This window comes from Anser brachyrhynchus (assembly GCF_964034855.1).
Source record: "Anser brachyrhynchus genome assembly, chromosome: 15".
NCBI lineage: Eukaryota > Metazoa > Chordata > Aves > Anseriformes > Anatidae > Anser > Anser brachyrhynchus.
In genome coordinates, this window is record NC_137733.1 from 1,789,256 (window position 1) to 1,907,145 (window position 117,890).

General features: G+C 42.3%; 1 protein-coding gene across 4 annotated transcripts; it reads right to left on the reverse strand.

Moving 5' to 3' along the window:
* Positions 1-44,992: 44,992 nt before the first annotated feature.
* LOC308178410 (uncharacterized protein) lies at positions 44,993-107,171 on the reverse strand. Of its 4 annotated transcripts, XM_080556998.1 has the most exons (6): positions 79,124-104,250; positions 78,073-78,138; positions 77,916-77,994; positions 77,425-77,479; positions 50,531-50,627; positions 44,993-47,583 (listed from the first exon to the last, which is right to left on the reverse strand). In XM_080556998.1, the coding sequence occupies exons 1-5, from the start codon at positions 79,358-79,360 to the stop codon at positions 50,567-50,569; spliced, it is 498 nt and encodes a 165-aa protein (XP_080413124.1). In that variant the 5' UTR covers positions 79,361-104,250; the 3' UTR covers positions 44,993-47,583; positions 50,531-50,566. The 4 variants fall into 4 exon arrangements, 1 of the variants encoding a protein (XP_080413124.1); XR_013939741.1 differs by lacking the exons at positions 44,993-47,583; positions 77,425-77,479; positions 77,916-77,994; positions 78,073-78,138; positions 79,124-104,250 and adding exons at positions 50,840-51,011; positions 61,165-66,819 and having other exon boundaries at positions 48,599-50,627; XR_013939739.1 differs by lacking the exons at positions 44,993-47,583; positions 77,425-77,479; positions 77,916-77,994; positions 78,073-78,138; positions 79,124-104,250 and adding an exon at positions 104,259-107,171 and having other exon boundaries at positions 48,599-50,627.
* Between the last annotated feature and the right edge of the window lie 10,719 nt (positions 107,172-117,890).

Genomic DNA, 117,890 nt, shown 5'->3' on the forward strand with positions numbered 1-117,890 from the left:
AGCTTGCCTACATCTATTTTATCATACTATCTTTTTTATCTTTCTCACTCTAAATGAGTCCTTGACATTTTGTGTAGTTGCCTGCAGGTTCTAAAAGAATTGCAGTCATTTCAGTTTGTGGGCTGTGTGTCTCTTGTGCAATACTAAATATTGCCACATTATAATGGGAAAGGTCCCGTTCTCAACATCCCAAAACAGGGTAAGGCAGAAGACATCTGACTAAGGTCCCTAGTGAGATCTGATCAAGCCATGGGTTATTTCAGAAGAAACAGATTTCCAGTTATTACAACCCCATGGAAAATTTGCTTCTGGACTTCCAGTCTCATGTCTGCTCTGCCCTTGTGAGGCCCCACATGGACTACTGCATCTGGGTCTGGAGCCCCCAGCACAAGAAGGATGTTGATCAGTTAGGATGCATCCAGAGGAGGGCCACAAAGATAATCAAGGGGCTGGAGTATGCTCCTACAAAGAAAGGCTGAGAGAGCTGGGGCTGTTCAGTCTACGAAAAGAGAAGGCTCCAGAGGGACCTCATTGCGGCTTTTCAGTACTTAAAGGGGGCTTATAAAAGAGACAGAGTGACTCTGTGCCCAACCAGATAATGACAGGACAAGGGGGAATAGTTTTAATCTAAAAGAGGGAGATTTAGATTAGAGATTAGGAGGAAATTCTTCACTCAGCAGGTGGTGTGGCACTGGAACAGGTTGCCCAGAGAGGTTGTGGATGCCCCATCCCTGGAGGTGTTCAAGACCAGGTTAGCTGAGGCCCTGGGCAACCTGATCTGGTGGGCGGCATCCCTGCCTGTGGCAGGGGTTTGGAACTAGATGATTTCTGAGGTCCCTTCCAACCTGAGCCATTCCATGATTCTATGTCAGTGGTGTCAAAACTGCGTACATAACATAGAACAGGCCAAACAGGCTGCCTTCCAGAACTGCCTGCATAAGCAGAAAAAGTGACAAGAAGGTACCATCGACTTATCCCAAAGCCACTCCTCCTCTTACGTCTGTGTACCACCCTAAGGAGTACCTCAGGCACACTCAGTAATGTGACACGAGCATCACCAGCCTGAGCTATGACATCACTACAGCTGACGTGACCCAACAGTTCATTACCACTGCCTACAGGATGCACAGAGCTGGCTGCGAGAGGGCACATAAGTGAGTTTGGAGAGTTAGTTTTGAGAACTGCCTTCATATAAGAACATGCAAAATACCTCCTGAAGCAGGTACAAAGGTGCTAAGTAAAATGGGGATGGAACTGAAATGTACATGAGAGTTGAAAAGAAGTGAAATGAAAGGAGAGGCATGGGGAATGGTGGAGAGGTACTAATGTGTTCCTCTGGTTTTAGGGAAACCAAGGTGTATTAAAAGCAAAACAAACAGGGTACATTTTCTCTGTTATTGACCTTTTTGTCAGGGAGGCAGCAAGTATTCTTGGGGAAGAAGCTGCTGGTACGACAGGCATACAGTGACTCAGAGGGGAAAAAAATGGAAAAAATCAGGAGGCCGATACCTAAAAACACAGAGACAAGAAGTACTCCTGAGAGAAAACAGAAAATTCTCTTTGAAGTACAATGTCTATTTTCTAATTTTGCAGCCTGCACCTCTCAAACATCTGGACGGTTTCCTCTCCTTTCTGTTTCCACCATTAATTCAAAAATTGGTATGTGCCCAGCTCCAGTTATGGATGCTCACAGTGCATATTAAACTTATGCAAATCAAAGGACACTGTCAAGATTCTTACTGATGACTCGTAGAACAGAAATGTCTGAGGCATCCTGGGAGGTTTGTTTGTTTGTTGCAAATGGATTTCATTTCACTAACGCACCAGTCCAGCTGTAAGTACGCACACATTTAAAGGGCAGAAACACCAGTATCCTCGTATCAGGCCCATTTCATAGAACCACAGAATATCCCAAGTTGGATCATTGAGCCCAACTCCTGGCTTCACGCAGGACCACCCCAAAATCAGACCCTACGTCTGAGAGTGTTGTCCAAACACTCCTTCACCTCCAGCAGGCTCGGTGCTGTGAACACTGCCCAAGGGAGCCGTGCCAGACCCTGACCACCCTCTAGGTGCAGAACCTTTTCCTGATATCCAGCCTGACCCTCCCCTGTCCCAGCTCCATGCCGTTCCCTTGGGTCCTGTCCCTAGAGCAGAGCTCAGTGCCTGCCCCTCCCCTCCCCTCGTGAAGAAGTTGGTTGTTGTAAAACATAAAAAAATCATTTAGTAATTCCTGCATCAAACCCTAAATCCTATTTAAACAAAAGTGTATTATTCGGATACAGGTTGATACATCAATAATGACAGTATGGAACTATGCTTGAAGTACTTCCAATTTCCTTTATAAATTATACGTTTCACATCATGGAGGCAACCATGACAACAGACCAACCGAAAAAGCAGATGATTTGTTGTCACTGAGGAGATCTATCATTATATCTTACTGTGACTTTTGCAGGTTTGATGGAGGACTAATACCAGGACACCATGCAAAACTTTCATCAAAGTTGTTCTTCAATGTTTTCTTTTGTCCTATCCTAAGAAAAAAACAGGTTTCAAATTCATAATAGGTGTTATGCAGATGAAGTAGAGTGGATACACATTTCCAATAATTACTTTGGCTACTTCTTACTTTGTTGTTCCTTATTTGATTTCAACAATTAAAATACAGTGCTGTATTTCTTACGAATTCACCTAGAGATTGCAGTAACAGTAAGCTTGATAACAGTATTTACTTCATTCTTTTCCACACTGCAAACTCATTGTTTCTTTTAATTTAATTTTGTTATTGTCATTACAGGATCTGGCTTTGCATCACAAACAGGCCTACAGTTATGTCACTTTCAAGATGGTGTTTCAGGTTTTCCCAACTTGCTAGATCATCTGTCTTCCTCGGTTACAAGCTGACAGTATATTTCAGGAACATGACAAGCCACCTAATTACAGATTTACAAGAAAAAGTGATAGCATTACTGGAAGAAAACCAGACTTTTAGGAAATGGAAAGAGATCAAGGTAGAAGGTCTCAAGTTCTTATGGGAAGGGAACAGGGATATGATCACGGCCTTCCAAGACAAGAATATGGCTGCCTGGGAAAAGAATATGACTCTCTGGAAAAAAAACATGAACCTTTGGGACAATGTCAACACTCTACTAATGGATGAAATGGAAGTCTGGGAAAAGGACCTAGTCCAATGGAAAGCTGGGCTGGACCTTTGGAAGAAGGAACTGGACCTTTGGAAAGAGGAACAAGAATTTCTTGGAGAGTAAAAAACATTCACAGAAGAAAACACAACAATTGTATTGGCCAGAAACCAAAGGTGATGCACTCACATGCTTAAAATGATTTCTGCCTTCTTAAGCTAATAAAGCCTTAACTGCTCTTTGAAGTCATTAGTCCTTCATTTCTAAATTTGCTCTGTTGACCTTTTCCAATTTCAGCTCAGTGACTGTTTTCTCTGTTATAACACCACCATTTGGCCACCTGGTCCTAACTCACCAGCAGGTGAATGATGTTGGAGAGGGTTGCTAAATTTTAACTCTATCAAGGATGTCTTAATCCACTAATGTCTATTGCTCCTAGTAGAATTACACAGAAAATTTGATAGCGTTAGAAATGCTTTCATTAAAACCTAGTTAAACTGGTAAATATAATTAGCTGTCTTTTAGACTGAAAAAGAAATTTAACTACCAAAACTTTTGGATTTAGTGTTATGATTGTTCTTGCACATGGGGAGATTTGGGGTACCATCTTACTCAAAAATGTATATAAGAGATGATATCTAGCAGATACTGCGAAATGGAAAGGGCAGAGGGTACTACATAGAAACTGTTTAATAATTGGTTAATTGGTTTCAATACTCTGAGTCCCATAACAGCATTCATTCTCTAGAAGTGATCAAAATACTCATTTATGCATTTTAATTCATACCTTTCCAGAGAAATTACAGAAAACCCACTGTCTTCTACTGACAATACCTACATATGGCAAAGTATTTTGGAATAAGTAAAAAAAAAATAAAAAGGTAGAGACAAGGAGAGGGCATGGGAGAAAGAAGAAAGCAAGCCAGTCTGATAAGCATAAATGACAGGCAGAAGCACTTTTATGGTAAAGCTGAGCTGACTGCAGAGATATCTATTATTTCAAAAAAGGAATACAGCTGTCTAATTGTCCATCCTCGTGCCCAAAATTAGCTCAGATAGTGGAGCACTAACTAATACTGAAGTTTCCAGAGAGTAATCATCACAGATATACATGAGAGAAGCTGGGCTGTTGCATATACTGTCTCTCTGTGGGATAATTCCATGAACTGTTGACTTCAGTGAAAAAGTAAAACATTTTTTTAATTTTTTTTTAGTGTTTGTTCATTCATGTTAGCCTGAGGTGATGCAGATGTCAAGTGTGGTGACTTAATCCAAAAGTTGCTCTGAAACCTCTGTGCTGATCAGCTGCCAAAGCAACAACATTTTCAGGATCAGCATTTCTTTGATGGGTACAAAATATTTCTGCAGTAACACACCGGAGAATATTTAAAACCAACATTAGAACCATTAAATAACTTAGGCTGGGACCTTTGGAGGTCATCTGGCCCGATCCTATTCTCAAAGCAGGGCCAACTTCAAAATTAGATTGGTACTAGAATTAGAGACTCAATACCTTGGGGAAGATTGCGAAGAAGTACCAACAAGAGGATTCTCCAAGGTCATCATATACAGTTTTATCAGTTTTTAATTATGCTTGATTATGCTGAAACTCACCCTGCATACATGCACTGCAAAATAAATAAATAACACTCATTTATTTCCCTCAGAAATGTTTCTCCACGTTATACAGGAAAATACAAATTGCTTCCATAGACTACAAGTTTCTACTGGATTTCTTCAAGCTGCTGGGTGAGAGTCAGAGAAATTAGATTCTGAAGGTTCATTTAGAAAAAAATAATGGTGAGCATTAGATCAGTCCTCCAATGTTTATTTTCAGGAAGACCTAACAGAGTTTTTCATCAATTGTTGGTGAGTTGTAAGGAAGAAGGAAAATAAATGTAATGGCAGCAAAAGATCATCCCTAGATTCACAGAAGACTGCATACAATGATACAAAGACTTGTGTTCACTGGTAGCTATTCTGCAGGAGACAAGCCCTCCTCCTTTAACAGTAATGATAAAAGGCAAAGCACTCCACACAGAGTGGTGCTATTTCAGTAGGAGGGCTAGAACTCAAACCTCTGACTGGGTAGCCACATTTTCCTGGTTTTAATCCTCTTATCGGTATGTCTGATTAGCTTTGTTGCACTTGTTCAAAGTGCTTTTGTTGTTGAAAGTAGTGACAATTTGACTGGACGTGAAGAAGATACAAAAACTATGCTGGAAAATGCAAGAATGAGTTAATAGTACATAACCCCTGTAAATGTTACAACATAAAAACTGGACAGCTAGAACGTAAAATACAGGAAATTAAGTTATTGCAGTGAAAGGAAGGGACAGTTTTGTTCACCTCTAGGCCAAAAATCAAAAAGAAAAAAAAAAGCATTACAAATCCTCATTTGGAACTCTGCATAATCAAAATGATAAATGACAAGCAAATTAAAAAAAAATAACAATCACAATAACTGAGAGCAACCAACAAAAGAACTCTTATAGTCAGACAGGACAAAATTTAGTAAGAGCTTTTCCTCCTGCACATCCCAAGCAATAAAATTTGGTAAACTTCAGCAAATCAGTAATTGCTGCTGAAACCAAACTCTCCCTTTAGAAAGAAGTTCAGTTTTTAACTGCTTTAAATAGTGAAGGAACACATGTCTTGGAAGGATTGACTGAGGTTAAAAGTCTACCTTTGTCTGAAGTTAAACCCATACGGTGTGACCTCATAAGAAGCGAATGGTGAGCAAGCTTACCCTGCACTCTAGAGCCAGATGCGATGGTTTCACATCTGCTCACCCGTAGGGTGCAAAATTTGCTAACAAAGACAGCGTAAGAGTCTTCAGTGTGACAAAAAGAGGAAAAAAAAAAAGCAGGTTAGTTACAATACAGAAAATATTTTCTCATAATTTAATACTAAAGATTTGATTTATAGGTAAAGATCACAAGAAAATTAAGCTACAAAAAATGGAATCCAAAGTATATAATATGTTTTAAGAGCTAATTATTTAAGTGTGGCAGCAGAAGGTGCTGAGAGACAGTGCAAAAAGGAACCTAGTAATAAATTCATCCATTCTGGTGTCATGGCACATCTTCGTAGGAAGTATACTTCATAGGAAAGTATACTCTGAAATGCAGTTGCAATATCTCTGTGGGTGCAACAGAGACTGATGGTAAATCTGCCTGGTGTTCACTCTCTCTTCCTAGAAACAGAGTTCGTAGATATAGCTGAGATGTTCACTGCTCGTTGTCAAAGGCAGATTTTCCTCACATTTCTCGTAATACATATAATTACTTATAAAGTGTCATATATTACCTATCGTGAGTTGTTTATCCCTTGCAAACAGTTTATTACTGGAGATGTTTCACTTTCTAGCAACACAGTATAACAATAAGTAGCAAAATAAGTAGCTGAAGTGTAAAATACAGGGGATTGCACCTCTATACTACCATACTATGACAGCAAACAAAACTTGCCATGTATACCCAACAAGTACATGCACTCACATATGCTGACAGAAATAGCGTATGGGGTGAAAAAAGGGCATTAGCTGGAAGAGTTAATGTATTCAGTGGAACCGTTAATTAATAAATCTTACAAAATAATGTCTAAAGCAGTGTTGTGGTTTAACCCAGCTGGCAGCTAAACACCACACAGCCGTTCGCTCACCCTCCCCCCTCCCTCTCTGGGATGGGGGAGAGAAACGGGAAAGTGAAGCCGGTGAGTTGAGATAAAGACAGTTTATTAAGACAGGAAAATAATAATAACAATAATAATAATAATAGTGATAATGGTAATAGTATTAACAATAATAATGTGTAAGAAACAAGTGATGCACAATGCAATTGCTCACCACCCGCTGACCGATGCCCAGCCTATTCCCGAGCAGCCGGCCCCCCCACCCCGGCCAGCCACCCCTATATATTGTTTAGCATGACGCCAGATGGTATGGAATACCCCTTTGGCCAGTTTGGGTCAGCTGTCCTGGGTCTGTCCCCTCCCAGCTCCTGCTGCACCCCTAGCCTGCTCGCTGGCAGGACAGAGCGAGAAGCCGAAAAGTCCTTGGCTTGGTGTAAGCACTGCTCTGCAACAATTAAAACATCAGTGTGTTATCAACATTATTCTCCTCCTAAATCCAAAACATAGCACCCTACCAGCTACTAGGAGGAAAATTAACTCTCTCCTAGCTAAAACCAGGACAAGCAGAAAAGAAGCATTTTTTTTCATGAATTAATTATTAAAGACGACAAAGCAAGTGTAGACACCTGTACAAAGAATTCAGATTTTTCTCACAGAACATAATTCATAGGAGAAAAACTGTTCTTCCCCTTGTGTTACACCCAAGTTACTATTAAGCTAGAAGTACAGACGTAAACAGCACAATTATTTGCGTTAGTTACAATTTTCTTTAAAATTAAGGCACACACTGGGCAGTAACCACTCAACAAATCTGACTACACAAACAGCAGCACAGCTGTCAGCGATCCATCCAGTAAAGAGTTTGTGATGAAATAGAACAGCAATTATCTTCCAAAATGATTGTGAATAGTGATTGTGAATGCCCTACTGTAAAACAAGCTCCTTTAAGTACATCACGTTAGATTCTGAAAATAGATGTACCCAAACAATTTATCACTTTGGAAAATCATGCGGTGTTAGTTTTTAATAACCTGACTCATACCACATTTATGAAATGACTTGATTAGCTTTATTGGGTAGTTTCTTAACACAACTGCAGCCCATGGAATTTACTTGTAATGCTGGATGCTTGTGTATTCCCTGAGCTTGTTTTAGGTATCCAAAGTGTCTTTGCATAAACACCTTCCCTGTATCTCTGGGAGAAGCAGCCAGCATCCTGCACAGCAGTGCACTGGAGCTTGAAGAGTTCATTGTTTCACCCTCTCAGATCCAAGCATCTAGGTTCTACGGCTTCAGTTATAATCCAAAGGAAAGAAAGCAAACAAGTAAGCAAAGGATGGAAGAAATAAAACAAAGTAGTGAGATACCAGCTTTCTACTGTTCAAAGAAACAGCATAAGAACTTCCAGGCAAAACTGTCCAGCTTCCACAAGAAGCAGCATTGCAGGATTTTGAAGGAAGAGAAAATGGACTTCAAGGAGGAAATCAAAGCCTTCTGCAAAGCAAGTAAGAATCTCCATGAGGAGATTAGAGCTTTTCAGGAGGAGAACAAAGCCAAAGCCTTATGGAAGGAAATTAACATCTTCCAGGAAAAGAAAAAAGCTTTCATGGAAGAAATCAAGAACATTTCAGAGGAGAGCAAGAACTTCCTACAGAAAAGTAGAGTCATCCAGATGGAAAAAAAGGTTTTCCAGGAACAAGTCAGTAGCATTCAGACAAAGCTTGAAGAGTTCTGGGAGAAAATGAAGGCTGCTGAGGAGCTGATCAAGGCTCTCGAAGAAAGGAATAAGGCTGGCCAGGAAGCAGTCAAGGCTTTCCTGAAACAGAATCAAGATATTCAAGGAAAGAATAAAGCCATGTACGAGAAGAACAAAGTCCTCCAGGAAAAGAATAAGGTTTTCTGGAAGGACCATAAGGCTTTCTGGAAGAAAGACATGATCTTCTGGGATGAAGAGATGGCCATCTCAAGCAGTAAACTTATTCTCTGGGAAGAATACATAGCTTTCATGGAGAATGATCAGAAGATTCAAAAAGAAAAAAAAGCTCTTTGGGATGCAGTGAAAGCCCTGTGGGATGAAAAATTTTCCCTCATGGAAAATGTGTATATTGCTACAGGAGAGGAGAAACTACCTGACACAAAAGAGAAAAATCTTTGTGGCAATTATGGCCCAGCTGTGGAGAGTGGAAGCGAAGCACCAGAGCAAATTAGGCAGATCTGAAATATGACTTCACTTTCTGTCACAGATGAGTTTTTACTCCCATCACAAATGGGCTTTTGCACCTTTCACTCTTGAAGTTTTAAGAAAATTCCTGATAAAGCCTTAAAAAAATAGTTCAGATTCCTGTTTTACTTTTATGTTTTAATATGTTTGCTCTCTCTTTTTTTTTTTTAATTTGGTTGTTTGATTCTCATTTCTCTTAGCTTGACTTCCAGACTCTAGCAGTCAACATTATTAACTGCAGTTCTCTTCCCACAATGCTACAATGAGAAGTGCTTGTGAACTGTGCACCAACACAGTTGGTTGTTCAGTTTTGGGCCCCTCGCTACAGGAAGGACATGGACGTGCTCGAGCGAGTCCAGAGAAGGGCAACGAAGCTGGTGAGGGGTCTGGAGAACAAGTCTTACGAGGAGCAGCTGAGGGAGCTGGGGTTGTTCAGCCTGGAGAAGAGGAGGCTCAGGGGCGACCTTATCGCTCTCTACAGTTACCTTAAAGGAGGCTGTAAAGAGGTGGGGGTTGGTCTGTTCTCCTACGTGCCTGGCGACAGGACGAGGGGGAATGGGCGAAAGTTGCGCCAGGGGAGTTTTAGGTTGGATGTTAGGAAGTACTTCTTTACCGAAAGGGTTATTAAGCATTGGAACGGGCTGCCCAGGGAGGTGGTGGAGTCACCATCCCTGGAGGTCCTTAAAAGACGTTTAGATGTAGAGCTTAGCGATATGGTTTAGTGGAGTACTTAGTGTTAGGTCGGAGGTTGGACTCGATGATCTTGAGGTCTCTTCCAACATAGAAATCTGTGATACTGTGATACTGTAACACAATTATGCACAGACACACACTCCGACAGCCTTTCAGACTGATCCAGGCATTTGCTGAGCTCATGCCAGATGGCTCTATTTGTTTTGTTAAGTCTCCCCCTGCCCAGGTCAAAGCCGTAGTATATTATCTACTGTTATTCACAACTGTTTTTGCATTTTTTTTTTCCAGATCCCCATCTTATACTTTCGAGAGTACTTAATTGGAAATTTATAAAGTTCAGTTTGAAATGAAGATTAAGTTGTTACTGATTTTTTTTTCCATAACCAAACATTAAAAAATATTTAAAATTTTCCAATTCACTTCAAAAAAGCATAACACTTAATGTTATTGGTTAACTATATAACTAGTTCACTTCAATAATTTTAAGGCAAATACATTAGCTGCACTTTCCCACTGTATCACTTGTTTGAATCAGTTCTTTCAGAGAAGCAAAGTAATGCAACTGCCCAACCTTCTGTGTTTCTGAAGCCAAACCAGGACGCTATAAAGAGGCAGTGTACAGCTATAGCAAGTCTCAATTTCTGGATGATGTTGGCAATGTACTATCTGGATTCAATTATACCTCTTTATTTTTGCTCTGTAAAAAGCAACATTAATGAGATAGCTGATTCAGCAACATCAGTGACAAATCAATAAGGCAGCCACCTCATAGAGCTAAAATGTTTTCTTTATGTAGTGAAAAAAATTAAATATGAGAAAGGAATCAATTGATTTTGATTCATGAATTCTCTGAAAACAGGGAAAGGAGTTATTTCACAAGCGCAATCACTCATGCACATCATGTCTCTTTCTCGTTACAATTCTTAAGCTGTTGCCTACCCATGACACTTAGTCAAACAAATGCAAGTTCCTGTAATAATTCTGAAATATGGCCATCTTATAATCAAAACATGATTTCAGTGGAGGTAGGCCAGTATATAAAATAGTGCTGTTAAGAGATGTTCACTCACCAACATGAGCCTTAAAGTGACTTATCCCAGGGACAGAATCATTACTGGAGAAACTGCCTCTTTCACATATTTCTTGGTCATAGGAACATCATTAACGTGATTAAAGAAAAATCTTTCCCCCTCTCAAATATATTTAGCATAAAATTTCTCATACTTGTCCCACTGTCTACTTTGACAGTATTTCTTATTAAGGACACAGCAGTAACCTTCAGCTTAAGAATGTAGCTTTTGCAGAATGTCAGCCAAAACCAAGCAAAGAAGTTATTTATCTCTTCATAATCTAATTTATTTACTACAAGGGCAAGAAAAAAAGCCCAAAGGAATGTAGCAGTAGCGGGTATTTCATTAAGGCTGATGAAGAACAAGGAGTGCAGATGTGATGTTGGACTGAAGATGGTTTGATATCAGGAGTCATCAACTAGACAAAATCTAGGAGTTAGAAATGAGGGCACACATAAACAAGGCTGCAGGAACTGGCCTACAGAACAGTTGTAATAAAGGATGTTAGTAAGCGATACACAGGACATGACTTCTGATTTGACAGGCAATCAGAAAAAAAATTGCTTAATTTTTCAGACCTATTACCAGGCAAGCTGAGAACTGTGAACTCATCTGTGTAGGAGGGGAAGCTGAGAATGGAGCTGGGGGCCAGGTGGGATCACTTCTTTGCTCGGGGAACTGTCTTTTGGATATTCCAAGGCTGACACATTTTGTTGTGACGTGTCCTGTCAATTTTTGTCATTTGTGTCATATTAATTACAGTCCAAGAGATGATATAAGTTTGACAGGGGAAAACAGACCAGCTGAGACTTAACATGATGTGGCAGTTAATAGATATTCATATTTGTCAATCATTTGTTAAGTAAACCCCATGGGGAACAGACTATGGAAAGGGCAAAGACAAAAAAAATAAATATAAAGCTCTCTCTGGTGTACAGAAATAGGATAAAAGTCTCTTAAATAGTTGGAACCCTCAGGTGAGTCTCCATGTTTCCATTCACAAGAAGGGCAAGTGGTGTTTGGATGCAGAGTATGAGCTCTTCTTAATTGTACTCTGTAGACTTAATTCATTGTTCCAATGGGAAGGGCAAAAGCAATTGAATTTGGAGTCTCTTTCCATTCACCTCTCACACGTCTGCATCCCTGATATGCAGCACCAGAGGATCCAACAACTGTGCAAGTACTTCCCTTCAGCACTCATGGCTCTCTACCCAGGAGAGAAAGGAATTTTGGGGGGCCCATGACTTGGCTTGTGCATCAGCGACTGCCCAGCCAGTTGCACCTAACTCACACTGATGAAGAGAAGAAGACTCAGAAGATTGCCGCCCACTTTGGGAGATGCTCCAGGCACCAGCAGTGCTATATGGATGCAGCCCTACCGGGCACCACTCTTCAGCCCAGGTCACTGCTCCCACTCTGCTGTAAGCTGCAGCCAGGCCCAACAGACCCCGTCAGCGGGTGAGCAAGGTCAAGAATATTATGCTAAATCCAGGCCAACAGGGCTGGAGACTCAGCAGCAGGTAAGTTCATGGCAGATAGAAATAGGTCTTAAAACATAAACCAACAGATGTATTCTCACTTTGGATAGGTCAAGAAGTAATTACCAGCAACACTTGTTTAAGATCAGTAAGAAAGGTCTCTAGAAAGCTCAGATGCAGTAATCTGACTCAGCTCCATAAGCTTTGATAGCAAACTGCTAATTTACTCATTCCCAGAAGAAATCTTGCTCCATGCCAGTCTAGGAAACTGGTGATAAAACAGAACTTTCCTAAATCTGCTCTGTAATATCCCTCACTGAAGTAAGACAGTAATTAAATCTAGCATATTATCTACTAACTGTAGCTTAGACATTCAGAACTCCTCTCATAAGACATACTGACTGCTGAGATGGCCCTGCAATCAACTGTGCATCAGAAGCATACAAAGACAAATTATTTCAGAGGTTCTTCCTTACTCTTTCTAGGAACCAATTATGTAGACATAATAAAACTAAGGTATCTTTTCCAGTGAAACCGTTCTACTAGAAAAATAGCCTTTTTCTTAGCTTAATGGATTTGTTCTTTAATTTCTCTCAACTCTTGACCTTCGTTCAGATTTACATGGTCTTAACTGGGGCGCAGAGCAGCTGGATGCAGCAGGTAGCAGGGGGTTAATGGGGAATCCAAAGAGGTTGTGTTTAGGTCTCTGTATACTGCAATTAGGGGGGAAAAATATATCAGCTTGGTTGTTTGAAGCTTGAATATAACTGAACAGGTGGATTTGGAGAACATGTTACTTCAAGCTTTATGGTTATATCACCATGTTGTTTCCAGAGACAATTGTTTTCATTGGGCAAATCCAGCATGAAGCTGAGATGCTCCTAGAAGATGCTAAACGTACTCAGCTGTAACAATAATGGGAGCTCTCCAAAGAAGATTATTGGTTCCCTAAGCTGTAAAAGCCAGAATCTCAAGTGACTGTATCATAACAATGTCACTTTTATATGGCTTAATCTCAGCCATATAATTAAACTGGTACACAAGCTGTAAAATAATTAAAAATGAGCCACAATGAAGTCTGCTATAAATGTTTGTGCTTCAGTGCTAATTGCTGCCATTATAAATACTATATACCAGCTTCTCCTCTAGCATAACTCCAGTGAATACATACAGTTGCACTAGGGATAAATTATACTTAACTACCTTTGCATGGTCAAACAAAATTGTACTGCTGCAGAGTGATTAAAAATGGTCTAATCTCTATCATTGCTGCCCTGTAGCAAAAAGAAGCAGGGTCAATATAGTAGGCATAAATGTGATTACACCAACCCTTGGCAGATACTGATCTCTGGTAATACAGGTACAAACTTCACAGCATTGATCTACTCCTTTAAAGGGCACCAAATCTGCTCAGGAGTATGGATCCGACACATAGAAGAGCTGTTTAAAATTTGTTCTAGAGCTGTATAAAGAATCCTTGTATCTTAACCCACACTGTGCTTTACTTACAGGTGATCTTAATGCTTATTTATCAGTAAAGTCAGGCCATAAATAGTTTCCTTTGGTTATTTTTGTTCTTTCAAATTGTGCTTCCACTGAGCAGCTCAGCCCAGGATCTGTGCTGCTCTGTCCATTGAACAAGCAAGTCTTGAAGCCCTTTCACTTCATTGTTCTCCTTTTACTGGTTTCTGTTTCCGGGCTTCCCTTACTACTTGACACACTGGCATTGGTTTGTAATAACTTTATTCTCTCTACCTCCCCATCCCCTGTCCATCCCTTCCCTCTTCGCTGACTTTTTCCTCCTTTTCCGTGTCTGTACCTTTACGCCTTTTCCTCTGGCACCTTTGAGCTTCACACCACCCCATGCAGATTCAGAGTTCGCAGTGCTCTCACTGTCCTCCTGACATCCTGGACCCGACAGCACTGACCCTACAGCTCAGCCATGAGCAGAGCTTTAGTCTTGCCAGCCCCCAGGTGCTATTGCAGCAGGTTTTTCTCCTGCAGCTACTACCAAGTCTGGCAAAATCAGAGCCAAGCACCGCCAAAGTTTGCCAGGGTGCATGTTGTGATTTAGCAGAATCTTGGATTTTTAAGCCAGGCAAAACCCTGCAGTAGAAGTAACTCCTGTTGTGACACAGCTCTGACATTTCATTATCCACATTTTTTTTCTCTGTTAGCTCCTTGACTGCAATTTGCCTGTATCACTATGTGAAACAAAACTCTTCATGAAGAAAAGATCTAAAGCTACAAGTAAAAACTGAAGAAATCTTACAGATAAGGAGGGTTATTTTGTTTCCAAACAAGTATTTTAAAGCCAAAGACTTCGTTTTGTTTTGCTCGATTTCTGAGAGCTGAACATGGTATAGCTATAGTCAAAATAAATTATATTCTGGGAGATGAGACGTCTGGGAGGTCACAAGAATGGTTCTTTGGCATGTAAGCAAAACAGAACAAAACAACAACAACAAAAAAAAAGGAAAGGCAACTTCTAAGGAGTAGAAACCAAAACAAGGGCTTTGCACCTTTTACTGGATGTCTACCAGATCTGCAATGAGCTTTATTTTGTTTTCATGTCTAGGTGCCCCAGTTTGAGATTTTGATAGATGCTTGCTTTGCTGAAGACGCATCTTATTTCAAGGTGTAAGCCAGGCAGGAAATGGCCCCTTGACACCAAGCCTGAATTCCATCCGTCCCCATTCTTCCCATAATCCCATCGCATAAATGTAGCTGAGGTGGCAGCATTCTACTGCCTGTCCTGCCAGAGTAAACGGTGTGGCCCCTTGTTCTTCAGTACATTCCCAGGCTTAGTTGGGTTTCATTTTAAATGGACAACTCTGTTTTCTGGGTTTCTTTGGCTTCCCTCCCACCTCACCCCTCGTGCTTCTTCCGGCACATAGGGAACAGAGTCCTCATCTCTAGAGCTAACTGAATAATTCATAACAAATGAATTTGTTGATTGCTAGTAATTTTCCTGAAGTTTTCAAATTGTGAAAGCATCACTTAATGAGGTCATGGAGGAGCCAAGGCTTTGGAAGTAATCAACCTCTGCAGATGAAGAAGTCTCAGTGTGAGGTTTCTCTCATCATGGCTCTGGAGCGCAGAACTCACCGAACTTTGGTTTCACCTTTTCACATGCATAAATCTACTCTGCTCCTGCTCCAGGCAGCCCTTCACCCTTTCCATCCTATTTTGAAATGAGCAAAAATCTTTCACTCAGATTTTTCCCTTAATTCTGATTTTGGTGAAAATATGAGGGTAGTACATCTTGAAATCAAATTCTTTTTTTTTTTAATCTCCATGCCCCAAGGAAAAGAGGAAAGAGAAAAGAACAAGAAGATACAATTTTTGCCATGATGTTTAGAGGAGACAATATCAGAAGGAAGAATCTAAAATATTGTTCATAACCATGGAAGTGCTATTGTTTAATAACAGTAAAAAAACTCCTGTTAAAATAACATCATCATTCAATTTGTGCTTTTACTGCTTCAAAGGGGAAAGAGCTAGATCTTCATATAAACCTACCTATACCAAAGTTCAGTCTAAGTTTATTTAGATGACAAAGTTGACTAGGTTGACAGTTTCCCTTGTCACTTGAATTTCAGTCTTGCTTTCTGTGATCTGCAATTCTTTCTAGGGCCTTTGTGGCACTGCCATAGAGAACCATTGTAGAAATTCAAGCAATAAGGAAAATAGGATAAGCAAGGAAAACTACAGTTAGTTTCATGTCCATCACAGACTGCAGGTTCTGCAATGGTAATCAAGCTAGTTAGTCAAATTCAACATTGCCTTTTCTTTTTCTGGTATCACTCTACCCTTTGCCATTGACAAAGGGCTGCCTGCTAGAAGGATGCTGAAAGCAATTAACTTCTGCTGCATTAAGGAGTAATTCAGACTTTTTCTGTCTTGTCCCAGATATAAGGCAACTAGAATGGTATCACTTTTTCTCCACTCCCGGCAAAGTATTTTTTCACTTCATCTTTCCTTAACCGTGGCAATATTAAATGACCACGAAACAAGCTAAGCTCAATACTTACACCCCCAGATGATTTTAGCAACAACCTCATGTACTGACCGGACTATGCTATGATTTGATATGGATATATTGGACATACCCCCCAAATTCTACGTTACTTCCTTGACTAAATTTAAGAGTTAGTTTATTAGAAGGTATGATGACGCTTGAGGTACACAGACTTCATTCCACACATACGATCACCACAGAAAACAAGCATATTGAGGTTTGGGGTGAATTCCCCCCTTTAACCCAATACTAGTGTTTAGCCAGTTAAACAAGGGATGTTTGTCACTGTTCTTTCACTGCCTGTCTTACAGGTGTACCATTGTAAATTATGCCTTTTTTTTTTTTTTTTTTTTTAAGGACAGGATCACCCATCAGAAGTGAACATGAATATTTTTGCTGAGGAAAAGGGAAAGGTCAACAGCCAAGGAAAATAAACAAAATTGTTGCAACCAAGCAATTTCTAGTAAAATCTGAATATGTTGCAAATGCAATAGTTTTGTCTTCAGAGAACTATTTTTCCATAAAGCACAGTCCTCCATGTTCTCAATTACTTTTCTGAAGTAAGCACGTTTTATTTCCTCATACATCTTTCAAGCTTCTTTCCAGCTGCAAATCTTCTGCAGGACACTGGAACAAGCATATCCCTGCCACCACTCCTGGGACTTCAACAAGAGGCTAAATGAGTCCATTGGGACTACCATGTGCTTGCCAAACCATTTACACTTGTTTACTAGGGTACATAGTGACTCACTGCATCTCAAGAGAAAATTACCACTCATTACTTCATGCATCAGATTATACTAAATTATTGTTCTCATAGTACAAGTCTCATGTATTATTCAAATTCTAACCAGTGCATTAACTCTGTCACTCAGCCAAGATTACAGCTAAAAATAGATAGTACATATCCTACTTCAGAATACATTTAACATTACTACCAAGAGCACCTCAGATTTCACATGTGCTCAGGTTTCACATCTTTGACCTTCAAGAGAATTTGAAGAGTAAGAGTCAGTAGTATATAATTGTGTTAAGAGTAAATGAAAGTAAATGTAGCTTCTGGCCACATTGTACCAGCTGGCACATGCATCTTTGCATAATGATGTACAGTGGAGGAGATAGTTACATTTGTTTGGATATTTTATATTTAATTGCTTAGAAATAATATAGCATAGACAAGAATAACCCTATTTCACATGTAGGTAGGTCAGAAGTAGAAGTGTATATTTAAAACTTTTCTAGATTCATGGTAAGAAGTTCTAATCAAACTTCAATGTACCTGTTTTATCTGCCTGAAAAAGTCTTACTTCAAACACTGAGTCCACACAGGAAGAGCTAGGGGAATCTTAGTTTTTCCCCTCTTGTTTACAATCAAAATTGTTACAAGTACTCCTTTGTTCTAACACATAGCCATAGATTGTATCTCTTCATCTGTTTCCTCCTGTTCTCATTCAAATCAACACAGAAAATTTAAGAATTGGTGAGATTCCAGCCCCTCTTGTGAGAAGAGATGGTGCTATCTGATATTTATACCATTTAAGATAGAAGACTTCCTCTATATTGTATATGCTGCTAAAGCTTCTATACCATTCAGAGGTCATCCAGTAGAGCTAGTTCGGCCTGCATTCCTGCAGAAATTTGGAACCACCATATCCCATAAAAACAGCTCAAACCAAGGTATGAACAGAGAGAGATAGGCAAAATGCAGGAATGGATACCAGGGATATCATTCCAAACTACTTCTGCAGGGATGAACACATTTTCCTAACTCGTTGCTTTTTCTACTAATGCCCTTCAAAAATCACAGCTCAGTTCTTGGCACACATGCAATTGCTTTTTGACATGGAGCACACATCAGAAAAACAGCCATTGTGTCATTTAAAATAAATCTATAGGTTTTTCTTCCCTATTGAAAGACTTGAGAACAGCCTTTTAGTCTTTTTTTTTTCCTTCCCCTAAGGACTTGAATTTGATGTAAGTAACCCACAGTAGGACCAGAGTGCCCTAAATGGCTTTACGTAAGTAAGAATTTAGCCCAGAGTGTTTAAAATAAATGCTCATCTAAACACAGACTTAGTAAGAAATGGTTCATTAATCAACCTATTCAGCTTCCAGTTTAGACAGGTTATTAGAGGTGCTCTTCTGAAGATGGAATTGGCTGGCCTATGATCTGTTTATAATCCCTTTTAGGATTCCTTTGTGTTCATTTTCCTTTTTCATCCTGCTTCCACAATATTCTGAAAATTTAGGGGGTTAGAATTAATGAGGACTATCCCACAGCGCTTCAAAAGATTCCAAAGCCAACAGCTCCTGCCAAGGTTAAAGATGAAAAAGGAAAACAAATTCTATTGTATTTCCACCTTTATGGGCCTTTTTTGCATGACTGATTTGCCGTAGTTCCCTGCTGCATAACAAAGTACTCACTGCATTCTCTTAATAAAACTCAGTCTTCATTGTCTGTAATAGCTACCCTATTTAAACCCCTGTTTACATCATAGAGAAATGAAAGAGAAGAAATTAAATAATATTTGCATTGCCCACTCCAGCATTTATTAAAATGTAAAATTCAGTTAATCGAGCACTTTTCTCTAAATATATATAAGCTGTCTGGACACTAAGGCTATGTGTTCCTGAACATATGGCATCAGACACCTCTGTTGAGGGAAAAAAAAAAGATTTCTGCCATTTCATCTCCTGTACAAGGTATATGGATGTACCTTGCATACTTCCCATTGAATAAGTTAAGGAGGTCACGTCCTGAACCAGCACTTATTTATGGATGAGAATAAATCATTTCTACTCTTCAAAGGAGGTGGTTATAATTTATTGTAAATGACAACAATTGCACCCCAGAGTTCCCAACACAAAAACCTCTTCAACATTTCATGATGCCATTCGGGGAAGCCTTTGTCTCCTGTTAGGCAGTTGCTTCCCTAGAATCTTCTTCCAGCTCTCGAGGAGTTTTTCTTTAGCTTACAGAACTGCATGGTAGGAGAACAAAGATCTGGTTAAAATTACGGTTTCTTGAATAACAAGATTGAGTCTGACAGTCAAGTAATATTGTCAAAGAGCTTAAGAAAGAATTGAAAGCTATGGGTGATATTTTTTTCTGTGTGTACAGCCTCACACACCAGTTCTTGATGATGTGAGCTGTAGTCTATGCAGTAATAAGCTTTGCACGAAGGATGTTGAGACAGGTTGACATGCACAAAGATTTATTTGCACAGCCTGGAACTGATAGCATACATCCACAGAGTTGATGTAAGTCCTTCTCTGAGCCCTTTTAGATCATTTTACCGAAGTGCTCACTAGCAAGAGTGGAAACTGAAAAATTGTTTCTGATAAAATTTTATTACACTTGTAAAAGATTAGCTCATCCAAGAGGAGTTTGAGTGGATGATGTTTATGGTTATTTGGATTTTTCTGAGCAAAATCTGGCAAATATTTCTGGAAAAAAAAGAAAAGGTTATTTCTAAATGGGATAAATGGTTATTTAAAAGCAGTTACCAAGTGAAGTAGGAAGTCTCTTTCATTTTCAATACTGTAATAACTCTTCTATAAAGAATTGGATGTTTTTGACATTCATGCTCAACAACATTGCAGGTATTGTAACTTTGCATTTAGTTACACTGAAATCAGCATAACTGGCTTATCTGAACTTCTTTGACTTCACCAATTTGTGTGAGTATCTGAGGGGAGGGTGTCAAGAGGATGGAGCCTGTCTCTTTTCAGTTGTGCCCAGCGACAGGAGGAGAGGCAACGAGCACAAACTGAAGCCCAGGAGGTTCTGGCCCAATATGAGGGGACACTTCTTTACTGGGAGAGTGACAGAGCACTGGGACAGGCTGCCCAGAGAGGTTGTGCAGTCTCCTCTGGAGATATTCAAAACCCACCTGGATGCCATCCTGCGCAAGGTGCTCTAGGGGATCCTGCTCGACAGGGGGTTGGACTGGGTGATCTTCAGAGGTCCCTTCCCACCTCGGCCGTTCTGTGATTCTTAGTGCAAATGAAGAAGCATTCACTGATTTTTTATGTGAATCTGTAATGATAAACACACCTCAGATACTCTCACAGAAGTGGGGAAAAAAATAATAGTTAATCTTGATTAATGCTGACTGGAATCTCCAGAGTGCAGAAGTCTTCACCATCTCCACCCTGCCCTAGCAAATCCATTTTTCTTGCTTCTGTAGATCTATAAAAAAGAGTGGAAGTTTTTAATAAATACCCTGTACGTTAAACATCCACCAGCTAGAAAGGTCCAAGTGTCACAAAGAATTTAGCAAGAAGCAGCTGCTCTTGCACCTGTGAGAAACACAAGAACTCTCGGCAGCATTTCCCATTATCAGGGCAGACAAGCAAACTAACTGATAAATACATTAGAAATTAATTGTAGAATTCATCATGTAGGAAGCAGGGCCTTCAAACCAGCATCTTGCTCAGATAAGGATAAAGCACTTAGCAGACCTTTAAATACCACTAATGAAATGGCTGACTGCCAAGGGGCAGGAAGGGTTCTGTTGCTGCCAGTTGTTGGGAAACAACAACCCAAAGACCATGTACAACCTAAAGCTTTGATTTTATCTGCTGCCCTGCTGCCTATTTTATTGGCATCACACTCTGAAATTCCATTACACTTGTCTGCTCTGAAATGTGACCAGGGATAAACACTTCAACTGTTTGAAATAAAAATCTACTTTGCAGTCCATCTCCTGAGTCACTCGGAGCAAGTCTGGGCAGGAACGTTTCCAAGAAATGGGCACAATGTGAGAACCAAGAGGTGTGGTACACAGCCAGATGCGTGTGCCAAGCAGTCAGGAACAAAATCCTGCTCCTAGCTCTCATCCTGCTTGCAGTTTTCAGACCCCAGCTAAAATTCCTGATCTGTCTGTTTTGCCTATACGTTTTCCAGCACCCGTGGGATACAGTGCCATAATAAATTGCAACTAGTAGGTTATCTTGTTTTCTGGATGGGAAGAATGTGGCAGAAAATGTTTGTGTCCAAAAAAACATCTTCGGCATTTAGAAATTAGTATGTCATAAGAAATACAGCTAAGGATGTGCAAGTGTCCATCTGAGAACTGTACAGTCATAGACCAAGTCGCAGCTGGTGTAGGAAAAGAGGGCAGGCCTTCCATTACCAAAAATACAAGTGGACTATACCTCGTGAGCATCTGTTCCTATTCTCCATGAATGAATACTATGAAACATGCTATGAAACGCTTCTGCCTTCTGTCCCAGGCAATGTGACATACAGATTTGGAACCAATTAAGATAAACCAAGAAGATTGTGTATGTAAAGGACAAATGCATAACACAGTAAGGAAGCAGATTCATTTTTGCAGAATTGTTCACAGCAGTAAAGTTCACTGTATTTAAAATAATCATAAAATTTGTATCCCCAATTGCAGCCCATTCTTCTTTGTGGGACATCTCAAAATACGTTAGTAGGATTTGTCTTAAACTTCCTCTTCCACCTGTCTCCTGACTCTTTTTACAGTCAGTTGAATGAAACTGGCACATTGCAACCATATATTGTCTGATCTGTGTCAAACGTCTACCTGAGGAGATAACTAGCACCCTAGAAGTGCCTACTTTTTTCTCAGTTGCAAAGGGAATCCCACTTTGAGAAAATTAACTTAGATAAATCCCTTCCCAGTTGACCCAGAGCACAAGATTTACCACAAGGCAATGAACTATCCTGCCACTTATAGTTATTCAGTTTTATTTATTTTTAATAGGTAGCAGGAAATAAGTATCATCACTACAGCAATTTAATATGCTGATATTTTATTATGTAGGTTAATAATTATCTCTGCTTTAATTATGTATCATAATTTATTAAGCAAAATATTTATGTTAGAAAATGGAGACCCCTAGAAGTAATATGAAATTTCACATTACAGAAAGAAGAAAGTTTTGGCACAGAGAACATGACTTCCTATTCCCAGCAGAATGAGGGTCATATTAATTTGCAAGCACAGTTCTTTACACAAGCTGGAAGCCTTTAAGATGAAAGTTGCTCTACAAGTACAAGTTGACATTATTGCAACATTTATCTTCCACTAAAAATTGAGCTCTAATTACCCTTTAAATTACACATCATCTTGAAGCACAACCACAGGTATCATGAATTATTTTCAGTTGCATTGTTACTATATATTACAAAACATCATCTAACTAGCAGACCAACTCAATGTAAACCAAGAAATTCTGTATCATCCTCCCATGTACTAATCTGTAACACAAAAGATGCACCTTCACTCTATTGTCTGATGACATTTTCAGGACATAAATCCCTAGGACACTACTAAACCCATTTCAGAAAAGAATTTGGTGCGGTTACTTAGTATTTACAAAGTTCTGTGCTGATGGAGGAGTCTCTGAGACTCCCTCGCACTACAGTCGTACTTCAAATTGGCTATAACAAAAACTTCTGGGAAAGCCACCACAGCCCAGGTCTGTAGACAGAGCTGGTGCATGCGCTTCTCAGTCCTCCTGACCCTTGCAAACAGCAGACAACACAGCAAGATGTATGAGCTCCTTGTAACTCCCTCAAACCCAAACGCTTCCACAGAACCCCAAGGGGAAGGCAGGAGACACCACATCGCCCAAATTCTAGCTAAGGGGCCTCCAGTAGAAAGAAATGCTGGAACCAGTAGCTGTCCTTTTAGGAGATACAGCCTAGTGCCAGCCTTTCCTAGAAAACCATCAAGGGGCCAGGAAAACAGGAGGAGACAATCTAAAGTCACCAAGATTTAATTACTCAGCCTTCAGTGCCTGGTCTTCATACTTTTTGGCTGTCCAGGCCCCAACCTTCAGGAAGCTGATGCTACAGCACCCTGACAAAGGAGCAGGGGTGGTTGTTTAACCTCAGAGCTCCGATCCCCTCACACGCTCTGCAAACACAATCAGTGCCACGCAATTTGCTGCTCCCTGCTCCAGGCCAACCCAAGGCCAAGATGTGTCTTGCTTCTGTGCAAACACCGCAGGGCAGAGGCCCTAGTTTGCTCTTTGTCTACCAGGATGTACTGTAGAAAAGACTACATTGAAGAAAAGATTTTTCAAAAGAAGTCTCTGGGCAAAAGCAGTTTTGCATTACCACATGGCAGCCACTTCTCTCTCTGATATAAGTAGAGATAATCAGGTACAGGAACCAGTGCCTTCAGGAATGTATTTTTCTACTTAAGATGAAGCAGTTTCCTTTTGCAGTGGAAGTGTAACTTCCATATTTACAGTGACGCAGTATCTATTATATTGCTTTTGTCACATACAAAAGTAAAAGCGTTAACACTGCCTAAATCCAGATTTTCATCATTCACTACCAGATTTACAGGTCCAAGACTAGCAGATGCTAAAAAAAATCCTCTTACTCTATGATCTAAAATAGAGATTTTATCACAGCATTAAATTAGTACCACATATTTTTTATAGCCAATTCCAGTGACATTTTAAAAGATTTTTTAGTAGCATAGCAAATATTGAAAGCTATGGATATTTTATACCTTTTTACAGGATCTTTATCAATGCACTGATTTACCATTTCAAGTTTTATAACAACAATATATGGAGCAGCTGAAGTCCCATGGTACTCACATTAAGTACTCCATAACTGAGCCATGGGTCAACCTGGATGGCACTGTCTGACTGGGAGAAATGTGTAAAGAATAAAAACCGCAGGTACAGAGGAGTCAACCTTATAAAGTGCAAATAAGATGTGCAGCTCTGTGTTTTTCCACAGCTTGGATGCTTCCATAGGTTTCTTCCCTATTTCTCTCATTTTTGTTTATTCTTTTTTGGGTCTATGTCACTGCTCCAGCAGGGATTTGGAAAATTCTGCCTGGATGATAAAATGCTCTGTTCTGTTTGCTTACCATAAGAATTCTTGAAAAGAAGGAACATACCATCAGCCTATGACTTTCTCTACTGCTTCTGAAAACAGGTGCCACAGACAGTTCCATCAAAATCAGAATATTTTTAGTTTCTACAGGAAACAGACAACTCCCTTCAGATTGAATGATCTGATTTATGTTAGAAAGCCTCAAAGTATTACTCTTCTAGAAAACCAAGTGAAAGGCACGACGAGTGTTTGCGCAACCAGCCCATCCAAATTCCAAGAGCAGCAGCAGGTGTAACACAACAATCGTTCAGACTATGCAGACCAGGTTCAAGGTACACTAGTGCCTGTATTTCTAAGATTTGTAAAACAGCAGAAGTTTTTCTCAGGTTACACAGAAAAGAAATAATCATTCTAAAACTAAAGTTATTTCCATTCCTCAACGTTTGACCACACTACCTTTCTGGCTTAATTTAAGTTATATTTATTAGCTAAGGCACAAACAAAGAGAAAAGGAACCCAGGAATGGGATTCCACATTCAGTTCCTGATGCACACACCTCCTTATCCTTCCTCTAAAGGCGTCACCTATTTTTTGCAGCATTTTTACTCTTATGTCTTCTAACCTCCAGCTCAGTCAAGGGCCATGGGCAAGATAACAGACACAGAGCACCGACCTGCACTACTCTTACTGCCCCAGCTATTATTTGCATGAACGTGCATAATCTGGAAACAGAGGTCTCCAAGAAAAGTATCTATCTCTTGGAGTGATATTCCTTATTCATTAAGTGACAGGTGGAGCTCTCAGCCAACAAATGTACTACCCGTTCGTATATCTAAAATTCTTAATAGCTCATTTGTGAGTTTCTTCCGCTTTCTACTCTAATGTAAAGACACATTGACATTTACCATTACTCATCTTCTACAGTTGATCCTTGAAAATAAGAGGTTAAATAACTTTATTCTCTTAAAGTGAAAATCTAGGCCCAGACACAGATTATGACAACTTCAAAGCCTTTCTTAAAAGAATTTAAGAAAGTTGAAAATTGTTTTGTATTCACTTTCTTAAGAAGAAAAGTTCTTTTCCTTCAGGTGGTAAAACACTGAGGGAAGACTAAAATTATTAAATCAAAGTACAGTTCACCTTTACAGACACCAACACAGTGTAAACAGGATCATTTATAATGAAGTGACATAGTAATGTTCAGTTCCATGCTAGGGAAAAGAAAGGAAAAATCCATACAGTCAACCCACAGCTGTAGATGTCTTGCCAGTCCAGCCACAAGAACTGAAGTGAGGCAGTCATCTAATTTCTGAGCATAACAGCTTTGATGGTTATCACCACCACAGTGTGCTGTATTTACTGATCTGTACTGTAAACTGGTTTTAACATGTAGGCTGAAACCTTCTTTTGAGAATCAATTGCTCTCTACCATAGAAATAAGAGACAGATGTTTCATTTTGTTCTACTGAAAGCATGTAGGTTTATATTTGAAGATGCTGCTGAAGAAGAGATTGTCTCCATGTAAGCCATTTCTCTTCAGAAAGAGGAAAGAAGTGTTATCATTACAGCAACATCCTCACATCATGCAGACAGGTTTTATGTAGTTCTTGGGCAACTCAAATAAGTGAGTTTCCCTTTAAAAAAAAAAAAAGAAAGAAGAGATTAAACATGCAACAGCTTTTTTGAGGAAGAGATACATGATGGGACAACCTGTGTACTAAGCAGATGCTTGTTTATGAATTAAGCCAAGACCCAGATTGCTCAGAAGTGCATCACAGCTGGTCTTCACGCTCTTACTGATATAGAGACCTGGGAAATTTATTTGCACAAGAAAGAGCTGCAGCAGAATAGAGAACCACATTACCAGGTATTAATTTAATCTTCCATATCCTGGCATCCTCCCTCACATTACCCCTACAATTGTGTTTGATTTGAAATTCAGTTCAATAGAAGCTAGCAGGGGCAGATAGTAGTGCAATCCACTATTTTTTTATTATTTTTTTTTTAAAGGAAAAATTTATTTTAACCTCCTCAGAGAAACTGAATTCTGGCTACTGGAAAACACCTATATTCTTTTGGGCAAAACAATGTATTGTTTTTTCATCTTTAGAGTGGCCTACTGTTTGCTTTTTATCTCTTTGCACTCAGTTGTCTTGTCTTCGCAGATCTGGGGCCACTCTTCCTTTAAAGAAACAGCCTGTTTTTGTAATATTTAACAACCATTGCACAAATCAAGGCAGTCTTAGAGCTTGAGTTTTCCCTTTCTTTGCCTCACTCAGCTACGAGTTGAGTTGATCCAATGAGATGCTGACATTCCCCAGTCACAACTTGTATCTTCAGGAAATACGACCACACTGTATGTTGTGTATCATATCTTTCTGACAAGGTTCACTTCCCATGGAATATAGGACCCCAGAACAGGAGCTGCCAAGCTACTGGTAAAGGAATGTGTAAGAGTGTAAGAGATTTAATGCTACAATATTCCATTTACATACCACTGAAAGATGCAGTACATTAAGCCAAGGAATGTTATGCTGCTGGTGCCTGTGTTGCAGTGATAGGAGGGTGGACTGTGGGGGAGGGTATGCATAAAAAAAAGCAGCAAACAACTACTGTTATGACATGATAAAGTATCTGCCAACGAAGCCCCCTGTTCTCCATATTACACAAGAAGCATTAAGAAATTTAGATAATGGGTTGCTTTTACCATTATCATTTCCAAAAGCAACAACTTCCGAGGAAGTGAGAATAATCATCACATAAAAGCAGCACACACACAGTTTCTTGGGGATGAAAGTCAGGAGGTATCAAACAGTATTCCACAGTGAAGTGTGGCACATTACTAGTGGTACCGATCCAACTTTCATCCATTTTGGACCCCAGCATTTTAAAGCAGAGAAAGACAGGTGAAGAAGCGGAGGGGACTGCAGGCTTTTTCAGCAACTCTAGAAGAAAGAAATACAGAGCAAGCTTCTTGCACTAGGGTGAAATACAGCAACAGTGGCAACAGGGATACGATCTGTAAGCAACAGAAAAAGTTACTCCACTTACAGTGTTAACCTGCAATCACTGAAAGCAGATACTATCTTGCCAGTGTCAATGCAGTGGAAAATTAAGGGGAGAGCTGGTGCATGCTGAATTTACAGAGCGCTTTGCTATGATTTTTAAAGTGCTTTATTACTGCAGTGCTCTCATCCTGCTCAGGAAAGCTCTACAACTATTATCCCTGTCTAGCTGATGGCTGCACAGGAAAGCAAGACCTAGCTGACAAGGTGTGACTGCAAGAAAACTTGACCCTGGCTGAAAACGGCATTTCTCTCTTCAGCCACAGAAATACTAAAGCAAATCAAGGCATGATTATAATCCAGCGAGCTCACTCTGAACACCAGTTCTCACACAGTAGCTCTGATGATCTCTCTGCATGAGAGGTTTGATATTTTCTGTTGGCTTACTTGTAAACAGCAGATTAAAAAAAAAAAAAATTTCTTCACAATATTGGAGAAACTGGAGTTCCCAGGCTTTCAGATTAAAAAACACACTAGACAATCTGTTTCTTTTATATTAGCTTTACCACATTTTTTTTTTTTATGTGCTAACCTCTCACAAACTCAAATGTCTGACAGTTTACTGTGAGAAGTCTTGCAATGGGTATTTTTCTCCCTAGCAGCACCATTCACTGTTTTCTTATATTATCAACCCCTCTATCACCCAAGAAGCTGACAGTCACAGTTTCTGGAGTTATCTGGCCAAGAGCAAAATACCACCCACTGAGAAAGAGTATGTCTTCCAGACACTCAGTCCTAAAAAGCTTCCCCCTTCACATTTCACCAGGTAAAGGTCTAACAGTATTGAGCCCTACTACTTGTGATTACTGCAAACACTTCATTTCTTAAAGAGCTTTCAGTGGAAAGTTGCATAGAACTCTGCATTTGGTCATTTTTAGTGGAGGGATGCATCAGTCTTTTCTAAAGCTCTGTTCTGGCTACACTAGATATTTTTGCAAACCTTTCATTTTTCTTCCCAAGCTCAATTTAATTCCTCCTGGGATTAAAAGCATTTCTCCCATAATTTCTAGAGTGCTAAGTCTCACATCTCCATCCCTGAGAGGCTGCTTCAGCAGTACCCTTAGCGCAACATGAATCATTTATCAGTACCATCCCTCCAGCCTGCTCAGGACCTTCTCCAGCAAACCTGAGCACACATCTGCAGGAGCAGTGTGTCAGCAGCTAGAGGTGACCAGACTTTAAAAATCAAAAGATTTTAAAGAAGAAAGCAGAATGAAATATAGACTTGTAGATGTTTCTATGTTTTCATACATATTTAAGTTCTTCCTCTCGTGCTTCCCAAAGCTGCCTCTCTGCAGGACTCCCCTACTGGCTGGGTTTTCCATGTTAAAATCCCCATGCAGACCAATCCTCAGTCACAATACTATACCAAGGAGGATTTGAGTGCAGTTAATGTTTTACTCTGTGCCCATCCCCTGCTCTTTTTCAGTACAGAATTAGCCAGCTGAGCTGTTTACCTGCAGCATTTTGATTTAATCAGACTGCATGCTTTCTAGTTATGCACAAACACAAAGGGTCTGGGGGTCAGTGCCACCAAGCAATGGGGGAACTAACGAAACATTTGTTGGTTTGAATAATTGCAAGTGTTGGAGACAGGGAGAGATATCTCCTGGACATTTCAAATACACAGACCAGAGCTGGATTTCAAGCCCTTGATCATATATTTTTAAGTTTCATACTGTGGTAGACTACCATCAGTGATGATTATGTGTGAGTGATTGTTAATCCATGCTGGAGGGAAATCTGACGCCTTCCAGGGCTCTCCTTCTGTACAAGGTCTGCTACATCTGCAGCTCCGGATGTAAAGAGTAATCTTTTTATGAGATGAATTGATTGCCAACATCAAATAAAGCTCTTATGGAAGATACTCTTCTTCTTCAGCACAGTCATTTCACAAATAGAAGAGATGTTTAATTACACCATGTATGAAAAGTTGTTCAGTTTTTGGCCCCTTGCTACAGGAAGGACATGGACGTGCTCGAGCGAGTCCAGAGAAGGGCGACCAAGCTGGTGAGGGGTCTGGAGAACAAGTCTTACGAGGAGCGGCTGAGGGAGCTGGGGTTGTTTAGCCTGGAGAAGAGGAGGCTCAGGGGCGACCTTATCGCTCTCTACAGTTACCTTAAAGGAGGCTGTAAAGAGGTGGGGGTTGGTCTGTTCTCCCACGTGCCTGGTGACAGGACGAGGGGGAATGGGCAAAAGTTGCGCCAGGGGAGTTTTAGGTTGGATGTTAGGAAGTACTTCTTTACCGAAAGGGTTATTAAGCATTGGAACGGGCTGCCCAGGGAGGTGGTGGAGTCACCATCCCTGGAGGTCTTTAAAAGACGTTTAGATGTAGAGCTTAGCGATATGGTTTAGTGGAGTACTTAGTGTTAGGCCGGAGGTTGGACTCGACGATCTTGAGGTCTCTTCCAACCTAGAAATCTGTGATACTGTGAAAACAGCAGCTGAGAGAAGGCATTTTGTTGAAAAAAGCCTTGGTTCGTCTAAATGTCCCTAAAGAACAGCAGTACTCACAAACCCCTTGGATGATAGAAGGGCAGAAACCCAACAGGAGTGAGGAACTCAACCAGCAGGTACACAGCCCTGCTGGATTTCCCACAGCCCTGTGAGGGTCAGAGCAGTGGACATGCAGAGTGTTTGTCACAAGTCACATCTTCATTTATACCTCCCTTCTTTGAGCTTTCCTTTTGGGTGGGACTTGCAGAGACTTTTTTTTTTAAAACTGTATTCAGGCTTTGGTAGTGCAAAGATAAGATTTATGTGGAGAGAGATTTGTTATATTGCCATGGCAGACAGAACAATGAACCCTAAGAAATATGGCTATTCTGTGTTTGCTAGTTTGCAGGTTAGTTTTGGATTTGAGAGACAGCTCCAGTAGTGCTTTGCACATCTCTACAAGCTGAGATGAGCATCTCTGCAGCTACAGTCTTCATCACATGCGTGTGTGTATTGCAACTGGAGCAGTGGCCTCAACAGTTTGCATTAAGGAAAGAGGTAAAGGTCAGGTTCACAAACAGTGAAGGAAACTTGCAGCATCCACAGAAATGCTGCCTGGTAACAGTCCAGCAGGCCCCAAAAAAGAAGCATTAGATCAAAAAACTGAACTCTGAGAAATAAAAACTGCACTCATCTTCTGACCTTAAGATGTGAGTTGCTTGAGAATGTTCAACTCCAGTCTCTTGGAGTAGATAAAGTGTTCTGATGAACAGTATGTGCTCAGCCTCCTGCCAGGTGGGATTACTTGTTTCTCCTGCTTAAACCACGTGTGCAACTTCTGCAGTCTCTGTTTTCAAGAGGATTTTTTTTTTTAAATAAGCTAAATCTGTTCCAGATAGACAGGTTCTTGAAATTCATTGCCAGTCAGGCACCAGATCATCACCTGCTATAAACTACATAAGAATTCACTGTCTGTTCTTTGACAGCTGAGAATGTCACTCAATCAAGAAAGAAATTATTCCCACTAAGAAACTTTCCTGGCATTTTCTTTGGCAGGGAGTTATCTTCTGGAATCACTTGGCTTTGGTATTTTGTTTTTTGTCCCCCACCCCCCCCCCCATACTGCTACATATAAGTCATTATACCTTCATCTGGAAGTGTTATAACATGCAGTTAAGTCTTAAAATTGTGCAAATGCAGATTCTGGTTTTGGTAGAAGACTGAATAAGATAAAGTGCCCCTGCTAGTAATTTGACAAGTTGAAGTCACAAGTAAGATTTTGTCACATACCTATTGACTTATTTTTGGCATTGAGAGGCTATTAGTACTAGAGATTTTGCATAAGATTATTAAATGTCTGTTAGAAGAAAGACAGTAGAGCATCAAATTAATTCAGGTCTTGCTGTTTGGAGCTAGGTTTTTTTGATGCAATAGTGTGGCTCGCTTCACTCCCAATATTAAATATCCATGATGAGTTAGAAGTCTGAGGCAACCCTAGTGATGACAAATGTGTTTAGCACTAGTGTGCCATCTTGTCTACCCGTAAAAGGTGCAGGAGGTGACCATATTCCCATGGAGTCACAATGTACAATGTCACATGGAGTCCCAAGGAACTACTAAAATATCTGCTAAAACTGATAAGTCAAGAGTGTAAAGAAGGAAGTGATAACCACAACAGTTATGACTTGTAAGTGCAAATGAATTTATTACATGAATACCAATCCTGCCATGTTAATGCTCAACCTGTTTTAAGAGACCAGATTTAGTTAAATCAGTGGCTTTGAAATCTTAGAACAATATACCACGAGACTGCAATATTTCTTATAACCCACCATATGTTCCTATCAGGAAAACTGTTTGTATTAAACAGTTAAATTTCTTATGATTTCAATTCCATAGAGTATTCAAGTGTTATTTCCTAAGTGTTCATATTCTTGCTAGGGCTGAAGCAGTATCTGCAGCCAGCACCTAGACTGGGAGTCAAGGCGAAACTGAGCACAGAACCAAAGGAGATAAATCCCAGTGACCCAAGGTTCAGGTTCTTTATCCACTCTTAGCTTAAGACCATCCACCACACATGCAATAACATCAGAGAGGTTTTAAGCACCTGCTTACCCATCTGAGCCTGCAAGGAATACGCAACCCATACCAGCATCACCGGGAAGAAGAGCGGAGCTTGGAAGAGCTGCTCAGTCTTACCAGGCTGAGCTGAGCCAATGCCTAGGACAGCAGCATGCAGGTCAGAAACCAGGGGCAGAGGCAGGGTGGGAAGACACAGCTCAGGAGCCAGGACAGGTTTGGGGAGGTACAGACCACAGTAGAAGTTAATTTGTCAAAAATGCAAACAGATTCAAGCTCTACAGAAAAAAATAAATAAATAAATAAAAAGAGATCAGAACCCAGCCAAGGCAAGACAGTAACAAATACCCTCACTTTCTCTCATCACCAATGAAGTTTTTATCACCTAGGTTTGGGGTTTTTGATTGTATTCAATACCTCAGTGTATATAAAGTCACTCTTACCATATCGATCATTTTTATCCTGCAAGCTAAGCAGCAGCACCTTTCAAAGAACATTTGGACAGACACTTCTCACTGCCAAACACACAAGTCATTTTTGAGGGAAAAATACAATGCACCTTCACCAAGTTAAGGTGAACATCTCTTCAGGTAGCCAGGACATGAGCAAACACAAGCCTCAACTTCCACACTAAACTAAGAACTCTTCTTTGAAGGCTTAAGCAGTGCCTATGGCTTAGGATTAGCATCAGCACAGAGGTAAATATCATCCTCATGGAGCATTTTGAGAACAACAGTAAACTTATGTATTGCCATCCACATACCCACCCCATTTTCCTATGGCACGGTCATTGTAAATAACTTTAAAAGATTTTTTAATGGAATATGTATTCATAAAATATATATTACATTTTTATATAGTGCCTCTGGGGTCCCCAGAGTAGATGGAGTCAGTCACACTTAGCCCTGGATGACTCTATACTTGGTCCTCAAGGTCTTGCAGGCAAGGCAGAAAGGAAAATACAAAAGAGAAAATTCAGAATTATGCAAATTGCACAAAACCATTACTAGAAGTCAGGAAGTGTATATTTAAGAAACCCATTACTTATTTGACCTATGTGCAGATGCTGAATGTTCAAAATTTGTTTAATCAAATGTTTTAATGAAAACAAACTTAATATGAGCATTATTTTAATTACTCAGGGACTGCTTTGGGCTTGATTAGCTGGCCTTAGTCTCATCCTCACCCTTGCTTCCTGGTGCTTTACACCATGACAACTACTAGCAGATTCCAAAGAAAATGGGACCAGCACATTTCTGCTGGTGTAGTCCCAAAGACATTAATTAAGCCACTTTAAAAAGAGAGAACTGCTTAGAAATCTGCATTCCCCTCTAAAGTTGAGATGAGAAGGTGCTGGGCTGCCAGAGACATTAGGCCCTGCGCATCCCGCTAGTGACATGGTTCTGCAGATCAGGAATCAGGCTGTGGGCTCACAGAACAGCAACATCCCCCTGGTGCTGTTATTCTATGAGCATGAGCTATGGACATGCAGCAGCTGGCATAGCAATCTAACAGTTTTACCTCTGAGGTCTCAACTGGAAAGTTCAATAAGCACTGAGATATATGACCTCAGCGAGTCTGAAGCTGTAACGTGAGAGATCCCTGATGTACCTGAGATACTGCACAGCTACTGGAGCTATCCAACTGGAAAGTCATAAAACATAAAATGAAGTGCTCGAGCAGAAATGATTCAGTCATTAACACCACAGACACTCAACCATTAAGTCTTATCCACAAAACAGGAGGCAGACTACTTAGATCGAGAGCCCCCCAGACACGCACAGGCCTTACAAAGTCAGTCTCGGGACCTTGGCACTCACGCCATTGGGATTTACATGGATTACAAGGACTTGCCACAGGGTTTGTCTTGGATATGAAAAAACTATTGATTTGCTACGGGCACCACTGGGCATTCCTGTTTTATTTCAGAAACATCCATGCCCCAGACAGTAACTTCCACGAGAGGCACCTGCACTGTCTTCACAGTACCAACAGACTTCAGGACTTCCCTAAGGCCTAGATGAAAACTCCTCCAGAAGTGGAGTTGTACCAGAGGCAGGCTTGTGCAAAGCACAGAGCTGTTCTTCAGTGCAATCAGTCCATCTCACATCCCTCAGTCTCAGCTGTTTGTGGGTTTAGAAAATGAAGGACAATGACAGCATTCACTGCCATGAAGCAATGTCAGTTTACCAAGATGAGAATTGTGCCCCTGAAGAAAAATAACCCAGTTTATCATTGCCTCGCAGTTACTTCGTTATTTTGTTCTAATGCAAAGGTGTGCAAAGTACTAAATAAATCAAAATGAGCAATCACTGCTGTGAATGCAATGCAAGGGTAATGACAAATTGAACCCAGGCTTGAGGGGGAGAGACTTCAGAAAAGATAGGAAGCACTGAAGCAGTGAGGTAAAATGGAGGAATAGAGTCCACATAGGAGTAAAGAAGGTTTTATAGCAGAAAAGACAGACCTCTGAGCCTGTTAAAATCCTTCATCTCGTACAGCTTTGTTTATTGTAGCGTCCTTCTTTCCTAAGGCTGTGAGCTTAGGCTTTGATTTATATTTCAGAGCTATTTTTTTTCCAACCTTGGAATGCAAGAAAGAAAATGGAAAGGTTTGTCAAAACAACTGCAGGGAAGCTGTAACGCAGCCTTTGTTTACCACCTCCAGAGTAGGTGGTATTTCAGGCTCAAAAGGCAGCACAAGTATGAGATGTTCAGGGTGGATCTCAGCAGCTGGAGCAGGCTCGACACTCATGGTTGGTGCAAGACATTGCTTTTTGCCAGGTGGGGGTGAAGAGCAATGGTACAGTATTGTAAGATAATGTAGAATTACCACAGGAGAACAAAATTGTGTGTTCAGGTGCCAAAAAAAGTTAATGTATTAGGACAGCCTGATTTTGTTCTCCACTCAAGATAATCACAAGGTTTGTGCTGATTATTGAGAATTTGGGTATAAAAGGAAAGGGTATGAACTGAAAGGCGTGACTGTGTTGTTACAAGCGTTGAACCAAATATGTAGATAAGATACAAGGAAGCCTGCAACATCCAAACCTAGTTTGTAGTGTCCACATTGGCAGAAATATCATTGCTTTAAAAGCCTTCATGGGTTAAATGTATAATAGCAACAGGGTACTGATTCAATCTAGTGCTATCAATCACGATACTCCATACCACAATTTCACATTCACCCCACCTAACTTCAGGGACCTAAAGAGCATAATCACCAAAGAAAGTTAATCAACAAGCATACAGACCCCTCCAGAGAGCAATCCAGCCCATGCAGGACATAAGTTGCCTGCTGAAGCTATTATCTATAGGGGAGCACAGCTTAAGCACGCATCAAGTTCAGTCACCTTGGTTAATTGTCTGAAGCTAAGCACAACAAATCTAAGAGTCTCAGGGGCCCTCATGGTCAGTGGAAATAACCATAGATTTCAATAGGCATCAGATCAGGACTTGAACTTCATCTTTTTCTGGAAGATGGAAAGTCAAATGCAGCATTAGACATTTAAGAAAAAAGATGAAATTTATTACACAGATGAGAACTCCCTCAGGGATTGCTATCTCTTTTGGTTTACCAAGGAAAAACTTGTGATTATCCCCTGGTAGAACACACAACACTGTTTTCAGAGTTCTTGAATTAGTACTTCAGATGAAGAAGGGAGATCTTCAACTTTAAAAAAAAACTCTGCCAAGAGAAATTTAATGGTAGTTTTAATTGCTGGTAGAAGAACTTTTTTTCCCCCAGGTTTTGTGTGCACAAGAGAGAAATTGCATAAAAAGGAATACATCAGTAAAATGAAAGCTACTATCTAGGCACAGTATCAGATGCTTATAGCTACAGTAAATTATCTGTATTACTGCAGCATCCAAAAACCTTATATCTGAGCCAGAATTCCATTGTTTCAAGTGACAAATAAATAGACAACACAGCAGCTTAGTGAGACAGGTACAAAAAAATGTTGTGGAAGAGACAGAGGACATAAAGCGGTCTGGGGAACAGCAGCAGTGCAGGTCAGTGGAATAGGGAACCATCAGCAGATCGGCTGCCTACCCACTGCAGAGTGCACTCGGCACTCCAAAAACTTGTATGAAGGAACTGCAGAAACATCCTGGAGGTTGCTTTGGCTATAGAGAGCTCCTGCTGAGCACAGGAAAACCTTCAAGGTACACCTCTCAACGCCTAGTAACTTGTTTATTAAGGCCTTTAGCAGGAGTCAGGTGAGAACTGGTAACTGAAGGGTAAGGCAAAGAAAGGCCACGTGCAGTCTTGCAGCATTAAAAGTCTCACAAGTGAGAACAGTCGGCTTATTCTTGATGTGGTGGGAGGGGGAAGGAGTGAAGGGATACAAAGAACGGTTCCATTGAGGGGACAGGCTAAGGAGGTGTCTTTTCTATTGGCTTCCCTTTGTTCAGGAGGAAGGAATACTACAGTTACCAATACAAGAAAAAACATTTGCTATGGTAATTGAAACAGGACACAATTAAAGCTTTCCTATACATAAATGAGGCCTGAAATGCACATGGAAAGAAGTTTTGCAGCAGGAATCAACAAAATTTAAACGCTGGTCAAATAAAAGCATCTACAGCAAACTCTCAGTCAGGAACAATGCTTCAACCTAACAGAACTGTAGTCCACACAAAGTATGTGCTTCCAGTAAAGAAGCTGCACGGTGGGACCAAGACTAAGCTGGCTGTGTAGCTACAAGGAGCGTGAGCTGGCAGCTCAATGCCTCTGAAAAGGCACGAGAGGAACTTTGATGGTCTCTTGAACGTGGGTTAGATAGCAGTGGGAGTCATCCACTAAGAGATGGAGCTGAATTTATACTTGCAAGGGATGAAAGCTAGATACAAGGTCAGAGAAAGAAGAGGAGGTGGGAGAGTCCTGAGAAGCCTCTCACAGCAGTGGAAGGGGGCTGAGGGGATCCTGCTAACAGGCTCCCAAAATAGCAGAGGATTAAGGAAGCCAGAGAGAAGTGTCTACGGCTTACATGCATTCAGTCATAAGAACACAGCTGGGATAAAAACATTGGGATCTACAGTAGGTCTGAACAGGTTTTTTAAAGATATCTACATATATTCTTTATTAATATAGGTATTTAACTGGTTTTTGCCACTGCAAATACCATTCCTGAGCACACTGCATGCAGACTGTCATACTTGCTCTTGCAGCTTTTAATAACCAGGGAGAAGCTGAAATAGAGAAAGTAATCATAACCAGTCTTTTTCTCTGCAAAATTCTCAAGTTGGGAAGAAAGAAATTTGTCAGAAACTGAACTTCCATGCATCATTCATTTCCATGTATACTAATACTTGCTTCGGCAATTTGGTAATTGCTTTCTTACCCTGCACAGTAAAATGAAAAGAAAGCCAATAATGCCACCCACAGGTGTACAGCTTTATTGCTGCAAGGAGTTTTGGGATAGGTTTCCTCATTTCATTTAACTGGAATTTAAATTCTGATTTGGTCATGACTCTCAAGTAGCTCTGAGTTCACCTGCACCAGGGGTCAGAACCGCAGTGCCAGTGCATGATCTGTGCAGCTTTGGCACATTTAGCAAGCTTACAGGCCTGTCCTACAGGTGACTGATCTCTACTACATATTATTAGAATCAGGTTACAAATTACAGGAATTTAAAAAAAAGAAAAAAAACAAACCCATCTCAGCATTCAGTACTATGCTGATCTGGTGAATGCATTTCAAGTAATGAATTTCATTCACATTTTTGATTTAAAATAAAAGCAGGCACATTTTCATATTACATACCACATTTTTGCCTCATTTATTTTCCCACCATTTCTATCTCAGAGATCCTTTGATTGTGACGACAAGGGCTGTCACAGTTAGAGTTCATCCTTACAGGATAAGGTAAAATCCAACTAAAATAAGAAAAGCCCAATCCTTAGGTACAACTGAAGCAGGCAGAGTCCTGCTTACACACACCGTCCTGATTCTCTCATTTCCTTTATCCATGTTTATTAAGAGTGTTGGAATGGAAACTATTTTCAATATTTCTTATCTGAACATTAGAATAGGAACTTATGTTTAAGGAAAAAGAGGGATTAAGGGGTATTTATTAGCCTGTTCTTCCTTTCTTCCACAGGAACAGGACTCCAGAGTACACAGTCTAGAAGAAAGGCTCAGGATCAGATAGCTTCCTACTGTGCAGTGCTATGTTTTCTCTTACACAATGTCTCTCTGAAAAGCAGCAAAGGTGGGCTATTCAGGGGAGATAAAAACCCTCTGCATAGATATATAGCCTCTCGCAACTGGAATTAATTTATAGCCTCCTAGATAGCTTCACAAGAGCTAACTCTGAATTCAGCAAGACAGGAGATAGCTTTGTATGCCATAAACCCTTCCTGTGTTCTGTTGCTCTTCAGACCCTTGCAAAAGGTCATCTTATCTGAATTCTCTAGGGTCTTCCACCAGTATGGAGTGAGGCTGCAGAAAAATATGCCCACACAGGGAAACTTCTGAGAGTAAGAAATAAGAGGAGTAAGTGAGATTTGTTATCACAAGTGATTTGCTGAAACAGTCTAGTCATAGTCAAAATGTATTCACAGCATGAAATATGGATTGTATACATTGACATGGTCTTGGATGTCCATATCAAGTGAATAACTTTAGAAAGCACAGATTTATTTCAAACATGGAAAACTTCCTTTCTTCCACAACAATTAGTATTGAAAATAAGATACATTTTTTCAAAGAGAACTAGAGACCAAGAACATGAAACTTTTTTGTCCTAAGCACTTCTTTGACACTCTTGTACTTCACAGATGAAGTTCCTCAATACTCTTATTTAAAGCCCCTGAGCTTTTGAGGAACGGCTGCCACGTTAAAAGGTTGCTATCACATTGGCACCACACTGGCAAAGTTATTTAGGAATTGGACTCCCTTCCAGCTCAGGATACTCTATTTCTAACATCTAACTGCTCTCTGACAGGCCCATAAAGCACCAGATCGTCTGACAATGAAAAGCACTATCCACTGCCATTAAATATTTGAATAAGAGGAAAAAGAAAAAAAAATATTTAGGTGACTGGACTCACCATCCCCACCCCTCCCCATTAAAGCTCACATTTAAATATACTATCAATCTTCTGTTAATTACATAAGAGAGGCCGCACTTCCCTCTCACCCCCACGGCACAAAGCACACTTACTGTGCAGTAAGGGACCGAGTCACGTCCTGGAGCTCTGGGTGGTGCTGGGCGCATGGCACAGCGGCTCTCACAGGGTACAGCGAGGCATGACTTAAGCAGAACAAGGAGCTGAACCCTGCTTTCCCAGTGAAAACTCTTTGGAACAGTAATGACTTTGTACGGGTAAAAAGCAACATCTTAATTTTTAGTCTTTCTACACTATCCAATCTCAGATATAACAACAACAACTCCAGATGTTCAGAGCAATTACACAGCACTCACATCAAAAACAACCCAAGTGTTCAGGGTCAATTAATTCAAGCTGCCCCCTACACAGATAGTTTATCCACACTTTTTTTTTTTTAATTGCTCTCATTATAACAAACTTATTCTGAGCTTCACTAATAACACAAAACCAGTCAAATAACTTTCCATCAGAAGTGCTTCAGTTGTTGTCATACTCTTGCCGTGTAGGATTTCACGAAGCAGATGATGGTAACATGTCTCATGACAAATAAGACCAAAACACCCTCAAGGCAAATTCACGGAAATCCTCACTCACAGGCAAGCGTGATAAAAACATACCAAGCTAATTCCAAAACAGTGAGGGTGAGGGACCTGATCCCCCATAAACTTACTTACGATGCTGCAACTATCTGGGTCATCTTGAGGACACGTTATTTGACAGTATGATTGGATTATGCTGATGTGAACGGCTACCCATTTGGTGGTTTTGCTCAACGAGTCTGTCATTGAGCAAGTGTCAGCATACACGGACTGTTTCATTTATGCCTCCATCTATCATAACCTGCACTGCTTGCCGACTCACTAAAGAAAACGTGTTCCACCAGGAAAATACAAGAGAAAGCAAATGCTGATTCATCAGATGGTCGGCTGGCAACGGAGGCTGTCAAAGTGAGTTTGTGATGGGAAAAAGCTGAAGAGTTTGGTGCAGAAGGAGACATGTCCAAACCTCCTGAATCTGGACAGCAATTCTTCAGGGAACAGAGCTCTCCCCAGTGTTGTCTCCATGCACCCCCAAGGGGAACAGCACAGGTCTCTTTCCCTTCCTCCAGGGAGCACAGCGCCTTCCCCAGGAGCTAGGAGCAGTCCCACATCACAAAACTCCAACTGAGAGGACAAGAGCACAGATAGCTAACCTGAACCAGCACAAGCATGCTACTGAACACCTGCAGCACAGGAGGTAGAGCTGCCAGCTTCCCAGTAAGCACCCAGAGTGCTCTTGCTCCCTCTGTGTTATGCATCAAGTGTCTACACTCTCCAGAGGCTTAGAAGCAGAACTTTAATAAAAAAAAAAAAAAACTCATACTTTGCTTGCCACGTATTTAGAGCTAAGTCCACTTCAACTAAGGTATGATTTCTGAGTTTCTTTTGCTGGCAGCCCTGCTTTCAAACAGCTCCTCAGCTGCAGCCCCTCCTGCACATTCCCAGCACCCTCTGACCACTTTTTTGGAAGTGCGTTGAACCAAGCTGGGAAACAGATTAAAGACAGGGATTTAAAAGTGACCACTACTTCTAACAGTTTATTTTTTTGCCAGATGAACTCCAAGCACAGCTTATGAGAAGAGACGTGCCACAGGGTTAAGAAGATGCTCATGGAAGGGAGCCAGCCATAGCCTGCCCCAGCCTTCACAGCAGAAGCGTGTGGAACCACACTCTAACAGGAACGCAGCAGGACACCACAGCTGTGTAATGCAAGGAGTGGGGCATTTCAGAGGCACCACAGGGATCCTATCCTGTGCTCATGCTAACTCCACAGGGAGCCGGTCATAGTTTGCACCAGAAAACAAAACCTGCAAAAATAAGCTGCTGATACACTTTGCTGAACTGAAAGAGAATTACAAACGTTATTTGCGCCACTAGAAGATCAAAAAGGAAACCTAGTCAGAGCTGCAGTGAGAAACAGATAAAGTCTTTGGCAGTAGTCCAAAGTAGTCCAGCAAGAATATAATTTGGATTCATTTGCAGAGAACCAATGATAGAAATCTTCCAGCACAAATCACTTTTTCAATTAGTAGTGAACCAGGGAAGGGATACTTAAGGGAAAAATACCAAGAAGTTTTCCTCTGCAAACAAGATTTGCTATAGCATAGATGGGACAACTTAAATCATAACACACAAGCATTCAGTGTGCTGAATCTGCTAAGCCCACCGAGCAATTCTGAGAAACACAAAGTCACTAGCAGCAAAGGCTGGTAACACAAAAGTAACAGGTCAGAAGAACATGATTCAGAGCACATCATAAGGGGTGGCTTGTTCCACCCAGCCCACTAGAGTACCTACACCATGGCACATAGCAACAAGCACCTCTTCCACCCCACTTTTCCTCTTTAAAGGGTACTTATGTAACCATAAACAGTACCAGCTTACCTGCTATCTCTTAGCCGGTACTATCAGAGCTCATTACAGCAGCTGAGATGATGTCTTTCTTTATAAGCCCCCAAAGCAAGGTCTTGTGCTCCCTTCCTTTCCTTCCAGCAAGGCAGGGTTTGGTCTTAAACAGGTTCAGCTTTGCTTGCCCTGGCTTCACCCAAAAACCACAGTACTACACCTTTCTCCTGGCCAGGAGGACCAAATGCAACTCATATTCCCCAGTGGAAATCAGGAAGATATTTAAGCCTACAAATAGTTTCTTCGCAGGAGCTGGGACAGACTGAAGGAAGAACCTGATCTTACACAGCTGAAATCAGTAGAAGCCTCATGCCCCGCATGAAGCATTAGGTCAGAGACTCAACCTTAAAAATCACTAGGGTGCAACAGTGTGATTTGGGAAAATAACTGATCCCAGCCACGATATAAGTTGAAATTGCACTAAACTAAAATAGAATGAGCAAGAGACATAAAATGGTATTTCAGTTGTCTCAGCTCAGCTGTTTCTACCACCAGCCAGAGCAGAGGCAGGAGCAGCAGAGCAGATCAATCTGACCCTGCTGTGTTGGGACATTAGAGGGAATCACCCCTAGCTGCACTGTGGTGAATACCAATACAAAGAAACACACAGTCATCGTTTGCTGCTTGCAGCCTATCTGTGCTTCTAATCCAAGCTCTGCAAAACAAACACAAAATGTATTAGAATGTAAATTTTGAGAAGAATTATTTCTATGTTAGCTCATATCTTTTAGAAAAATGTGCATTTCCAGTTCAGGACTGTGACTGCCTTCCTCTCACTTTGGAAGTTGAAGGTGATAGCATTAGGGAAAATCTCAAGGATTTTCCATTCTTCAGGACGTTACAGGTACCACTAAATCCATCGTTCAGTGGTGAGATCAAATACCTGTGTCAGTAGGCTGAGAAGATGGAAAGGCTCCCACAATAATTAAAATCTTATACCCTGTTTTGGAATTGTTTTTGAGCTTTGCTCAGCTTCCACTCAGATACAGCTCATTAGCACTGCAGTGAGCCCAGAGAAAAAGTTTCTGTGAGGCTCCCATGCACTCTGTCCTCTCTGCTACCGGCAGCCAAGGAAAAGTTGCATAGCCTAAAGACTGCAAGATTCCCGGTGCCTGGAAGGGTTTCCAGGGAGGAAACAGAAACTCAGGACAAGAGGGATATATCTGATATCTGCCCATTGGACTTCACACTCAAAGACGTGCTTGCTCTCAGGACCCCCTCCAGCACAGCAATGAACAGCTGCCGCGCCTAGTCCAGAAACTAATACTGCCCCGAGCCGTGTGTCAGCATGGGCACCGCTGGTACTGCCAGGGGACGCCCGAATATGTAACAAGGCTGGGGATTCAGGCAATGTTCTCATATTCTTTCCTGGCAAGAGACAAGATTCAGGCATGGACAGATGCACCCTTGATAAATGCACGGCTGCACGGGACAATTTTGGCCTCCTTGACCACAGGGTGAGGAGTCCTGAGCTGATAATCAAAGCTGACGTGCACTTCATAAAGAAGTGGAAGAAATCTTTGCCTATTGCTGCTCTGGTGAAGGGGTTAGCAATAATGAAGTAGGATAACAAGGAAGAAATCGAAGGTCTACAGGTAGCTATAAACAATGGTGGACTCAGCAAGACCCTAAAAATCTGGGGGATAGATTTGTCCCTGGTAGGAATAAGAAGGGGGGAAATAGTCTGTCCTGTCAAACATCCATGATATCTGTGTACTAGTGCAAGAATTAGAAGTCTTAATAAAAAAACAAATTTCTGATTACATCAGGAAAACAGAGAGTGGTGATCCAGAACAGAAAGGGATAGAGCTTAAATATGTGTTTTCAGATTAGCCAGCCCAGTTAACAATAACGCTGAAGAAACCCCAGGATCATTAGTGATTGCTCTGGAGCAGGAGGATAAACCAGACGGCCTCTTCTCTTCTCTTCTCTCTCAGTAAATACAGTTGCTTTATGTAGGGCCTGGACCGAGACACTGCATTTGCAGATAGGCAGATTCTGCTCCCAAGGAAGAAAGTGAAGGTGTCAGGGAGCTAGGAACTGCCTTACATACACGGTCTGCAGTGAGGTTGTCCCTTACTTGGCACCTAGCTGTGGAGAAGGAAACTTCAAAGAGAGAAAAGACTGTTAGTTCCAGCAAACACATGCAGTTGTTCATCAAAATCCCAAAGAAATTTCTTTTCCTAACTTTCTGCTAAGGAGAGCACAAACATAAATAATGTCTATATATAAAAAACAAACACTTAAGGGATGCTTACTTTGTTTGGGAATTTTGTTTGTTTGCTTGTTTGTTCTTACAGCCAAATGTGAAGCTAGATTCCCTGAAACCACTGTGGACTGTTCAGAAACTTCACTTTACATTTAGTTGAAACTATTTTCTCCTCAAGTAAACATGGACTTATTGGATAGTGCTTAACATCTGAAAAGAAAACAATACAAAAAGCCCACAGTTTTGGGGCACTCTGTGTTTTTTATGGTGTTTTGTTTTAGGATTCATTTCTATTTGGGATCATTTAATCTCTAGTCAGAGACATGGGGAAGTAAACCTACATGGGCTTGGAGTATCAAAACCCCAAGAACATGACGGAAGCTGTCAAGGATCTTTTGTCCTTTCCACCTTCCCCCTTGAAAACTGGGGGTGGTGGTTGGTGGGCAGCTGATGCAGGCACTGAAACTTGGGTACAAGACTTATGGGCCGGTGCAGATCAAACACGGTGGCCAAGATGAACAAAAGATGCTGTAAACTCCACGGTTCGTGAAGAGGAGGGATAATCAAGGGAAATGTCAGAGGGTTTCCAGCCATCCAATCACTACAGTTCAGTGCCACATTTGTCACTTCTGTCTATTCTTGCTATTTGTACAATAGTCTCAAATCTTACTAAATTTGCTTTTCTTTTTTATAAATCTGAATTTGCCTTTTTTAAAATAAATATCTCCCCACTCTTGCATAAAAACACATTTAAAGATTTCTGATATACCTTAGATAAAGCAGTCATTTTTTCCATGACCCCTCCTTCCCAAAACAAGCATGGATAATCTTCCCAGTGCAAGCATGTCTAATCTTTCCAGTCTCTCTTCATGGAAGTGTATTATCATAACCCAAATTATTCCTGGAAAAGATATGGTGGGATGGTTTGCTGGCAGAAAATGCAACTAACACAAAAGTAGGAAAGCTTTGCTATCACTCTAAATGGTTTTCTATTAAGAAAAATTCAGATCAGATACTTTGTTGTGGCTCGGCTTGATGAGAGATGTTGTTCATTGACCGGTTCTGTTCCTAACTGGATAAATGCTGAACTGCATTAACCTGCGGGGTGCAGGTGGTGCGTGGGGATTGGAAATCACGTCTTTCCTTTCAAAAGGGCAGGCTGCTGTCTTAGTTTACATTTTCTGACTTTTACTTTGAATTCCCCAGGTAAACAAGAGTAAATCTCATTGAATTTTCCTGAAGTAAAATGAGAGGAGAGGAGAGGAGAGGAGAGGAGAGGAGAGGAGAGGAGAGGAGAGGAGAGGAGAGGAGAGGAGAGGAGAGGAGAGGAGAGGAGAGGAGAGGAGAGGAGAGGAGAGGAGAGGAGAGGAGAGGAGAGGAGAGGAGAGGAGAGGAGAGGAGAGGAGAGGAGAGGAGAGGAGAGGAGAGGAGAGGAGAGGAGAGGAGAGGAGAGGAGAGGAGAGGAGAGGAGAGGAGAGGAGAGGAGAGGAGAGGAGAGGAGAGGAGAGGAGAGGAGAGGAGAGGAGAGGAGAGGAGAGGAGAGGAGAGGAGAGGAGAGGAGAGGAGAGGAGAGGAGAGGAGAGGAGAGAGTGAGTTGTGCAGTTCCTCTCCACATTTTTCCACCATGTTCTACAAAGAGGATGGGATCGCATCTCACTCAGTCCTGGTCTGTCCCAGGAAAATGTAATGTGTTGTCCACTGACAGGCTGCCTACTTGGACAAGAAGATTTATTAGGTCTCTGTAGAGCTCTGACTAACTCTATCTGCTATGGGACATTTGAAAGATTTTCAAATTGCAGTGAGTAAGTTTGGAATTACAGCTGGGAAGTTCCTCCATGTTCTGACTTTAAACTGGGCATGTTGAAAAAAATCCCCAAAAAGCAACAGACAAATAGACACTATTCATGGGTAATATAACCCCTATCAAATTGCTGTGACGTTAATGAAACTGCCTACTGGAGAAAGTTGACATAAAACTGGCCAATCTCAAACCAGTATCAGGGTTTTTTTTTAAGGTAAGTTTTTCCATTTACAACCCAAAAGCCTAGAGAGATTCAGCTCCCTGCTCACCCCCAGGGAACAAAATGGTAAGCTCTCTGTCCATGCAAAATGAATGTACATTTTACCCAGATCCCGAACACTGAATGACCATGTACTTTACTGAAATGTTATTTCTTTTTATAACTATTTTACAGCTAAAGGGGGAAGAAAAAGAAGGAACCCAATGCTGTCACTTTGGAAGGCTTTTATTGTAATCAACCTTACGTGTTTTGTTATACAATACAAAGAAGGTTTAATCTCTCTTGCCTAGCACATTCCCTCCAGGGCTTTACTGCTTACAAAGGGAGCTTTCACTTTGACTGTGGCAAAAAGAGCATCAAACCCCATTGTGCGGCATTGCTTTTAGTCTGGACTTACTTGAGAAGTTCTAAAGAATCAATGACTTCATGAGATGTGTGAAAAAACTGGATCGCTTCTGAAGAGAGATCATATATTTCCTATACTTTTTGCTTCCTGTGAATACAGCTCTCTCTAAAATGCTGCAAATTCTTGCACAGTTGTGGTCTGAGTGATTTAAAAAATAATGATGAGCTAAGATTTCCATAACGCTTGTTCTTTATAAATTTTCCCCAAACACTTCCTGGATGTGCAGGATGTGCAGTCTCCAGGCATTCCCCAGGACACGTATGACAGGAGGCAAACACAGGTCTCGGAGAAACGCCACTGCACTGGCACTCAGAACTGCTGAGCTCCATTTGCAGAACTGAGACTTCAGCTTTTTCTTCTGTGGGTTTTTTTCTTTCATGTTGGTTTAAAGGGAAGAAAAACAGTTTGTACATAATGAGCTTTGACCTGAATATTTTCTAAAGCTCAGGCCAAATACAAGCCCCAAGCCCTGGAAAAGTTTATTAGAGAGTTACAATGTGAGAAATCCCACTGTACTTCCTTGCGATTGAAAGAAGCAAACAGCAAACAGAAGCATCTCTCTTGATGAAATGAGCACTGAGTGAAACATCACATAGTCAGCACTGTGTATGTCCTGCACCAGGAAACTCCTCTGCCATAGAAGTCCCATGAAACAGAATAAATTTGTCGTATCCTCATGGTATCAGCAGTTTCCAGACTAAAGAGGGCTTTTCAGGTAAACATCCAGAATCTCTTTGTGTCCGACTGAAGCTGTACAAAGTTAGGCTTGTGTCTGCAGCCTCTGCCAAGGAGTGGCATGTAAAGGGGTGTCATAAATAGAAAAGTAAAGGTGTAAGTCACACTGAGAGCCATCTGCCCACCCTGAAGATGTATTCTTGGGACTTAATGCCTTCATTCTGCCCAAGGCCTTGATGACAACAGTGCTTTGTTTAGGGTGTGGCTTTCACAGATATATTTCTTCTCCTTGTCTAAGAATTATAAGATTTTCTTTATTTACTGCTAAGGAAGAAATATTCAGTTTATAGTAAGTGGATTTAACTGCTGTGTTAACAGTACTACACTTAAAATGCATCCAGAATAATTTCCCAGAGCCTCCAGAACTTCATTTTAGTAGCAACTAGAAACCAATATAAATTGTGTACTTCTTTTGCTAGATGTATTTATGAATTGCTGAAATATAAAATGAGATTAAAGGGCCACAGTATCTCTGCAGCTTTCTCACTGTATCTTGTGCAGCTCCATCCGTGGACCCACCTCCAGTACGAGGTGATGAGCCTTGCATCCTGAGTCAACGAGGCTGTGTTTAGTGATGGGTTAGGAAAACAGATCTATTTATTCCAAACAGAATGGAAGTGAAAATACATCAGTCAAATAACAGCAATGATGCAGAAACATTTCCACAAATTTTACTAAAAATAGGTGAGGGTTACAAGGAGCCCAAAGAGTTACATGTCTGTTTCTACTGCCTTTCAGTTTAACATCTATCTGAGTGTTGTAGCCCCTCTGGTGCCCCTAAATGGCCAAACTGAGGTTGCCCTGCTGTCACCACCAGGTTGGATGGCAGTTGTTTGTTGTGCACAGAGTAACTCCCGATGAGGTCCGTGGGGAGGATCCTAACAGGTCCTGGGAATGGAGTGTCATTTGCACAAGGCTGTCCTGAAGGTCAGGGCGAAGCTGTGCCACTTGTCTTCCTCATGTGGGTGAGTCCTGTGCTGTGAAAAGCAAATAACTGAAGTGAACTCGGTATCTGACAATCCAGTGGCTGAAATGTTTTGGCATACGCCATTCAGGAAACATTTCTGTATGTTTAACATACAGGGTGTTAAAACCAAGCATGCAATTTTCTAGCGGTATACAAATGAAAAAAAAAATAGGTCATAAAATAGGTCAAGAATAAATCCCCTGTGCTGGTTAGTTTCTCATTCAAGTATTTTGATCAGTCCTGATTGAGACTCATATGTATTAAAGAAGAAAGGATAAGATGTGGATGTAGGATAAACTGTTGGATAAGCTCTTGCTTCTGTAATGGGAAGGAGCAGTACAAAACCAGTAGTCACTGCAGTTCCTCCCAGCCATCTCTGTAGGCATATGTGCTTCTCCCTGCTCTCTGTAGGTGCTAGGTAGCAAGTAATCCATCTTGCAGAAGCTTTTCTGGGACTGGAGGGCTTTCTGGTTGTAGTGGGTTTACGTGGCAAGGTTTTGGTACCAGGGGGCCACAAGGGTGGCTTCGGTGAGAAGGATCTAGAAGCTGCCCCATGTTTTGTAAGGGCCCCACTGCTGACCAGGGCTGAGCCAATTAGCGATGTTGTTTTGTGCCTCTGTGAGAGCATATTTAAGACAGGGAGAAAAAAACGCTGCGCCACACAACAGCTGGGAGAGTGAGAGGAGTGAGGAACAGCCCTGCAGGCACCAAGGTCAGTGAAGAAGGAGGGGGAGAGGTGCTCCAGGCTCCAGAGCAGAAGTCCCCTGCGGCCTGTGGTGAGGACCGTGGAGGAGCAGGCTTGTCCCCCTGCAGCCCATGGAGTGCCACAGTGGAGCAGGGTTCCACGCTGCAGCCCGTGGAGGAGACCACGGTGGAGCAGGTGGACCTGCACTGACGGAGGCTGCGGCCTGTGGAATACCCCTGCCAGAGCAGATTCCAGGCCAGATCTGTAGCCCGTGGAGAGGAGCCCACGCAGGAGCAGGTGACCTGGCAGGAGCTGCTGCCCGTGGGGGACCCATGTTGGAGCAGTGTGCTTGTGATGGATGGACCCCGTGGTACGGACCCATATCTGGAGCAGTTCTTGAAGAGCTGCTGCCTGTGGGCAGCCCACGTCAGATCAGTTCAGCAAGGACTGCATCCCGTGGGAGGGACCCCACAGCACAGGGGACAAGAGTGACCGAGAAGGAGCGGCGGCGAAGAAGCGCTATAGACTGACCATAACCCCCATTCCCCTGCACTGTTCGGGGGAGGAGGTGGAAGAGGGTGGATGAGGGTGAAGGTGCTTTTGGTTTCTTTCCTTTGTTTCTCGCTTCTCTAGCTTATTAGTAATAGGCAGTAAATCTTACTATCTCCCTATGCTGAGTCTGTTTTGCCTGTCATGATAATTACTGTGTGATCTTCTCGTCCTTATCTCAACCCTTGAGCCCTTTTCATCGTATTTTCTCCCCGTTCCTCTTTGAGGAGGGGGAGTGAGAGAGCAGTTGTAGTGGAGCTCAGCCGCCCACCCGAGTAGAACCACCCCACTGGTCTGCTAGAGATATTTCTTAGTCTTGCGTTAGATGTAAATGCAGAAGACAGGTTATGTGTATGCTGCTGCTCTGTTTCTAACCTTCCAGATGATAGGTAATTACTCATAAACGTGTCCTACAGACACTCCAAGGATCCATCTGCACACATCTGACTGAGAGGAGATGGTTCAGGATGACTCCAGAAAAGACCAGTGCTGCGTGAGGAATGGTGAAACTAGGGGACACTTCATAATTAGTTTTTGCAGTCTCTGACTGGAAAATAATAATGCAATGGTAATAAGATTATTGATACTGTGACAGTTCGTTGGGAAACCAAGCTATTGTAGAGCCACAGAAAAGCAAGGAGCTGACCAAGTGTGGGCAGCCAGTCCAACTTTCAGCTCCAAGACAGCATCACCTATGGCCACAGCAGGCCTGGTATGTTTGGGTATGTTTGTCTGATCTGGTAAAATGTCCACATGCCCCCCCCCAGTTATCTATCCCGGGGCTTCACTATCTTTTTTTAACTGTAAAGGGTGTTTTTCATCCAATACCCAACCTCAGTCTGCTTTGTTATAACTGAAGTCCACCATTTTCTGCCCTGTCCCCTGAAGCAATGGTGCCCATGCTAATTACTGTTGAAATTAAACTCAGCTCTCTCCTGTGGCAGCCTCTTCAGCAGATGGGCTAACCTGGTAAAGCCTGCACAGAGCAGAGGGAGAAAGAGCAGTGAAGGGAGATGCTTAAGGTGAGTGGAGGTGGGAGTACAGAGCACATGATCGTCTGTTTTGACAGACTGGAGACGACCAGAGAAAAAAAATGAACCCCCAAATCATCCAGGATAAGTAAGGACACTGAAATCAACAGTGAGACTTTCAATTAACTCAACACAAAGAGCCTTTTGCACTGACCACCATTTCTGTGCTGCTCATGCCACCAATTTTCTGGAGCAGGAAAACTCCATGGCTGAAGAAAAGCACATAGGTAGGCAGTAAGATGTGATAAAACTACAGGGAGCCAGCACAGGAAAAAGAAGAACCATCTCATGTAGGACTGGGAAGTGGAATAAACAGTTTATTTTTACAAGCTGGAAATGAACATAAAACTCCAGGGATGAGAAAGAATGCAGTGACTAACAACATTTGCAGCTCAGCATATTCCATTAATATTTAATAAATAAAAATAATTTAAAAAAAAAAAAAGAAGCAATGAAAGCAGATGGGAATAGCACACCTGTAGTACCTCAGAGTATTATTTAACCACAGGAGAAGTATTTTGAGAAGCAGAGAGGACATCACGGTGGTATCCGTAGTTATGCATTCTGCTTTCTGAATGTTTCACCATAACAGGAGATATGACCCCATAATCTGCTGCAGAAGTGCTGGTCACTTTGTGCTGCCAGTAAGATGCAAAATGAGAGCTGCTCTGTGCTCTCTCATGGACACTTACACAATTTTTTTTCTTTGCAGTTTTGGCTGATCCCCACTAACAGTCAATTGGGCTGGAGTTTTCTTTGTCCCTCAGGATGGAAAAATTGGACTGACTCCTATGACAAGGAAGAGAGCCAGGTATTAATTATCATAAGGTGAATTTTACCGTCTGCCTCAGCTCTTTTTCTTCATTTTTCAGCTCACACTAAGTCCCCGAATCTGTTGCTGCTTATCCCATTGCATGGAATAACACATCATTCAACATCATTAAATATGGCCAAAAAGATTCTTAACATTAAAAAACAGACAGGAAAAAGTAAACACTCACTTGAGAAAACATTTCTTCATTTGTTTTTTATGATCTGCAACAGAAAATTCTGCAACGAATGCAGTTCTTTGTCTCTTGTAATAGTTCTGATAGCGTTTGTTGCTCTCCTTGCATTGCACTTTCCCACTACAGTGAAATCAGCAGTATTATCCTTGAAGCAGGACCAGACTTTCTGCAGGAGTAAAGTATTATATTTACACTGATTTTAATACACGTAGTGTAGTGACTTGATCCCACAGTCATAAGTGTAGGAATAACTTTCCTGCAATATGACAAGAGCTAATGATGGACACTGAGTGCTGGGCAGAGGCAGCCAGCAGTGTGCAGACTGTCACCGAGGCGCACAAAGCAGCTGTGGTTACAAGAGAAGATGGGCACTGAGATGTTGCAGTAGGTACAGGCATGAGACGAGGGAAGATGGGTGCGAGGCTATTGGCAGTAGGTACTGGCACTGGGCTCTAAATTAGAAACATAGAATAATTTGGCTGTTCCCATCCCCTTGCCAAGAAATTTTTTATTTTTTATTTTTTTTTTTAAAAATCGAGACATGGAAGAAGCTCAAAGGAGGACACAACACTCTGAGAAAATAGCCTGACCCAAGCCTTTCCCCACAAACTGAACCCCAGCGATAAATGCTTTCTGCAAGGTCAGAAGCAGAGCAGCAAGCACTGATGTAGTTGGGTCACTCTGGACCCTCTGAAAGTCTCCGTGACATTGAGCCTTTGGAAGTTGGCTCTCCTGATAAGCAGAGGCAGCAAGCTGCGATACTGCACCCTCTGCCAGCCACACTCAGGTGATGGCAACTGAAAGTGGGCATCCAAAAAATAAAGTCTCACCTGCGCTTGTTCTTCAGATTCATACTGTCATTGCCGTAATTGCAAGACTCCTTAATCTTCCTCCTAGTGGATTTCTCTCCTGCTTTGCATTTAAATTCACCTTGCCTTCATAAAAGCAGTTGAACTGTAAGCAGTAAATGAGCCAGGCAAAAACAAACATGCTGTTTTTATTTCTGTGTATTCCCAAGGAAAGCATGGCTCTATATCTCTTTGAGAGAGCTAGCCCACCCTGCCCATACTAAATAGCTCTTTAAAAACAAATGGATATTATTGTATCAACCACCTATTTCTCAGCCTGAGAAACAGTAGGCAAATGCCACTTTTCCATAAACATTTGATTCAGGTGACAATTCTGAAAATAAAGTAAGTTGAAATGTTCCCTATCAGACCAGGCTGCAGTGTTCAGCTGTCCTGTACTAATTACTGTCTCTTTGATGTGCTTCTTGCTCTCCTTATTAGTGGGATGAAATCTTTTATGGGGTAACAACAACCTTGTTCCAGTGAGCAAGTCTATCTATGAGACCAAAAGCCAAGTTATTTGTCCTTGCAGAAGGAGCCTTGAGATTATAGTGCTTGGCACTGGTCTGTGATGGATAAATCACAAAAGCAGAAGTTCTGTTCCATAGCACAGACATCCAGCCACGCATCAGTGAGGACATGGGGATCTTCGCTACAGGAAAGCTGAGGGAGCAGAGATCATCTTGGCGGTGATTCTGCTACAGGAGAAAAGTGACAACAAATTGACTTGAATACTGAAGATGCTGCAATCAGATTTACTGCCTTGTTAAATAGTTCCTAATGGTTTCCTCAGCAGAATCATAGTTTGGTTGGACTTGAAATTGAGCATTACTTTGTTACTAGAACTTGATGGTTTTCTTCCTCTGCACAAAGGAAAAAGAAAGCTTTAGGAAGCAATTGCCTTCTTCATCTGCATGGCAGCAACATTCTTCTCACCTCAGCAAATCCCCAGGGAGATTACAAACTACCCAGACTAAAAGAAATGTTTTCCTTCCCTCTGGTAGGAGCCATGCAACAGGCTGTCTCATCAGGAACAAGGCACACTTGACTAATGGACAATAATCACACCTGGCTTCCCACCCCAGCTGTCCCATACTCTCAATCACACCTGCACCCAAACCAGTCCAAGGGCCATCTACACCTACTCCATCAACTGGTGAAATGTAAAACCTGCCATCCCAGCACAACTGGAGAAGACTGTAAACAGGATCAGAGGAGGCTCTACAGAATTGCTAACAAGAGCTAAACCCCCTTTTTCTCCCCATTAGCCTCCAGAGGGACACGTTGCGTTAGCGCCAGGCTCGCAGTTGCCTCTGGGAGCTCGACTTCTTCTGGCTGAAGGCAGTACAGCCACCCCGATCCTTATTTCTGGCCAGGCTGGAGAGCAACTGCCTGGCAGGGTCTTGCTGCAGACTCTTTTAGTTCTCATAATCCATACAGAGAGGCCCACCATAGAAAGAAAAAAATCCATATTGACCAAGTGTTGTAACAGTGACATTTACATATCACACTGTACAGTCCTGATGTATGTACTGTGTAATAATGTGGTGTTCAAAACACTACTGTGAGGAAACTGTTGACTTTAATGGCAGGTGTTGTTAAGATAAAAGCTGACAAGAATTTGTAATAAGGACACTAGAGGGACCTGTACTTCTGGCAGGCAAAGATCAAACTGGCAGCATAGAAAATATGTTTTAAACTCCAAATATAAGTTGGTTTTAAACTCAGGCTATGGATTGAAGTCAGACCTCTAAAACAGTGATTTCCTCATTGAATGACAGGTTCTTATGTGGAAGCATTTTTGTAAAAAGCTAAAGATATTTTTATGTAAATTAGCAATTGTTTGAATTACAGCTGTAAGAGGATGTCCTTGTTTTCTATCACCTGCTTAATCAATGCTGATTCAACCAAGATATGAATTAGCATTGGTCCCAGAAATTCTCCCTGCTGTAGCATGCAGACCTGGAAAGCACGTCTTCTGCAATCTGATGTGCAAAGACCACCACCTTCTCCCCAACACACACGACCTCTGGGGCTCCTTTCACAAAACCTCACGGAGCCTAGATGAAAAATCTCTTTTCAGAAAATGGCAGACAGGCTAATAACCTGCAGGGCATTTATTTGCAGAAGGAAAGTCATAGCTACAACAAAAAGACTGAAGAAAGAAGAGATGCATAGTGGAGACGTACTAAATGAGCAGAAACAACAGTGTCCTCACCTTTCTGCTGATTTGCTCCAGGGCAACACTGAAGGGCAAGGTGTGAGCAAACCCCTTCTCCTTCCTGTCCCCACAAATGCACACTGGTTTCATAGGAGTTACACCAGGTGGGAGAAGGATTTATGAGAAATTTCATCTTCCTGACTCTTTGAATGATTAAAGATAATCCCTAAGCTGCCAAACTGGCTTTCTAAAGCGTTGCACCCAGGCTGTTCAGGTAAGCTTGTTGTATTTCTGAGGCACTCCTTAGATGAGGCAGTATTTACTAGTGTATACATTTTCAACTTCCTAGTCTGCTGTTATTTTGTGCAGACACCACTGTCTCACTGCAAGCTGCTACCTGAAAAATCTCCCTTAGCATCTGTCAGAATTGTGATGAGTCAGACTGGCATAGCAAAAATAATAATAATAATAATAATAATAATAATAATAATAATAATAATAATAATAATTTGGGGCAATTTATTTCCCACAGCTATATACTAGCAAATGCTTATTTCCATACCACCTACAGATATGTTCATATCTTTTTGTTCTAATATTGAGCAAAGAAAATTTTATTTGCTTTCTTTCAATACAAGCAATCCTTGGCTTGAATTTTTAGCTGGTTAGATAATGCTAATGTAGCAAACATACTGGAGTTTTTTTCTCCACCATTGGGACTACGCAGACAGGCAAACTCTATTATAGCAACAGCCTCATCAAAGAAAAGCTAAATCTCTTCATTAAATCTTGGTGGTGGTTATTTTCAAGAAGAAAGGCTCTTCACTGCAGGCACATTTATGGAGAAATGTGCAAATGAGTTGTGAAGGATTGCCAAGGGGGGCTGGATGGACCGCTGGGACAAGAGGAGAAGGCAATCTCTGGCAGTGCTGCACAAATAAGGTCCTTGCCTATGAGCGTTTGTACCACTGATCTGATGGGTACCTGATACAGCCAGGACTGGCTGTGGATTAATGTTTATAACCATCAAGCCCAATAGATGGCATTGGTATACAATCTGGCATTACTCCATCTTACCCACAAAAATAAATCAAAATCAGATGTTCCTTTTCCTCCTGCATATGGCTAACATCTGTTTGGACAACAAAGACTTTATTCAGGAGGACTTTGTTTGACAAGGATATCTGCCAAAGATCACTTTTACTGAAAACTGCCCAAAATCTGAACGACTAGATTAAAACTAAAGGGGACTTAGTTTAAGATTAAAACTAAATGTGAAGGGGACATTCCAATGGGAGCGGCATTGAACTAGAATTCTGTGAATTCATTTTTAATTATTCTTTGCAACCTTAGGCAAGTTATTTAAGCCCGGATTCAGCAGAGCATCTAACCACCTAACAAACACATGCAAATCCTGCAAGATTTGAAGTGCAGTGCTGAGATAGAGCCCTCGTTGATCTCTACACCTCTCACTGTTTTGGCATCTGTTAAAATGAAGGTAAATTTAGTCCTGTCTTCTTGATGCCTTACCTGCTTCTGGAGGAAGGGGAAAGGGCAAAAGGGGAAAAGGAGGAAAAAAAATGAAAAATAGTGAAGGGGGAGAAGGTACAAGAAGAAAAAACGTAACTCAAGAATAATTATGCCTATCTTTATACATATATTAGAATATTATCTTGAAGAGGATGCAATTCAACTCATATTAAATGAGCTTAGAAGTTTCCAGTGATTATGTTTAAAGTATATAGAAGTCTTCTAAATGATCAGTAAAATGTTGACTGGAATCTAAACATGTTTATGTTATATTAAACTAGGTATTAAAATTGCTTTTTTGGTACTTCAAATGCAAGAAACTGTCTAGTGCTTTTCCTGGCACCCTTAAGAAATGTTAACAAGACTTTTTCTGACACATTTTAAACAGAAGATAGGCAGCATAAACAAAACTGCAGACCGATTTCTTTATTCTGCTGGGATATTCAGCTGTGCTCCAGTTGATCAGAGAGACTTTTGTTTACATATTCTGCATAGACTTGTCCAACAAACTTTAAATGAATTCATACCAGTGTATTCAATGGAGAATGGGAGTCTACTATATTATACTGAAGGCTTCCAAAATATTAGTAAATGCATAAATAATAATACTGTTGGCAACACTGTAGGCCAGATGTTTATTTCAATTCAGGTTGCATGAACCTAACTAGCTACCTTTATTGAAGGTACTAAATTCTGACATCTGGATCTGTGATTGTTGCCTGGCCAGGCTGGAATGAACAAAAGAGCTGTAATAGGATGCAGAAATGTGTGCAGCATGTCTTTCTATGACTTTTGATACTTGGCAAAAAAAGGCAAACCTTGGATCAGTCAGGCCTTACAGAAAATTCAAATCAAATGAAGTTTTTGGTTTATTCTGAACCTTTTGAAATAAATAAATAAATCTTAAGTCCCCATCATATCTATACAGGCTCACTTCTATGATGTATAACAGAAGTATTCATCACTATCCCTTCAATTCTTGAAATAAGTTACTAAGAAAACATTAGCATTTTTACAAAATACATTGGGTTGGCTGGTTTGTTTTGTTTTGCTTTTGCTGGGAGCAGACTGGATTGACTACACAGGGGAAGGAAAGTGGAAAATCTCTTAGAAGAAAAAAAAAGAGAGAGCAAGAGCATGCACCTAGGAAATCTTTGTTGATTGTTGCTAATATCTATGATAATTAAGCTAAAAATACCCACAAAGCAATAAAATTTGCAGAGATGACTATTGTCTTAGGCAAATAATGAAGCAAGGAGCGGTTAAATTGATCCCATGACTCTCATTTCAATAATAAAGCAGCGACAACTGTTAATCTATGGCACTCACTTTAGATTACAAACCTAACACTGAACAGGCAATTTCATTAGTGAGAATATAGCTGAGAGAGAAACGCTAGCAGGGAAAAAAAGTCATCCCCATTGAAATCAAACCATCCTGAGAATTTCTTGCTGCTCTGTAACCAGGAGCACAGCCAGGGAACAGCTCTCCCAGATATAAGGTACACCTGTAGGAAGTCTTCAGAGTCCAGGCAATTCCCTTGTGTTTTACCCTGAAGACTAGGATACAGGATTACCCTGAAGGCTCTCAGGATACAACCAGCTGACCTAGCTCACCAGCTTGGAAGCTGCCTCAGGTAGTCAGGGTGCCTGCTGCAGTCTGAATGCAGGCAGCAGGAATTACTGGGAAGGGGCAGCTGGGAGGCAGCAAGGTCCATGCCCACGCCTGCCCTTGGTCTGAGCCAGGGAACCACGCTGACAGCGCTGTCAGAGAGGCTCCAGATTCAAACACCTGAGACACTTGTGCACCCTTATGGATGGAAGGAGCCAAATGAGCAGATGGGGAACTTTTTTTTTCTCTTTTTATTCTTGTCCCCAAAATGAACATATTCTCCAAGAGCCAACCAACCCCCAAGCTCACCCACAGATACCAGCCCTGCCTGGAAGAGAGAGTTCTCTTTTTAAATTAGATCCTTTCAGACACTCATACAAATCCATAGATATCACAGGGCCTGCAGAGCTGGAGCCAATGAACATCCATGGGGCGAAGCTGCAGATGAAGGGAAGAAGGCTTGTTCACCATCTCTGCTGGCAGCTGTATGGACCTTCTGGGAGTAAGAACTTTCTGTTCTCACTGAAGGTAGCAGGCAGGACTATAAATATCCCTATGGAATATATTTACTGAAGGATTGAGTGCCGTACTAACAGCCATTTTTTTATATAAGACCATATTTTAAAGGTAATAGCAGCTTTCTGAAAGAAAGTCAAAGAACGACGTAGCAATTGAGGTGAGAAGGGACCTCTGAAAGCATCTACTCTAGCCTTCTGCTCAAAGCAGAGCCAACCTCAACTTTAGAGGGGGTTGCTTAGGGCCACGGCTGGCTGAGTTCTGGCCAATTTCAAGGATGGAGAGGCCACAGCCTTTCCAGGGAAACTGGTCCTGTGCTGCATAACCTTCATTCTGATTAACTTTTTTACTTGTTGCAGTGCATGACCACTGCCTTGTCGTTTTGCAGCACACTGCTGCAGAGTCTGACCCCTTAGATGACCTTCCCCAGACTAAACAAACCCAGGACCCTTAGCTTCTCTTGATACACATGTGCTCCAGTTTTCTGAACATCTTATGGACCCTCTACTGGACTTGCTCCTACTTTTTGACCAATCAGTTGCACTGGGACATGCCAAAACCACAGTTTTCCAACTGAATTGCAATCTCACAAGTGCTGATTTGAGGGGAATGACTGGCCTGTTGGCTACGCTCATACAGCCCAATACACAGTCAAGCTTCATCACCCTAAACACACACTGCTCCTATTCAACTTGTGGTCCGCTGGGACCCTCCAGTCCTTTCTGCAGAGCTTTCCCCAGCCAGTCAGTCCCCAGTCCATATTGCTGATGCATCCAAAGGCAGGACTTGCTGTGATTGCTCTCTCCGAAAGTCATGAGGTTCCTGTTACCCCATTTCTCAAGCTTGTCTTTGTCTATCTTTGAGAACAGATCCTAGAAGCTTTGACAACATTTTCTGTATGACATCTGAAAAAGGAAAAAAAAAAAAACACTACCACCACCAAACAAACAAACAGAAGGAGTAAATATCTTCCAAGATGTTTGCATATCTGTACAAACTCCCAGGTGTTATGCTATTTTGCACCATCACTCTACATTCTTTACAACACTACTAGAGGACAAGGAAAACCCAAATCCCAATTGGCATTGACTAAAGTTTTACTGGCTGCAGTGAAAATACTCCAGTCACGTAAGTGCAACAGCAGGAATCCGGATGTCAGCGTTAGTGCTGGGACAGAATTGTTTCAACATGACTTTACTGGAAAGGAAGGAAGATTTAGTTGCTGCTCACGAGGTGGGGCTTGAAATCTATAACCAGTATCCCTGATTGAAATTACGTTAGCAAAATTTATGACACACTGGAATCCCATTTCACCGGATAAGAATATTTCTTTCAGCCATTCATTTTGCATTTCATGAGACACTTCTGCAGACACAGTGAGTTATTTCACTCTATTTCTGCTTATATAGCATCCTGAGGTCTAGACACTTCAAAACTGTATGTGTTATGCTGACTGTACAGACCACGTCAATGAAAGTCTACTTCTGCATGCTTAATAATTCATTTGTATCCAAATGGAAATGTTCATTGCAGCATTTGCAAAGGCTGTTCTAAGCCATGTGGTAGGTGTTCACAAAATTTAACTTCCTGTGCCTAGACAATTTCTAGAATTCCTCCTGTACATGGGATCTCCTTCATTGCAGTTCAGTAAAACATTGCCTTTCCATAATGAAACTTCCATTTTTTTCCCCTCCCTTGTCGCAATTTCATACGCATTTTACAAGTACACCATGGCTGTGCTGCTTTAATTTTGTTGTAATACTCGGGGAATAATTAGCTCTGTATCTTCTAACGAAGAACGAATGTATGCATTCAAAAATTAAATATTTACTTTCCTAAGTGCCATCATATGTTGTTCTGAGTGCTTGCCTACGTTACGTGTGGAAAATTAAAAGTACTCTGTATAATAATTCTGCTGGTATAATAAAGGATTATGCATGACAAGGGAAATGTGACCCAGTTCACTAGGAAAAAAAAAGAAACCACCACCAGCTTCTCATGAAATTTTAGTCCAAATTGCAACAAACACAGGTCAGATCAAATACAACAAATTAGGATTGCTTTCACTCTCCCAAGATACACTGATTCCGCAGGAGGTACGATACTAACCCAAGAATTCTCTGCCACAGATGATTTTCATGATCTTCTTAAGCGATCAAAACATTCAGGTTCAAGGACTGTTGTGACCTGTGAACCCAACTATTGATGACACTGGGGTGGCTCAGCCTCCCTTCTCCAGGTCCAAGACATATTTCTTCATCTGTACACACCACCAGGAGTTGGGAGAGGTGAGGCAGGTGTGGAGAATTGTGTCAAAGAGAGGGAAATACAAAACATGGGAATGGAAGAACTGGGCTTGAGAAAGCGAAACGAATGCATTGGTTTGGAAAGATGATGGGAGAAGGAGACCTCAAAAATATAGTAAACATGATCTTAGTGACCAAATATTTAAGACCAGCGTGGTGTTCTAGCCATCACTTCTTAAATACAAGTAGGAGAATCAATAATTTAGGTAACTGAACTTAATATTGTCACTTGCTAGCTTACAAATGTGAAGGAACCATCATTCACAGGACAGGGCAGCAGACAGAGGATGCTGCTGTGTTCCTTCATTTCCCTGCACAGCATTGTTGCCTCTCCAAACCTCTTTCACGGCTGTCCTACACCTTGCACTGTCCCTCCTGGGACAACTCTTATACCGTCTTCTAATCCTGGCTCTTCTCCTTCTACAAGCAGACTATCTTACAGTATGTTTGGCTGTCTTGAGTACAGTTTTCAAAATAAGATATTCAGGAGCCATTTTCCAAAATAACCTACAGTGAAACCTACAAAATTATGGAATTGTGAAAAAAAACATATAGGCTTGTCTGGGGATTTTTTTAACAGGCAAGGCACTAGTCGCTTGGTGAAACACCACGACTTGGGTCAGCCACCCACCTCAGTGCTCACTGTCCCCTAGGCACTAAGAAGCTTCAGTCTCAACCACTCTCAAACAAACTTGGGTTTGTAAATCATTTTGGCGGTTTTGAAAATCAGTCAGTTTAATTAGACATAATACCAGAGAACTAAATTATGACAAAAAATGTCATAGACAGAGATTTGGCCAACAGAAACTCTCCTAACTTCATTACAGTTATAGGAACTATGACAATTTACACCCATTGAAACCCTTCCCACCATTTATGAAGACAAAACGAGTTTGTGACCTGAGTCAGTGCCTAACTGTATCAAGCACAAAAGGCCCAATCCACTCTGGAACAGAATCACAGAAACATAAAATATCCTGAGTTGAAAGGGACCCACAGGGATCATTGAGTCTAACTCTCTGTGCACCATCATTTCCTTACACCACCACAGACATTGTCAGAGCAGCATTAATTGGTGTGAAGATAAATGCAAATCAAATTTAACAAAAGAATGCACTCACAGGGGAAGAACAGCAGTGAGGCCATATGCATTATGATAGAGTACTCGATGATGTATGAAGCAACATTATTACTTTGATTTAAAGCTCAAAGCTCGAGGCCAGCTCCTGAGCTTCATGGGAGGACAGGATACATTCATGCATCTGCTGTTTATTTGGCTGCCCCTCAATAAAACACCTACATGCTTGTACAAACACACACAGACACAAATTACAGCCATTGTCTTACCTCACACAGCACCTCAGTGATCTGTCACCACCCCAAGCTGGATGCACTCACAAGTCAATAAATGAATTAAATCAGAAGAACAGCTGTAGCTTCCCCTGGTAGCAGCTGACCTTGCTTTCTGAGAGCATGTCTGCATGGAGAACACTGTCAGGCAGAGCAGCATCCATCACAGATGGTCTGAGTGGCTCCCTTCAGAGCATGGGCTGCAGAGCGGCCAGGTGGAGCCTGACGACAGTCAAAGGCCCACCCAGAGATCACAAAGGAGACCAGAGCTATTTACCACTAGAGAGACTGAGGCACAGAGCAATGTGGAAATTGCCAAGCAGCAGCTGAACCCATCTACCTAAAAATTTCTATAAGAATAAAACTCCTTTCCCAAATTTAATGGGAGCTGGTGCATGCATATATTTTGCTTTTCTTGGCTTATACTAATCCAAATGTTCTTAGATCCAATACTACTGCCTTCCGGGCCTTGATGGCGTTACACTGGAGAACAGAGCTTGACTCAACAGAGGGAGGTGTCCTGAATGCAGCTGCATCACTCCAGCTGGCGTGCAACGGGCAGCAGCACAGCCCAACCCAGATTCCTGCCCAGGGCATCCTACCATCAAGTGAAGGAATTTCATAAACCACCTTTAACCACGTGGAACTGGGCTTTGTGCCCAACTTTTCAGACAACAAATGTGTTTCTAGACATGATCACAATCCTGAAACACGGAGCTGTCTGGGAGTCTCACCTTGACAATCTATGGCAAGATAACAAGTTAAGGGCTGCATGGTGGCTCTGTGCAGTACGCACAGGGAGCCCTTTCCAGGGAACAGCCGCACTGCCAGGTTTTGTTCCTTGGACAGGCACTTGTGAACACTTTTCCAGCACTATGACATCTGCCTGTCTTGCAGAGGTGAGATGCCCTGGGTCCTCCTTACCTTCCACTGCCCTAGTATGGATTTGGTGTTCTAATGCCGAAAAGAGAGCACACGCAGTCTCTTCAATCTCAACTGGTCCAGTCTAGCTCACACCTAGGAGCTGGGCATTCCTCAAATGCACTGCCTGTGCCCAGCTAACTCATAAAAATAAACCTGGCAGGGTTTGTGCTCGTGTCACTTTGGGCTTGAACAGATACAAACCTGAAACCACATGATAAACAGTGCTGAGCAGTCGTTCTCCCTCTTTCAGACTGAATAGATAACAAGTATTTTTGGCTGATATGCTTACTGCTGCGCTGTAGATACTTTCAAACAGCCATTCTGGCCTGCACCCTTCACCAGGCATTTTGTTTCTGCCACTTGGTCCTACAGAGGAGAGATCTTGAAGGGATCGAGCTGTTCCCTCTCTTTCTCATACATCATCTCTGGAAGCATCATGACTGTCCCAGAACATTTCTATTATCTAGCTGTCAGTGATAAAAAGAAGAACAGAAAGAATATGGTATGTTCTCTAAATTGTTTTTTACTGAAAGGGTAAGGAACGGTTTGAATAGTGTGCTGAACAGCATGGTACATTTTCCACATCAGGATATCTTTTTTTATCAAAAGGCTTTCATTTAAGGAAGAAGCAGAATGATAGCACCAGATCTGAGAGCCTTCATTTATTCACAAAATAACTATAATAAAACTAGATATAGGATTACCTTCAAAATATAGCACTTCTTAATTTCCCCGTAACCAAATATTGCCACAACCAGCCCACTGATTATGACTGGACTATTTCTTCAATAGCAGTTTCACCCTTATCTTAGAAGCACCAGCATCACACTTAAATTCCTTTTCAGTGGACAACTATAACGGAGTGACACGTGTTTGTGCATCCTCTTCACCTCTGCCTGCTGCCTTAAGACTGCAAACTGAAGTGGGCTGTGCTGCCGAAGGGATGCATAGTGAACACAGATATCCCAATTCCTCTTGGATATCAGCACCCCTTCAACCATTACATACAGCTGGACATGTGCATGTGTGTGGATTATCCAATGTTTGTACAACACTTGAATGTCAGGTAAACTGTTCAAATGAATTAGAGTGATAACTAGCAGACAGCTGAATTTCTTTAGGAAGCTGTGACAATTCTACTAGTACCAAGTGTTACAGCGAGCTAGAGACTGGGATGACACCCAGCTGGGGTAACTTTCCTTTCAGACTGGCTTTGCCCTAGAAATACCTTCACATTTCAGGAGCTGGCCTTTGGAAACCCATGATGATGATACATATCCCAAGCGTACAGAGGGATTTAAACAGCTCATTCGGGAATGGACTCTGATGAAACATTGCATCTCAGTGCTCATATGCCCTAAGGGAATACTAAGGAGGAGTTAAGATTTAATCTGTTGGGAAGACAGTATGTGGCAAATGCTTAAGATGAGCAGTGGAATTGCTGAGTGAAAAACCATATTACCTTAAAATAAATGTGGTTCACCAAAAAAAGTATTCAGACTCAGCTTCATGTAATGTGAACAATTGTTCATATCATGTAATGTGCAACTGTTAGAGGCTACTATGATAAAAAGGGATTCAGTGCCTCTAAATATTAATGTGATTTTGTAAACATTTTATTATCAGTGAGCTTATAGTAACTACTCATGACATCTCATGAGTGCAGCTATCACATTTACTATCACTAGCTGAGCTCTTCCAGTTGAGGGCCATAGTTTTTTTTCTGTGAATACATATATCCCTCTCCAATGAGTGAAGAATGAGCGAGAACTGAAAATCTAAGAGAGAAAAGGAAAAAGGTTATCATGTCAGCTTCATTCTTCAGTCAGAATTTCACGTTTCTGTATATACCAAGTTACAGGCTACAAAAGCCTTACCCTACACCCCTGATGGATTTCTCAGGGGACCAGCAGCCACCTTGCTTTTGTGTACCCATCAGCCATGGATGAACCTATACCTCCTCTAGGCTGGAAAGAAGCTTAGTGCTGTAATGGTAATAGCAGGTTCCTAGGTTGGCATAAGAGATAGTCAGTGCATTACATCCTAGAGATTTTTAGCAATTTAAGAAATCCTCCTATTCTTTTCAAGGCTGCTTTAAAATGCCTGTAAAATAAGCTGAGTTACTTAAAGTACCCTGGTGCTTAAACTTGCAGCTGAACTTTCCAAAATAGATTTTATTTCCCTTCAGAGTCAGACACTTAGCACGCTTATTTTATGGTTATTCAACTTCCCCATTTTTATTCTGGTTCATCAACTATTTCTGGTCAAGTTTCCAGAGCAATTCCATAAACATTTACTCTTTCTTTAGTGAACAGGACTAGAAACAATCAAGTAAGAACCACTCTCTCAGATGAAATTTTGTAAACTCCAGACAGGACAAGATGCAAGTAGGCAAATTAGGTCAGTTTCCATTGTGCATTTTTTCTCAGGTTTTGAAACCAATAAATAATGTCTTTCCAGCTTGCTCTGAGAATTTTTTGCACTGACCTCCTCCCTTGTTCCTTCTGAAAAATGTGGTGACAAAGTAGAAAGAGAAAAGAATATTCCCATTCTCTTCTGGCATCTCTTCCTTGGCCTCCAATGTGCTATTTCCAGCAGGATGCGTCCAATCTGCCATGCCCACATGGAGACCTGGCAAGGATTTCCTTCCTGCATCTCACTTTTGGGACTTACCCTCCTAATTCAGAGTAGGAATAGACATCAGTATTTCCTTCAGACCAAGATGCCATTGCCTCACCACTGCCTTGGATCTAATTACCTCTGAACCTTGAGAAAACTTCATTTTCTTCTTAGCTCTGTGACATAAATGCACCACTTCACCTCAGACCACTATGACTTTTTAAGCAATTTTAAATGTTACATTGCCATATTCCAGTTTCCCTTGCCACTGCCCTCATTCCCATTCAAACTCTCTCTTGTGGCTAATGAGTTGGCCCCCTCTTTTCCCACCCATTACTTCCACTCATCTTCTTCAGAGGCCAGAAGAAGGCCATAACTCCTGGAAAGTTATATTGATTTCTTTTGGAAATCACCCAGTAGTTTTGAAATCTGCATAATAACAAGAAAAGCAAGCAGACCTGTAATCTGTACCTGGAGCTCTACCAAATCCCCTGAGGTTTGGGAGGGTACAAACTTCAGTGGAAGCTTTCCCATTCCCTGGGGCACTGACAGAGCCTACAGGGATTCTCCAGGGCCAAATGAGAACTCCATGCTGTCTTTGCTTCACCTTAGGCAGAAGGAGGGATTTTATTGTCCATCTATTGTCGCGAATTTTACAGGAACCATATCTTTAATCCTCTACCCCTCTATTAAATATTTCTAAAATCAACTGACAGTTTGAGAAACTATTAGGAGGGACGGACAGACCCTCAGACCCTGACAAACAGCCCATGATTAGACAAGGTCCTTTCCATTAAAAAATACAGATAAAATGTCAAAGTTTTGCCTACCTCTGCAAACCTAAAGTAATTGTGGAATTTCACCCCTTTTTCCTTAAGAATTAGCAAGCCGGAGCGGTGCCTGAGCTGTTTTCTAAAAGTTGTTGTTTAGTCTTTGTTCCCTCAAATAGATGTTTGCTTCCTTGCTACCCCGTGGTAATCTACCTCTGGCAAATAAAATGGTTTCTGATGATCTCACTGTGGGGCTAATTCTTGTTTTTGTAACAATCAGTACAGGAGCAGCAGGAGGAGTGTTCAGACAGCTTGTTCACAGCACAAACAGCTCAGGGGAGGAGAATGGAAAGGGAGAGGAGAGATGGAGGTAGACAGAGAGAAACGGGTGAAAAGAGACGACTGAGAGTGCAGAGGGAAAAGAGGGAGAGAGAAAGAGAAGCAGGCTTCTTGTTTCCCCTAGATGATCACAATTTGCCAGAAAGGATCTTGAAGCATATTATGCCAGCTTTCCTCTGACAAATACAGCACAGTACAGATGCACAGTACAGATGCAAGGAGAGACTCCTCTCCCGCTGGAGACAGCAGTGCTGCAGGCAGCTGCTCCTTGAAGGAGCCACGGGGCCATTCCTTCCAACAGCTGACAGAGGCTCTGCGATCAGAAAGGAGGCATTTCAAACCCGCAGCAAGTCCCACCTCACTTTGACTTTTCAGCGAGCTTTCCAAAGTATCCAGCAGCAATACACAAAAACACGTTCCTCAAAGCCATCACAGAAGAAAGAGCACACAGCTTTCTGAGTGCCACGAGGGAGTCAAGGAGAAAGGTTTGGGAGAAAGTGAAGTAGCTACTTTTCTGGCTTGGGTTTTCTCTCATGGAATTTTACCTACAGCAGAACTGTGCAAATTTGCCATAATGTCTGAGAGACCCATTGTGAGCTACTGAACCTTGTGAATTAAGCAGTAATTGGAAAAAACACAATGAAAAGAAGGATTTGCACCATAAAGCATTCCTGCTCCGTTTATTGGGATGGCTGTAGGTTTGGTTATTTAAGAGAACGCTTTGCAATATGCTGCCATACCTATGAGGGAATGCTTAGTGGAGAAAACAAACAAATGATGAAGTACTAATAAAAGGAGATTTAATTTTAAACAAAAATGTCAATATTATTACAGGGGTGAAGATACTGTCTATGAACAAATACCCAGCATGAACTGATTTGTGTTGGATTTTCCAAGCAGGTAGATCAATGAAATGAGTTGGGGGCTGTTGCCCAAATCCCCACACAGTCCTCCAGGCCCTGCAGCAGTTACCTACACAACCGAGGAGCCTCAGACCCACCCCCCCCCCACCCCCACCCCCCCGCAGCCATTCTTGACCTTTTCCATCAGTATCTTTTAACCTTTCCAACCTGACAGCCTTTGAACTCTTGCAGTATGGACCTGGATGACTGGGGTCTAACAGTCAATATACCAGCGGGTTCTGGAGAAAACTGTTGAGCTCAGCTGATGTCAGCACCACCATGGAAGCAATGGCAGGGGTGAGGCCTTCATTTGAGAGGAATCTGGACCAGCTGTGGTATTCTGGTATAGTTCACCCTGGGCAGAGTTACAGCCCCCCGTACATGAGAGTGCTCCTCAGGGTAACAAACGTGAGAGCTGCGGACATTGTCTCTGCTTCTGACAGACAGGTGCTGTTGAGGAGGCATGGTGCCAAGCGACTCAGAGAAGAAAAAATCCTCTACCATAGCACCAACAGACCTCAAAATCAGCAGAGATCTCGTGAATAAACAGCAATAGGTAGAGTTTGACCCATCAGCTCTCTGTTCTAGGTCCGCATGGCTGCGTGGGTCAGGCTGTACCCCCAGGCACATTTCAAAAATAGCGAGTTTCCTGCCAAGCTTCAGATCCATTTTCAAAAGTGGAAAGGTTGCCCTTTGCTTTGTCATTTCTCTCTGCTTCCAGCTGTGACGCTGATACACACTTAGTAATAAATGAGAAACAAGTACAAGATGATAAAAATGTTTATCTTCTCCCTCTTTTTTTTCTTTCTGTGGATTTGCTAAAGATGTGCTAGTTAGTGATGGATGAGCTTAATCCTTGCCCTTTTGCTTTTTTTCAGGTCTGTTGATTATTTACTGATGTTCTTGGAGTTTATGATCTATATCTCCAAAGGGAATTTTATAATATGTAATGCCTGCATTAATGGGATTTTGGACATGTGTAAATCATCCAACCCTGATACTCATTGTTAAACGTGCATTTCTGAAGCAGATAAGTGCCCATAGTGCCTTTGAAAATCCCACATGGTGCTTTTCAGCCTTCTAATGTTTTTAAAAACGTCTGTGAGGATCCTCCCCTCCTTCTCTCCACACCCCTAAAATTGTGAATGCCTTTGGCATTTGATGAAACCAAATCCTTCTAATGCTTTTGCTGTAGATTTTCTTATAGTTCAGCTGCCTGAATTTTAAGTCTTTAGGTTATTTGTTTGTGCTACATTGGTCAGAAAAGACAAGCTACACTTCTCCCTAAAGAAGTCTGGCTTTGCAAGGGTGGGATTTTGCTTTGGAATTGTTAAAAACTCCCACAAGTCTATAGCATTGAAGATGTGCTCTTGTTTCCGATTAAACCTTCCTTTTGTTATAGAATTATAAATATAAAAGAGGGTTCGATATTTGCATAGATAAAATACTTCCCCCAGCCTTATTTAATCAGCACTATTAATATATGGACACAATCCTGGTGCATATATATCATCTGAGGCAGACAGTCACACTCAACTTTGTTGTGCAAATACAGAAGGCTGACCTTTAAAACAATACTGTAGCAATCACATTGTACATGTATAGACCTCTACTTATCCCAAAGGATCCCACAGCCCTAAAACCACCACAGGTACACTGGAAACAGGCATCTACCCTAGGCAAGCCAAATGGCACGCAGTGCCCTGCACAGCCCAGGGACAAAGCAAGATATCGGGCACGGTGCAGAGATAACTCTCTGAATCTCAGCACAGCCACTAGCATTGGGTCACTGGGCTCTGCCCTCCTGAAAATGTGCTTAGACACTCAGCCACCCTCACGACCTGAGGAGGAAAGGGGAAAAGAGAGATGAGCCTGACAGGCAGACACAGCTCGCCTACAAGTTCCACTATCCCCTGAGAAATGCTTGTGCACCCAGAAGTTGGCCTATTCTTTCTGTGACAATAAAAGTGATTACTTCTTCCTACACATCTTACTCCAAATAGAAATTAACTGAAATTGAGTGACAGAGATTAATTTGGTTTCCTTACAGCATCGGGTTTGCTACCTGACTCTCAGAATGATAATAAATGTTGAAAAAAATGTCAGGGCAGAGAAGTTTCTGTCAGATGGAGAAGCCTCTGGCTCAGGACAGACAAAAAAGCCCTGAGCTAGTCCCATGTTCCTGCAAGGCATAGGGTGGGACAGACTTCTTGTCTCTCTTATCCTGTCCTCGCAAGAGCAGTAGCAATGCAGAAGCAAATTTTTGAATCTTTTAGGACTGGAATTTGGAGAGGAAAATGAAGACAGTCATACCCTAGTGACAATTACTACACCACTATAATTATTCCTGCGGAAGCCATTTTATCATTTTACAAACCATTTCTGCTTAAATCAAGTTTGAGTGAAGATGGCCTTGGAAATAATGAGAGAAGATCTCATTTCTAGGTAATTCTGTTAACTTCTCAGGAAGTCCACTGCACCTTCAGAGGCTTCTCATTTGCATGGAGAAGACATTCCCCATCACGCAGAGGCGGAACGGGTGCTGTAAGGGTAAGAATGCATCTTTCCCAGCCGTCCACACTGAGAATTTACTCAAGACACCCACACAACAGAAAGCAAATGAAAGATTTCCATATTTATATTGATAGCATATCTGAGGGAAAACAATGAAAAGCTGAGATAAAAGCAGGCTCAGCTGGCTTGCTGAAGTGGGGGAGCGCAGTTACAGAACCCTTCCTCTAGGAAGCCCTGTGCAACACAGGTTTTGTAGGAAACCACAAACGGAGTTAACCTCTGCAAAGGCTGGAGTACAAAACCATACAAATAAATAAATGGCACCTTCTCCTTCAGTACTGTCATATCAATCCTTGAGACAGTCCATCCAACACACTTAACCTCAATGTGCATGTTCCAAGTATTTATCAACATATCAATATCAAGCATATGGAATTCCAGTTTTGACTGGAAAATCAAGCCTTTGTCATGGAAGATTGTAAGAAAAAAAAAAAACATGGAGAAAAGAAACATGACTCAGGCTTTTTTAGGTTGCTATGGAAAAGTTATTGGGCTTGAGAGTTTTGTTCATGTGAACAGACAAACACAGAAAAGTTTGAAGGATCTGGATCTATTCATCCCAGCTCCAGACAGAGCAGGAGGCAGAAGGTATTTCTGACCTTTGTCTATTAATTAGAAACACACTACTCAGATGGTCAGAGGGTTTTGTTTGGATGTTGGGTGGGTTTCTTTTTTTTTTTTTTACCACCATTCCCCAAAAAGAGAATGCTTTTTTCTTCAAACTGACAGAAACACACTCCAAATCCTCATGGGATATTTTCCAGGAGCACAAAGCACGTGGCCATTTGACAAGGCTCCCCAGCCTCCTCCATGTCCCCACAATGGCTCTGCTTCTGCTGCTGGTGTGGAGCTCCCACAGCATCGGTGCAGGGAGCAGCACCTTCTCACACCACTGCTTCAAAACCATGGAGAAAAGCTTTCAGCCTGGACTCTTATATAAAGATCTTCAATGCTGTTCTGGGTTAGTAGTGAGGGAGTTCCATGAATTTTTTTAGCATATTTTAGAATTTAATCCCCACTTAATTATTTTCTACATATAAGCATAAAAAAAAAAAAAAAGAATCTATCTCAGAGACAATGGATTCATGTTAGTTTCAAGACAAGAAACATCTGGGTGAAAGAGAGAAACTCTTTCAGTGCCCAGTAGATATAGGAGCTGAAATATGAGCTCACATCTGACTAGTCATTAGGCACCCACAAGGGAGAGAGCATATATGTGAACCTTTTTTACAACAGCAAGAAAAGGTTTCTTAACTTTGACTGAATCAAGCATACACATCTTTGGTAGGAAAAAAAAAAGTTTTCATTGACAACAAGACCACTTTGAGTTTTTCAATATCGACACTCAACCATAAAACTTCAACTAAAACATCTTTTATGCCGAACCACCACAGCATACCCAGCAGTGCCAGTAACTGCTGTTTGTTAAGATCATACCCACTGTCAAGATGCGCAGCCAAATAAAATGAAAGCTGCTTTCATTTAGCACCCAAGATGCTGTTGCATTTCAAAGAAGTGATAGCCAAATGCATTCAGATGATAAGAAAGCACTGTTCAAGGAATGATTCTCAGCAATGACTAATATTTGATAATAACAACCATGAAATGAAAGCAGTGTTAAGTTTTATTGAATAATTTTCCACTGCCTCCACACTGCAGCATTAGCATGTGCAGCAGAGAGCTTAACTAAATTATCAGCTGAGAAAGTAGTGTCAGGAGCTATTACAAAATGTTTCAGCAGTAATGAAATTCAAAGCCCATGACTGCTCTTAGAGAAGTCATTTTATAGATGTGGAAGGGGGAAAAGAAAGTGAGTCCTAGTTAGTGGCCGATGACAACTGCAACTATCAGCTTCTTCCACTTTTTCAACCTTTGCAGACTCCCTTGGCTGCATGGCTACTTTTACATTACTGTGCCTTGATATGAGCGCAGGACAAACTGGGGGCTGAAAGGCTGAGAAGATCTAAGCTATGCCTCTTGGCAATCAAATCAGAATCTTTCCAATCTTCATTGCACTTGATGGCTTCCAGGAGGCATAAGGGCTCATTGCTTATTCAGCAGGTAGTGCTTCAGCAGGGGCAGAACTTTCTGGTTGAAAAGTGCTTCCCTTACACATTGTACAGAAAAAATAAAAAAAATATAGCTTTAAGTGCATGCATTTCACAGCAAAAACTACTTATTGCAGATGTAAAGGAAGCCCTGGATGTCCTGTGGTGCGGTGGTGTTAACACAGGCAGCCCTACAAGGTGAGCGTGTCACCAGCACGTGTTACATCTTTGGTTCTCAGCTCATCCTGCAAAAACCCCAGAGACTCCCTTTCCAGTGAAAAAGGGAACTACTGACAGTACATGTATCACACACAAAATTTGTTCTGCAAAAAGACCTTTCAGCTCAAACTTCTTGCTTGTTACGCTGCTGAGAGCCTGTGGCTTTATTTGTGGGCAACCTCAAGCTTGTACGCAAAGAAAATCCTCCTCAAGAACAGGGAGAGAGGGTGGAGGGGGGTTCCAGCCTTTAAATGCAAGGCATGGGGGATTAATGTTGTTACCTGGTTGCCTCCCTCCACGCCATTTAACCCTGTTGTGACTGTTTATTACAAATGCTCATTTCCCTTTTCTCCTTGTCCAGCATTTTTGTGTATGTTCCTAAAGCACATGCTCCAAGTAATATCCCCTGTGGTTTGGCCTCTCCAGGTGCCATCGTCCACTGACAAATATTTGGCCATCGCGTCCTACCAGATATGGCCTTTTGTCTTCTTAGGACTAGTTCAATTTTCAGAACACAAAGGTCTAGGCACTCTGGCTGTGTTTTCCTGACATGCTGCATTGCTGGCAATTTTTCTTAAAGACTTTCCTTTCTCTCCATGCTACAGATAGCTGAGAAGAGTGAAATTAGTGAAGATGAGCAGTAATGCGCAATCAGGCCCACATGTAAGAGCAGTTCTCGCAGCTGCGGAACTGCTAACACAAACTCTGGAAAGCAGTGCACAGAAGAATAGCCAAAACAAAAAGTCACACAAGAAATAAATGATAAGAAGAATACATCTGGGATATTTAGAAAGAGAAAAAAAAAATCAAATTAAACAGCTAAGAAGTTGTTAGTGGATGACTCAATTAGGTTAACACTTTCTCTCAACCAAGAAGTCAAGAAGGAGGGCCACACCATTTCTGCCAGCGTCTGAGCATGCATTAGGAAAGGGGCTGCCTAAATACTGTTCTGCATAACAGTCAGCACAGACCAACCGGGACTGTAAATGCAGGAGGGTCTAAAAGTGAGGGTGGCTTAAAGATACCCAGTAGCAATATAAACCAGAGGAATAAAGACAACAAATCAAAAACACATAATCACATACAGAGAAGAGTCACCTAAAGGCTAAATTTAAAATAAATAAATAAAAGTAGTTGCATGAGGTGGTTGGGCTAGAAGTCTATTTCGTTCTTACGTATCTCTCCTCCTTTCTGTTGAATTTCAAAGCATTATGAGTTATTGCTGCTGACATTGTATTTCTGGTACGATATTGTGCTAAATAAACATGCCGCATGAAAAGCGAATACAACATGCCTTTATATTCCCACTTGTCTATATTTCTTTACCTCTCATGAATGTCCCTCAGAGCTCCCTGTACAATGACAGTGCTTACTGCAGCAGGATGAGAACATGGTCCATGCACGACTGGAGTACCAGGTGAGTTATGTGACCTGAAGAGGGGCTGTCCTCCCAGTAAAGACAGAAAAAAGCAACGGGAACATGGTGCAAAGGATGTGGCCCACTCACTTTTGTTCCTTCTTGTTGGGGCCAGTACTGACACCTTCTGATGTGCTGTAACTCCCACTGTTTAGTCATCTCGGATCTAATTATACATCCATCCTTTAGTTTTTTTGATCCATTATTCTTATGAGAAACTGAAAGAATTCAGTCTAGCAAGATATTCGAAGTGAAGACACCTTGTACGTGAGTTATAATTAACAGCCTAGAGAGGAGATATCTGAGACTAGAAAATGTGAGCAAAAAAAGAAAAAGCAATACCAGATGCCATGTCTGAACAGTGAAGCCAGTCACAGTCACTCTGAAAATAAAATCTAACCTTCACATAACTAAACACTGAGTAGATAATTCACGGGTATCGTGGATTAATCCATGCTTGAGTCTCTAAATTAGAAAGCAAATTGTTCAACCACAGACAATTAGACGTGTAGGAAAAACTGGCTGCAAGATGTGGTCTGCTATGCAGAAGGGTCAAACAAGACAGGACTCTAACTTCTGGTTTTTGAATCTTGAAACCATTAACAGCACTCCCTGCCCAATACTCCTATCCTAACTGGAGCCTTGGCAATTGGGCCAATTACAAAAACTGCCTGAAAACAAAGGGATTTGCCACCCAGATAGATAAATGCCAAAGGTGGGTAGGTCAGAGACACTGCAAAATACATACAACTTTAAATACAGACAAACTTTGCTAGAACATGAAATGTCAATTACTTTTGTGTTTGTTTGTTTTTGTCCACTGGGCTTAATCGTTAATAACTGCCCTGGGATCACTTTATACTACGGCAAAGAAAGGCGAGATGAGAAGTTAACTCCAGACCCTGCAACTGTAGGAAATGACAGTAATTACATCGCTGGCTCTCTCGCCCTTCCTATTTTTTACCCTCGTGGGTGTAAACATCCAAGACCCATTCTGAGTAAACTCCACATATGCAGTCCATCAGAAGCACCAGTTTACTCCTATTTTCCTGGTGAAAATGGAATGAAAAAATACATATATATGTACCTACATAATTATAATAGCAGAATCATAATTTATCTGAGGCTTACAACCAGTGGCAGAGCATATGAGACAGAGAAGCTTAGAGATTTGCATTGCACCACCAGTGTAAGGCATTTAAGTATTGATTCCTGCAAGGTAGCCTATTACTGCCTTAAACTTGCAGTGCATGACAGTGGTGATGAGCCAAATTCTACCATAAGATTGTCTGCACCTGCTTCCCTGCCCACCATTTCCCACCCTGGGGACACACTACTAAGGGTGAGTACATTTTTACAACACACAGAGTGCCTGAGAAGTCACGTCGGGCCAAGCAAAGCAGGATATTGGATGGTGCTTCTCCCTTGGTCCACAGGAGGCTACTGAGTAGAGTGTGAAGAGGAAAGGTAAATGCAGTCACTGGAACATATCTGCCCAGCTCTTGGGACTGGAGATAGAGCCTTAGGTGACTCCTTGACCTCTGCACAGAAAGGATGGATCGTTCTGCAGCCTCATTTCTCTCTCGTTTGCTTGCCTCATCTGAACTGTTAGGTAATCCACAATTCTACTTCGTAACATGGGGCAAATTGTCTCTCCAGTGCTACCCGCAGTGCCTAGATGGTAATTGGTACACGGCGTTGAAGAAGAGAAACCATTAACCAACCTTGTTCCCAATAAAGAAAGCAGCAGCTGCATAAGCACATTCCTCCACAACAAAGCTGGGGATGCCTTCAAGGTGTTAAGAGCATTTGTAACCCTTCTTCATAACTAATAATTACTTGGAAGTACAAAAACATAATCAGCTTACAGAACAGAACTGTCTTGACTTATTTACATGACCTGTTGTTTTGCTGCCAGTTACTGTGCCGGGGCTGTCAAAACAAATTTTCTTCCCCATTCAAGTATGGATGTGCAGACTGGCATGTTCATGCAGGAGGATTACTTATGCAGGCCAGAAGGTCTCTGTGTCCCCTCCACTTCTTCAAGGACTTCTTCATTTCAGCTATAATTTGCCTCTGCTATAAATACTCAAATCTGGACTCCTTTCCAGCCCAGCCACGTTGATTGTCAGGATATCATTAGCAAACACAATAGGTGTATAATGCACACAGACTAGAACAGACCCACTAACCTGCAGGATGGCTACAGACTGATTGAAAATTTGTTTAATATTATTAAAGCCCCAAGTCTCATTCCCTTCAGCTCCAAAGCATCATGGCTTTGTCTCCAGTATCATATAATTGGCACCACCCTGTTCCCAAACACCGCCACCACCATTTGATCTGAACTCTTCACGGATAGTTAAAGTGTGTGGTCCCGCTGGGTGTTAGCACTGAACTGGCATTCTGCCTCCTGACACTTACTGACTGCCTCGTTTTAGCTCTGAGTCCCAAAATGGAAGCTCTAAATCCAAGCTGTGAATATTGTTTTAGCCCCCAGAATGCAAATCATCCATCTTTCTTACTGCTTGTTCCTTCCTCTCAAAGCCATCTTCTTGTCTCTCACTGAGCTTGAAGGGTCCCACAGTGGCCTCACATTCTGTCTTGCTGCCTCTCCTACACAGCCTGAACAGAAGCTGAGAAATTGTCCACCACAATTGACGAGCAAGTATAGGCAAGGTTGCTGTGCCTTCTGGAAGGATGGCCATGTGAGCAAGGATGTGCCATTTGGCTTTACTGTATGTTGCCATATGTTGGCCAGTTTGTCCACACCTGCATTTCAACAGCCACCACGTTGCCTCCCAACATTAGTTTTAGGTTCTCTGTCTCTTCAGTTATGACTCCATCTCTGGACTTGGCTGCTTTGTGCCTCAGGAAAACAATCCCCTCAAATCTGTGTCCCAATTCTAAATTAATCAGAAAGCTTTATTCTGTTAGTTCATTTTTCCCCACTTGAAGAATGTCCTCATCACAGCCTATATTCATGAAACAGATATCATCTGTAGTCCAAGAATGCCTTTAAATACAGCAATAGATTTTATCTCCTACTGAGCTCAAAACATTAGTGTTCACAGTGAGGTCTTAAAGCAGAGCTGCATTGTTTCATAATCTCTTCTGACTCTCTTTGCACTTTTCCAGGCACAGTGCATTATATACCATTACACTCATCTACATTTTGCTGAGTACACGCTGAGGCAAACAGTTACGCATGTGAATGCTATTTGATGGCACTTTAGTAAACTGATTTTCAGATTGCTATTAGAAGCAGAAGACACTGAGAAAGGGGAAAAAATGAAAGGCTGACACAATTAAATCAGTTTCAAAAGCGATCTGGAGCAATAGTGGATTAGGTGAGTGTACCATTGCCCACGAAATAAACCCCTTGTATAGCAACTCCATCTGAGAGATTAAAAGTCTCTCACTTCCAAATGCTACTGGAGGTCAGCACTTCCTGAGTTTAGGTGTTGTACCTTGAATTAAAATACCTGCACTCCATTCTTGGCTTTACTGCAGCAGCAAGTCCTTTTGCTTCTCACCACTGTTTACTGCTCTACAGCTTTGGTTTTGGGGTGAATGATCTCTTGGGAAAGGTCCTGTCTCACGGTCTGCTGAGACACTGCCTTAAGCAGTAGGATCACTGGGCAGTACACCTAATTAATGAAGAAAAACACTGCACAAAAATGTTTCCTGTCAGAGCCTCCTTAACAAACAAAACTTTTAACACATGCTTTTTGCATCAGAAATATCTTTTACACTTGAAATTAGGCAAAAGAAAGAATGTCCTAAAGCTCAAGAGACTTGAACTGATTTGTCATTAGCATCCACAGGGACATATTGCAAGGTCTGGTTCATATGCTACCTATCATCACCTTGACTGTTCCACATTTACAGCAGATGGGCTGGACTCTCTACAGACTCGCAGCTATACTGCATGTCCTGGCACAGCTATGACATTTGTTCTTATTCCTCTAGGATACCTTTGCGTCTTGTTTTCTAATGTCTTCTGAGAGAACATCATCATGTGCATATCTGCCTTCTGCAGGGATCTAAAATGACGATGCAGAGTAGCAGTCCATGTCCTACCTCCTGTTTGCAGAGATTTTGCTCTGGTAATTTGTTTATAAATTGTTTCTATCAATACTCTTTTGTATACCACCTAGGAAAAGTGTCAGTGGCAAATTCATGTTATTTCATTAAAATCTGGGGAGCGCAAGTCAGAAAAGGGCAGAGTGATTAAGCAAAATTATTGAAAATGTGTTAATCTCTCCCAAATGCAAAATCATTTTTTCTTACTGTGACTTATGCACTATGAACATTGCAACAGTTGCTTATGGAAAAGGTTCACACCTCATGGCAAACTTTTTTTCCTACAGTTGACTCCTAAAGCCCCTAAGGGAAAAAGAAATTCGATTTCAAGAACATTTCAGAAAGATACCCAGACTCACCTAAAGGCCTTTTCCTTCTGGCACCAGAGACTGCAAGGTCTAGGCCTAATGTTCTCTGTGAAGACAGATAAATCACAGACTGAACAGAAACAAGCAAAATCCAGCAATTAAATAGAGGAATTGATGCATAGGAACAACTCATACATAGGAATGAAACTATATTTTAAAAAGATCATGGATGTCATAGGTAGAGCAAAGTGCTCATGCTGCAAAAGGCTTCCTTCTGTACATCATCTGCAAGAGCCCACAGGTTACCAGCTTACAGCATTTATTCCCAGGACAATCTTCAGCAATGACTGCGGAGGCAGCTGCTCTTTCTTCTTGCAGATCCCAATGATCTTGAGAATTTTAACATAAAAATCATGCTTTAGTCTATAAAAATCTTTTTGGTACTGATGAGGAACTTTTAAACAAAGCTAAAGTAATTGGCACATCGCTGGAACTTAATAAAGACATCAACTAACCACAAATACATCAGCTCTACAGCTCACCTGCAGAAACAGATGGTGGTATCTCACTGAAGTGGTCCCTTACAGACACACATAAATGCCACCTAAAGCATGTACTGTCCTGAAAGAAGAGAAGAGAATAGAAGAGAACCATTTTCTATGCAGAGGTGTGTGGAGCATAAGCAGGTGCATCAGGTACCTTTATGTGGGCCAGGAGAACAGCAGCCTTGATGGAGCTCTGAGTACATGATCTGGAATCACACCTCTGTAAAAGGTGATCACACCTTTGATCACACACAAAAGAATAACAATTTCATGTTCATTCCTGAAGCTGATAAATGAGGAAAAAACATGCTTACATCCTCAGGGACCCTCCAACCTAAAAACAGAAAGGCTGCAATAGCAAAATCACTAACAGTGTGTGTAATCTGCCTAAGCACTATACAGGCATTGTGTCCAATTCCAAAGAGAAAAAAAAATGTTCTTGACATAACTTACAGATATTTTAAAACTGGTGCCAATGTTCTTGAAAGAATTATAAACTATTGCCGCCTACAGCTTGGCTTTTCCCCCAGTCACATGGGAAAACTCTTTAGCTGTCTGAAGGAGATTAGAAAAAAATCAAGAACAACTCAGCTGACATATCCAAAGCTGATGGAAACTAGAGTCAGGTAAATCCAGGACAGCAAGGCAAACCCACAGTATGGTTATAACACACTCACTGCTGCGGTTAGAGTTCACTACCATAAAGTAGCTCCCTTCCAGCAGGAGCTAAGAGCATAAAAGATATTGGAGTCTCCCTACCCTAACCTGTGCCTGTCTAGGACACACCCAAGTGCCTGCTGAGTCCAGTTATGTCTCATGCTACCAGCACCTCACCTATCTGGTGTCATCTACCTGAACTGCAGTCACACCCTTAGCACGATGTAGACATACAGTTAAATCAGTTCAGCAAACAGGCAAATAACCAGAGCTTGTTCACCCCATCACTTGTTAGGAGAGGTGAACATGCACAAATGTCTTAGCAATACCTTTACACCTCTAGTCCAGAGTCACAATAGCGACTCCTACAGAATCCCTTCTGACAACATTTTCTGTCATCCAACATCAAAAATAGCAGTACAAAGTTTTATTTACTGCTGATTGCAATTGAAGGTATCCCAGCATGAGATTTTCCTTTTGTCTAGTCTGTAATTTAAACCGAAAGCCTGGATTTCCCCAGCACCTTGGGAAAAGTCAGAAGCAATTACCTTGATATCAGTGCAATTATACCTGCTTGAAACAAGAGTTTGAGAGCTGAGAATGAAGTCTTTCTGTTTCAGGGAACAGCCTTCAGCAGCTCTTCTGTGCAGGGATTTTCTGCACAGAAAATTGCTCAGTACTCCTACAGCTACAGAGTTTGGCTGTTGCGGTAGAAAATTGTGGGTTTGCCTTGCTGCATAGAAAGGATCAGTATCATAAGTCTGAATTATCAAAATAAGCAACATGTTCAGTTCTTTAATTCACATGAAGCAGTCAAGGTAAGAGTTCTCTATGAAAAAATACTCAGGAACAGCTTGTGTTGATAGAAAGCATATAACAATGAAAATATGTGACCTGAGAAAAACAAAATATGCATTAAAGATACAAAAAGAATTTTTCCTCTGATTCTAGAGCTAAATAAAATACATTTAATTGCTTGGTTCTGTCTTTTTTAACACTTCCAGTTATGGTAAAATTCTATGTATTATATTTTGGTGAAAAAAAGGTTTTTGCACAATGCACAGATATAGAATCATGCTTCTTAAAATTCTTAAGATACCATCTGAATTTCATGCATTTGAAAAGTTGGGTAAAATTACATGTGTACGCCCTTAGGCTATTATCCACACAAAAGCTCAGTTACTAACATAAATGTTGCACTAAAATGACCACCATGTCTTTTCCCCTAATTCTGTTTTTATGTAACAATGACACCATTCATGCAATTTACAGTGTTGGGGACCACAGAGATGAATCATGCCAAGAAGGGTTAATCTGAGATGATATAAAATTCCCAGCCTACTAAAAAGGAAAAGCAATAAATATCACTATGTATTCTACAGAGGTACACAAGACCTTCAAATATGAAAGCAACAAAGATCTGCTTCCTTATTCTTTTCCATTTTTTAAGGTAAAAGAACGACAGTGGATGGTACTTTACTTGCAACATTCCCACGATGTGGATTCACATTTCTCCAAAGAAAGTAGACAGAGAGTGGACAGGAAGATGCAGAAGGAAAAGGTATGACATTATTCACGGGCCTTCCACTTTGGGTGTTCTTTAGATATTTCTTCAGCTGATCCTGTCAGAAACACTAGCGGCAGGTTTTGCTGGAGCAGCTGGGCAAATATTCACCCACCTTCAGGTTCAGCCACAGCAAAATCTGTCCCAGGCCTGGAAACCCCGAGCTTTAAAAGTATGCAAACACAGTTCCCCCTTATTGCCAGAATGGTTGGAGGGAGGGACAGCCTCCTACATAAAAGGGATATACATTTGCATTTAGCCCTAGAGAGAGAGCTTTGGTTTGATGCACTTCACTGAATTGAAATAGTGAGTGTTCAGCAACATTCCTCTTCCCAGGGTCATGCAAAGTTTATCTCTCCTAATCACTCAGTGCATCTATAATCAAACCGCATCTTGGCTTCGGTCCTGGGTTTCTATCTTACTGCCTGTCACTTCGTTCACAGGTTTACAGAAGGTCAAAGCCCCTCATCCTCCACATCTTCTCTCGCTGAAAACATACCTAGTTCAAGCCAATAAAGACCGATGGAGCTTCTCATGGGTGACTAGAAGATTTAAGATGATTTTGTAAAATCAGTAGCAGGATGTTTTCCGTAGTGGTTTATGTTCAGCAGCCAAGTGGTTACTCACGCAGATTAGCTGTCTAATAAGTAAAAGTGTTTCCAGGGATGCACTCAATAGCCTCCAGACCATTTTATTAAAAGTTGTAATGGTGTCCCTAGTTAAACTCAATTCTTGCTGTGAAAGCTATTAGGTTAATCAAAATATGAGGGAGCCCACCATCTACCCTTAATTAATAAATTACGTTAATTGTGTAATCAGCAAGATTCTATCAAGATTACAATTAAGTGCTCATCCCATGACCCATGATCACAATTTTCAAATGAGGATCATGCAGTAAATGAAGCCTCTATTTCCAAGCGTAAACGTGACTGTTTCTGCAACACTGGAATAAGGTGGCCTTGAGTTCACACAAAAGCTTTAGAACAGCAACGTCTCACTGTTTCAAAAAGTATTTAAAAATATGTTTAAAATTAAGCACATATCCCAGTCCCATTAAAATAAATATTTGTGACGCATATCCTTAAAGCTAAACACACACAGCAGTAGTTTCCTGATTAGAATGGATTGAAATAAACACTTATTTTTCTGAGCAGGGGTCTAAGCACCTAAGGAAAACAAAAGCGCGGGTAAGGGTATCCAGAGTCCACCACCATGCAGACCTGCTTGTACACATCATTTTGTGCATAACCACTTCCAACCCAAACCTCTGCATAATTCTGCAAATGGCTGCTCAGGCGCCTGCTTTTGTTTACATCAGTCTCTTCATTAAGCTGAAGACAGCTGCTGCCTTCTGTAAAGTGAATGACAGGTATCCGTAGGCTGGAGACCAATATTTTATTACCTTCAGTGACCCACAGGAAAAATTAAACAATCTCTCTTACAATGGCTTAATTTCTTTGACTCATAATTTCTCTGCATCAATTATTTCTTTGCTACTCCTGAGGTTCAGGCTCTGTAGAAGTCTTTAAAGGAACTGTATTTATTTTTGTTTTTAAGATAATTCTTACAGCTAAAAGTTAAGAAGTTTTCAGTTACTTGCAGTGAAAGTCAGGGATCATGAACTTTATACTGAGCAGCAGCAGCAGTGGGAGAATTGCCTGTAGGATCTCCAGATTTGCTGAAGAACTGGACACTTGGATACTCAAAATACTGGATATTAGATACTCATGAACTGTTTTAGATACTCAAAATATTTAACATCATGACCAGAACACTGACATCCACAATGCACTAGAACTCCTGCACAGTACATCCTTACACCACTGGTTTATTGAGCTATATAATTCCTTGAAGCCAATATGTGAAGTTCTCTATTACAGAAGAATTTTTGTTATTGTAAAAATCAGCCTTAAAAAGTAGAAGTGTGCATAAAATTCCCATTCACTTCTAAGGGGTCTTACACATGCAAAGTATGTGCAAAGTGAAGCAAATATACATGTGTGCATGCACTCACATATTCTTGCATTTGAAAAACTGGGAAAAAAATCAAAATGCTGTGAAAAGCAAATTGAGTTCTAGGTCCTGATATTGAAAGATATTTGAACTTAGGTCCAAAACAAAGTAGATGGTAGCTAAATTTTACAATTAATTTCAGGGCCACATACTTAGGTACATCCTGGCAGCCAGTCGCATTTAATTTTCTTAATCAGTCATGGCCTGAATTATGAGATCTCTTTGGTATCTGAGGAAATCTGAAAACTCATTAGCTCTTCTGGAATAAAACATTGATATTTTTTCCTGAGGTTCAGAGAAATTAGAGAGTGATACCAAGTTTATATTCAAATCATACTGCAAGGATTAGGCAAAGGTAGCTATTATGTCTCTATGCAAAATATGTTCATAAGAAAGGAGCTTTAAAGAAAAAAATCTTCCATTTCAGTAAAATCTTACAAGAACATGAAAAACCGTAAAATCTTTATCTCAGGCATCTTATGCGACATCATCCTCCCAGGAGCACTCTTCCCTTTGATTGGTTTCACAATTTTCTTATTCAAGAAAGCATTCTTTTCAAAATGCCAAATTTACAGGCTTACATTCTTATTTCAGTGCTTTTTTAAACACAGTGACTCTGCTTAAGAGATGCCAGTGCTTTCCGATACTCCAGAAGATCAGGAAACATACAGTATGTTTTATGCATTCAGTTTTTAAAATGTTGAAAATCAGTAACTGCCACTGATGTTAACTTGGTTTGTGAGGATAATGTGTTTCTAACTTAAGCTAATAGAAAGTCTCCCTGTTAGTTTATAATGTAATGCAGGGACTTAGATCTGGCAGTGACTGTGTTTTTATTATTAGGAAGCCATTTGGACACTATCGATCATTCATAAGCTTATGGTGCATAAATCCAAACAAATGCAAAGTACAGTTCCAACTTATTTGTAAATTTAAATAAAGCATACTGCCACAGCCAGATATAAATTCTCAGCTCTCAAGACTGTATTACATATTGCACAATATTTAATATTTCTTCCAAGTCTCAGCACTGGGAGATATATTCAGACACAATGACTGTCACTTATAACTGTAAAGATAACCTTGAAATAGTGCCCCACGTCAAATGGAGTAAGTGGGCATGAAATTCAGAGAAGAGATTTTTATTTTTAAATCGGGGAATTTTTAAGTTAGTCCCATAATTTTGATACCCCACATCATTTTTTTACTCCTCGGGTAAGAACAGGACAGAGGAAGTACAGATGTTTGATTTCAGATCAAAAAAAAAAAACAACTGCAATTTTCATCACCAAAATGGAAAAACCAAAAACCAGCAAAAATATTTCATATGACTTTTCATTTTAGACACAAGGTTTAAAGGAATTTATATAATATATATAAAAGCAATGGAAGTGAGGAATGAGAATTTCAGTCCTCAAAGCAGCTTTGAAGCTCCCATGCTATCTGAAGGCAGGAGGCTGCTCCCACCCAGGCTCAGAGCAGCAAAGGGGGGCACGTCCCTGGCGCATGGGGAAGGCTCTGGGGCTGTCCTACACCCCCCGTTCAGCTGAGGTTTCATTTAGTGGAGACAGAACTAGCTCAGAAGTGTTGAAAGCACCAGGTCCTGTTTCAGCTATCAGCATGGATGTGTGCTTTACTGCACTGGCACAAGAGAGACTACATACACCAATGTGGTGGGCAATTATCCTTCACTCCTCTTGCAGAAACCATTTGCTGTTGCCTTTCCATAACCATTTTGGATGAAATGCTGATTTGGGGCAAGGGCTTACATCACCCTTGACCCAGGACAGTCCTGAACTGTGTCCCCCCCTCACAGCTGGCCAGGCCACCCCAAGCACACCCTTTGGCCACAGCAGATCCTATGTAGGTTTCTTTCACCTGTCAAAAGCTGTTCTTCCTGGCCAGCTTTCTTCTGGGTGGCACTGTGTTCATCTGCTGTCAGCACAGGTTAACACAACAAACCTTAATGATTAACACTGTTGGACAGAAAAAGAATAATAATCTACAGCATACAAAGATCTCCTGTGGAAAAATAGAGACTTGCCTCTATGATGCAGCACTTTAGCAAACAAAGTTGACTAAGTCATAAGGCTGAGGGGTTTACTTACTTCTTTATGTGAGTCCTAAGAAGTGAAACTTCCTCTAGGTCCAAAGAGGCTTAAAAAAAAAAAAAAGGATCCTTTAAGGATTATCTACACAGGATTGAAGTAAATGTGTGCAGAGACCTTTCTCCTATGTTAGGCAATCAACACAAACACTCAAACGATGCTCTGGCATCTTTCAGATGCCTGTAGTTTTGACAAAAACATCAAGAGCCCAAGGGAGAACAAATTGCCTGATACCACTGGTAGGTGCCAGTGACAGGAGTGAACCAGAACCAGTACTCAGACGGTTACTGGGGGTGGGGTAGGTAGAGCAAACTTCACCAGAAGAAAGTAAGATTAGCCATAAGTCCCATTCTCGCTCTGATTTCATTATGTTACCGTTAGCCAGATGGGGCAAAAAGACCTCCTGAGCTTTCACAGTTATTGCACCCAAAGATCAGTTGTGACCCAAGGCTGTTGCTCTTTAGGGACACAGCCTAGTTCCCTGTCAGGTCAACAGCAAAACCCTCATCGACTCCAGCAGGTGGAGAGAGAGAGGCCTGAATGCTGCCAGTGTCCCCTCTCTTGACCTGATCTGTGAGTGCAGGACACAGGCACCACCTCTGACCACCACCACTAGGCCCGAGATGTGCAGCAGCCCTGAAGAAGCATACTGACAGGCAGTCCAGCCTACTCCACACATTTGTCCTGTCATCCTCCTCCAAGAAACCCCTTCCCATCCAGGACACTGTTCAGCAGGTGACCACCACCCATACCTCTCAGGTTTATCGAGAATCTGTTCATCCCGTAAGCCTGGCAGCTGTGTAGATCCTCATCTATGTGGCCATATGGCTTTACATGCTGCTACCATACTCAGTAAAGCACTCAAGTGCTTAAGATTATGCAAGTACTTAAACTTGTGGTCCACGATGGCTGCTCATACACTGAGGAGATCAATTACTATTTACAGTGGCAAAGGACTAACAATAATACTTGGCTTCCAAGTCTTCATCTTCACCATCTAAACTGTCACTAGATACGTGGGTATGCAGAGCATGGTTCAAAAATCCAGTTAACTTAGAACTTTGCCTTTTAGTGCGCTAAAACACGTAATGAGACACCAGAGTTGATCTCCCTGCCTAGGACCCTTCAGGTATGAGGGGAAAAAATAAGAAATGCAATCCTGTTTCTTATCACAAGTAGGCTGCGACATGGAACATGATCCAGGCCTTTGTCTTGACACTCACTGGCTCTGGAGCAGACCCAAAGCACTTTTATCTAATTGAGAAAGTTGGGTTCGATTCTGTCTGCTTCCATGCCTGACATTAAATAATTCCACTCATGGACAAAGGCTTACATTGCACGTACTAACACATGGTGATCCTTCTCTTACCACATAATTGCCTGTGTTCATCTATTCCTGTGCCTCAGCACTGCCACAGGGACCATCTACATAAGAAATCGGTGTTTTGTTTACTCTATTGACCAGATTTTTAGCTTTGCTGTACAGTACAGACACAGCTTAAACAAGAACACAGGTCAGCATTACCTTCACCTGGCTAGGAGGAACAGCAATAGAAGATAACATCTCTGACTTTTGAATTAGAACTGGTCAAAAGACTAAAACCAAAAGCTTCTTTCCAATAAACGATTCTATTTCAAATAAAGCATCACGTATCACACTTGACATTTTCAACATTCCCCGTTTGGAAAAAAGGCATGCTTTTAAAAACATGTCATAATTTTGGCAAAAAATATTACTGAAATATGGTCAAACTTCTCTTTCAATTTAAAACAAAATAGGAAATTTCCAAATACTGAACTCCCAGTTTCCATATGGCACAAAATCAGGTTTACACTTTTTAGCACATCCACCATCAACATCACTGTACGAACATCAATCCACTGGCTCTGGAAACCAGAAGATCAGCAGCAAGCACCATTGTGCTTACCTGCAGTTCCCCAATATTCAGATGCTGATGGATTTACTGAATCCACCCCTTAGATACAGAATGTATGGCCCTGCAGTCCCTTCTTGAAAGATATTATAAAACTGCAGAGACATGAAAAAACTTTGTGTCGCTGTTAAAACTTCTCCTGTTCCTTCTGTTACATATATTTTTTTGTTTGTTTCTCTAGGAAAAGCTATGAATCTTAGCAGCCTTAGTAATTTCTCATTAGATCTTCCTTGCTATGGTACTGTATATTAAAGTACCTTTGGACTATGGTGTTTATTTCTTTGCGGAGTATAAATATCCTTGAGAACATGTTTTTCCACAAAACTTTCTGCTGGCAGGTCAATTTCCTGACATTTCTTCATTTCCTGGATTCTCTATGCACACAGTGAGTGTCACATACTTCAATTCTGCTGATTAACATCAGCCCACATCCTGGTTTTAGTGTTTAGAGGGATTGTGTTGGTTCTGAGTGGATTTGATTGCTCTAAAAAAAAATTCCCCTATCAGCTGTTGAAGTCAGTGGACGTATTCTCTTGTTTTTCCTTTCCTGGAAACCTACCAATTTTTGTTATTGCATAAAAAAATAATAATAATAATATTCCTAAACAGTTAATCCTATTTCAGAAGCAGGTGATTGTTCCTTTTTTGAGGAATTTAAGATCAAGAGCAAATCGCCACGGAGCTATTACCTGCAGATCCTTTCTTGGAGCTGGGAATGCCTACTGCCAGCCCTAGAAAAGTCCCTACTGGATTTATCAAAGAATAATAAATGTTTGCTACCTCAAGACAGAATGCAAGTATTATGCAGATGTTCTGCAAGGAGACTGAAGAAAATATTTCATCTTTACAAAAAAAAAAAAAAGATAATTAGGATTGGGAACAGTTCTATTATTTACTACAAACTGTAAAAAGCCACCTTGGAGTCAGACAGCATTTTAACTCAAAGATTAAACTTTCTACTGTCCCAGTTTTGCATCTGAATAAACTCAAACATGGAGAGGTGATGTGGGAGATTGTGTCCCCCCTCCCAGTGACCTGTGTGAAACGTTATGCCCTCTGGTCCCAGCCCCCTTTATCCCTCTGTTCCTGCTGAAGGAACATTACGAGATAGAGCTGGCTCAAGGGATGGAGCCAGCTGAGAGTATATGATCTGGAAATGTCTGGGAAGGAGCACATCCCTTCAACATACAAGATCCATGGGCACAGAGGATAATTGCTAATGTCAAGTACATCCTTGGCTTTTGCTGAAACTTACATAGGGTCAGCTAGATTTCACTGCAGCATTCCCAAAGGCTTGCCAGAACTCTTTGACACATGCTCTGCAGAGATTATGTAGGACAGACTTCAGAGATCAGGTCTGAGGACAGCTGAGAAGGCTGACAAGAGAAGCTTAAATAATTCAGCCAACTGATTTGACCACGCGAAATTCTGCTCTTCTCTTTCTCCCCGTTTTCTGCTTACACCACTTCACAGTATGGCTGAGTTTTATGGGAAGGGGATTTGTTTTTGCTAAATAATCTTTACGAGCTGTTGAATACGCTGCTTTGCTTTGTTGCTGCAGTTACCCCTTGACAAGAACAGTTATGGCAGGTCAGCAGCAGGGAACTCAGCCAGCTTGAACATGAGATGCTTGTACTCTATAAAGGGAAGGGTGGAAAGTTGTGAGTCCTGCATCCACTCCCGCAGCGCTGCGGGTGGCTGACGTTTCCATTCTTGGAAAGGTCAAATGCCTCGTAATAAGAGCATTACAAGCTCACAACCACACTCTGCAGAACTCAGCCTCAACCCCATAATTCACATTGCAAACGTCACGGTATGAATGCAAATCTGCTGTCCTAAGGGAGCCACGGGCACTGTGAAAAAGTCAGGCTGTTTCATTCCTTCTTTTCCTGTCATTGCAAGGACAAAAACCCACACCAACAAAATTAATTTATTCCTCTGATGAAGGCAACAACCAGAAGAGGAAAGTGGTATAAAAACCAAATCTGACCTTATAACATTTGTAACACACTGACAAGAATACAAAATGGCAAGAAGTCCTATTTTAATAGCCATTATCCTGCTGCTGTTGGACTGGACTTACTTTTTATTCTACAGTATTACAGTCACTGCCTGAGTTCCACAAAACAGCAGAAAATAACCAAGGACAACAAATAAAGCAATGTCTAAGATGAGCTAAATTTTAAGGTGTTATGGACCCCCACCAACACAAAAGATGTTTGATTCCTTATATTTAACTGAGGACCCCTGAAATGTGCCCTCTCGCACTTCTCTTCAGCCCTCTTTGATGACATGGCTGTAACCAGCTCAGCCAGTAACAAGTTCAGTTGGCTGAATTTTCATTATCTTCAGTCTTACCCCCAGAAAGCCTGCACATGCAGTTTAACAACAAGGGGGGAGACATGAATTCTCCTGCCCGGCTCCTCTGCTCTGCAATCCAGAGCGACACCTGAGATTGGGCTCTCAGCCCTGCTGGCCCTGGGGCAGCAGCTTGGCAGGGCTTTAACCTCCCTGAACATGGCAAATAGCCCATTCCCTTTGGGTGGTGGACTCTAGAAACTATTGATGATATACAGTGTCAGAGTATCTGATAGGTCAGTACTCAGCATCAGTAGGGAGAGAATCAAGGACATAACCTGACCCTATGGTAAAAAAATTATGCTCAGGAACTGGAAAATTTTCCTGAGGTTCTGTGTATGAAAGACCTCAATGCTCAGGACTCCTTTGACTATATGACTCTCCTCTTGCCAATGAATGTATCCCAGATGTTAATGAGGAGTCCCACTCTATAGAGAACTCTGCAAAAAGGACTGTAAGGCTGAGCTGTCAAGCTGTAACTCAGAGCAGCTTTCTGGCTCAGCCATCTCTCTGCTATGATGAAAAACTGGAAAACTGCCTGCAATCCCCTGGTTGACAATATTCAACTGAAGCAAGAAGCTGGGCTACCACCTGAAAACACCACAACTAGCTATGTCTCCCTTTTAATAAAACACCCTTCTAGGGCTCTGCACCCCTTGGGGAGGCTGAAGTTTATATTTTTTAAAAATCTAGTTTTCACTTTACATCTGTGTGACGGTTAAAGCTAGCCGTAACTGATTCTGCTGAGGACTCCAGGTCTGCAAAGGAAAGAAACAGAGGAAGGCAGAGCCAATATGCAAATAAACAGCCAAAGTGCAAATAGCACTTAAACACGCGCAGAGACATGGTGAGCTTCAAAGAAATCTTTTCAAGATTAGCTTTATGGTCCTACATTGCAAACGAGCAATACAAAGAAAACATTTTCTTGGGGTCTGCAAATTAAGAACACACGCAAAAAAAATCTTCAGATTAGTGAGATCTAATGTAGTCACTTGGAGCAGGAAAATTTCTTTTTTAATTACTCAAAAGAAAAACACCCAAATTAATAACCTCTAGGATAATAAATCAGCTGGTGTAATCTCATTTCCATTACCCTTATTAGCTAAGGAGATTGGTAGATCAAACCCAAATTCAATCTGCCAGAAATAAATATACCATTATTTTTAGCCTCATTTCCCAAGACTGTGAAGTCAATGTACTTGGACTGTCTGCCTGTCTGTCCACTCTGATAAGTTTTGAACCTGCTGGCCAATTTCAACTTAATTTAATGAAGAAAGAAGTGCTTTCAGAGATGTTAAAGTCATACCTGTTTTGTGAACAATCTCTGGATAGGAAAGTCCCTGATGAATGCCCCCCGCTTTGAAAGGCAGTAGCAACGCAACATCCATTCACTTCATTTTATGGCGTGTGGATGGACACTTAGCACAAGCCTGCAGGATGGTCCATCCATGCTCTTTTGTCTCTAGATAATCATGATATGTGTTCTCTTTTGCACAGCTGGTAAGACAAAACATATGGATAGAGGATACAAAAGGATACTCAGCTGGTGCATAGATCTGTGGGGGAGAAAGGAAATATAGAAGGATAGATCGGGAAATAGCTTGGGGGCACTGCACGAAGGGGTCAAAGAAATATCCATAGGTAACTAAGGAATGAATACTGCGAGGATGCAAGGATAAACAAATAAATCCAGAAGAAACAGGCTTCGCTAATCCCATGACCCCTGGGAAAACTTACTACTAAACTTATTACTAATTCTTCACTCACCCTCATGCCAGTGTCCCAGTGGAACAACCCTCAAGCAATGCAAACTTCAATACTGCAGACCCAGTTATTGGAGCTGAGGGGAGTTCTCTGACTTGTGTTTTGGCTGCAATTGCTTGACAGTTTTTATACCTGGCATTCGGAAACATTTAAGCAAGGCAGGCAACATCCAGACATGGTTCTTGCTCCAATCTGTAGGGCCACTGCCACCCAGCAGCCACACAACAAGCCAGGAATGCAGCTCAAGAGCAGGGATGGTTTGACTGAAGTGATGGGAACAGGCAGAGAAAAGACTTGGCTACTTTAAAATATATATATACCTTTCCAAAGTGAGGCAAAGAGAACAGCCATTGCTTCATTCGCAGAACAGATTAAAAAGAAAGTCTGGGAAGAAGCTGACCTGGCGGAGTCCCCTCCTCTCTGCTCACAGCTGTATTGCAAACAGCTGAATTCCTTTATCCCTTCTTCCCTTCAATTAGATTTTGCTTGTGACCTGTGACAAACAATTTAGCAGTTCAATTCACGCTTGTAGCATACAGAATCACAGAATCGTCTAGGTTGGAAGAGACCTCCAAGATCACCTAGTCCAACCTCTGACCTAACACTAACAAGACCTCCACAAAACCATATCACTAAGGGCTACATCTAAACGTCTTTTAAAGACCTCCAGGGATGGTGACTCAACCACCTCCCTGGGCAGCTCATTTCAATGCCTAACAACCCTTTCAGTAAAGAAGTTCTTCCTAATATCCAACCTAAAACTCCCCTGGTGCAACTTTAGCCCATTCCCCCTCGTCCTGTCACCAGGCACGTGGGAGAACAGACCAACCCCAACCTCGCTACAGCCTCCTTTAAGGTACCTATAGAGAGCGATGAGGTCTCCCCTGAGCCTCCTCTTCTCCAGGCTAAACAACCCCAGCTCCCTCAGCCAGTCCTCGTAAGACTTGTTCTCCAGACCCCTCACCAGCTTCGTTGCCCTTCTCTGGACTCGCTCGAGCACCTCCATGTCCTTCTTGTAGTGAGGGGCCCAAAACTGAACACAGTACTTGAGGTGCGGCCTCACCAGAGCCGCAGATGCAGGACCCAGCACTTGGCCTTGTTGAACCTCGTACAGTTGGCCTCAGCCCATCGGTCCAGCCTATCCAGATCCTCCTGCAGAGCCTTCCTACCCTCGAGCAGATCGACACACGCACCTAACTTGGTGTCATCTGCAAACTTACTGAGGGTGCACTCGATCCCCTCATCCAGGTCATCGATAAAGATATTTAAGAGGACTACAATACACAGAAGAAAAATTCTGGCGCAAACAATTATTTGGTGACCAAACAGTTGCAGATTTCCATGCCACTTATTTTTAGTCATTCAGGTCTTCTGTCATTGTCCCAATGCGTCCACTGCATATTTGTAATATTTGTTAAATATGTCAGTGACTTGCTTTATAACCATTCTCCTTTTGCTATTAAACCAGCGGTGGCAGGATAGAGCCAGCCCTGGATGCACCATGCTCCCCACCTGACCCCAGCCTGCAGGCTGATGCTCCTGTCCTCCAGTGGTGCCCAGAGCCTGGGCTGCCCCCAGCCTGCCCCGCTCCCTGGCTGGGGCATTGGGATCAACCCTGCCTGTGAGACCCTGTGTTGCCACACAGGGGGGGGGAGCCCCACCTCAGTGATTAGCCCTTATTGCCCCCTGACAGGTTTTGCCATAATTCTGTAATAAGGTATCAGATAAAAAATAGAAATAAAAAAAAAAGATTTATTACAGCTACATGCACCAAAGTGAGCTACACAAGCTTTTTGAGCAGTGGCAGTTTCTGAAAGTCAGGGGAAATTCTCTTTCAAGGCTTTAAGGTAAATTATCTAGGTCATAAAAATTCTTTACTTTCAGCAAGCTCATTAATACAGAATACTACAAAAGCACAGGAAACTGTGGCGTACTTCATATGCCAATACATCCATGGAGGTGCCGCATACTGAAGTCCTATCAACAGAGGATTATTCTTAAAAAGACCGTTTACTGATGAAGGTGACACACAGCAATATTAGCAAGCTCATGGTTACAGTGAGATCATAGCAAGGTTCAGAGTTGCTATTAATAAATCCAAGCATCTCAAAAGACTTAATAAGTTTATTTATCCTCATGTTTCTTTCAGGTAGGTAGAGGAGTATCTGCGACTGCACTCTCAGATACAGCAGCTGTGACCTGAATGTCTCCTGCTTCATCTAAGTAAGAGCCAGGCACCCAGGCGAGCTGTCATGCAATGCAAACATCTTAGCCATGAGAGCAAAGATCACAAGTGACTGCAGATATACGTTCAAAAGAATCCAAGGGGCAGACACACACACTACAGATGCACTTAGCTTCACTTCCTACTGCAAAGTGTTATACAGTTTAATAAATGCACAGAAATGTCATATTTGCTGGATTTCATTGATAATCAACTAATTTCACCCTTCTTCCAATCCTTCCTGTTGATTACAACATATTTTACATTATTGCTAAACTATTTACCCAATGGATACAGTTCAACATAGCCTTCTGTTTGCAAAACTCTCCTAAGGCCAAAAATAGGTTAGGACTTAAAATGGATAGGCACCGCATCGGAATTTGAAGTAATACGCCCCAACCAAGACCCAGTTGGTAATTCATGAGGTGTTACACTTCTATTTAGAGCAATAAACCATGATTTTTTTTTCATTGACAATGACTACTTACTTTATGCACCAATTATATAATGTGAGCAGCTGATTACTAAGATGTTCTACATACAATATTGTGACAGTGTTTATGGCAAATATTGCAAAAACAAGGACCTGCATTATCCAAAGGTTGTGCTGTAATGGCAAGGCACGCTTTATATAAACACCCATGTCAAATTTCTGGGCACCTTTTTGGCTGAAGTAAACCAGCACGTGAGGGATAATGATTGCTGCACAGAAGCCAGCTATTCCTACAATCACTTTGATGTTCTCCATGGTCAGAGCACTTGTGGCTGATGGTATTGGACAAAAACAAGGAAAGAAGATTCTTTGACCAGTCCAACAGGGAAATCACTGGAAGGAGTGACCACAGCCACAGAACATCTCTTAAAGCCATCACAGTAGGGAGAAGATGGCACTCACTTTGAATGCTGTATTATCCAAAGTAAAAAAATGAGCTGCCTACAGGCAAGAAAACAGGCAGTCAAAAAATTGGGGTCATAATTATTATATTTATGAAATAGTGTGCCCTTGAGACCTCCCAGGGCTTCAAGATGCTCTCTGCCACATCCAAATGACTCCCAGCTCACACCCAGTTTCCTCTAGGATAATCTAGAGGCCACCCAGTTCTCCCCAGTGTGCTCTAGAGAGCAGTAGAGGCCTCCCAGCATACCATACATTCTTCCAGGGCCTCCCATAGGAGTCCGGCACACCCTGAAAGCCTCAGAGTGGCCTATGTGTGCTCAAACACTCCCTGGAGACCTCAAAGAGCTCTCCAGTCTGCTCTAGGGCACACTAGAGGCTACCCAGGGTCCCCCAGACTGCTCCAGCACAAGCTAGAGGCCTCACAGGGCTCTCCACTGTCCTCCATGTGAAATAAATGCCTCCCAGTTCACCCTGGAGGCCTCCAGTGGGCTTCCACGTCACTTTAGATCTCTGCAGGTCTACCAGGGCCACTCCGTCCATTCTAGCTCCCCCTGAATGCCTCCCAGTGACCTCTAGGATGCCCTGGAGAACTCCCAGTGCAGCCTTGAGGCCTCCTGTGGCCTCCCAGTGCTCTCTAGGACCTTCCAGAAGCTTTGCAGGGCCTTGCAGTGGCATTGTAGCACCACCTGAAGGCCTCGCTGGACTCTCCAGTGCTCTCTACAGTACCCTAAGGGCATCCCCGTGCCCCACTACTGTGCTCTGGTGCCACCTGGAGGCTTCCCAACACTCCCAGTGCACTCCAGCATCCACTACGAGTCTCCAAGTACACCTGTGAAGACTCCCAGGGCGCTCCACAGCATGCTCAGGTGCCCTAGGAGCCTCCTATTGCACCCTGGAGAACTCACAGGGACCCTAACCCTAATTATGACCCTTCATATACATTTATTTCATATAATTCATATATGACAATTCATATGTAATTGTGACCAAAAAAAATAAAAAAAGAAATCAGGCTCATTTGTTTACCATTTTCCTAGATCAACAGAACTGGTGATGAAAGGCTAAAAAAAAGTCCCAACCACCAGGAAAAAAGCAACAATCACAGACAAGGTGATTTGCTCCGACTGGTCTGCACGGACAGCAGCTGGTTGGGTTTCCCAAGCCTTGGCCCATCACCAGGTGATGGAAATCCACCATGAACATAGAACAAGAAACTGTAAGAAGAAAGCCATCATTCACAAGCTCTCGGGGAAATTCTTAGTAAGGACCTGTCACGTAGAGCGTGTGAGATAGATGAGCCTGAAACATGGACGTGGCTGCAAGTAGCACTGGAATTTGGGCACCAATGGACCTTTACCACAACAGGCAAACTTCAACCAAGCCCAGTGCAGGAGGCAAACTCCTATGCAGTGCTTCCGCTCCCAGGGGGAGAGGTTCCTATCGCATTCTTACTAACAATCTGCAAAGGAGGGTGTGTGCCCTGCTCTGCCTGTTGCCGCTCTCCAGTAATGCACAAGTGCTGTGTATCAGAGAGAATGGCTCCACAAAGCAGAGAAAGTAGGTGATGGGAAGGATGCAAATTCAAGCCAACAGCACTGGAAGATACACAGCACTCTGGTGTCTACTTGCAGCAAATCCTGCAAGGATACTTATAAATACTTCTGGTTAATTTTAGTAGGAATAACTTAATAGCCAAATTAGTTTTGCACAGATCATTGTTACGATGGGGTAGCAAGAAAAGGAGGGAATATGCTCCCTCATGAGCCTCCTGAAATAAAGTTAAATTATCAGAATAACCATTACCTGGCTGTACCCAGTCCTGAGAAGAACTTTTTCATACATTAGTGAATTATGTTTAAACTCCTCGTTATCACTGACAGAAATAATACGCATGAACCAGCGCACACATAGATAATATGGAACTTTGCACCCGTCCTTGCCAGCTGCTTTCTCTATGGAATTACTGCGCTCTGTGCTGTATTAGTGCCCAAGCAGCCTGCTGGTGAGCTGAGTTCTCTTTCCACATTTAAATTAACAATTTCATGTATCATTACCTGGACTTCATTTACCCTTGATCCTTAGCTTCTTAACAGAGAAAAAATACCCTAATACAGAGGGCTGTTGTTGTCAATAGATTATTCTATATATTTTTCTATTCCTAGTTTGAAGATCTTGAAAGGACTTCTACTGTACTGCACATTGAGTCCTGCGGATGTTTTTTTATCTCACCTACTTTTCATCTCATTCTGTTGGAGACCCTCCCAGTCAGATAAAGGCACCAGGCCTTTGGATAAGGAAAAGCAATTTCTTTCACTTGGTTAACTGCAGGACTTAATGTTATCAGCTGCATTAAGGGACAGAAGCATGAGGCAGGCTATCTCGGAATCAAAGTCAGCCAGAGCCACACAAATCCCTGCAGCAGTACCATGAGCTTTGAATAATCAATTGCACATTCCCAGGGAGCTTGTATGTAACAACAAAAATATTTCTTGTAGCTTGCAAAGTAATAGGGAGACTGACAGTAGAGATTAAAAAAATCCTACACCATCACTTTTTATTATTATTTGTAGGGTTTGAGATGAGAAAGTTGCAAATTTTTAGCAATCTGGATATGAGACAGTTATTAAGGTGTGGATGTAAGTGACTATAAATGATACTAAAATGAGAGAAGTTGCTATTGGCTCTATCCAGGTGCAATTGGACAAAGGAGCTTCCATTTGAGAGCAAATGTTCAACTATCTGACACCTGAGACCATCCTGCTGAGCTTTTCACTAACTCGGTAAGGGCTTCCGGAGTAAGCACAGGGTCTAAGCCAATGCTAATCTGCTAAATGGTTGCGGAGTGTTTAAAAGGGAGCTGCCCACCACAGCAGGAAGGTGTTTTGAAGTCCCAGACGGCAGCACAGCTATGCTAGAGGAGGTATATCAGCACACATTTAGCACAGCAAGCTGTGTTCTCCCAGAACTCAGATGAGAGTTATTGCAGCAATAATGTGTATAGGCCCCTCTTCACAAGCTGTCTGCTCTAACAGTGCATTAATACATCTTCAGCACATGAATTGCTCAGCAGAAATGCAGTTTAGAAATTTTGCTGGCGAGGAGATAGAGTATGCTGGCCAAGTCACACACAGCTTTTGCTTTTAAATCAAGCAGTTTGGTTCAAATCACAAAGAAATGTAAGTTATTTTTGTCCAATGGTATTCAGTCAACACTAGTACATCAGCATCTACAATGAAACTGTCACACGTGGTAGATGTCTCAAAAGAGGAACCAAGGACTATTGAGACAAATTAAACCATTGTTTTTCAATACAACCCAGAAAAAAATCAGGATTAAGGCACAAGGATAAGGCAGGTCCACATATTGGTACTGTTGAAATATGTAGGAAACCAAGTTAACAGTACTCTTATAATTTATCATTTGTTTGCCTGTATCAAAGGCAGCAAATTTTCATTTAGTGTGCCTTGTATATACATGATAGAGGTACCCAGTTGTGGTTTGAATACTTCAAGAGGAGGAGACTCCTCTCTCTCTTTCCTCTTCTTTCGGAGGTTAACCGCCTCATTTAAAGCATTAAAATAATCACCTCATTTCTCAATTTATTTGGAGTTTTGGTTTGGCTTGTGTGTTTTTCTTTTTTACCTCTAGTCTCTGGTTCCAGTTATGTCCCCATTAAATGAAACATCCTCCATTGCGTTCAGGATAGATGATTTTCAGCTCAGAAGCCATCCGCACCACGTACAGTCACAAGCTTCAGTGTAAAAAATGGCCAGACAGTACTGTTAGCTATCCTGCTCTGATATATACGTGAGTAAAATACTATTCAGGTAAAACCTACAGCAGTGTTGGATTTATTTATTTTTTCCCCTCCCTTAAGCTTCTGGAAAATTGAGCTGTTTTTCCCAACAGCGAGCATGCTGATAGAGCCAAACAGTGCTCCACAGAATCCCTTGAAATTTGGAGCCCAGGCCAAACAGCCAACTTGCCAATCTATTGTTTGAAGTTAAAACCCTTGCACCAACTTAGAATAAACACAATACCTCCCAGAATAAACATCACTGTGGTTAACGAGAACGTGGAATGAACTGCAAAATAATTAAACTCCATGTGTCAATGTAAACCTGACTGATTGCTGCAGCCCTCTGATTAATTGCTCCCCCTGCTCTGGGGAGCATTAGCATGAGAGCAGAAGATAACCTTGATAGCTTCAGTATATACTGAAATACCTGTTTAGCAGTGTGGGCGAGGTTATCAGACCAAAAGAGACTCAGCTAATTATCACAACCTGTTCCCCTCCTGCTGCTGGTACATCTGTAACAGCAGAGGTACAGTTTCCCCAAACAAGAAGCCAACCCAGCCTTGTAAATCTCTTGAGTGACTGCTTTTTGCTTGTGTCTTTTGAGGACGCTTCTTTAACCCACCTAGATGCTGCAGTAACTTACTCCACTCCACAGTAACTGTTTTCAAGATATTAGGACTTCCAAGTTTTTCTTTAAAAAAAAGATGTAAGAATTTGCATCTGTAAGCCAGTCCCCAGCCCTGCTGCACTTCTGCCATTTGCCAGGAGCGCACCAAACCTAACATTTGGGGAAGTCATACGTGTAAGTTCCCAAATAAGAGGTATTTGTTATCTGCAGCCCAGACTCCAGGCCCTTTTCTGAGACACTCGGCTCCAGCCAGCTCACACACTGCAGGAAGACAACACAGGTCTCACTACCAAAGCAGATTAACTCTCCAGAGCTTTTCTAATTAGAGACACCAGCTCCATGCCAAGAAAATGTGCTTGCTGCAGCTTATTTTAGCTCTGTAGTTCTGACAAACCAGTCACTTTTCTTCTTATGATCATGTGTAATTGGAAAACAAACTTTTTCTGAATAATGGATGCTCAGAGATATCACTGCTCATGAAACAATGTATTTTCCATGATAAAAATAATCTGTGAAGTGATACCTTAACAGTAACAGAGCTGGCTCCTGTGAATGAGAGGCAGAGAACAATTGAGGTTCAAAGGTGCCATGGGAGGTCTCCACCCCGACCCCTGCTCAGAGCGGGGCCAACTTCAACCTTAGATCAGGTCAATTGGGCTGGGGCCTGTTAAACTTTGAGTGACCCCAGGGACAGAAGTGGCACAACCTCTCTGGGCCCCTGCTGCCATGTCCGACCACCCTCACGGTGGACAAGTTTCTCCTCCTTGACCAGAAGGGCCTCTTGCCTTTTGCTGTGCAGCTCTGAAGAGAGTCCAGACCTTCCATAATTTCCCTTTAGATGATATCACATTTATTATTTGAATTATTTGCTGCTGTCCATGCTCTAAGCTTTTTAAAACCAGTCCTTATTTCCTTGTGAAATTACTGGGTAGAATCAGGAAGAGGCACTTCAACTACATGAATGACTCCTGTGCGTGAAGATCCCTTCTGCGGAGCAATCTGGGGAACTGAGACCCTCAACAAAATAAGGCTGTAACAAAAACTCGTAAGTTAGTCAAAGGAATTAACTTTTTTTTTTTAAGCTTACTTTTCCTTTTCATTTAGTCTTGAGGGGTTGAAAAATGCATAGAAATAAAAAAAATTGCTCTTAGGAAAAAGAATTGACTGCTGTTAGCATGGAAAAAACTACTCTTTGTTGCATTACAAAGTCATGGTCTGCTGCATTTGCAAAACCATCTTCACAGAGAATATTTCACTGTTTGGGCTATATCGGAGAACACTTTCTGGAATGCTCCAGGGAGGTTTCTGTTTGTTTTTAAACAGGCAAATAATCCCAAAGCAAGAACACAAACAGTGGTTTCTTCTAGTTTTACTGATAAATTTTCAGATTTTGATGAGTTAAACGGAAGGAAGAAATCAGAAATAATATATTTATCTCCAAAAATTTTCAAGAATAAGTGCAATATCAGAGTATAGAGACTGTGGATAACCTAAAGACTTGACAGATGTGAGTAATTCATCAGGTCCTGCATCTGCAGCTTACTGTGATCCCGTACTGTAAGTGGATGCAAATAGAGAAACAAATAATTAAACTGTTAGATTTCATTTACTTTTGAAGAAAACAGGTTCACCATTTATAGTTCAGAAAAAGTCCCTGCTTCAAGCAAGTGATGTATTTGTAGGGGAAAACTGCGCATTAGTCCACAAGAAAAAAAAAACAAAAAACACTGCTGTCATTTTACCACTTTATACCCATTTTAACTGAGAAGAAAGCTGATAGTTATAACAAGTCCAACTGTAAAATATCCAATACAGGATTCAACTAAGCAAAATTCATTCTTTTATAGGGTTATGGAACACCAAGATCAGAACCGCAATGCTATAGGTGCTGCACGGACACACAGTGACAGCTAATTCCTTTTCCAAGAGCCTACGAGCCAAATAGTCTTCTTTATCTAATGATGGGAAAAATGAAATATCACTATCACCACTTCACCAGCAAAAAGCCAAGCACAGAGATTAAATGATTCAGCCAAGCACTTAAGATTGTGCTTTTACTTTTCAGAAGATTAAAAATTAAGAATGTGGGTAAGGTCACGCAGAAAATCAGACTGACTCATGAACTGAGCTGAACTCCGGAGTTTCCCAAGTGCTCAGCCCATGCTGTAACTCTGCACCTTTCTCCATCTTCTCTTCCCAGGCTTTCCTGTATTGCCTCCTAAGGTTTTGCATCCTAAGGTTTTGAAACCAAATCCATCCAAGTCAGAAGAAAAAATAAAAGAATATTTTTTTTTTCCATTTTCATTGCTAATAAAGGCAAAATTTTGTGACAATAGAAATACAGCAAACGTACCTAATGGAAACTTAAAGCTCACCACTTCATGAGCTACTCAGAGCAGGCTCATGCTTCTCACTGTCCAGTCTTGGATCAGTGACTTTAACCTTAGGCTCTCCAAGGCTCAAATTTATGAAATGAGTGAAAATTTGCATTGCTCTCAGGACTTAACCAGAGCTCTTTCCCCAGGCTCCTCCACAGAGGCTGGTCCTTGCTGAAGAGTGCTGTGAATAATTCACACATTGGTGTTGCTTTTCCTAAATCTCAGCCTCACCTCCACAGTGAAAGGGGCACAAAACAGCACAGGAACAATACCCCTGATGTAAAAGATGACCCAACAGGAGTGAGAAGATTAAGATTTTCCCTTCTGCTTTCACAGTCGGACAGAGCCAGTATAACCATGGTCAGTCACCAAAAGGAACATATAATCCTGCTGTGGCCTTTGGACCTGCTTGGCCACACATCTTACCCTAGAAAGGGCCAATTCAGGAAATTAAACCAGCAGAAAAGCAACTACAGAGAAAGCCACTAGCTTTACCATGAAACCCTCTTTTGGACTTCCCTTCCCTCCTGGCTCCCGCCTCCACGCCAAGGCACAGGAGGACACTGTACCCACGCACTTGCAGCTCCATGAGATTCATCGGCTTAGCAAAACACACAGTTAACCAGTGTTATTTGTAGCCAAAACCAAGCACAATTTATAATTAACACCTTTCATGTTAACAGATCGTAGGCAGGGGGTTAAAAAAAAAATCAGTTGCATACCTAAGCACATATGCATCCCACCTAAATATGAAGCATTTACTTGAAGTGTAAAATGCCCCCAGCCCACAAACTGCATACTTCCAGCTACAGAGTGGGAGAAATCCGAGGTGGGCTGAGCAACAACCCAGCTGTACATCATGCTTTGCTTCCTGCAGAGCCGGCCCAGAGGGATTAAGCACCCTGTTTCCCTCCAGAAATGCCAAACCTTAGGTGAGATGCACCCAAACCTTAAATCTGTGTTTTCAGTGAACCAAGAGACAGGAGAAATATCATAGATATGTATGCCGTGTGGCACGTCAGGAAGTTTGAGGTGTCCAGCATAACTCCTACCATCTCTTATTAAAAGATTGTTTTAGCTGTTTGCTTGTGTTACAAGAATGCCCTGGTGAAGCTCAGAGCCGTTTCATGCCTGTGGCTATGGCTGCAGACTGCACCTGTGCTGAAGGGCCGAGGCTCTGCAGTAGCCAGGCACAGACAACACAGGACAGACACAGAAGAACCAGCTTGTGCTTGGCCACCCACCAGCATAAAGTCATGGACGTCCCCTGGGCCAGCGCTTGTACAGGGGACACCAAAAGGCACGTGAACTGTGCTGGCTTCTGATTCTCAGTGGCCTCAGTTCACTTTCTGTGATTTGGTCTCTATTACTGTTATTGGACATCGGCCTTGGAGAACCACCGCAGCCTGTCCCAGCTGGGTGAAACCCCGGGGCAGTGGGGAGATGCTGCAGCTGGAGCACACCTGCAGCCCTCAGGAACCAGCCTCCCTCCTGCTCTGTAACCCAGAGGAGAGCAAGAAGACCAGTGCTGAGAGCTGCTGCAGCCAGGCGCTTTCCCCAGGTGAGATCCGATGATTATATCACACCTACAGAGCCCCATGGGACCAGTCCGTGGCCTGATGGTGATGGTAACAGGAAGGTGAAAAGCACGGACGGAAGTTACACTGAGTAGGTTAAAATTATCTTATTTCAGTTGATTGTATTCCTAATTAATTAAATAATGAGGAAAAAAGTCTGCTCAAACTTTTCATTTAAAATCAAAGGCAAGGCCCTGCTCTAGCATCCATTGCTGCCACCAGTAGCTCGGCAGGAGTTAATAATCGAGCCTCTTAGCCACTTCTGGACTATTTTAACAAATTCAGCTGTTGATTCTAGCAGTCTGTCAAATCTCAACATATTGCTCTTATCTATCCATCTAAAACATATAATGTGAGGTAAGGAAAACAGACTTTTTTCCCCACTCTATTTGAGCTTTAACTCCATGAAAAAAGTCCTTTTCCCCCAGACCTTTACATACTCCTTTTATATGTAATGCACAGGCTGAGACACTGACCCTGAAACAGCCCCCTGTAGCACAAATCCAGCAGCAGTACCTGACAGTCACACAGCAGCTTTCATGATTCACCATCTGCTAATAAAGCATTATAAATCAATCAATAGGTCAAAAGATCTCACTGCTGGATGTTTTTGTGGACCTGATTAACGGAACGATAAGTATCAATTTATTACAGGATCTGCTAGAACACTATTTATAGGAAGAAGGAAGTTGTTTAATTAAAAGAATAATTCTCAAGTATTTAGATATAAATTGTGTGCATCTGTGAAGATGCAGGACTAGACGGAGCCCAGTTCCAAAGAGCTGCAGCGTGGGGTTGCTCTGTGCTACGCGGTGCCGCCGGGCACAGCGAGCTCTGCAGCTGAGCACCTCTGCTCCGCAGCACGCCTGAAGCCCTGCAGCAGTGTGAGCGGCCCTGAGCTGCATCCACCGAGCACGCCTGTCAGCACATCCTGCATGTACTAGCGCTGGTAAGACCTTCTGGGTTAAGTCTTAAAACACGTGCTTGGGAACGGCTGGAGTGCATTTCAGTCTGCTGAGCGAGAAGTGGGGAGTTGCGCCAGAAGGCCGGAGGAGAGCAGCGCGGACCTTTCCTCTTTCGTGTCCCTTCACTGGTGGAAAAGCAGCACTGCTCTGCTCTGAGCAGAGATTTAGGAGCCTCTAAGAAGTAAAATGTAATGAAGAAAACAGACTGAATAAGGCACTTTGCTGGCCACCAAGAAGTCTGCTGTGTTGCTGTTCCCCCGAGGGCTCGGCAGCGAGCCTGTGCGGTGAGCAGAGGCAGCGTGTGGCCCTGGGTGGCTGCACCAGCACGGTACCAACCAGGCACAGCTCCAGCAGGACCGAGCTGCAGAACCCTGCCTGGCTTTTTACCTTCTCAAACCAGCTGCAATCTAGATGTGCCTCAGCAGCCGCTGCGTTGCTCTGCTCGGGTTCCCAACCTCCAGGACTCGTCTCTGGCAGGCCACACTGCTAGCTGAGGAGGCACCTGTTCTGGCTGAATCGCTGAAGCACTTCGGGAAAGCCTTTCCAAGCACCTTTCTAAGCCTGGGTTATCTACCACCACCCAGGGAAGCACTGTCCTGTAGTATTTAGAGACACTTGTGCAAATATAGGTATTTATGTCAGCAGTGCAGGAACAGCATGTGGCCATGCACCACGAGGAGCAGAAGAAAAGGAGTTTTCCTGTTAATTCCTCTGCCTATAGGAAGAGCAGGCTTTCCGCTTGTGATCTAGCTCCAGCCTCTCACAAGCCCTGAAGATCACGTAGCAGCCAGCACTAGTGCCACCCAGCACCACTGTGACTCCGGGGGGCTCAGGAGCCACCAGTGCCAGGAGGCAGACAGGTGGCAGAGCAAAGACAACTCACCCAGGGAGGCAGTGGCTGGAGGAGCGTGGTGGGTCCCGTGGGCCCCCAACTGCACCCAGGGTGGCACAGCTGCAGATCGCCTACGGGGCTCATAGCACAGCAGAAACAAAGCAAGAGCCACTGCAGCATGAAGAGATTGGCACCTGCCCAACGGGGCTGCCACTTAATGGACTGAGTTCAGATACACAGAGCTGGTCTAGGAGCGATCGATATTGTACAGAACAGCACGACACAGACATTGTCTCCAGCCAATTATGCCGCGCTCTCTGTTATACAATATTCATTTCGATGTTACCCTGAAAGGAGGAAGCATGGCAGGTCAGCCAAGTAAAGTGACAGCCACTGCTGTAAAACCCAGTCCTCATTTCTTGGAAAACCTCTGTGGACACAGTGCAAATCCTTATAACCAGACCCTTACAAAGCACGGTTCCAGGAAATCCATTAAACCTTCACTCCGTTCATCACCACTGCCATTTCCACTTGCCAGTGCCACATGTGCATTTCAGGCTCTGCCCCACAACAAGCAGAGCATCTCCCCATCCTCTGGGCACTCGCCCCAGCACTGCCGTTAGCAGCACACCCCAACTCACCCCTCTCTTCCTGACCACAGCACAGGCAGTTTAAGGCAACATCAGCGCCAAGTTTATCCACGCCCAGGTACCCGATGATATGTGCACCCAGAGCAGGGCAGCACCGCGTGGAAAGCTGTATTATCACAGCACCGAGGGCAATGCTCTGAGCCCAAGTGCTCGTGCCCAACCCAGCACCGCGTTCTGTCGTCACAGCATCCTTCAGCTCTTTGCACATCAAGTTACAATCTGTGAAATGCCGTGATCATCCTTTTCTCCCAACATTCATTCTTCTCTGAGGCCGATGCTCCTCTCACAGCATCTTCAGCTCCTGGAAATTTATGTTTAGTCTCATACTATCTGGCAGCTGTTCTAAAACCTCAGTGTCAGGAAAAAAAAAAAATCAAAGATTTAAATGACTCCCTCTGGGTGCAAAAAGCCCCTCAATTATTTGAAACCCATGATTCACAGGCTTTTACAGGCAACTGGCCAGCACAACACGCTGTTGCAATGCTCTGTGCAACACCTCAAGGTGCTTCTCTATCCCAAATAATAGGAAATTAATGTTTGCAAAAGGCTTTCAAATGTTCTCAGGCAGCAGCTTTACAGGAAGCAGCAGAATCCGTATTATTTATATAGATCTCGTTATTACAAACTAGAACTCCACGCTATCACTGTAATAAAACGTTACCCAGGAGACCATCAAAAAAACTGAACAAAATCCTGTAATACACTGGGATGAAATGTGAACACAAGAGAAAACAGGCTTTCAGATCATTTGCAGTTATCCCTGGAAAATGAGACACCTCTACATTTGCTGTGCATTGCAGGGGTCTGGCAAGTGTGGAAATAAAAATGTTGTTTTTGCAGAGTTACATTGTTTAAAGGTAAGGAATGGGGTATTGAGATATGCTTGCAGTGATAAGAAAACTTAGCAGGCGACCTTGTAAAATGCAGAAAATCAGACTCCTTAGAACAATTAGGTGAAAATCACGGTGTTAAGTCAAGTCAGATAAGTGAGGAAACATTACCACTTCAAACAGTAAAAAAAGTCAAAAGAAATTTGAAATTTAACAGGCCGGCAACTGAAGGCCATGCATTGTCTGTGAAGCATCAGGCAGATTGTGAACCTGGATTACCCACTCAGTGGGGAAACAGGGGAGGGTCCTGTCATCAAAAAGTATATAAACTGTGTTTTGGGACCAGTAGGCACGCTCCTGCTTGTGGGTCGCGAATAAATTACTGCTTCACTGAGATCCTCGCCTGAGCCTAAGTTATTGGCTGCGGAGTGTTTCTCACACAAGTAAGCAGAGTGCTCTGCAGCAGTTGCAGGACTCTTTAGAAACAACCTTTTCCTTTTCACCTATCATTCTTGGTTTAATCCCCCCTTCCTTCTTTTTTTTTTTTTTTTTTAACTGATCTGATGGGCAGAAGGGTGAATATGCCCTGGTGGCTTAGGCAATAAGAAACGCCAGGGATGAGTAATCTTCATACAGAAGATCCTTAGAGGCTTGTGAGGCTGCAGAAAATCTGACTGCGCAAAAGGAAGAAGAAAACCAGAGCAACCAACTAGTGTCCCCACACACGACCCTAGCAGGGACAGATTGAGCCAAATCCCTCCTGAAACACTGGTGTACTGCTTTGCAAAGCCCCCAAACCCACATCAAGCCCTTTTTAAGCATCTGGGTACAGAAACAGCTGCAGCAGCACATGCTGCAGAAGCAAAGCCAAATATTCCCTGTTTGCACTGTGCCCTAAGGGCTAGCAGTTTCTACCTTTTGCAGTTTATAGGTGCGAGTGATGGAGAGGGCTTTGCATTTGTTTCCTCACCTGCTGCACTGCCCTCCTGCTGCCTACATGTGATGGGTACTGGTGCTGCCGATCTGGCCGGTCACTTTGCCTCCGCCCAGGCCCAGTTGCAGGCTCAGGAGGCAGGCAACAGCCAGCCAAGGCTGTGAACAGTGCTTTTGCACCTACTGACAAGGTGGCTTTTTATATTTTTAGGCACAGGCTGCTTGAATACAGTTCCTCAGAGCTGGCAAAGTGCTCCCCCTGCTCCTGCTGAGGCTCACTCCCCCCTGCAACTGAGAGATGCTCTCCCCGGAGGAGAATAAAAGCCAATATTATTTGCGCTCTCTCTGAGGAAGCTGCAGAGTGAAGCTCATTAGCATTGAAATAGAAACCCAAACCGGGCCACTCCAGTCCTGCCTATTTGTAGGAGCAATAATTCTCCATAGGTGCTTAAACGCATGCAAAACGGACTGCTGGCGAAATCACCTCGCTTAAGATTCGGAGCTGTTTGCCGCAGCTTCAGACACAGGGCACCTGGCCCCTGTTTTGCGTGCTGGGCCAGGCTGGCCCACGGCACTGCTTTGCACTGCCCCAAAAGGTGGCACCAGCATTTCAGACCGTTATGAAAGTTTGGTGACCTACAGCAGAATTTGCAGTCGGCACCTCCGTCAAGCTCAGAGACCCTGAAGAGCAGCTGAGCTGTTCTGTTATTAAAACAAGCTAGGGAACGGTTAAGCTGGGAGCCTGCAGGCAGGGACACCACAGAGCCACCCCTCCCTAGGGCCAGCCCATACTGCCCATGCACTGCCCTCGCAGCAGGAGCCACCTCCTGGGTGAGGAGCCCCCTTGCCAGCCGGCTGAACCCTTCCAGAAGCACTCACAGAGCGGGCAGCGGTTAAAGATGCTGGTTGTCACCAGTGGGAGTGCTGTAATTTAAACGACAGCGCATTTTGCAGTACTGCTGGCACTCGGACCTCTGGCCAGAATCCCTTCTCTGATGACAAGCTACCTAAACAAACAGGTTTGTTTCTTCTCAGCAAAAATGTGAAGAAGAGGTGCCCAAGGAGACCCCTGAATAGTTGACACCAACATGTAAATACATTTGAAAACTATAGCAAAATCCATCTGAGGACTGTGGATGAAACTCAGCACAAGCCATTAATTATATATATATATCTAATATATATATAATTATATATAATTATATATATATATTATATACTATATAATATATATTATATAGTATATATATTATATATAATTATATATAATTATATATATAATATAAAATATATAATATATATTATATATATATATATATAGGGTATCTGGGAACTAAAGTCCAGTCAGTCTGAATCTGTGCTGGGCAAAAACCTGGTGAAGAGCAACATGGCACATAAACCAGCATCTGGGAAAAGGTGGTGGCACCATTAGCGCACGTCATCCTCAACCAAAAATTAAGCGTCAGACAAATGAGGTATTTAAATTGTGTCAGCACTGTTTGACAAGAGCGTGAAGTGCAAGAGCCTGAAGCTGACTTTCATGAGCAGTAGATTTTCAATCTAAAAATGTTTTATACAAAAAAAGGCTATCCAAAATACTATAAAACTAGTTTTCCAGTAGGCACTACATGAAAAACACGATTAGCCAAATAGTTTCAATCCTTGACCCAACCCTATTCAGCACATTCCCCAACTCTCTGGAAAACACACGAAGCCACTGCTGATACAATCTGTGCGTGGCAGCGCTCCATGCCAGGCACAGCATTAACGATGGGAGCAGATCCGGAAAGCTCGGTGACACCAGTTCATTTGAGCAAAGTGCTCTGAATAGCCGTAACTGGCACGTCACCTATCTCAGCACCAAGTACCCAGGTCACTCTAACAACAGAGAAGACATGATTTTTGTCATCAGCAATTAAGAAAAAGAAATGGGAAGGTTTGCGTAGAGCCAACCACACACACTCCTAACGGGAAGCTGTTACTAAGAGGGTCGAAGCAATCCACAGATACAGAAATAGGAGATAAACCAGCCAGCTCAGGGAAGCAGTGCTATTTCGGTATCTGAAGTCCAAGAAACCATTACTAAAAGCTGTGAGCAGCTCTGGTGACCATATTTCAAGGATAGTCTTGAACACATATGAAGGATTCAGACAAGACTCTGGAAAACTTGCCTTATAGTAAGAGGTTTTCAAATCTCAGCCTGTGCTGTTTTCCCAGGCGGTGGCAGGGATAATTCAGCCACAGTCTACAATTATGTCCCAGAGGAAGAAACTCTGATAGCACACAGCTCTTAGCCTAGCCAGAATAAATACATTGCAGAAGTAGTAAATGAAGTAAATATTTTAAAGCAGAGGGCAAGTAGTCATTGGAAGAACAGCCCTGGGACATGACCAGCTCTAAGAAGCTTAGCAAAAAGCTTGGGTGACATGCGGAGAAAATGCCAGCACTCAGGCAGAAGTTGGAGCCCACCTTCCAGCTTGGACACCCACACACGGGGGGCTCTGGGTGTCCTGCAGGTGAGAAACCGCACAGCTGTGCTTAAATCACCTCCCCTGCTGCCCCATCTCTGTCCCATGTGCTCCAGCATCCCTTTACAGTACCGAAAATGAGGAGAACAGCAGTTGGAAGACTTCAAGGAGAACGTGGCCAGTCCTCAGCCCTGGTGCCTGGAGCATTCACGCACTGCGCTGAGGGCTCCTCAGGGCAGCCCCAGGTGGGTGCGTGGGGCGTGCTTCCAGCTCTGCCACTGCCTGCCGGAGTGAGTCACCCTCCACACACTATCACCAGTTTGCCTTTTCTCATCTTTATATGGTATGTCATCTTTATATTTGTATGGCATCTTGAAGGGAGGCAGATGAACATCATAGCCATGGCAGGTGACCACGGCACTGCAGCCCAGGGGGTCACCACCAACCCCAGGACCCAGAGGAGTACAGGCAATGTGAGCACAACGTCAGGAAAAGGGGCAGAAATTGGGACGTGTAGAACAATTTTAACTACGTTATCCCTATCTAAACTTTTTCCTCTAATAATGAAGTCTAGACTAGTAATTATTCTTGAATAAGATTAAGATGTCAATGGTATTAAAATAATATTCTCGGCTTTTTATATCTGTAAATATATATACATATCTATATAAAGGTTATTTTCCTTTTTGCCCATAAGCAAAATTTTAATCGCAAATTCACTGCTTACTAACCCATGTCAGTGCTTATGAGGCACCATTATTTTAAACAGAACAAGGTACATGTGGTTTTCTTCCAATGAATGCAGAGATGACACCTGCAAATGCTGTGCTCATCACAGAAGAGTACAGGCACCCATGGCTGCTTCCATCGGGAACATCCCTGCGCCACTAACCTCAGCCCACATAGCACTAGTCAAGCGCCCAGCCAAGCCGAAACCTGTGAAGCAGAGCCCTGCTGCCACCGCAGGTACTGGTGGAGGCACCTGCTTTGGCCGCCCGAGCCATTTGCAGTAGGGAGGATATTGAGGTCATTCGGGTTTTATTCCTGTAAGGGGCCTTGTGCACAGCACAAGGACGTGGCGTTGCTGTACCTCCCTGCTGAGACCATCACAGGGTGCGGTGGAATAAACCAGCAGCCACTGCCTCCACCGACAGCCGCTGTGCAAAGTGACCACGCTATGGGGACAAACAGGTCAAAAAAGAAATTACAGAAGCCTCCTGTGGTGGAAAGCCTTACCGAGTCACTGCAGATTGCTTTAGAGAAACCCGTAATCACACAGCAAAAGCAACCTAATGAAGAGCTGGGTTGCCGGCAGAAATATTCTTTTATTCATTAGTAAGTCCACCGGGGTCAAGTTATCACACACAAGTGGAACACAGAAGGACTCATCAAGCCTTTACACCTAATTATACAGAAATGAGCTACCACCTCCCCTCACCTGACGGTTGTGCTTTCCAAAGTGTCACAAGCACTTAAATCACACCTAGTGCGTTCGTTAGCTGGTACGACCCAACACACGGCCTGATTACAAGGAAGAAAAGAATGTGACAGACCTCCAGAGTGATGAGGCGAGGTTGCAAAGGGGGAGGTATCATAACAGCAGTTTTAATTCAAGCCTGGAATTTGATAGAAAGATTTTAAAAATCACACACACACTGGCACTGCAAAAGAATATATTGTCAGCATTAACAGAGGCTTGCAGCATGAGACCTTTTCCAGGCAGAAAAGACTTGTTACAATAAATGTTCTAAAAAATTCAGCATTCACATAAGAATCCATGTGCATCCATAAAATAAGAGAGCAGTGCAAATAGATTAGGTTTAAAACAATCTCAGGGAAAAGAGAACTCTTTCACTGAAGTTCCTCCATATCTTGTCCTCTTAAATCACCTCAAAGAGCATCCATACAATCTCAGAAATCCTATTATCTCCCTGTTCCTATCATAAATTTGCCAGTCTTTTTTGATAAATTACCACCTTCCTATCATATTATTTCTTTACTAAAAATTACAAGTCAGAGTTCTGAATTAAAGTGCACACTAGCAAATTGGAATTCTTATATTACAGAAATAAAAATTGGAATATATGTGTCTGAAGTATAAATATATTACATGCATGTATAGCTGGGATCATTATGTGCCGTTACCAAAAAACAGCGCTATCATTTCTACAGCTCTTAAAGAGCCTATTGTGATCTGTGATTCATGTGTTTTCAGGAGCCGTGCTCGACTCCCAAAGCTCTATTCATTTTTTTCTGGTTAAAATAGATCACCTGTGTGATAAATTATTCTGGAGCAGTTATTCTTGTGTGGATGCTCTCCGTCTGGAATGAAATACTTTATTATTTTGATTTAGCTTTATTCATAGGCTCGTAACTCTAAGCATTCCCCTAATTCCAGGTAAGGAAATGGAAGAAAAACAAAACCAGCAAACCCAGCTCCAGCCTTCACAAGGGATTAGGGTCCAAACATCCTAACATGGTGCTGGGCTCAGCCTGAGGACCCAAATGCTGCATTTACATGAATGCTCGGAAGTCAGAGCCTATTGTGTGCCAGTGCTGCCTATTAAGAAAAAACAGAAAAATAACTTTATAGTTTTTTCTTTTTCAGAATTACTAAGAACACTGAAATATATAGAACAAAATCCATAATGCTACTTGACAAAAAAAAAATTAACTTTAGAGAAAAAGATGTTTCTAGAACAATACATTCTAAGGAGCACTGTGAATCTGCAGCACATCCCTGGTGATGCAGGCTGATGCCATCAGACACGTTGCTCTGTTGAAACGCTTAAGGATAAAAAGTGGCACTTTGATATTGTGTTAACAGCCTGAAAAGGGATAAAACCCCTCTCTCCTCACCTGCCAGCCCCACGAACTTGGCTTCACAATAGCTGTTCCCATCCACCTCTGCTCCCATCACTCCTGACCTGACCTATCCTCCAAGAAACCTTTGTTCTGTTTTATTTTTAAGTTGAATCCATTCACAGCATGGCCAATGGTGCTAATGCACCAAGAGTGTGGGATGCTACTGCTGGGAGCAAAGCAGGGGGCAGAAGCAAGTGAAGGGCAAACCTCGAGATCCCTGAGACTGAGCACTGCCACCCAAGAGCCTCCCTCTTGCTTCAGTAGGAGCTTGCATTACCTGCAACTCAGATGCCACAATTTTGGCATAGCTGAAAAAGACCTTTAACAACAAAGTGCACTCAGGTGTACTTGTATGTTGACATCATTCCAGGGAGTGACTGATCCAGCCAAGATAAGAGGAACAGAGAGAAGACTGTGCAAAGTCTCAGCATGTAAGCATTTCATCACCATTTGTTTTCATTTGAATAGATTTTTGTAAAAAACTAGGTGAAGAAAGTGTGCTCTGAGGCTGGAAGCTCTTCTGACCGCATGCATCACACAGCAGACCCTGAGACATAGGCTCACACGCATTGCGTGCTGTACTGCTAGAAATGCCTGAAATCCAAACAGATTCCCAAAATCTGACCAAAAAAAAATCTTTCCTTGGAAAGCCAAATGGTCGGGATCAAGACCAGTAGCCACCAGTACAACTGGAGGGGGGTCAACAGGGTAGCTCTCAGCCAAGTTTGCCATGAGAACATAAAATCACTGCCCTCCTACTTGCTGCCGGTGATGTTTCCTGGCTCCGGGCAGTGCAGGTAGCTCCATGCCTAACACAGAGGCCAAGCGCAAGCATTCTGCTTGTGCCCGTTTGATGTAAGTGAAATATCTGCTACAGCAGCCACTCCAGGTCACTCCTGTTGCTCAGAGATGCCCCCAGATGACACCAAGCTCCTGCCTGGCAGTGTTGCAGTTTTGTCCTGGTGCTACATTTTGGACCAGGGATGTTCAAGTCCCCATATGCCAGCACTACCCAGCCACAGCCCCAGGTCCCTGACCACTGCTCCAACCCCATGAACACGCTCAGGTCACCAGCAAGGGCAGCAGCATCTGTCTCAGCCCTGTAACCAAAACATGGATTCATCATTTCTTTATTAACAAGGACTTTAGCAAGAGTATACTCAGTCACGTACAGGTTTGGGCATCAGCAGCTCAGGAAACAAAGGAAACCCCAATAGCCCAGGAAATAAATGCTGGCAGGGAACCCATGCACCAGGGGTTTTGCATGAAGTGTTGCACGCTGTAGACACAACTCCTGAGGCTGTAAGAGTGCACCTTGCATCCTCACCTGCCCCACGGCAGCAGCAGATGAGTCACAGCCGTAGGTAGGTCGGGCTGCAAGGCGCTGCCAGCTGAAACAGGCTGAGCAGCGCCAGGAGCATCCCCACAGGAGATCAGCAGCCAACTCACCTCTCTTCCCCAGCCAGCAAAACTGAAAAGTCCAGCCAGGAGCTTTATAGCCTCTTTATTTCAAAAATAAACAAAATGGAAATAAACTTTATGATGACGTTAACTAAAGCTTTCTAAAATAAAACTTCCATTAAAAAGGGAGGGTAAAAGCTGGTGTTTCTACAGCCGCTGCGTCTTCCACTGTACGTGCACTTTTCGCATCCTGAAAACCCTCTGGAGGACCCACTGCCTCCTCCCTGCTCTAGCCCTGCACCCTTTGCTCTATTTAAGATAAAACGTAAGGATTGTTGTATGCAAAGACAGGCCAAAGACAGGCTTGCCAGCAGACCAAGTTCCTAACAATCAAGTTGTACACTGGAATAATTAGTGCAAATTAAGACATGTTTGCACACAATAGTACAAGATCTTCTTTGCATGGACAAAGCGCATAAGAATGGTCACAGGGACGGGAAGGAAAGCAACAGAGCAGAGCGAGGCCAGCCCCTGAACCGACCCAGAGGAGGAAGAAGGGCTGGAGCTGTCATCCCGTGGCAACCCGCTGCCAGCCCCAGCAAGGGCACGAGCAAGCCCCCAACTTGCTGCCCTCGCTGGGGTAGCCAAAGGCCATCGTAATCCTTCCCTTCAGCTAACACTGACAGCAGCATCCGCTTAGCAGTTAAGACGCACCGATTGTCCCGATACTTCTGTAACGTTAATTTAAGAGGGAAAAAATGGGTTTTTGACCTCAGCACCATAAAGCACAAAGCAGGGTAATGAAGAGTTATGCACATTTCCTAGGCAGCTGCAAACGCTTTTTTCATGGGTCACCTAAACAAGTGCTCAGAGAAAAAAGTTGCACATTAAATTGTTCTCAATTAATTTTGACCACTTTTGGGGCACTGTTTAAGAACAGAATTTTAAGGTTTTTACTTTAAAAACTGGGGACAGGTTTTCCAAATGGTTCCAGATTAGGCACTGAAACTCTGTTTCAATCACAGTACTTCAAGAAGTAGACCATAGCTGGGAACCACCACACAGCTTCGTTATCGGGACAACCCCTCCTCCCCAGACAGCCACCACATCAGGAGAAACCACTAAGTACTTCTGCAACAACCACCCTTCATCCCACTTTGGTTCGCCCCTTCCCAAGGCAGGACCTTTAGAGAACAATAACATTGCTGATAAGCATTTGTGTTTTTTTTTTTTTAAATCAATTATATGAATTCATGAAGAACCATGAATTAAACACGTCATTCAGAAGAAACCCAGAACAGAGGGGGAAATGTGTGTTGAAAGTGATAACAATTCTACTTGGTTGCCTGTAATTTTCTCAAGGCTGATTCTTACCTGAGGATGGCACAATCATCAAAAAGGCTGGAATAAACTTGTTCTTCTGAATAGAGAAACATCAAAAAGATCCTAGCAGTAACAGAGACAGCCTTCCAGGAGAAATGGGGAAGAAGGGAGGGGAAGGAGGACAAAAAACATGACTAAATGCCTCATCTTTTCACGATATAATTTCTGCCTTTAAAATACTTCTGGTACACACCACAAGGTCCCACCAGAATACCCAGAAAGCACAAATCTTGCTGCTCGGCCCTGGATGGGCTTCACTATGGCAGATCGCAGCCAGACACTCCCTGCACCCAGCAGGGGTGTTGCTGGGATGGTGGACATCCATGACAATTATTTCTGCTCCAGAAGCAGCACAGGCTCAAAGTCTGCTCCAGCTCATAACGCTGGGAACCCCACCCGGAGCCCTGCCACCCCACACACTGCCAAAAGCCTGAAATTCCTCCTCTTGCCACGTCAGCTGCACCTCTGCCGAGCCTGGAGTTATTTTTGGTGCTCCATGACAGCACGACCAGGTCACCTCTTACTCACTCCCCAATTGCTCTGCATCGGGACAGCTCCTTCAGGTTACTCACATCCTGCATGAGCAACCCTGTGGTCCATCCAGTCACACCTCCCAGCCCCTGTGACAAGTGACAACCTGCTCAGACCATGCCTAGCACTCTTCTCCTGCCACCATCCCTGCGAGGCAGACAGCCCTCAAGCAGCTTGGAAAATGGGGTGTAGCAGCCAGAGATGAGATGTAAAAACTGTCCAAACCAGCATCAAGCAACTCTGAAGAAAGTGGGTCCATATGAGCCCACCATCAACTGTGGTTTCTGGAGTATCTATCAATTTTAGGAGCACACAGGTGAGGCTCTGAGCTGCAAGTCAAAGCACCGCCCAAAAGGAAGCACTTTGTGGAAGGGACCAATGGAAGGGGACAAGGACAGGGACGGGGAGAGAGCAGCCAGGATGGCCATATGCATGCATGTATTTAGGTTTTCTTTTGTCACATCATCAGTTGACAGACACAAGAAGTAGGAAGAGTATGCCAAACCTTAAAACATCATGCAATTTTATTTACGTCTTCCAATTGGCACAACTTCTGCCTTCGCAGTAATGGACCTCAAGGACAGGGATTTGAAGGACAGGGCAGCAGCTTTACAAAGCCCTATGCCAGAGCTCTCATTAGCCCCAGGCAGGTGACAAACATCAAAGGAAATGCAGAACAACAAAGGCATGTGTGTTTTGCAAGCTAAACCAGAACAAATTAGCATGAAGCAGCTGGGCTCAAGACACCGCCCTCAGTAGAGGCACAGCGTTTAGGGGCAAAGGTAACTCCAGGAAACACATCCAGACACACACATGATCATGCCAGAGATGAGTAAGACCACAGGCAGGGAGCTGGAGGAAGCTGGAAGAGGACTGGGTGAGCCACGCTCACATCACCGTCCCCAGACAGCACGTGTGGGCAGCCAGGGGCAGAACCTCAAGCTGGTGAAAATGGATATGGGATTGACAAACCTATTGCTCCTCTGATAATTGCCACCCAGCAAAATGCTGCCCACTGAAAGGTCTGTGTATACTGGGGATTTTTACTGGGATGAGGCCATGGCCAGGTCTGTGCTCTACAGCACAGAGGAAGGCAGCTCCCCCAGGGGCTCAGGATGATCTGAGTGCCTGGTGAAAGCTAAACGAGTCACCAGTGGTCAGAGAGCTCACTTAAAGCAACCATGGGAGACTTGCAGTGAAATACCTCAATTAAGTGTCCCCAGACATCATCTCCAGCACTGATGTCTTCAATTAGAAGCAGTCTTGCTCTGAGCAAAGGCCCCTGACAGAGTTGCACCAGATTTAGCAAATGCTCAGTTGAATGCTCAACCACAGTTTCCCTATCAGGCAAGGGCCATACGGATGGACAAAAATTCCCTTCACCAACACATGCTAAGGTAAGGAAATCACCAGGAAGTCATACAATATATTCACCTTTCCTTCTATTTAGACCAATAAATTCCACAATTTTACAGCTAGCCTTAGGGGGAACCACATATACATGTGGCATATGTACCCTGGGCACCCCTGGACATCTGCTCAGCCAAAAATTAAGGCTGTTTGACATTATCTGTCTAAATTGCATCCATGCCACGAGCTCAGACCATGAGAAGGATGGCAGTAGCGGTGTTCTGCTTCCACTGGGGATCCAGGCATTTTAATACGGTTTTAAAATGCACATTGCTGTTACAAGATCCTCCCTTGCTCTTCTTACATCCATCTCACTGTACCTTCTCCTGGTCATTGTAGCATGTCCCATATGTCCCCTTCTCATCCTCCACAAACAGCCTTTGTCACATTCTGCTTTGTATTTGGCCCCCCAGTCATTCCCCTTGCTGTCTTACAATAGCCAGAAAAAATAAACTTGAAAAGGGCAACAAATTGGCCTTAAAAAGGAAGAAAGCACTGTCCTAGTAGCACTGCTTTCTGCAGTATACCAGTATGTCAACAGTAAGCATTTTGCCTAGTTTTCTGACCCGCTGTGCTTACTTGCAAGCCTTTGAAGGCTGGGCTGCACGACATGTAGGGACCCGAGGAAGAGAGCAAACGATCTTGGATGGGCCAAGTATTCTGTAACAGAAAGGTTCAGAAGTAGGACAGCCTACGAGGACAAGAAATCGGTGTGTGAGTGGTGGAACAGGTTCTTTAAGGATAAGATAAGCAGATCCAACTGTGCACCAGCTTTCTGAAATACACCGCATGTATTTATCAAGGGAATGGTACGGGACCAGCACCTGTTCCAGGAGAAAAGACTTCTTTTCTAATTTCACAGAGCTCATAAAACCTTAAAAAAAAAAATCCATTGATGTCACTTTTTCCCCCTCCTCTCCTCCCTTTCCTTTCCTGCCCATTCATGTAACCAGTCTGACAAAATTAAAACTAAAAATCCAGGCTCTCTGCTGTGATTGCAGGAAGTTTGTCCTTCACATTAATCGGTGAAAGGCTTTTTCAGACTGCAGAGTGCCATCTAGATGAAGGAAGGTGAACTTGCTGCAAGTCAGCCAACTAGAGGTAATAAATCCTTTGGGGACGCATCACAGAATGCCTACAAGATGCTTTTCAGAACAGCTCTTTGCAGACTGCAGATGTTTTGTGGCTTTTTTTTTTTTTAAGTACTAAAATACTCCTGTGACTGAATGAGCAATGCTCTCAAATGGCTTGTAGGATGAATTGAGAGCCCTTTTAGTTTAGCATTTGAATATTTATGCATCCTCAAAGAGAAACATTTTTGGTTATTTTTTCCAAGGCTTTAGGGGTTCACCTGTTTCAGATGGACACTGAGGCTGGGTTTCCAGGCAGACCCTCACTAGAGGAGGCATGTGGACTGGCACAACCGAACCTGAATGAGAACCTGCAAGTACATAAGGTGGGGTTTTCTTGCATATCTGCAAATATTTGCCAGTGGAGAGAGATTAGAAGGAATAGGTTCTACAAGCAGATTTAGACAAGCTAGAAGTTTTGCTTGTCTCACGAATAAAAAGAAATATATAGTAGAAGCAACAGGCAGCACTTGCAGTAGCAAGAAGGGACTGCCCTGAGATGGTGCTCCCACGAACCTGCCGAACAGTAACAGGGAACCAAACACCACACACCTCTCCTTCTGCCTGTATCGAGTAGGCAAACAAGTACCTGCAGGCTGAATAACTTGGGGTCTGTAAAGAGGTGCAAGAAACGTCTCCTAACTTGTTAGGTTTCCCTTACACCAAGCGCTG

Coding starts and splice junctions, on each gene's coding strand:
- LOC308178410 (XM_080556998.1), bottom strand. CDS start 79,360: ATGTTGCTTATTTTGATAATTCAGACTTATGATACTGATCCTTTCTAT. Junction 77,995..78,072: donor TTCTCCTGGCCCACATAAAG/GTACCTGATGCA, acceptor CTCTTCTTTCAG/GACAGTACATGCTTTAGGTG. Junction 50,628..77,424: donor CAGAAGGAAAAGGCCTTTAG/GTGAGTCTGGGT, acceptor TCCTTGTCATAG/GAGTCAGTCCAATTTTTCCA.